Source organism: Syngnathoides biaculeatus, chromosome 7, assembly GCF_019802595.1.
Source record: "Syngnathoides biaculeatus isolate LvHL_M chromosome 7, ASM1980259v1, whole genome shotgun sequence".
Classification (NCBI taxonomy): Eukaryota; Metazoa; Chordata; class Actinopteri; order Syngnathiformes; family Syngnathidae; genus Syngnathoides; species Syngnathoides biaculeatus.
The window spans coordinates 32,102,873-32,247,051 of NC_084646.1; the positions used below are offsets into that span (position 1 = coordinate 32,102,873).

The 144,179-nt window shown below is 43.5% G+C and overlaps 1 protein-coding gene, 2 long non-coding RNA genes, 1 other non-coding gene and 2 pseudogenes across 10 annotated transcripts; all 6 read left to right on the top strand.

Moving 5' to 3' along the window:
* Positions 1-5,558: 5,558 nt before the first annotated feature.
* On the top strand, positions 5,559-43,434 carry adcyap1r1b (adenylate cyclase activating polypeptide 1b (pituitary) receptor type I). Its single transcript, XM_061825109.1, has 9 exons — positions 5,559-5,592; positions 19,626-19,768; positions 34,512-34,688; positions 41,908-42,061; positions 42,157-42,217; positions 42,293-42,362; positions 42,428-42,519; positions 42,950-43,079; positions 43,384-43,434. The coding sequence occupies exons 1-9, from the start codon at positions 5,559-5,561 to the stop codon at positions 43,432-43,434; spliced, it is 912 nt and encodes a 303-aa protein (XP_061681093.1).
* A 4,587-nt stretch (positions 43,435-48,021) lies between these two features.
* LOC133504191 (5S ribosomal RNA) lies at positions 48,022-48,140 on the top strand (annotated as a pseudogene).
* A 567-nt stretch (positions 48,141-48,707) lies between these two features.
* On the top strand, positions 48,708-76,544 carry LOC133503871 (uncharacterized). 7 transcript variants are annotated; one of them, XR_009795854.1, is made up of 6 exons: positions 48,708-48,911; positions 66,978-67,219; positions 67,313-70,843; positions 71,662-71,743; positions 73,088-74,817; positions 75,892-76,544. It is a non-coding gene; the product is annotated as an uncharacterized LOC133503871 (long non-coding RNA). The 7 variants fall into 7 exon arrangements; XR_009795856.1 differs by having other exon boundaries at positions 48,708-48,915; positions 73,088-76,544; XR_009795857.1 differs by having other exon boundaries at positions 66,904-67,219; positions 73,088-76,544.
* Positions 76,545-90,407: 13,863 nt separating this feature from the next.
* Positions 90,408-92,041, top strand: LOC133503563 (protein Jade-1-like; annotated as a pseudogene).
* A 37,220-nt stretch (positions 92,042-129,261) lies between these two features.
* LOC133503869 (uncharacterized) lies at positions 129,262-138,200 on the top strand. The gene is made up of 4 exons (XR_009795851.1): positions 129,262-129,388; positions 132,896-133,014; positions 137,211-137,334; positions 137,956-138,200. It is a non-coding gene; the product is annotated as an uncharacterized LOC133503869 (long non-coding RNA).
* A 5,490-nt stretch (positions 138,201-143,690) lies between these two features.
* On the top strand, positions 143,691-143,762 carry trnaq-uug (transfer RNA glutamine (anticodon UUG)). The gene has a single exon. It is a non-coding gene; the product is annotated as a tRNA-Gln (tRNA).
* The last annotated feature ends 417 nt before the right edge of the window (positions 143,763-144,179 follow it).

Consider the following 144,179-nt stretch of genomic DNA (forward strand, 5'->3'; position numbering starts at 1 on the left):
TGTATCCACGTGTTTCTTTCTGCTATTTTCACTGCTGTCGGTGTAGTCAGCAAGACTTGGAACGGGCCCTCCCATTTTGGATCATGCCAGTGCTTCTTCTTTATGCTGTGTGTCAGCACCCAATCGCCTGGCACCACCAGTTGTTGATCCTGTTGGGAAACAATATCACCTTTTGGTAATATAAATTCAGTTCTTTCTTCTTATGTTTTTCTCATTTGGTCTGCTAAATTTGCCGTATCATCTATCTCCCACTGTGTGGAAAATATTAATTTGTTTGGTCTCCCAAACAATGTTTCAAATGGAGTGAGACCTGTCGTACTTCTAATGTTGATGTGAAGTTTGACTTGATCTATATACATTGCGTCCATGGCCTGTGTGTTTCCTCCATTTCTTCAGTCTATTCTTAATCGTGCCATCCATTCTTTCTACCAATCCTGCAGTTTGTGGAAGGTAACAACAGTGGTGTTTCAAGTTACTGTGGAACATGTGTCCTATTTAGTCGACCACTTTGTTTCCAAAGTGTGTTCCATTATCACTATATATGGTCTCTGGGATACCATATCGTGGTATGATATCTTTGCATAATGATTTAGCTACTGTTAGCGCATCAGGTTGTTTAGCCGGGAATACTTCTATCCATTGTGAAAAAGCATCGATGATGACTAAACAGTATTGTTTTCCTTCACCTTTGTTTAGTTCAATAAAATCTATGTGTATTCTCTGAAATGGATACGTAGCCTGAGGAAACTGACCACGTTTTGGACGCACATTCCCTTGTGCATTATGTCGAGCACAGGTCAAACAAGCCCTACATTTTTTCCATACAAGTGAAATCCATAGGTCGTGTAATGTCTTTGTACCAGGGCTACCATTCCCCCTTTGAGACATGAGTCAGTCTTGCGACCCACTCATAAAGGTTTTTTGTAGAATGTTTTTTTTTTTTTTTAATCTGTGCTGACATGAACCCCAATTTTGTAATGTAGCACCTTTAGGTTTCCACAATTTTAGGTCTGCTCAGCAGGCACGGTGGATCAGCTGGTAAAGAGTTGGCCTCACAGTTCTGAGGTCATGGGTTCAATCTCGGATCCGCCTGTGGGGAGTTTGCATGTTCTCCCCGTGCCTGTGTGGGTTTCTTCCGGGCACTCCAGTTTCCTCCCAAATTCCAAAAAGATGCAACATTAATTGGACACTCTATATTGCCCCCAGATGTGATTGTGAGTGCGGCTGTTTGTCTTTATGTGCGCTGCGATTGGGTGGCAACCAGTTCAGGTTGTACCCTGCCTCCTGCCCATTGACAGCTGGGATAGGCTCCAGCACTCCCGTCATCCTTGTAAGGATAAGCGGCTAAGAAGATGGATGGATAGACAGTTCTGCTGGTAAGCTTTGTTGTTGCATTTTGTTTTGTATGTATGTCTTCATTTGTTATATGCTCAGCAAATCTCATAAAGGTTTTGGCTGCTACTTCTTTTGCAGTTTTATCTGCAAGTACATTTTCTAATGATTATTTGTCTGTATTTGATGTGTGTTCTGCATATTTACATATGGCTATTACTTTTGGTAATTGAACTGCTATGAGAAAATTTTGTAGTAGCTCGCATGTGTCACTGATTTCTCTGTAGATGTTACATTCCTCTATTTTTCCAGTAATGTGCAAATATGTGACATGTAGCAAAAGCATAATAGCTGTCTGTGTGGATTGTAACACATTTTTCTTAATAAATTTACACGCCTCAGTGAATGCCACTAATTCTGCAGCTTATAACGAATAGTGTGATGGTAATGGTTCAGCTTTTAAGATCTGTGTTTCTGTCACTTCGGCATATTCCATTTGTGTTTTTCCAAAATGATTATTTTTTGATGATCCATCTACAAAAAGGATTTCTCCTGTTTGGAATGGTTGGTCTTTCAAATCTGGTCTGCATTTCGTAATTTGTTTGGATAAGGCAGCCATGGTGTTCCCCATCGTCAGGTAGTGGTAATAGGGTGGCTGCATTCAAGATAGTACATCTTTCCAGTGTGAGGTGCTGATGAGACAGCAATATGGCCATGCACTACATATGTCTAGTTGGGACCAAAAAGGTGATATTGGTCTGTAACAGTAAGGCTGCCACTGCATGCGGCACCCTTAGTGTTAGTGGCTGAAAAAGCACAATAGAGGAACTACTCTCAACAGCCATTGAGGGTGCAACCAGAGCCCTAACACAATGAGGAAGTGCACATGCTATACGATCAAATTTGGATGAGAAATATGCCACTGGTCGCATTTTTCTCCATACGTTTGAGTCAATACTGATGTCATATATTCTCCTTGGCAATCTACCATTTGTACAAAGGGTTTTGAATAGTCAGGTAATGCTAAGGCATAATGCTTGACACCAAGACTTGTTTCATCACAAAAAGCCTGCTCTGCCCCAGATGTGCATTTTATATTTTTCCTCATACATTATTTTTTATAACGGGGCCATTATTTCAGAAAAATTTGGTATCCATGCTCGGCAATAAGCCCTGTCACACCATGACGTTCTGGTCAGCGTTCTATAGCGTTTGAGGAAACGTTGGTAGTCGCTCATGGTCGCCGGGATAGCTCCAGAAGAGCATTGTTTGAACGCTAGTGAACGTCAATGATCGCTGGGAATCGGCGGAGAACGGCGGTCCGGAAAAAAAGTTTGTAACATGCACAGAAGTTCTCACCGAGACCAGCGTTCATCAACATTTAATTTTAAATGCTGCAGAATGTTCAAAACGTTTGTGGCACGTTTTACTAAGGTTCGCCGAGCGTTGCACGCGTTTGGCTATCGTTAGTCAGTTGTAACTCAAGCTTTACTTGGATGTTACTTAATCGTTTGCTTTGCAGTGAACGACGCACTGGCGACCTGTCAACGACCACTGAACAATCCTGTAGCGCACACAGTGTGTAACTAAAGTCAAACGAACGTGGTTTGGAGTACATTGAGCGTCATTCGTGCATTTCCCGAACGTCCATGCATATGGGTATATAAACCGATGCTTTGGAAGCAAGGTCTATTTAATATTAAGCTACAGTAGAGAGCAACTACTATGGAAGATCCATAAAGCAGCAGTTCGTTTTCGCAGAAAAACTCCACCAGACTATCCTCAACACCCCGGTCCAGGATCCTGCAATCCTTTCTCTGCTACTTTTGTCGTACCGTCCTCACTGGGGTTTGCAAGGTGTTTAGGGTCCCCAGGGGGTGTCACATGGTGCGTGACTTCGCGGACGTGCTCTTCCTCCTGCTGTTATTTTTCCTCCAAACACATTGCTCGTGATGAAAGAGGCTTAGCTTTCTTACTCGCAGCGCTAGTTGCTGAAGTCCGCGCCCTAACTTTTTTTTTTTCTTGGCGCCATGATGCTCACTGTTCTAACTCACGACAAAAACTGTAGTGACTATGAACTTTCCAATGTTCTAGTGCCGGTTCCACTGTAAAAATTACACGCCAGCAAAACGCTTTTCTGTCGTTATTCACCCATTCGTCACACACTCAACACGCTCGTGTTACGTTGACAAATCGCTCATCGCGCCCCAATGATTTGGGATGAGGTTTGCACACGCTAATGGTTTTTAGGGGTATCTTATTTGGTCGCTGTTACATGCTTTTCGTGCATTAGACACGCTTTCGTGCGTTAGACACACGTTAAGTCATGCGTTAGACACACATTAATCACATGCCAGATGTGTCATCCGCATTTGAGAACGCTGCAAAATACAACGATTGAAATGTTCAGAGGACGTTGACCTTTAGGAAGGTTTGTTTGGAATGTCTAAGGTGTAATAATAGAGTGCTGAGTTTCCATTTTGTAAAACATTTAACCGTCCTCCCAGTAATTCATTTTTTGTTTTTCTTCTATATTTCCTGTCAGAGAGGGCCCTAAGCCCAGCCCTAGTTTTAGCAAGCCATCTCTTCCCAAAAATTTATGGTGCAATCTGGGACCTGGCATTGTCATTTTGGCATTTTATCACACGACTCTCCCAGGGGTCTAACATCCACACAGGGTTTGTTTTGGCGACTACAGAGATCCTCCCCTGAGCTGTTCTGACAAACACTTCCCTTTCTGACATGGTGCATCCTGGAATGCTCTCTCTGCATGCTGTTTTACATGCCCCTATGTCAGACAAAAATTTCATGGACTTCCTGTTCATTATCAGTTCGACCTCGGGTCTAGCCACGTCTAGTGCAAGAATTTCCTGTAATTTTAATTCAATGTCTGCTTCTTGATCATTGGTTGTGACATTTTGAAGATGACTGTCTCGTCATGCGATGGTGGGTGTTTTGTTTTTTGGGCAGTCACGTGAAATGTGACCTTTTTCTCCACAACACCAGCAAATAATTTTTTTTTTATCAAATTCGCGTCCCCTCCCCATTACTCTTCCCTTACCTCTTACTCATCTCCTGCTATGATTATTAAGGCTTCCGCATCAAACTCCATAAATTTCTTCTTCCTCTGTCAGTAAGGGGTCAAGTTTCTTTTTCTTATTTTGTAGCACTGTTTCTGCGTGGCGTGCTTGGTTAATGTATTGTTCCAGGCTGCCATTGGTTAACCCAATGTTTTTCCAATCCATTTTTTCATAGGATTATTTGAATTACCATGGAGTGCATTTTTTAATTTCTCATGATAGACACAGAGTGTGATCTTCAGGAATGCCGCTGTTTGCTTTAAAACATGCAGTCATTCTGATTCTATATTCTTCAAATGTTTCATCGTCTTTTTGTTTTGCTCTTCCAATGGCAGTATAATTTGCTCTCTTTCTTTAAATCTAGCAGAAGTGCACTCTATTAACCTTTGAAATCGATCATTAAGTTCCCTGCTGCTGTGAGAAAGTACTTTGTTTATACCTTTTGGATTCCAATCTCCTGAGAAGCTATGCCAATCTCCCTCTCTGTTGTACTTCTACACCATTTAAGTGGTGAGACTTTGTCCATTCCCTGGACGATTTCTGGTACATCAACTTTGAGATGTGGTTTCCTTCTATGGCTGTTTTCACATCATCTTGAGTCCATTTTTTTCCCTTTTATCATTGGGTATGGTTCTTATTTTATCCTGCAGGTTAACTATATATATATATTTTTTGTGTTGAGCTGGCCAGCAAAGCCATATTGTGTAATCCACAAATTTTATTTTAGAAGGACATTGACTTCTACCTGTTCTACCCCCAGGTGACCCATTTCACAGAGTACAGTGTTTGTACACCAGTTCTTTGCACTTTGAGTGCAGGTTGGAGTTTTACGTTTCAACAGACCCTCTTGAGAAATGAAAAATCTTTTCCATTCGTGCAATAGCTGCTTGACTTTTGCCATTTTTTTGTTCATGACCATTTTTTTTCTGCCTTGTTTCTTCAGTTCAATTTCACAAGATATGGCAGGGTTTTGCAGTTGTGCTTGCAGTAGCTCATGAGGTGTTAATTGTATATCTGGCTGAGTAACTAGAGCTATTTCTTGGGCAAGTGGGCTACAGCTAATAGCTGAAATCCAACCCACTTCACACTGCTGCTGGTTTTCAATTGCACTGCACTTCAGGTGAACACTGCTCTGTACACTCACTTATGAAGGAGGCCATGCTCACTGGTGTCCGGGATGGTAAGTCTGCGTCAGCTTTGAATGTTCCTGGATGAAATTTCAGGGAAATGTTGAAATTGGCCAGCTCTGACACCCATCGATGTCCTGTTGCATTCAGTTTAGCTGTGCTTAACACATAGGTTACAGGATTGTTATCACTGTATAATCACAGAAGGAGCATAAAACAAACAATTTCTGTGACAGCCCATTTAAGCACAATAAACTCTAGCTTCCCTGAATTAATGTATAATTTTTTTTCTGCTGGTCTCAATGTTTGTGAGCAGTGCCAGTTCACTCTGAGTTTCCTGTCCTGTCTCTGATACAATAGAGCCACGAGACCCTGTTCTGAGGCGTCAATAGATCCTCAAACCTTGGATAAGCCACAGACCTTTCCAATTGGCGATGTTCAGCTCCGCCCCTCTTAGCTACAGTTGTCATGCCCCACAATCTTCCAAAATGGTGACTGAACATAACAGGTTTAAACTGGATTCTCTATTGCGTTTTCCAGATAATATCGGGGTATGTTTCATGCCAAATCCATCAGACTTGTCCAAGTGAGTTTGACAGAAAGATCTCAACTATTTCACGCAAGGATATGTACACGGAATTAAGATTTTGGACGGAGCAGGAGGAGTTACAGTGAACGATGCAAAAAAGTTTGATGCCTCACAAACTTCATATTGAAACCCAACAGGATAAAATAGTGGAATCGTACTGCGGATGTAAAGCAGGGTGGTTACTTTTTACTTGGAAAAATCAAGAGTAATATTATTGTAGTCTTTATAAGTGAGTGGGTGTATTCATTTGACTTGGCTCGTAATGGAACCCAGTGCCCTGTCTAAAAATTTGATGCGATACAAATGGGCAAACAGACATTTCTCTTGCATGACATGGCGCATTTCTGTATCACTAACCCAACTCTTCGTAATAAAACATTACACACTTCATTCAGCAGGTCAGTTAGGCGCAGCCGAGGTGTAGAGTGTGTTCGGTTTGGTTGCCTCAGCATCGCATCTCTGCTCTTTGCAGATGATGTGGTTCTGTTGGCTTTATCAAGCTGTGATCTCCAACTCTCACTAGAGCGGTTCGCAGCCGAGTCTGAAGTGGCTGGGATGAGAACCAGCACCTTCAAATCTGAGACCATGTGGTCCTCAGTCGGAAAAGGGTAATGTGCCCTCTCTGGGTTGGGGATGAGATCCTGCGCCAGGTTGAGGAGTTTAAGTATCTTTGGGTCTTGTTCACGAGTGAAGGACGAATGGAGCAGGAGATTGACTGACGGATCGGTGCAACATCTGCAGTGATGCAGACTTTGTATCAGTCCATTGTGGTAAAGAGGAAGCTAAGTTGAAAGGCGAAGCTCTCAATTTACCAGTCGATCCACGTTCCTACCCTCACCTATGGCCACGAGCTGTGGGTCATGACCGAAAGAAAAAGATCCAGGATACAAGCAGCCAAAATGAATTTTCTCCACAAGGTGTCAGGGCTCATCCTTAGAGATTGGGTGAGAAACTCGGTCATCTGGGAGGGACTCAGTGTCAACCTGATGGCATCTGGCATCTGATACGGATGCCTCCTGGATGCCTCCCTGATGAGGTGTTCTGGGCATGTCCCACCAGAAAGTGATCCCGGGGACGACCCAGGACACGCTGGAGAGACTGTCTCTTGGCTACCTTGGGAATGCCTCGGGGTCCCTCCGGAAGAGCTGGAAGAAGTGGCTAGGGAAAGGGAAGTCTGGGTATCCCTGCTGAAGCTACTTCCACTGCGACCTGTCCTGAAAAGTGGTAGAAAATGGATGGATAAATGGATGGATGGATGCATTTTTCAGTGTTTTCTTTGCCACGGGCCCAAAGAAGAGACAGTGGTGCTAACAGCAGCAAAGGAAAAAGGAAAGTTATGGATTTAAGGAAGGAGATAATCGCAAAGTACGAAAATCGGGTGCTTGCTCAAATGTTTTGACTATCCTGAAGAATAAAATGTAGTAAAAGGAAGCTAGTGTTGCTAAAGCACTGACTAGCATTAAAAAGCAACAGCCACAGATAATAGAAGAAATGGAGAAGCTACTGGAGAATTATCCATTCAAATCATTGAGGGAGACTTTGGCGTATCACACTCCTCCTTCCCTCTTGAGTCCCTCTGATGCCATCACATCGTATAACCAAAAAGTTAAACGATTCACACCGAAGTTGCTTTAAATGTATGCATTTTTATTGTTAAAATGCCTTGTAGGAATTTACTATTTGGAGGTTGCCAACAGAATAAACACATTTACATTATTTCCAATGGCAAAAAATGTTTTAGAGGTTGAACAAATCGGACTTTGAACACTTCACAAGAACAAATTATGTTTGAGGTTCCATTGTATTTTAATTTAAAAAAATATTGTATGACTACAAAATACATTTTATTGTGGGACCAGTTTGATATAAAATACAATAATATATATACAATTTATCTACGTCGGGGAGTCCCTACTCCAGTTTTCCATCTGTCTGGAGGTCCTTGGCATAGAAAGTTTTGAAGAGCTCTGATATAAGCCATAAAAGAATTAAATAGTGTTGGTGAACAAAAAAACACTAATTAGTGTCATTCCCAATAAAAAAATTACACCAAAATAAATGTTTAAAACTCAAATTGCTCTTAAAGATTAAATGAAAATGGATAGTACTTCAAAGTTAAACACGTCATGTTTTGGGGGGGGGGGGGTAAATATCACCATTTTTACTGAAGTGTTTAGTTGTAAAATGAAGATTAAATGGTTTGAGGGATTCATTGTTCAGACACTCAAGTGGTAGCATGATTGATACTTAATCACTTGTCAATACCATTCAAGATTGTTTATTGAAATGCCAGGGGATTAACATGCATCACCTGAGATTTCCACTGGCTCTTCATTCGTAAGTGGTTGGCAGCAGCGGTGTTCACTTTCACATGAAGTGACTGAATGACACCAGCAAAGAATGACTGTGGATTCACACGCTTGTACAGTATATGAGAGAAATTCATCTTCCACCTGTGTCCACAACCAATAGGTCAGCCTATCACCGACACACACTGCTCCGAGGATCACTGGGGGACACACGATGAGGTGGGGGATATGTACCATATATTATATTATACTTTTAGAAAATCTGTTTCAATACATATTTAGAAAATAATAATATAAAGATTTTTCAGCTTGTCCCTTTCGGGATCGCCAAAGCGTGTCAACTCAGATGAACGCACATATATGTTTGGCACAATTTTTACGCCGGATGCCCTTCCTGATGCAACCCTTCTCAGGGAGTGGAGGCCCCAGTGGGATAATAAAATAATAATAATTTCTTCTTCGGGCTTCTTTTTTTTGCGGCTTCAGTGCCAAAAAAAATGCAAAAAGTACAAAAAAAAAACAAAACAGCCAAATCGGCATTACAATATTGTGGGAAGATGCATTGATACAAGGCATGTGATTGGTCCCTGGCGCAACATCAACCAATGAGAGCATATGTAGATTGATCTCGTGTGCTGATTGGTTGAGCATCATCGAAGCCCCACCCAGCAACTTAGATTTCACCCTTTTTCTTGTCCATCCTTTCTGCCATTTTCTATGCTGTTGACTGTCTGCGCGATTCCAATTCCTGAAAGTGCTCAGGAAAAACAATCTGGAAGCTAAGCAGCTGCTGACATCCTCACACACAACATCACAGTGTGGTATGGTGGATGTACAACAGCGGACAGAAAAGCTCTGCAAAAAGTGATAAACAGCACCCAGAAGATCACTGACTGCTCTCTGCTCTCCCGAGATGACATTGCCCACTCTTGTTATCACATGAGAGCTACGAACATCATTAAAGACTCTTCCCATCCTGGTCACCACCTGTTCAACCTGCTGCCCTCTGACAGGGCTGCAGGTCCCACAAAACACGGACAAGCAGACTCAAAGACATCTTTTTCTTTAGACAATAGGGCCAAGAGCCATCACACTCCTTAAGCTTAAAACCAGTAAACTTAAAAGAACTGTAATTCAAAATTATGCAACTGCACTTCTTGTTTGGTTTTCTTGGTTTTAATAATCTTACCAAGGCCTGGACAGGGGCAATAAAACCAAAAAAAAATACAGTATTTATTTATTTAGTTAGTTAGTTTTAGTTTTACGTTCTTTTTAGCAATAGATATGTGTTGATTGTATTTTTTTTACGTGTTATTTTACCTCATATCTAAGATGTTCTATTTTTTTCCCTCAAGGACCTTCTGGAGAAGACCTCATTTCTGGATTTTGGACTTTGTCTTTTTGCTACGTAAGGCAGCCCTATGGGGGCACCAGCCAGTGCAATCTGTAGGTCTGCCCCATTGATTGCATGAGGAAGGGCACCCGGTGTAAAACTGTGCCAAACAAATGAGACCGTTCATCTAAAAAATACCATACCGGATCGGTCATGGCCCGGGTTAACAAAGCCCGCCCCCAGCACCGTTAACCTGCAGGGTCTCGGTGGAAATTCAGATACTGTGGGTTGAAGACAAAGAGGAGGAGGAGGAAAGCAGATTCGTTGGCAGAAGAAGAGGAATGCAGAGAACCTACAATTGAGTGTAGGGACTTTGAATGTTGGGACTATGACAGGAAAAGCTCAGGAGTTGGTTGACATGATGATTAGAAGAAAGGTTGATATGCTGTATTGTGCATCAATAGAGCAAGTGGACAGGTAGTAAGGCTAGAGGTTTAGGAGCAGGGTTTAAATTATTCAACCATGGAATAGATGGGAAGAGAAATGGAGCTGGGTTTATTTTAAAGGTAGAGCTGGCGAAGAATCTCTTTGAGGTGAAAAGAGTATCAGAACAAGTGATGAGGCTGAAATTTGAAATTGAGGGTATTGTGTATAATGTGATTAGCGGCTATGCTCACAGGTAGGATGTGACCTTGAGTTGAAAGACAAATTCTGGAAGGAACTAGATGAAGTAGTCCTAGGTATCCTAGAGAGAGAGACTTGTGATTGGTGCAGATTGAAATGAACATGCTGGTAAAGGAAACAAGGGCGATGAAACAGTGATGGGTAAGTACGGCATCCAGGAAAGGAACGTCTAGGAACAGATGGTGGTGGACTCTCCAAAAAGGATTGAAATGGCAGTAGTGAACACCTTTTTTCCAGAAAAGGCAGGAACATAGAGTGTCCTACAAGAGCAGCGGTAGAAGCAGGCGTGTGGATTATATTTTGTGCAAATGATGAAAGTGGTGGTAGGGGAGAGTGTAGCTCAAATGTAGCTCGACAGCATAGGATGGATGTGTGTTGAACGACTCTGGTGGTGGGGAGGAAGATTAAGAAGACAATGGTAGAGCAGAGAATCATGTGGTGGAAGCTGAGAAAGGAAGAATGTTGTGTGGCCTTTCGGAGAGAGGTGAGACATGCTCTCGATGTACAGGAGGAGCTCCCAGAAAACTGGACTACTACAGCCAAGGTGATCAGAGAGACAGGCAGGAGAGTACTTGGGGTGTCTTTTGGTCAGAAAAGGGAGAAGGATACTTGGTGGTGGAACCCCAAAATACAAGTCATGCAAGGAAAGAGATTTGCGAAGAAGAAGTGGAACACCATGAGGACTGAGGAGAGGTGAAAGGAATACAAAGAGATGCGACGGAGGGAAAAGGTAGAGGTGGCGAAGGCTAAACAATAGACATATGATGACATGTACACCAGGTTGGGCACAAAAAAAGGTGAAAAGGATCTCTACAGGTTGGCCAGACAGAGGGATAGAGATGGGAAGGATGTACAGCAGGTAAGGGTGATAAAGGATAGAGATGGAAATGTGTTGACTGGTGCCAGTAGTGAACTAAGTAGATGGAAAGAATACTTTGAGATGTTGATGAATGAAGAAAATGAGTAGAAGAGTAGAAGAGGCAAGTGTGAAGGAAGTGGCAACGATTAGTAAGGGGTTAAAAAGGCACTAAAGATGAAAAATGGAAAGGCAGTTGGTCCTGATGACATACCTGTGGAGATATGCGAGCAATTTGGAGAGGTGACTGTGGAGTTTTTGACCAACTTACTGAACAGAATACTAGTAGGCGAGAAGATGCCTGAAAAATGGAGGAAAAAATGTGCTCATTCCAATTTTAAGAACAAAGGTGATGTGCAGCACTGTGGGAATTGTAGAGGAATCAACAGTATGGTTTCCATGCCTAGAAACAGTACCACAGATGTATTATTTGCCTTGAGGATGCTAGTGGAAATGGACAGAGAAGGTCAGAAGGAGCTTTATTGTGCCTTTGTGGATCTAGAGAAAGCCTATGACAGAATTACCAAGAGAGGAACTGTGGTACTGCATGCGTAAATCTGGTGTGGCAGAAAAATGTCAGAATAGTACAGGACATGTATGAGGGCAGTAGAACAGTGGTGAGATGTGTCATAGGTGTGAAAGAACAATTCAAGGTGGAGGTGGGACTGCATCAGGGATCAGCTCTGAGCCCCTTTTTGTTTGCAGATGACATTGTGGTCTGCAGTGAAAGCAGGGAGCAGGTGGAGGTAGAATTAAAAAGATGAAAGCATGCACTGTAAAGGAGAGGAATGAAGATTAGCTGAAGTAAAACAGGATATATATGTGTGAACGAGAGGGGTGGAGGGGGAAGAGCGAGGCTCCAGGGAGAAGAGATAGTGAGGGTGGACGACTTCAAATACTTGGGGTCAGCAATGCAGAGCAATGGTGAATGTGGTAAGATTTGAGATGGGCTTGCGAACATGGAATCGTCCAGTGAACTGTTTTCAAGAAGAGTTTTAACAGTAACTACTTCAAGAGCTTTTGGAAGCCTGAAGTGAGCAATTGATTATTTGCGGCAAAACAGCAAGCACTGACTTCACACTAGTCTTTTTTTTTTTTTTTTGGCACACGGTCTCGCGATCGACTGGTCGACTGGTTGTTACATTGAGCAGTCCTGATCGAGGCTATTTTGTCTATAGTGTAAGGCACAATGTAATTTTTTTTTCATTTTCTGTTTAACGATTTAGTCCCTTATTGCACTGCATGTCTGAGAGGAATGCTATTTCAGATATGTTGTTTGTCATTTGTGTATAACACATCTGACAATTAAGTTACTTGAATTTATGAACACAATTGTGACAAGGGTAGCCTTGACAGAGCAGAACTCTCACTGGAAACGAGTTTGACTTACTGTCGGCAATTCGGACCAAACTCTGTCAAAGGGTTGTCACCAAAGAGTTCGTATCATGGTGTTTGGTACCCCATACTCCCGAGGGAGTCATAAAAAGGGGAACCACCACTACTCTCTCCCAATCCAGAGGCACTCTCTCCGATATCCATGCAATGTCATTGAGGTGTGTCAATCAGGACAGCCCCACAACATCCAGATCCCTGAGGAACTCTGGGTGAATTTCATCCATCCCAGGGGCTTTGCCACCGAGGAGTTGTTTAACCACCTCAGTGACCTCAAACTCGGTGATTAGAGAGCCCGCATCAACGAACCAAGACTCGACTAGGATTAATGCATTTATGAATGAGAGTTTCTGGATTTTTGACTTTGTCTTTGCGAAAAAGAAAGAGTAGTGGAGGCAAGGCCCCGGATAAAATTAAGTATCTACAAGCAACAGTATGGTTTCATGCCTAGAAAAAGTATCACAAATGCATTATTTGCCTTGAGGATGCAAGTGGAAAAGTACAGAGAAGGTCCGAAGGAGCTACATTGTATCTTTGTGGATCTAGAGAAAGCCTATGACAGGGTTCGCATGCAGCCCTAAAAGTCCCTAAAAACCCCTAAATTTTTGAAGGTGCATTTAGGGGCTCCTAAAAGTCCTTAAAATACGCGAAAACCGGTCAAGCCCCTAAAAAGGCCTTAAATTAAAAAAAAATCAAAGGGAGGACCTCTACCGCCAAAATTCTCCGTAAAAAATAAATTAATCTTTTATTTAAAAAATATAGCGATTTGTCTGGCGTCCAAATCAGCCGGAAATTGTCAACGGAAGTCACCATGTTGACAACTAGTCGCCATCTTGTCGATATTCCATTGTTTGTTTCCGTGAGTAGGCATTTCACTTCGTCTTCGTTACGACGTAGCGTAGTTCTTTCATTGATCCAACTTGTATCGCGGGGAAGTGCATTTTTCAAGAAGCTTGGGTTGAAAGTAAGGAGTTTGGGAGCTGGGTTCGTCGAGATCCAAAAGATCCGCACATGTTTTACTGCCATCTGTGCAAGCAGAGTTACCAACGTGAAAAGATGGGCGTCAAAGCGCTGGAGTCGCACTGGAAAAACAGGAGACACGCTGATTTGGCGAAGACTCTCTCATCTTCCGTTGATATGAATCTGTTGCTAAAATATCAAGATAGTGAAGCATCAACTTCAGGCAGTGGTACTAGCAGTGCATGCGCACTAGGGATCGCAAAAAAACACTTACTTTCATAACCAGTTTTAACCGAACAGCTGTAGCAAAAAAACAGTACCATAGTGGTGTTTACATAATTCACCCGCGGGACCTCGAGTTGGGGTGCGGGGTTCCGCACGAACTGTTTTTGTTGTTGCTCTTCTGGAGTGACGAGTTCACAGAGTTCCCCCCGTTATGCAAGTAGTGTTTTGATGTCTGCCAATAAAACAAGTTTACTCCCATGCTTTGGAGCGTTTCCTCGATGCCATGTTTAATGTTTCTTTGATTTAACTGAATGTTTTTTTGAGTCCAAATTTACTCTAACAGCGAAACTTGAAAAAAGTGGAAATGATGTTGAAAAAATAGCGCAATGTGGAGTACCGGAACCGGAAGAAATGATTGGAAATTTTAACCGATTTCGAAAGTCCGATTACGGTTTCAGTTTTTAAAACCGAAAACCACTTATAACCGGTTATTGGTAACTGGTTGCGATACCTAATACGCACCTATAGTTGTCCAGCCAGAAGTCAGGCTTTATGAACGTAGTTCAATACACGAAGACGGACTCGTTAAAGGCAGAGATCGTGTGGACTTTAAAAGTGATCTGCACCCATTACAGTTACAAATCTTGTGAAAATAATTCGAAAGTGTTTGCAGTCATGTTCCCAGACAGTGAGATTGCTAAAAACTACCACTGTAGTGTAGACTTCGTACCTGGCTACATTTGGCATCGCTGCCCACTTTTCATCTCTACTGCCTCAAAGCCAAAAAAGCCAGAATAGAGACTGACATATCAACGCTTATTGAGAAGGCTGACAGGGTGTGTGAGGAGGCAGAAGAAAAGAGGAATCTGAGGTTTATCACCGAGGCCAATGCACTCAGAGGCAGAGCAAAGGACAAGAGAGCCCCTTTGGCACCTCTGCAGCAACAAATAGAGGAGGCACTGGGTAGGCTCAAGGAGCTAGAGTAGGGGTGTTGAGACAGACATCAGTAGAAGACATTTGTGTAAATAGTTGCAATTGTAGTTAGAATCTGTTTTTCTGTAGACTGTTATGTGAAGACATTGACAAGGGTCATATCAATGAGAACTACCACAAGGGGCGACAGGTGATCACTGTCACAGGTACTGAGGTACTGGAACATTTGATGAACCAAGAACGGTTGATGGCACCATTGGGTGAGTCTTTTTTTCCTTACGTTTGATTTCCCACGATGGCCCTAAATTTTTCTCGTGTCAGCCCTAAATTTTTCGTGTCAGCCCCCAAGAATGCCCCTAAAAAGCCCTTAAATTTTTTTGGTCAGACTAAGTATGAAACCTGCTATGATAGAGTACCAAGAGAGGAACCATGGTACTGCATACGTAAGTCTGGTGTGGCAAAGAAATGTCAGAAGAATACAGGACATGTATGAGGGCAGCAGATCAGTGGTGAGATGTGCCTTTGGTGTGACAGAAGAATTTATGGGGGAGGTGGGACTGTACCAGGGATAAACTGAGACCCTTCTTGTTTGCAGTGGTAGTAGATAGACTGACAAATTAGATGAAACTGGAATCCCCTTCGACCATGATTTTCACAGATGACATTGTGATCTCTTGTGAAAGCAGGTGGAGGAATAATTAGAAAGATGGAGGCATGCACCGGAAAGGAGAGGAATGAAGAATAACTGAAGTAAAACAATATATGAGCATGAATGAGAGGGGTGGAGGGGAAAGTGTGAGGCTCCAGGGATAAGAGATATCGAGGGTGGACGACTTCAAATACTTGGGGTCAACAATCAAGAGCAATGGTGAGTGTGGGAAGGAAGTGAAGAAACGGGTCCAAGCAGGTTGGAACAGCTGGCGGAAGGTGGCTGGTGTGTTATGTGACAGAAGAGAGAGAGGCCATGATGTATGGATTAGAGATGGTGGCACTGAAGAGACAACAGGAGTTAGAGTTGGAGGTGGCAGAAATGAAGATGTTGAGGTTCTCTCCAGGAGTGTGCAGGTTGGATAGGATTAGAAATGAGCTCATGAAAGGAACAACCAAAGTTAGATGCTGAGGAGACAACGTTCGAGAGAGCAGAGTTTGATGGGATTGGATTTGCCGGATTGGACCCATCCGTTTTTTCACCACACACCACGTTGTTGTCGTATATAGATTTTTGCATATCCCGCCATGAAAATCCTCACGAGGCATTTGTGTTGGAGAAGAACCAGGAAGTGACGTTTTTTTGCAGTAGCGGGGTCGGTTGTTTGTATTGGTTAATACCAATTGTACTGGCGAAAAATTACCTTTATTTTTTTCATCGTGTTAAGCCAAAATGCCGGCTCATCCTATTGCTGGATTTTGCTTGAACAATGGGGAGGATGGATTCACTCTTCACACTTTTTCAAAACACCCAGTTTGTTGTGAAAAATGGATTGCACAGATGCAAAGGACAAGACCTATCTGGGTTCTATATGACAGGTAGGTGTGTATAGAACTATTTAAAAAAATAGTAGTTGTGAGGGACTTATTCAATAGAATACTAGTGGGAGAGGAGATGCCGAGAAGAATGGAGGAAAGTGTGCTAGTCCCCATTTTTAAGAACAAAGGCGATGTTCAGAATTGTGGAAACTGCAGAGGAATAAAGATGATGAGCCACACAATGAAGTTATGGAAAAGAGTAGTGGAGGCTAGACTCAGGACAGAAGTATCTGCAAGCAACAGTATGGTTTCATGCCCAGAAAGAGTACCACTGATGCACTATTTGCCTTGATGATGCTAGTGGAAAAGTACAGAGAAGGTCAGAAGGAGCTACATTGTGTCTTTGTGGATCTAGAGAAGGCCTATGACAGAGTACCAAGAGAGGAACTGTGGTACTGCATGCGTAAGTCTTGTGTGGCAGAGAAGTATGGTAAAATAGTACAGGACATGTATGATGGCAGCAGAACAATGGTGAGGTGTGCCTTAGGTGTGACAGAGGAATTTATGGTGGAGGTGGGACTGCATCAGGGATCAGCTCTGAGCCCCTTCCTGTTTGCAGTAGTAATGGATAGGCTGACAGATGAGGTTAGACTGGAATCCCCTTGGACCATGATGTTTGCAGATGATATTGTGATATGCAGTGAAAGCAGGGAGCATGCAGAGGAACAATTAGAAAGATGGAGACATGCACTGGAAAGGAGAGGAATGAAGATTAGCCAAAGTAAAACAGAATATCTGTGCGTGAATGACAAAAGTGGAGGGGGAAGAGTGAGGCTACAGGGAGAAGAGATAGTGAGGGTGGACGACTTCAAATATTTAGGGTCAACAATCCAGAGCAATGGTGAGTGTGGTAAGGAAATGCAGAAACGGGTCGAAGCGGGGTGGAACAGTTGGCGGAAGGTGTCTTGTGTTCTATGTGACAGAAGAGTATCCGCCAGGATGAAGGGCAAAATTTATAAAACAGTGGTGTGATGTACGGATTAGAGACGGCCCTGAAGAAACAACAGGAAGCAGAACTTGAGGTAGCAGAAATGAAGATGTTGAGGTTCTCGTGTGAAAAGGTTGGATAGGATTAGAAATGAGGTCAATAAAGGGACAGCCAAAGTTGGATGTTTTGGAGACAAGGTGAGAGAGAGCAGACTTCGATGGTTTGGACATGTTCGGAGGCGAGAGAGTGAGTATATTGGTAGAAAGTTGCTGAGGATGGGGCTGCCAGGCAAAAGAGTGAAAGGAAGACCAAAGAGAAGTTGTGAGGGAAGACATGAGCGCAGCTAGAGACGAAAATGCAGGAGATTACATGGAAAAAGATGACGCGCTGTGGTGACCCCTCATGGAAAGGCATGTCAGTGGAAATGAGAAGTTCTTCAAAGTATTCTCCCTACCAACTCTCTAGCACCACCTCTAAGAACTCCGAAAAGAGTGGGTACTCAGAACTGCTGTTAGGTGCATAGGCACAAACAACAGGCAGGACCCATCCTCCCACTTGAAGGAGGAGGCAGGCTACCCTCGTGTACCCTGGGGGTGAACCCCAACATACAGGCGCCAAGCCCAGGGCGCAATAAGTATACCCACACCTGCTTGGCGCCTCTCACCATGGGCAACTCCAGAATGGAAGGGCGTCCAACCCCTCTCAAGAGGACTGGTACCAGAGCCCAAGAAGTGTGTGGTGATGAGTCTGACTATATCGTGACGAAAATAAGTATTTGAACACCCTGCTTTATTGCAAGTTCTCCCACTTAGAAATCATGGAGGGGTCTGAAATTTTCATCGTAGGTGCATGTTCACTGAGAGAAAGATAATTTAAAAAGAAAAATCCAGAAATCACAATGTTTGATTTTTTAAAAATGATTTGTGTGATACAGCTGCAAATAAGTATTTGAACACCTATCAGCTAGAATTTTGACCCTCAAAGACCTGTTAGTCCACGTTTAAAAGCCCACCTCGTCTCTATGTGTTATCCTGAATCAGATGCACCTGTGTGAGGTCATCATCTGCATAAAGACAACTGTCCACCCCATACAATCAGTAAGACTCAAACTTACAACATGGCCAAGACCAAAGAGCTTTCTAAAGACACCAGAGACAATATCGTAAAACTCCACATGACTGGAAAGGGCTACAAGAAATTGCCAAGCAGCTTGGTGAAAAAAGGTCCACTGTTGGGGCAATCATGAGAAAATGGAAGAAGCTAAACATGTCAGTCAATCTCAATCGGAGTGGAGCCCCATGCACAATATCATCTCGTGGGGTCTCAATGATATTTAGAAAGGTGAGGAATCAGCTAGGACTAGACGACGGGACTTCGTCAATGACCTGAAAAGAGCTGGTGCCACCGTTTCCAAGGTGGCTGTTGGTAATACACTAAGAGGTCATTGTTTGAAATCATGTATGGCACGGAAGGTTCCCCTGCTTAAACCAGCACATCTCAAGGCCCGGTACATCATTCTTTGGGGGTGTTTTTCTGCACATGAGACAGGACGACTGGACTGTATTAAGGAGAGGATGACTGCAGCCATGTATTGTGAGATTTTGGGGAACAACCTCTTTTCCTCAGTCAGAGCATTGAAGATGGGTCGTGGCTGGGTCTTTCAACAGGACAATGACACAAAGCATGCAGCCAAGAAAACCAAGGAGTGGCTCCATAAGAAACATATCCAGGTTCTGGCGTGGCCTCCCGAGTCTCCAGACCTAAACCCAATAGAAAAGCTTTAGAGGGAGCTGAAACTCTGTGTTTATCAGCGACAGCCCAGAGACCTGGCTGATCTAGAGAAGATCTGTGTGGAGGAGTGGGCCAAAATCCCTCCTGCAATGTGTGCAAACCTGGTGAAGAACTACAGGAAACGTTGGACCTCTGTAATTGCAAACAAATGCTCCTGTACCAAATATTAACATTAGTTTTCTCCGGTGTTCAAATACTTATTTGCTGCTGTATCACACAAATAAATCATTAAAAAATCATACATTGTGATATGTGTTTTTTTCTTTTTAGATGATCTCTCTCACATTGGACATGCACCTACGAAAATTTCAGTCCCCTCCATGATTTCTAATTGGGAGAACTTGCAATATAGCAGGGTGTTGAAATACTAATTTTCTTCACTGCATCTAGTTGGAACTTCTCAATCTCACACACCAGCTCAGCATCATTTTCTGCCAGAAAGGGGATGTGCCATGTCCCTTGAGCCAGCTTCTGTAGCCGGGGATCGGCTTGCCAATGTCCCTGCCTTCAGCCACCGCCCATCTCACTCTGCATCTGACCTCTATGGGCCCTCTCACAGGTGGTGAGCCAATGGGAAGGGAGACCACCGTTACCCTTTCAAACTCTGCCGGTCTGGGCGCCATGGGTCCAGGTCTGGCCACCAGATGCTCACCTTCAAGGCCCACCTCCAGGGCTGGCTCCGATTTGGGGACACAGATCAAGGCAAGGGAAATTTAAATCCATTTATATTCATCATCATAGAGGTTTTTTTGCCGTATTTTGTTTGGTCCCTCCTGTTTGTCACTGGTTACCCTTGCAGGGGTGTGAACTCTGAGACAAATATTATATGTAAAACCATAATTATCAAATGTAATGTTCCTGTACACTCAAATATAGTTTCAATATTACAATAAACAATATTAACCATATATCCACATACCCTATATTTACCCACACGCACATAATTGTATAACTATTATATTATGCACTTGCTTCATTAAAACAAGTAATCTCATTTTAAAGGGATAACAGATTTACTACAATTCTGGGAACACAGGACACTGCCACCCACAACTAGGTCAGGGCAACCTAACCACATTGGCTTTAAAAATACATGAAAAGCCAGGGCAGGGACAAATGGGTGCGGATGCGGATGGAGTAAACAACTCTGTCAGGATAAGAACAAATATACCTTAGAAACCGTTGTGATGTTTTCATCACTTTCTATGTAATCTCATATTGATTTCTGTATCGATTGACCTGTGTGATTCTTAATAAAAGGCTCAGGTAGAGTATGAAGCTACAGAGATCAGACCAACTCACTGTGGCTTCATCACTCCTGGCCAGAATCTTGTTTTTGGTGTCCGTGTCTATTGTCTCGAAACTCTCTACTTGTTGTGGTGAGGGTCACTCCTCCACTCAAGACGTGATTCTCCCATGACATTTCAAAGTGGTCCTTCGAGCCGGATGGTGACGGGGTCAAGTGCGGGGGGAGCAGTGACGACTGACTGAAGACTGTGCACAGCAAGTATCATTTAAAAGCCCTCAACTTTGAGGCCAGTCTCTCTGGAACATCCCGATACATGGCCCGGTCACCACACAAACACCATCTGAACCAGAAGGGACAGCACGGTCTACCGGGGGTAAGATAACCTTTGTGAATTTTTTGGGTACCCTGACACCTAGGCGGTTTTCAATATGAGACTTGAGTATTGTTCGGTCAAAAGGATATTACTGCTGATAATGTAGGTTCTGTACATGGAAAATCGATCGTTTTAACGGTGTGGTTCGGATAATCTACTTTCTGGACATAGAAGCAGTGAAAGAAATGGGCCTGTGACTTGACAAACTAACATTTGACTGACTCATTCCATAACACAAACAACAGGTTCAATGAGGTGGAAAAGAAATCTAACAATGTCAACAACAAAAGTTCCATCCCGCTGGAAACTGTGTGATTACATGCTAATGTGCTATTATGTGCTTGCAGAGTATTTGAAGGGGATCTAAAACTGTTCACGTTCTGTGAAACTTAAACACCCAGCTGATGTCCGTCTGAGATGCTAGGTCAAAGGTAGATGCTTGACATCAGGAAGAGTGAGCAGGCATGTAGCATTTCCCTTGAAAATTTCACCCTCTGTATTTGACTACTAGCAAGAGGACAATGGGAAAAGCAAAAAGTAAAGGGGAGCCAGACCTGATGAGTCAAAGTCACCCGATGTAAAGAAAGAAATGGAACATAAGTTCCCTGGGAGCACAAAGTATTTGAGAAAATGGAAAAAGCGCTATCAATTTAATCCACATATGGCAGGAGTAAAAGAGACTGGGGAATTGTTAAAAAATCGCTATTCATGAACGTCAGAAGCAACATACTCAAGATATGCCAGCCAAAAATTTTTTTGGGCTAGAGTCTGGCATGAGGAACTGCGGAGGAGGGAAGGGGGAAATAGAAGTGAGGTAAATATAGCTGGTGCTGAGGATGATGAAACAAAAGGGAGGGGGCATAGACGTGTAATAAGACTAAGACGGGAGCAGTTACAATTGGGGCCCAGCACAGGACAACAAAGATCAGACACAGAACAAGGGTCTCAAGCAGCAAAGTACATCCTATAAAGAAGGAGAAAGCACCGCAAACAAGATGATAATACAACATTTACACCCAGACCAACACAGGTTTATCCGATCATAGTGCCACCAAATTATGATGTAGCTGGGCCTTCACATGCTACAACTCGTGATCCAAGCTCACATGAAATGACACGGAGGGGCCACGGGCCTAGACTGACATAGAATAAAGTAATGGGAGGAACAACAGTTGTGGTAGAAAATCCAGAGATATGTGACCCCAGTGAGCCTTTCCCATCCATTCAAGTTGTAAATCCAAGGGCAGGTGAGGATGGCCAAACGCATTATGTTTTAGGCCATAGGCCGTGGACAAGGGAACAAATGACTCGGGTTCTCGAGGATATTGCGAAACCCGCTGATGATACAGGGGTGCGTTCAAGGTATAATTGACCTACAGCCAAGTTATTATCTCAATGGATCTGAAATGCAATAAGCACTCATGCACATTCCAGGGTTGAGATGGCACCAGTGTAAAGGACTATGGCATCCATGTACAGGGGATAATCATTACATCTTAATGCCTGCAGATGAGGTCATTAATCGCTTAAACCATGAAAATTCTGTTTTTGCAAACATGCGTCGTGTGTTCGTGAGATCTAAATTATGCAATAATTAATTAGACTGCACAGTCTACGGATGAAACGGTTCAGGAATATAGAGCTAATTTTCACCCAATTTTTAAAATATAGTGACATCACTGAGGATGGAGACCCCAATGGTCCCTTCAATCAACAGTTCAAACAAGCAATCCTCTGTGGCCTGAAACCACAAATAAAATCTTGGATAGAACAAAATATGGTTACACTTCCCACAAGCCTCTGTTGACAAATTTATGGCTCATGCAATACATGCGGAAAAAAGTAATTAAAAACAAAATAAGGAAAAAGGCACAGGAAATTCATTTGCGGGAAGGGGAAGAAACATATAATTCGTACAGATCGGAAAAAGCAGGGTCCAAAGTTCTGCAGTAATTGGAGGGGAAGCGAAGAAGGGTGGAAAACAAACATTTAAAGCAGAGAGGTCAAGACGAGGCAAAAGGAAGGGACTTTGCTTCATTTGTCACAAGAAGTGATTGTGAGGAACGAAGGAAAGTCAAGTATGGCTAGGGACAAACGAAAGAGATGTAAGAAGTGATAAATTTGGAAATGAAGAAAGTTATGTTTCAGAAAAGTGTTGTGCAGGACAAGATCAAATAGCCGTAGAAAATATATGCTCAAAAGTAAGGCCTGAAACTCTGATCTATGACCGATACAGGTGAAGAAAGGTCTCTTATCAGGGAGACTAGTAATATTCCAAAAGAAAAACATCCAATAACAGTGACAGGGGCCAGTGGAAACAAACAATAACATCCCTCCGTGAGCCAGTCAAATTCGAATAGGGCCCAAACAGGTAAGTAACTTCCACTAGCCAGGTCAAAATGCCCACACAATTTGTTAGGACGATCAGATATGCTTCAACTGGAACTATCTATTGTTTACACAAACAAAGGGGTATTTAAAGTAATACACTACGCCCTAGATCGTGTTCCTGTAATGGTCACAGAAGCCAAGGACTTGCCATATTATTGGTGGAGCTTAGAGTTTCCTCCGGCCAATGTAACTTGAACTGCAGAACACATTATTTGGTTGGCAAAGAAATACATCACAGCTGAAAATTTACACATGACAGTGAGATACAACAAGTCCCCAGGACTGGACGAATCATACACTGAGGTCTTGTTCCGGTGCAATCCAAGCATAGTGGAAGTGATGTGTCTCGTCTTCAGGGGACCCACTTCATTCTGTACTGTGGACCCACTGGTATGCATTCTCGACTTGATGCCCAACCCAGACACATATCGTGACTGAGGCACGCACTGACAGTTGGAGCGACGACGCTGTTTTTGCTGTAATGATTTCCACTGTCATAGATAGGACTCGGAGTGCTGATAAACTGGAAACATCCCCCTCTACTGGATGGTCCAGGTTTAAACTCACACTCAGAGTCACAATGTACCTACAAGTGCAGATTGACCAATCGCCAGATGAGTGATGTATTTTGCTCACTGACAGAAGAGAGGGCCCTGACAGAGCTACCGGACTCCTTGTGAGTTCAGGGCCATCTGATGTAGGACTCATGACAAACGCCACGCCAGTTCGACTAAAGGGGAAAATGGACTATAAGCCACGAATTAGACAATAGCCACTTAAAACAGATGCAGAGGAAGGGATAAAACCAATAATTGATGCTTTAAAAAAAAGCAGGTATCTTAATACCGGCATCCAAATCTGAATGCAACTTAACCCATTTTTCTAGTTAAAAAGTCTCCCCCATTGGTGGGATGGAGGCTAATTCAAGATCTTCTGGCTATTGATTATGTTGTTATACAATGAACACTGAATGTGACAAACCCGCATACATTGTTAAACTCCTTAAGGTCTGATTCTCAGTATTTCACCATGATTAATTTGAGTAACACATTCTTCAGTATTCCGCTATCGAAGGAAGCCTAAGTCTGGTTCACATTCACTTTCCAGGGCCAAAAACTGACGTTCACTCGTTTACCACAGGGATATGCAGAATTGCCCACTATTTTCTCATAAGCAAATACAAATTGTCTTTCTCAATTTGATCCACCAGCAGGCAGTCAGATCATTGTGTATGTGGATGATATTTTAACTGCATCCTTGACACAACGGCAGTGCCGGGCAAACACTATTGGACTCTTCCAGTTTCTAGCTGAAAAAGGAAACAAAGTATCAAAAAATAAGCTCCAGTTGTGGAGAGAGGGAGTTAAGTATTTGGGACACACTCTCACGAGAGAAGGGAGAACAATTTGCCAAAACAGAAATGCTGCTATTACAGCCACACCAAAACCCATCACTAAAAAACAAATGATGGCTTTCCTCGTATTGTGTAACTACTGCCAGATTTGGGTCGTGGATTATGCTCTCCTGGCAAAGCCATTACAAAACACCATACACACTGATCCTATGGCAATATCAGCAAAGCTCAATTGGACCGAAGCTACGGACATTACCTTTGATAAATTAAACTTAGCCATTACTGATACTGCGGCATTGTCTTTACCAGATTAATCTAAATCATTTGTTCAAACTGTGGATGCTAAGCATGACTTTATGACCTCAGTGCTATTACAACAGCATGGCACTAGGCTCAAACCAGTATCTTATTATTGACAATATCTCGAGCCTGTTGACCCTGCGACCCCCTACTGTGTCCAAGCAGTAGTGGCAGCCGCACTGGGGGTACTGGCATCAGCTGAGGTAGTCCTATATCATCAGTTGACCCTAAAGGTGCCACATGCAGTTTCGGCATTATTACTAGAATCAAAAATGTCTTTTCTTTCACTGGCTAGTCACCCATTATGTACAGCGACCTTACGATCACAGCCATATTTAATTGTTGAGCATTGTACAACCTGAACCCAGCGACACTTATGCCTACACCACATGATGGCATACCACATGATTGTATAGCTGAAACCGATGTAATAAACAAACCCAAACCAGACATTACTGACATACCACTGTCAGGGGAGGATGTCATATTTGTTGATGGGTCGCCTTTTAAAGATGAGTATGGAAAAAATCATGTGGGCTATGCAGTGACGACAGTCACGAATATTGCTGCGGCAGGAAAACTAGCATCAAATATGTCTACCCAAGCAGCTGAGCTTGTTGCTCTCATTCAGGCATGCAAACTACATATGGGCAGGGCTGTAACAATATTTATTGACAGTCAGTATGCATATAGCTCAGCCCATACATTTTGCAGGCAATGGTAGCTCCGGGGTTTTATTACAACAACAGGAAAGAAGGTCTAACATAAGCAATTGCTCATTGACCTTCTGGCAGCTATTCAGCTTCCATTATCGTTGGCTGTCTGTAAATGTGAGGCACATCTTAAAGGAAATGACCTAGTTGTGGTAGGAAATAGGTTTGTGTGTCAGGCAGCAAAAACTGCGGCTGCCGGAAATACCTTCCTTTGTAAAGCTGAGGTCATAACTGATGATCAGGAAGACTTGCAGGATATTCTTAAGGAATGACAAAAACATGTATCTGATGCAGAGAAGCACTTTTGGATAAAAAAAAAAAAACGGGGGGAGGAGAGGGCACCTTGGACAATGGTCTCTATAGCGGTCCGGATAACAAGCCGTAGCTTCCACGGTCTATGTTCTCCTGGGCAGCAACTGTGACACTTGGTCTTTGCCATGTGTCATCAGGAGGGATGGCTGACCAAGTAAACGGGCAGTTTAATTCATTTGTGTTCACGCAATATGCAAAGAATTTTTGCAGACAATGTTTAATCTGGATAAAAGATAATCCACAGTAAAACCAAAAAGGGGCTCATTTCCAGAGCCTGGGCATCCATTTCATACAATACATATGGATTTTATTCAATTGTCTAATTCATAAGGTTATGAATACTGTTTGATTATCATTGATATGTTTTCAAAATGGGTTGAACTATTCCCCACAGCCAAACCGGATTATTTAACCATGGCTAAAGCATTATGCAAAAACACAATACCAACATTTGGAATCCCGAGAGTTATCAGGAGTGACAATGGTTCTCATTTCGTGAATGTTATAGATAGGTTATCAGAGCACTTCAAGACAAATCTGAAAATGCATTGAATTTATCACCCATAAAGTGCTGGGTTAGTTGAGAGAACAAATTGTACTATAAAAAATCAGTTGATCAAAATTATGAAGGAGACAGGGAGACCATCGCCTGACTGTATTGACATTGTAAAAAATGAATATGCATATCCTGCCTGTAGAAGGGAAAAGTCTAACCCCTTTTGAACTGTGCAATGGATGGAAGGCCATCCACTATACCAGACTTGACACTGAAAACAAAGGACACCCCGGACTCATGACATGACATGACTTGGCCTATTATATGAAGAAGACGTTTGAATATAGCGAATTTCGCCATGCCAATGAACTGCCAGATATGCCATTGTCCCTACAGCATAATCGACGTCCAATCACAATTGGAGATTGGGTATTCATCAAGGTCATCAAGAGGAAAACGTGGTCGGACGAGTGGTGAGAGGGGCCCTACCAAGTGCTGATTGCCACCCACAGCTGTGAAGGTGGAAGGAAGGACCAACTGGATTCATCTATCCCAGGTGAAACATCGGCTGCTTGGCGACCTGGCAACAGGGTGACCTCCCCCAACTCCCAAAGCTCCCACAAGTGAACAGAGTTTCCGTGAAGGTTAAGTCCTCGTAACCTCTGAGCTTCCTACACTGCAACGATATGCAACACCATCAACCAACGGCTGATCATCGCAACCAGTCTCCTTCCAATTATGGGCACACTGTCATATGGCCTCTTACTTGTGAAACTGAACTATGATCGACACCAGAGTGAGCAGAGAAACCATGAAGAATTCCGTGAGAAACATCTGTATGAAAAGGTCATGGTAAGATCTAGATGGGGGGAGGTTCCACCACCCCCACTGCCATTCCCTCTCAAACCGAAGGAAAGACCGAGGCATGAAGCAATGCAAAAAGGTCATGGTCTGGTTTACTACCCCAGTCAACAGTGCTCAAACCAAAGTAGTCATGTCTCCTTAATAGAGGCCTGTGTAAAGGTAAACCAAACTCTCTCATTTAAGATCCCTTACTCAGAATTCAAATATGGCGAAAAAAAAGTCTCAAACCTCTAACAAATGGTTCCCCAGGAAGTTATCACTATTATGTCATGATCGGGCAGCGTGATAACTCTTGGGGGAACACAGTAGCATATTCAGGAGAAAATTGGAAACCATATCCAACAACCGCTCTGCGTAAACAATGGAAATCTATAATAAAATTTACCTGGCTACCACACAATATCGTAATAACGATAAATATGACTAATAAGCAAAACTCATTATTATTATCTTATGCTATTGAGACTCTAAGCAAACTACTCAGGTCCAGCTAAGGACCCTTTTGTTGATGTTATTGTATGTAAGGATCCCCTGACGGCTAATCCAGTTCCCACATACATTTCTGTCGGTCAGGCAGATCAGAAGGTTCATGGATTAGACCCCTATAAGCTGTCCCCAAATAAGATCATCTATCTGGTCGCAGGCACAGATGTCACCAAGAACATCTGGGTTACAGCTGCACACCAAGCTACTCAAGGGGTTAATGAGGGTTGTGTGGTTTGTTTTAAGGCCCGTCCCTCTTTGTTCCCCACACCCGCCATCCCCGATACTGTAAATTGCAGTTTGTTGGTGTCATCCACAAAAAATGTGATGCTTACTAATGCACCCATGTGTGATACATTCGGAAAGGTCTACCCTCCCCTTAAATCGAGCCACCAGCCACCTTATTTGCAGGTGCCTCATGAGTGGGATTATACTTGTGTAGCTAGTAACTGCACCGGCACCACATACTCATCCATTGGAACAGTGCCAACTGCTATGTGTAACAAAACAATCTCTCTACCAACAGACATTCTACATGGGTACCAGTGGCGGAATGTCTGGTGGTGGTGTGGGGAGATATCCTTAGGGGTCATCTCCCCAAAAATTGGACAAGATCTTATACCCATGTGGTTCTGATCTTTCCGGCCCATATAGCTGTGGTCAAGCCAACGTTCCAGAACCACAGGGTAAAATGTGGTGTCACTACTTTTTTCCGTCGATGTGATATTTAATGATGCGCTACAATATTGATTTTGTTTTTTGTCGCGAGCTGCCATAAGTTTGAAAGTACGACAAAATTCGTTTGAACGTAATATATATATATATATATATATATATATATATATTATATATATATATAGGGTTAGGGTTATATAATAAGGTTATAAGGGTTATATAATATAAAATTTCATTCATTTAAAATCTTTCACAAAAACTAGCCGCATGCAAAGGTAGGGACCGCCATTGTTTTTTTAAAAAATGGTTCAAATCATGTATTTTAGGAACCAAATCATTCCTTGGAATGTGGGTAATTAGTATATAACACATTTTTTTGATTACCTATTAATATTGTTGGTCTACATGCTAAAAAAAAAAAAAAAACAAGAAAAATTTGTGCTTTTTTGCAAAAACGTGAAAAAATTGGTCAGAGCTTGTTTAATTCTATATTATAGTATTTAGTATTCTATCAGTTTCTATTTTTTTAACTTTTTATTCAGATTATACATTAATACATCAGATGATCAATTATCCCATCCTTTTATAAAATATTATTCAAAATCCAACAAAAAATGTGGTTACATGTGTAATTTTCCTTAAGTTTGCCTATGAAAATTATAATAAGAATGTATTTATATTTATTATAATAATATGAAAAAATAAGCGTGGGCATGCCTGATTAACTGGTGCGCTCTGTCATGCAGAAATCTCTTTTATGAGGATTTTCTGGAGTTTCACCTCAGCCTCATTCAATTAATTTGTTTTGGCGTGGGGCTGACACTCTTCAAGCTCATCTGTAATAGATAAGCTGCATGCTCTATCAGATTTAACTCTGGTTCTTGACTTTAACAGTCTAAAATATTCCACTCCCCTCAAATGTAAGTAAAAATGTAAATCAGTTTTTATGATGGGAGTGTGCTGTGGATCATTGTAGAGGTGTCACAATTTCATTGATTAACTGACAATGATGTTTTTGTATTTTTACTGTTTTGTATTTTTTTGTATTTGTATTACTCGTATTTGACCAACAAGTTCATCAACAACTATTTTGGTAATGATTCATCATTTAGAGTCATTGTTGACCTTAAAATTGTCCAAATCCTCTGAATCCAGACTCTCAGTAAATATTCTCTTGTATATATAGTCCATGAAAACAATCCAGTGTGGGCTTGCTCATTTGTGGTTCACTCTATGCAAACCTGTGTATTTACGAATTTTGGTCTCCAAGTTTTTTTGTTTTTTTTAAGCTTACAGTATTTTCACAATTTTTGAAATCTTACGCTATTTACATTCCACTAAGAGTGTCCCAAAGCATGCTGGGGGTGTTTAAAATGGATGTTTTGTGTCAATTATTTCGTGTCATTCTTTTGTTATTTTTATTATTTGCTATTTATGCTATTCTGTTCGCTGTGGAATGATAATTTTAGTTTCAATTTGACACGGTGAGTGTGTACAACATCGTCAACAATGACCTGCCTGCACACGCAGTGTTTGGGGCACTGTAAGCTTTTTCTACTTACAGATATGAATTGAAATTGCTCCTCATTGCCTCAGACCGCCATCATGTGATAGCTTATATCCACGTTAAAACATGTGCTGGTCTGCACGCTAAGAGTGTAACCAGTGTGTATTGATGCTGCATCCATTATTTGTGTATTTTTGTGATTTCGAGGGTGTGTAAAGAACGTAACCCCCGCAAATCACGGGAACATTACGATTATTTTTTGTGTAGTAAAAATAAATTGGTGATCAACTCTAGTGCAAAATAAAATTCCATTTCATTATTCAGTTAAACAAATCAATAGAATAATCAATTCTAAAAATAGTCAGAAATATTCTTGCTGCTTGGAAATTGATCTCAGGCAAAAAGGGTTATGGTGACTTCTGAGTCTTGCTGTTGCTTCTTTTTCTGCTGTTATCAATGAAGATTAAAGACCCCATCTGATAGGAAGCCATGGAAGTCCAAGCCATGAAATTACCTCCAGTAAATTTCACAGATGATCTTGTATATTCAGGATTACATGTATCTCTAGCAAAGCCTCACTGACAGGAAAACCATTATTTTAGTTCATGTTAATCTTTGTTTCTTCATTTCACTCGGATTTTGAGGATCATCAAAACACTTTTTTTTTTTTAACAAAGCCATGCACTTCTATTGTTCTTGTTAATGACTTGGTTTAGCCTTTGCACTATTATTGATGTTCATGACGTTTTTCATACTTTCTGGACATTGTCGCTGATATCACTAACAGTAGTTTTAGCGTCTTTCTTTATAGCCTTTCATGTTTCTGTCATCAATAACTGTTCTTTTCTTTGGTCTGTGGAGTCAGTATCTCATACATCGGTTTCCCATCTTCTTTCAGCTTCACAATTGCTTGATATTCATCCAGTAACCTCTGTTAATCCTCTAACTAACTTTAGTATCAACGTTGTCTTCAGAGATAAAACCAAAATCTGAATGTAATGTTTGAATAATCACTCTTCCTGTACTATGACACATGATTAACAAATCACTCTCTTTAACATCATCCAAAGTTTTGGCACGTGATTGGAGTGTGGAATCAAACAAAATGTGTTGTCTTTTAAGTTGTATGTCTGATCCAGGTAAAAATACCTGAAAATAAATATTTATCTCTCAATCAATCAAACAATCAATCAAATCTTCTTCTTCTTTTCCTTTCGGCTTGTCCCGTTAGGGGTCGCCACAGCGTGCCATCTTAGCCTATCTTCTGCATCTTCCTCTCTAACCCCAACTGCCCTCACATCTTCCCTCACCACATCCATAAACCTTCTCTTTGGTCTTCCTCTCGCTCTTTTGCCTGGCAGCTCCATCCTCAGCACCCTTCCACCAATATACTCACTCTCTCGCCTCTGGACATGTCCAAACAATCGAAGTCTGCTTTCTTGAACCTTGTCTCGAAAACATCCAACTTTGGCTGTCCCTCTAATGAGCTCATATCTAATCCAATCCAACGTGCTCACTCCTAGAGAGAACCTCAACATCTTCATTTCTGCTACCTCCAGTTCTGCTTCCTGTTGTTTCTTCAGTGCCACCGTCTCTAATCCGTACATCATGGCCGGCCTCACCACTGTTTTGTAAACTTTGCCCTTCATCCTAGCAGAGACTCTTCTGTCACATAACACACTAGACACCTTTCGCCAGCTGTTCCAACCTGCTTGGACCCGTTTCTTCACTTCCTTACCACACTCACCATTGTTCTGGATTGTTGACCCTAAATATTTGAAGTCCTCCACCCTCGCTATCTCTTCTCCCTGTAGCCTCACTCTTCCCCCTCCACCTTTCTCATTCACGCACATATATTCTGTTTTACTCCGGCTAATCTTCATTCCTCTCCTTTCCAGTGCATGTCTCCATCTTTCCAATTGTTCCTCTGCATGCTCCCTGCTTTCACTACATATCACAATATCATCTGTGAACATCATGGTCAAAGGGGATTCCAGTCTAACCTCATCTGTCAGCCTATCCATTACCACTGCAAACAGGAAGGGGCTCAGAGCTGATCCCTGATGCAGTCCCACCTCCACCTTAAATTCTTCTGTCACACCTAAAGCACACCTCACCATTGTTCTGCTGCCATCATACATGTCCTATACTATTTTAACTTACTTCTCTGCCACACCAGTCTTACGCATGCAGTACCACAGTTCCTCTCTTGGTACTCTGTCATAGGCTTTCTCTAGATCCACAAAGACACCATGTATCTCCTTCTGACCTTCTCTCTACTTTTCCATTAGCATCCTCAAGGCAAATAATCCATCTGTGGTACTCTTTCTAGGCATGAAACCATACTGTTGCTCGCAGATACTTACTTCTGTCCTGAGTCTAGCCTCCACTACTCTTTCCCATAACTTCATTGTGTGGCTCATCAACTTTATTCCTCTATAATTCCCACAGCTCTGAACATCCCCTTTGTTCTTAAAAATGGGAACTAGAACACTTTTCCTCCATTCTTCAGGCATCTTTTCACCCACTAGTATTCTGTTGAATAAGTTGCCCAAAAACTCCACAGCCATCTCTCCAAATTGCTTCCATACCTCTACCGGTATGTCATCAGGACCAACTGCCTTTCCATTTTTCATCATTTGTAGTGCCTTTCTGACTTCCCCCTTACTAATCATTGCCACTTCCTGGTCCTTCACACTTGCCTCTTCAACTCTTCCTTCTCTCTCATCTTCTTCATTCATCAACTTCTCAAAGTATTCTTTCCATCTATTTAGCAGACTACCGCCACCAGTCAACACATTTCCATCTCTATCCTTAATCACCCTTACCTGCTGCACATCCTTCCCATCTCTATCCCTCTGTCTGGTCAACCTGTAGAGATCCTTTTCTCCTTCTTTCGTGTCCAACCTGGTGTACATGTCTTCATATGCCTCTTGTTTAGCCTTTGCCACCTATACCTATGCCCTACGTCGCATCTCGATCTACTCCTTTCGCCTCTCCTCAGTCCTCTCAGTGTCCCACTTCTTCTTCGCTAATCTCTTTCCTTGTATGACTCCCTGTATTTTGGGGTTCCACCACCAAGTCTCCTTCTCCCCTTTCCTACCAGAAGACACACCAAGTACTCTCATGCCTGTCTCTCTGATTATCTTGGCTGTCGTAGTCCAGTCTTCCGGGAGCTTCTGCTGTCCATCAAGAGCCTGTCTCACCTCTTTCCGAAAGGCCGCACAACATTCTTCCTTTCTCATCTTCCACTACATGGTTCTCTGCTCTACCTTTGTCTTCTTAATCTTCCTACCCACCACCAGAGTCATCCTACACACCACCATCCTATGCTGTCGAGCTACACTCTCCCCTACCACTACTTTACAGTCAGTAATCTCCTTCAGATTACATCGTCTGCACAAAATATAATCCAACTGCGTGCTTCTTCCTCCGCTCTTGTAGGTTACTATATGTTCCTCCCTTTTCTGGAAATAAGTGTTCACTGCAGCCATCTCCATCCTTTTTGCAAAGTCCATCCCCATCTGTCCCTCAAAGTTCCTTTCCTGGATGCCATTCTTACCCATCATTTCTTCATCGCCCCCGTTTCCTTTACCAATATGTCCATTGCAATCTGCACCAATCACAACTCTCTCGCCATCTGGGATGCTCAGAACTACTTCATCTAGTTCCTTCCAGAATTTCTCTTTCAACTCTAGGTCACATCCTACCTGTGGGGCATAGCCGCTAACCATATTATACATAACACCCTCAATTTCAAATTTTAGTCTCATCACTCGATATGATACTCTTTTCACCTCCAAGACATTCTTAGCTAGCTCTTCCTTTAAAGTAACCCGTACTCCATTTCTCTTCCCATCTACTCCGTGGTAGAATAATTTAAACCCCGCTCCTAAACTTCTAGCCTTACTACCTTTCCACCTGCTCTCTTGGATGCACAGAATATCAACCTTTCTCCTAATCATCATGTCAACCAACTCCTGAGCTTGTCCTGTCATAGTCCCAACATTTAAAGTCCCTCCACTCAGTTGTAGGCTCTGTGCATTCCTCTTTTTCTTCTGACGACGGATCCGATTTCCTCCTCTTCTTTGTCTTCGACTCACAGTAGCTGAATTTCCACCGACGCCCTGCAGGTTAGCAGTGCCGGCCGGGGGCGGGCGTTGTTAACCCGGGCCACGACCGATCTGGTATGGGATTCTTTGTTTGGCACAGTTTTTACCCCGGATGCCCTTCCTGACGCAACCCTCTGCATTTTTCCGGGCTTGGGACCGGCCTACGAATTGCACTGGTTTGTGCCCCCATTAATGTCATGATATCCCTTTAATGTCATTATATGCTGTGCATTTAACGAAATGATGAGTGCTTCGCCACAAGGTGCAAGGTGCAATAAAATAGAATAAAAATCGAAGAACATCTTAGGTAAAAACAATAGACAAAATATCAAGGCACAGTTATTGCTAAAATAGATAAATAAATAAATGCACAAAACTCCCGTTGCATAATATTCCATTACAGTACTGTTATTTCAGTGGTTTGAGTTCAAGGAGTTGATGCCTCTGGGAAAAAAGCTGTCCTTGAATCTGGTTGTCCGTGTTTTGTGGGACCTGTAAAGTCTCTTACATACATCGTTTGATGTAAAACCCAAATGTTTTCAATCTACAGTATGGGGAAAAAAAATAAGAAATTGGGCTCACTATACCAGAACTATTCGAGGAGATTGCATGTCAGCATAGCGGTCATAATCATAACCATCTCATCTGGTTTCTATACAGGAAGCTGCACTGTACAAGGAATTTCATCCACATGAACCTATTTGTGTCATTCATCTTGAGAGCTATTTCTGTCTTCATCAAATATAGTGTGTTGCATTCCAAGGAGGACAGTGAGCTTTGCTTTATTCACACTGTGAGTAACATACACAGCACCCACGTGGATATTGTCCTCAAAGGACCTACAGTAACTAATACTTTGAACATTTGAACACACAACAACAGCACTTATCCATAGTTGCTGAGTGAAAAAACTAAGAAGAAAAAAATCTCCCCAAATGAGACGCACTTGTAATTTTAGGTGCTTTCTGATAACATAGATAGTTTTCAGCCAAATTTTCATTTACATCAAAACCTGCCTGATTGACACATCAGACTACTGACGTCAGTGACAGAATGACAAGTACATTTCCTTGCAATAGTATGTTTTGAGTGGTCTGTTATGGCCCTGCCGGTCCCTGTCCTTGACGTACCGGTCACCGAGGTGGCACGCACTTGCCGCAATCGGCGGAGCTGCACACCTACGCCTCGTCTCTAGTAATTACGTCCCAGTTATATAGAACCACACATACAGTCTGGCCTTTGCCAGATCGTAGCTTCATGCCTTGTTCCCACACTCTCATAATCCCGTTCCTGATCTCCCGTGTACCAACTCCTGCCTGGCCACTGGCCTGCCTCCTACGCCTGACGCTCTTGTTACTGCTGCTCCCCTTGACTGCCTGCCTGATCGCCGACATTGGACTGAATAAATACATTTCCCGAACTCCCTCTACATCCCCTGAGTCGTGCAATTGTGTCTAACCCCGTGTTCTGGTTGTGACACCGTCACCTTATCGTGGTGTAGGGGTTTGTGTGTCCCAATGATCCTAGGAGCTAAATTGTCTGGGGCTTTATGACATGGAAAAAGATGACGCACTGTGGTGACCTCTAATGGGAAAAGTCGAAAGGAAGAGTAGAAGTTGGACTCCGCCAAGGCTGCTTTTTGTCAGCGATAAAAACTCCATAACTTTTATGGATAGAATCTCTAGGTGCAGCCAAGGCATATTGTACTCGTGGTCAGTACGACATCTCTACTTTTTGCAGATGATGTGGAACTGTTGGTTTCATCAAGCAGTGACAGTTCTCAGCCAAGTATGAAGCAGTTGACATGAAAATTAACTCAAAATTAAAGACCATGGTCCTTAGTCAGAAAAGGGTGGAATGCCCTCTCTGGATAAGGGACGAGATCCCGCCCCAAGTAGAGGAGTTCAACAATCTTGGGGTCTTATTCACGAGTAAGGGATGAATGGAACGGGAGCTAACAGCCAGATCAGTGCATCCTCTACGGTGATGCAGACTTTGTATCATTCCATTGTGGTGAAGAAAGGCCTTAGGTGAAAGGTGAAACTCTCAATTTACTGGTTATCTACAGTACTACCCTCACCTATGGTCATGAACTGTGGGTCATGACCGAAAGAATAAGATCCCAGATACAAGCGGCTGAAAAGAGTTACCTCTGCAGGGTGTCCGGGCTCTCCTTTTGAAATAGGGTGAGAAGCTCCTTAATCTAGGAGGGGCTTGGAGTGCAGCCTGTACTCCGAATTGAGAGGAGTCAGATGAGGTGCCGTAGTCATATGATTAGGATGCCTCCTGGACGCCTTCCTGGTGAGGTGTTCCGGGCACCGCCACCAGGGAGGAGACCCCGGAATGACCCAGGACACACTGGAGAAACTATGACATTCGGCAGATCTGGATCCCCACGTAAGAACTCATGGAAGTGGGATGGGAGATGGAACTTAGGGCTTACCTATTAAATTTACTGTCCCTGTGCCCTGACCTCAGATAAGCAGAAGAAAATGGATGGTTTCTTATTAAATCAATACTATTGCTCTGTGCCCACTTTGTCTATTTTTCACAATGTAAATCAATTTGAATAGTGAGGGGAAAAAAAATCTACTCTCACACTGTCTGAGAAGTGTTGTAGGATTCTATCAAATTTTCCTCATTCTGAAAAAACAACAACAAAAAAGGTTTCACTTCAGCCTGGATGTTTTGAAAGAAAATAATGAGTGAAAATAGAGAGGTTATTTACATTTAAGTAGGCTTGTTTGGTTAGAATTCTTTGGTGTAATGCTTTGTTGCAGAAGGAAGCTGCATGTGCCATATGGAGGTAAATGAGCGCAAATTAGTTTCTGCCCTCTCCACAGGTTTAGTCACCTCACTGGTGTATTGAAAAGGAGTCTCAGGAGATGATGACACAGGCCTTTGCTTTCGTGATGTTAAAGACTTTTCGTCCGGTCGGTGGGTGTGTGACCGCAATGAACTATGTAGGGCATAGCTGGTGGCTGGTACCTTGTTCATAGCATAATAATCAATAACAGTGCAATAAATTTGCCATTTTTTTCGCATATTACATTAGCAATTGAACATGAATTTGGAGTGCTGTTGTGTTAATGTGAGTGCAAATACCGTAATTTCTCGAGTATAATGCACCCCAAAGTATAATGCGCTCGCCCAAAGTTCACAAAAAAAAAAATCTGGAAAATCCTTTTACCTATGTACAATACACACCACCAATTTGCTGCTACCCATATGCTGAAAATATGAGGAATTATCTTTATTTATATTTTGTTAGGTTTGTACTTCAATTTTTTTTAAACTGTCTGTACAACAATCAATACTAATCATTGTGCATGTACTGATCTAGCAGTAATATATAACTCGGGACAGGCCACAGGAGACACTTGTCCTGGTCCCTGTAATTGTCAGAACAGAATCCCTCAACCAACTAAAATAAATGCTCAATGATGCCATAACATTTTATTAATACTGTTGATAACACATATTACAGTCTTGAATAAATATTTAACACTGTTTGACTTTTGAAATATTGTATTATATATTTGTGCATAAAACGTTTGTGCACACTGCAGTTTATCCACTACTTTACATCCTTCGCCAAGCCTTCAAAAGAAGCATCTGACTCATCTCCAATCCGAAAAAGATCCATTGTAGTTACCTTTGGTGCATCACTGTCGAACTCATCATTGATGAGTTGGTCCACTTCCAGTGCCTCCTGCATTGGATCTCGAAAATCCCATCTTGCTCCCACAGCACGTCATCCTCTGTGCCAGCCATGGCATTTGTGAGGAAATATGTTTTGAATCCAAGAGTTTTGGTTCAGCACCGCGCCCTCTCACCCTCCTTTCGGCTACAATCTGTAGCAGCTTTCTAGTGGATATCAAACCAAGTGAGCTCAAAGTACGTAGAAATGAGTGGAATGGGCACATTAAAAAAAAAAAAAAAAGCAAGCATTTCAATTGTGTACGCTCTCCCGTTTTTTTTTTTTTTTTATGTACTCACTACGCCCTTACTTCGTAGTTTGAGTACACATTGTTTTGACAACGACTTGAAGCAATTAGGCTCTCGTTGTTTTGGACTGCCGCACTGCTTCCGGGTTCCTCATGTCAGCGATGACACATTTATTTTTAAAGTGGCTTCACAACTAGTCATTGTAGTCGACATTTTTTGTCTTGGTTTGAGTTAAAACAGCTGCAATGTGAGATGGGCGGTGGCCAAAGGCGGGGACCTTGGCAATCCGATCCCCGGCTACAAAAACTAGCTCTAGGGACATGGAATGTCACCTCTCTGGCAGGGAAGGAGCCCGAGTTGGTGCATGATGTTGAGAAGTTCCGACTAGATATAGTCAGACTCACCTTTATGCACCGCTTGGGCTCTGGTACCACTCCTCTTGAGAAGGGTTGGACTCTGTTCCACTCTGGAGTTGCCCATGGGTAGAGACGCCAAGCAGGTGTGGGTATACCTATTGCCCCCCGGCTCAGGCCTGTATGTTGGGGTTTACTCCAGTAGATGAGAGGGTATCCTTCCTTCGCCTGCAGGTAGGGAGACAAGTCCTGACTGTTTGTGCTAATGCACCAAACAGCAGCTCAGAGTACCCACCCTTTTTGGAGTCCTTAGAGGCAGTGCTGGAGAGTGCCGCCTCTGGGGACTCAATTATTCTGCTGGGGGACTTAAATGCCCACGTGGGGAATGACAGTGAGACCTGGAGGGGCGTTATTGGAAAGAATAGTCCCCCCGATCAGAATCCCGAGTGGTGTTCTGTAACTGGACTTCTGTGGTCATCACGGATTGTTCATAACGAACACCCTGTTAAGGCATAAGGGTGTCCACATGTCCACCTGGCACCAGGACACCCTAGGTCGCAGTTCGATGATTCACTTTGTGGTTGTGTCATCGGACTTGCGACCGCATCTCTTGGACACTCAGATGAAGAGACCGGCGGAGCTGTCAACTGATCACCACCTAGTGGTGCGTTGGCGCCGATGGTAGGGGAAGATGCCGGTTCAACGTGGCAGGCCCAAACGTATTGTGAGGGTCTGCTGGGAACGGCTGGAAGATTCCCCTGTCAAAAGGAATTTCAATTCCCACCTCCGAAAGAACTTTGCTCACGTCCCGGAGGAGGCGGGGGACAACCTGTCAAGCTGAAGAAGGAGTCGTATCAGAGGTACGGGCTGGCCAAGCGGATTTGAGCTTCGGTGGTCACTCTGGCAAAAACCTGGATGTGGGAGGAGTTCGGTGAGCCATGGAGAATGACTTCAGGATGGCTTCGAGGAAATTCTGGTCCAGTGTCTCAGGAAGGGGAAGCAGTGCACCGACAACACTGTGTATAGTGGGGATGGGGCGCTGCTGACCTCATCTCGGGATGCTGTGAGTCAGTGGGGAGAATATTTAGAAGAACTCATCAATTTCACCAACACACCTTCCCATGAGGAAGCTGAGTCTGGGTGTTCTGAGGCGGGCTCTTCTATCTCTGGGACTGAGGTCACCGAGGTGGTTAAAAAGCTCCTTGGTGGCAGGGCCCCGGGGTGGATGAGATTCGCCCGGAGTTCCTAAAGGCGCTGGATGTTGTTGGGCTGTCCTGGATGACATGCTTCTGCAACATTGGGTGGACATCGAGGGCAGTGCTTCTAAGGTCTATTCAGGGGTACTGGAGAGGAGGGTCCGTCAGGAAGTCGAATCTCGGTTTCAGGAGGAGCAATATGGTTTTTGTCCTGGCCGTGGAACAGTGGACCAGCTCTAGACCTATGGCAGGATCCTCGAGGGTGCGTGGGAGTTCGCTAAACCAGTCTGCATGTGTTTAGTGGACTTGGAGAAGGCATTCGACCGTGTTCCTCGGGGAGTCCTGTGGGGGGTTCTTCAGGAGTATGGGGTACTGAACCCCCTGATACGAGCTGTTCAGTCCCTGTTCGACTGCTGTCAAATTTATTGCCGGCAATAAGTCGGACTCGTTTCGGGTGAGAGTTGGACTTCGCCAAGGCTGCCCTTTGTCGCCGATTTTGTTCATAACTTTTATGGACAGAATCTCTAGGCACAGCCGAGGCGTAGAGTGTGTTCGGTTTGATGGCCTCAGCATCGCATCTCTACTCTTTGCAGATAATGTGGTTCTGTTGGCTTCATCAAGCTGTGATCTCCAGCTATCACTGAAACGGTTCACAGATAACTGTGAAGCGGCTGGGATGAGATCCTGCCCCAAATGCAGGAGTTCAAGTATCTTGGGGTCTTGTTCTCAAGTGAGGGAAGAATGGAACAGGAGATCGACAGACGGGTCGGTGCAGCATCTGCAGTGATGCAGACTTTGTATCGGTCCACTGTGGTAAAGATGGAGCTAAGTTGAAAGGCGACGCTCTCAATTTATCAGTCGATCTATGTTCCTCCCCTCACCGATGGGCACGAGCTGTGAGCCATGACCGAAAGAAAAAGATCCCGGATACAAGCGGCCGAAATGAGTTTCCTCCGTAGGGTGTCTGGGCTCTCCCTTAGAGATAGGGTGAGAAGCTCGGTCATCCGGGAGGGGCTCAGTGTCGAGCCGGTGCTCCTCCGCATTGAGAGGAGCCATATGAGGTAGACGGGGCATCTGATTCGGATGCCTCCCGGGCGCCTCCTTCCCATTGGAAAGAGACCCCGGTGACGACCCAGGACACGCTGGAGAGACTATGTCTCTCCGTTGGCTTGGGAATGCCTCGAGATCCCTCCGGAAGAGCTGAAAGAAGTGGCTGGGGAAAGGGAAGTCTGGGTATCCCTCCTGAAGCTACTTCCCCCGCGACCCGACCCGCAGAAGCGGTAGGAGATGGATGGATGGATGGATTTATGGATGGATGGATGGATGGATGGATGGATGGATGTTAAAACAAGCTCACGGGCAGTCATTTCTGATCTTTGGTGTTTTAGCAACAAGCATGCTACACTAACGATCGTAAAATGTGAAGCTCCCCGGAGGAGGTAAGAGAGCTCAGGATGTGGGCGCACATTACCATAATATATATGTAATATATATAAATGTGTCACATAAGACATCGATTATTATATTGAAATATATATGTATATTTTTTTTAGCACTCTTTGTACCTGTATATCGTCCGGTGGGTCAACTGGTAAAGTGTTGGCCTCACAGTTCTGAAGTCCCGGGTTCAATCCCGGACTCACCTGTGTGGAGTTTGCATGTTCTCCCCGTGGCTGCGTGGGTTTCCTCCCGGCACTCCGGTTTCCTTCCACATTCCCAAAACATGCAACATTAATTGGACACTCGAAAATTGCTCCTAGATGTGATTATGAGTGCAGCTGTTTGTCTTGATGTGCCCTGCGATTGGCTGGCAACCAGTTCAGGGTGTACCCCGCCTCCTGCCCGATGACAGCTGGGATATGCTCTCCCCGCGACCTTCGTGAGGATAACTGGTGAAGAAAACGGATGGATGGATGTACCTCTATATACTCTATATACAATGTGATTGTATTTTTTATTTTTCATCCATTCCTAAATATAATATTAACTTTTTGAAACTATTTATGGAAAAAATTGTGCATTATTTTCGAAAAATTACGGTAATGGTGATAAAAGGTATAATACCAATTTCAACAAAGGGTGTTTGGAAACTTGGCAAGATGGAATTTTTACTTTTTTATTTCCTGAAAAGTTTTCATTTTAGAAGTGGGTATACCACTAAATGGAGATGATGTATAAAAACTGATTAAATATTGCCAATTTATAGGATAGTTAACGCCTTTTCCACATGGAGTATGCTGCGAATTTGGTCTCCAGTTTCGTCGCTGATGTCAATCTAAGCCAGGTGCTGAAAAAAGGGCAATTCCCCGGGAAATTAGTTGCAAAAAAAAATAAGAAAGAAAAAACATTGTTATTGGAAATGACTGCTATTTTCATTTTCCTGTGCAAAAATACGTAAAGAGAACTTGTGAGTAAAATATAGGCCATCTCGACGTTAATTGTGATGTCGGTGCACACAAATCAATGCATGTGAAATCAAAAATCTCTTAACCCACAGTTCTCTTTTCTCTTGAAGTTGGAGTGTCGGGCAGTGATGGTTTTCTTCCATTACTGCGTTCTCTCTAACTATTTCTGGCTGTTCATCGAGGGTCTTTATGTCTTCACTTTACTGGTGGAGACATTCTTCCCCGAGAAGAGATACTTCTTTGGGTGCATCATTATTGGCTGGGGTGAGGCTTCTGTCATGAGATTCTTTACCCAAAGATACTGTAAAATCAACTCTTGGATTTCATTCCATTATTGTATTTGTCCTGTGTCATGATAGGAACCCCTACCTTGTGTGTAACCGCCTGGGTGGTGCTGAGGCTGCATTTTGATGATATTGGGTATGATTGACAAAGTCTTGAGCCTTAGGTTGGTTGTTTCATTATTTCATTGTAATCACCATTATTCTCTTTCAGCTGTTGGGACTTGAATGACAATGCTGTTATCTGGTGGTTTATAAAGGGACCCGTGTTGGCTTCAATTATGGTGCGTTTTTTCTGATGATGACAGTTATTCTTCAGGTTTTGTTTTGTTTTTTTTTTTATCAATAGAGGAATTTTATACTTTTTATTGCCATCATCCTCATCCTCATACAGAAGTTGCATTCCCCAGATATTGGAGGAAAGGAATCCAGTATTTACTTGTAAGTGTCATTACTTGTGATTAAGAAGTTTCATGAAAGTTTCATCCTGTTTGTAAAATGATTTACAAGAACAGGAAAAATAAGAACTATACATTTAGTTTCAAGCAAGGACATACATATACATTCTAGTTTAGGTACAGGTCCACATGGCCACCAAGTGCAACTACACAATCTGCAAATGCCAATTCCTGCCACTTGAACATACTTACCAGGAAATGGCACTGCTTGCTAGGGTGATATTTAGCACACCAAAGATCTAAAAAAAATCATGAAGGACATTGTTTCAGTTAAGCCCCTTTGATGTGATGGAACACACTTGTCCATATAATATATATATATATATATATATAATGCTCACCTATATAAATGTAACATGATGCCCCTTCTTGGGATCTAACAGAAGGATATCCGCTCATTGCTATTTTGCCAGGAGACTAGCACGCTCCACTCTGCTGCTAATTCCTCTTTTTGGGATCCATTATGCTGTGTTTGCCTTCTCTCCTGAGAATGTCAGCAAGAGAGAGCGTCTAATATTTGAGCTCGGCCAGGGATCCTTCCAGGTAACTGGTTTACTTGGGTCAGAATCGGTTGATGTTGGTGTAAGTACACCATTTTGCGGCACAGCGACTTTACTTCACAAGGAGAAACTTTTGCAGGAATTTAGCACTCTCTTACTAAACAGGAGCTCTTGCAAAAAATAAGTGTTAATAACCAATCAATCCAAAACCCCCAAATTTATTATATATCACTTTTCATACTCTACATAAAAATGCAACCCATAGTACTTTTCAGAGATCAAGAAAGACAATTAAAATGGCAGGAAATGCTATATACAATAACCAATCCCTCACATCTCCACACCAGCACTGTGCAGTGCCACCCCACCACCACCCGTCCGGGGAAACCATAGAATGACATTCCGTTGAGCAAAGCAACAAAACAAACCTTCCAACGTGGTGGTTTGCTTCAAGAGATAATGCAGTAAAACTTAAAATGGCAATAGGACAGGATATGGGACAATAAGAGATTCTTGACCATCCTTTTTAACTTGTCAACAGTTTTCGGCAACTTAAAGTGCAACTGACACCAAAATATGTATTTTAAAATAGGTATTGTTATCAAAAATACATGTAATATTAATCACTTTGATGATAATATGAGTTAGTTTTTTTTTAAAGCGCAAAGTTGCAAAAGTATGACTCGACATCCAAGTGGCAGACATATTTTCTGTGATGTCGGGATTTCTCGTAGAGGTATCACACCGCCATTGACAACATGCTGTGCCAAATGCAATGGCAGATGAACAAGAGTGATTTTTGGATTTTTCTGATGCCCCTTCTGAGACTGAAGCTCTTTTTGAAGAAGAGAACTTCTCAGAAGCTAGTGAAGGGTGGGAGATTAAAAAAATCGATACACGCCAACATTCTGAATTGCTGTGAACAAACGGATGAGTCCATTCCGGCTGATTTTTTTGGTTAACAACATACTAAATTTCATGTTTTAGGTGTCAGTGGCAATTTAAGGTGACCTTACTACTGGACCGGCGTCTGTAAACTGATCAACATTTTGGACTGGGTGACCACCCACTGAATTTGATTTCAGTGGAGTAGTTATTGTAACTACTGCCATAATTTGACATTTTTTCACGGTGGTAGAACATTTAGACACAAAAAGCTTGCAGATATGAGGCTGGACAACAAAGTACAGGCTTGTGATGTTGATTTTTCCCTGAGGAGGAGTGCAGAGGAAACAGCAGTGAAAAACTAGGTCTGCTTATAGTGATGTCATGAATCTTTATACATTTTTTCCATGAAACAAATTGAAAAATACAAAATGTGTATTTCATGAATAAAAGAAAGAAATTAAGAAGGTTTGTTGGCTCATACACATCAAAGACGGACAAGCGAATGACTCAAGATGTTTCGTTATACAATTGTTACTCAGTGTAAAGCCACTGGGCCAGTTAGGTAGTAGTCACAAAGTCAGTTGGTAGCTCAACACCAATAGTGTAATCTTTTGTATCGAAAACAGGATCGATTGTTTGGCTTAATGTACGGTATTTTGCCCCAAAATATCACTTTTGAAAAAATCTGTCACCATAAGGGTGCATTAATTTTCCCCCCAAATACCTCTCTTGCTTTACATTATTAAATAAGAGCAAGAATGTACTGAGTAAATGTGAACTTGAAAATATTTTTGAGAGAGTAAGTGAAAATAAAAGGAAATGGTCTTGCTCAGATCACAATTGCAAAAGTGATGTTTGGTCTCCACTAGTCTTTTACCTGGTTAAATAAAATTCAAATAAAACAATTTTCATCCAACCATTATCTGAGCCGCTTATCCTCACAAGGGTCACGGGAGTGCTAGAACCTATCCCAGTGATCTTTGGGCAGGAGGTTGTGTACATCCTTAACTGGTTGTTAGCCAATTGCAGGTTCATAAAAAATAACAACCATTCACACTCACAATCAAAATGAATGCATGTTTGTGGGAGGAAACCAGAGTGCCGGGAGGAAACCCACGCAGGCACGGGGGAAACATGTAAACTCCACACAGGCAGGGCTGGCATTTGAACCGCTGGACCATAGAACTCTGAGGTAAACGTTCTAACCATAATGATATGATAATGATAATAAAATAAATCTGGTTTCACAAGGGCGCAATCCTGGCCTCATGTCTTCCCTGACAACATCCATCAACCTTGTCTTTGGTCTTCCTCTCGCTCTTTTCCTCGGCAGCTCCTTCCTCAGCACCCTTCTACCAATATACTCACTGTCTCGCCTCTGGACATGTCCAAACCATCGAAGTCTGCTCTCTCAAACCTTGTCTCCAAAACATGAAATTTTGACTGTCCTTCTAATGAGCTCATTTCTAATCTTATCCAACCTGCTCTCTCCTAGCGAAAACCTCAACATCTTCATTCCTGCCAACTCCAGCTCTGCATCCTGTTGTTTCTTCAGTGCCACTGTCTCTAATCCGTACATCATGGCCGGCCTCACCACTGTTTTATAAACTTTGCCCTTCATCCTAGCAGAGACTCTTCTGTCACATAACACACCAGATACCTTCCGCCAGCTGTTCCAACCTGCTTGGAGGTGTTCACTTCCTTACCACACTCACCATTGCTGTGGATTGTTGACCCCAAGTCATTGAAGTCGTCCACCCTCGCTATCACGTCTCCCTGGAGCCTCACTCTTCCCCCTCTACCCATCTCATTCACTCACAGACATTCTTTTAATTCGGCTAATCTTTATTCCTTAAATGCCTTCATCTTTCTAATTGTTTCTCCACATCATGGTCCAAGGGGATTCCAGTCTAACCTCATCTGTCAGCCTATCCATTACCACAGCAAACAGGAATGGGCTCAGAGCTGATCCCTGATGCAGTCGGACCTCCACCTTAAGTTTTTCTGTCACACCTACACCACACCTCACCACTGTTCTGCTGCCCTCATACATGTCCTGTACTATTATAACATATTTCTCCATCACACCAGACTTACGCATACAGTCCCACAGTTCCTCTCTTGGTACTCTGTCATAGGCTTTATCTAGATCCACAAAGACACAATCTAATCCTTCTGACCTTCTCTGTACTTTTCCACTAGTATGCTCTAGGCAAATAATGCATCTGCGGTACTCTTTCTAGGCATGAAAGCATACTGTTGCTCGCAGATAGCTACTTCTGTCCTAAGTTGAGACTCCACTACTCTTTCCCATAACTTCGTGGTGTGGCTCATCAACTTTATTCCTCTATTATTCCCAAAGCTCTGCACATCGCCTTTGTTCTTAAAAATGGGAACGAGCACACACTTCCTCCATTCTTCAGGCATCTTCTTGCTGTTGAATAAGAAAACTTCAAAGCCACCTCTCCAAATTGCTTCCATACCTCCACAGGTATGTCATCAGGAGAAAACTGCCTTTCCATTTTTCATCCTTTGTAGTGCCTTTCTGACTTCCCCCTTAGTAATCATTGCCACTTCCTGGTCCTTCACACTTGCCTCTTCAACTCTTCCTTCTCTCTCATTTTCTTCATTCATCAACTTCTCAAAGTATTCTTTCCATCTATTTAGCACACTACTGGCACCAGTCAGCACATTTCCATCGCTATCTTTAATTACCCTTACCTGCTGCACATCCTACCCATCTTTATCCCACTGTCTTGTCAACCTGTAGAGATACTTTTTTCCTTCTTCCGTATCCAGATCCTAGATTAGGGACCAACACACAAGTTGCAACCCCATGTAATGATGAAAAAGAAATGAACATGAATTACATTTCCTGGAAGCAGGCCCTCCTCTTTTACCCGGTCTGGAGGTTGGCCTCAGTGGTGACTGCTGCTGGCTCGTCAGTCCACACATTCGGCTTAGTTGGGCACAGCCTGAAGTGGGTCAACGTGGTTGGATGCAGCATAACTCAAATCACCATCTCCAGAAGTTATAGCCATTTCCATGATGCAACATGGAATGTTATCTCTTCTCCAGGAAAACACTCTCGATGCTGTCAAAGAGGTTCTAACTCGATATACTCAGACTTGCATTGACACACATCTTGGGTTCCAATTGGGCCTTCAGGAGAATTGATGGGACCCTGGGATTCACTGCTGAACCCTCTTAAGACTGTCGTGGGCCTATCAGTGAAACACTTGATGACGGAAGGAAGCCCACTTGATAACCCCATAGGGTGCCATTACTTATTTCAACATCCCACAGAGCATCATTGGAGCCGAAATAGGCACGAATAGGTGGATATTAACAGCTAGTTATACATAATACATCTATGCACCATACTGCAGCTCAAAGCACTAAATCTTTTTGGTGCAGTTCAGATAGTGCTCCTGGCAACCAATGACAATGAGACCAGGAAGGCTTGTTTGGCAAGAATGGTCTCCCCTGAACTGAAACTGAGTGAGCTGTGTATTGTCCTGAGCTGATGGTAACCATCGAGAGGGTGGGCAAGTATTTTATTTTTTTATTTATTTTTTTTTTATATCAAATCACCAAGCCATTGCCGTGGGACATGGTTCAGGGATAAACTTAGTGGTGGTGTTACTGGACTTGCCGCAGTATCTCTTCGGGTATTTGAGATAAAGTTGGGGGTTGGCTCAGATAGTGCAATAAGATATTGGTCTGACTTGGCAGACAAACAGTATGTATTGTAAGGGCTTTGTCACGTTTGGATGGGGAATGGACCCAAGAGCAGCCACAGGCTGAGAGATTGTGATGAATAATTTATTGAAAAAAGGGAAATGTAGATGATCCTTGAGGAGCACTGGCACGTTGTTGAGGCAGGGAATGCATGGCTCGTGGTAATGAGGGCATGCAGCTTGCTTGGCTTATGCGTAAGCTTATGTGGAGACTGAGGAGCCGTGGTACTATTATAAGGGCTGCAATACTATGGCAAGAGTTTCTGGGATCTGTCAGGTTCTTATGCAGGGGGGGGGTAACGAGGGGTGATAGGTGTGCAAACAAGGAATTTTCTGGAAAGAGAGACTGGATGGAAGGGTTATGGCTATGCTAACCTGAGAACGCCTGATCTCATCAGATCTCGGAAGCTAAGTGGGTTTGGCCCTGGTTAATACTTGAATGGGAGACAGCCTGGGAATACCAGGTGCTCTGAGCTTCTCTCCCCGGCTAAAATGTAGAGTGGCTGCGTCAGGTAGGGCATCTGGCATAAAACTGTGCCAAACAAAAATATGCATTCATCTGAGATGACACGCTGTGGCGACCCCTAACAGGACAAGCTGAGGGGAAAAGAAGAAAAAGAAACAGGAGGGAAGAGAGGGAGCAAGAAGCCGCAAAGAAAACCCATGAAGGCAAGGGGAGAACATGCAAACTCCACACAGGCGGGGCTGGGACTTGAACCCCTGTCCTGAGAACACTTTAAGGCCAATGCGCTACAGCTTCGCCACCGTGCCGCCCAGGTTTCAAATCATCAAACCAATTTTAATATTAGAGACAACCCAAGTAAATACAAAATGCACTTTTTAGAGGTCAAGTGTCGTCAAACGGAGGATTTTTGGTATATTATTAATGAAAACCCCACAGCTAATATGGTCCCATGTGTTTTTTCACCACAAAACATGATTTTGACGTATACAGCTTTTTGTAACTCCCGCCATGAAAATCCTCTCGAGGGATTTGTTTTCGAGAAGAAGCAGGAAGTGACGTACACAACAGAGGCGCCCACTAGTGGACTCGTTTGTTTTACCTCCGGGAAGGTAGCTCGTTGTTCCTTCGTGTTAGCCAAAATGCGGGCTCATTGCATTGCTGGACATTGCTTGAACAATCAGGAGAATGGAATTACCCTTCATAAGTTTGAAAGAGACCCTGTTCGTTGTGAAAAATGGATTGCAAGGGTGCAGAGGACGAGAGCTTCGTGGGTTCCAAATAGGTAGGTGTGTATAAAGCTACAAAAAAAAAAAGTTTGAGGCGGACCAAGTAATCAGTCTCTCTCATAACGTAGCAAAAGATCCGCGTATGAAATGTGTTGATGTGCGCATACAGCTACTAAAAAAATAATAGTTTTGGGCGGACCACGTAATCTGTCTCTCTCATAACGTAACAAAAGATCCGCGTATGAAATGTGCCAATGTGCGCGTCGCCCAGCTAACAATGTCTCACTCAGCCTCGTCTCGAAAATGCTCGTCACGTATTGCGGTGACTTTTAACTTACCCCTAAAAGCAACATACGCCCCACCCCCTCCTTATATACCACGGCGGCCGAAACTCACATCTTCCGCAAGGCTGCGCGTCGGGCTTTGCGACGGGGGCGGCTCTGAGGAATCCAGCCAAGAATGCTTTACTCAGTCAAGTGCAAGCATGAAGCGCATGGGCTCGACTGTCATAAGCCACACCGGCCGGCTGCGATGAGCCGCGATGGATCATCTCTGCCGCGGAAGTGGATCGGACGGGATGCTGTTTGGCCGTGATGGCAAATCATCTGAATATGGCTCGAAACAATAGTGTAATATTGCCCCGGTAATTTCACTCGGTTGTGTGGTGTATTCCTTTTTGAAAAGAGCTTCCGTGTTAGAAGGGGCGTTGGAAAAATCCGAAAATCTCTGTTGTTTGGGTTCCATAAAAGCAGGCACTGCGCGTTTTCAACGTCAAAGACGGAGGACGAGACTAATATGGTGACCACTTGGATGTCGAGGGACACTCAATTGCTCAACTTTGTGCGTGGATGACGCGGTCTCCGGTCACTTTTTTTTTTATATAGACATTGAAGTGAATATGTATTTTTCATTACAATATCTATTTTAGAATGTTTATAGGGATGTCACCCCCACTTTAAATTACAATTCAATTTATTAAGGTAGAAAAAAATCCAAACCTTTCTGACCCCCTGTGAAAATTTAATTGCTCCATGAACCCAATAAGGGTTTTGCCACCCAGGCCACCAAACGCGAGGCGTCCAGGTGGACAGGTCAGGAGGACGACGCGGACGCCAAGCACCAGTATCCCCCCTCCCCTGGTTCGGGAGGACGGCCTCGGTAAGGAACCCAACCGCGAAGCAGGAACCATAACAAGGCATGCAACAGCTCCGGACGAAGGCCTCCCCATAAGCGGTCGCGGGCTGGTCGATGAGGAAGGAGGAGCGTGGGGCGACCGCGGACCGGTAGCTGATGAAGCAGTAGCATAGAGCGACCGCGGACCGTTGTCGCCGCCAGGAACAGGAACGTGAGGATGCCAATGAGCCGTCGCCATCCTCTGTTGACGTCGAGACGGGGGCATGGAATGACCGCGTGCCAGTCACCGACGAACCAGGAACAGGGGGCGGCCATGGACCGGTCACCGACAAAGCAGGAATGGGGGCCGGACTTGGACCGGTCGCCATTGAAGCAGGAGCATGAGGCGGCCTCGGGCCGGTCGCCGACAAAGCAGGAGCGTTGAACGGCCGTGGACCGGTCACCACCGTCTGCTGGACAGGAACGTGAGGCGGCTGCGGAGCCCCCGCCGCATCCTGCTGGACAGGAACATGAGGCGGCTGCGGTGCCCTCTCGCCCGCCTCCTGGCCTCCTGGACGCCTGCGTTGAGCACCACCGCCCCTCCTGGACAGGAACATGGGGCTTGGAGAGTGGCTCCTGAACCCCCACAGGTGGCACAGTGCTGCGTTGTTGGTCCTTTGGTGTTTGCCTTGGCACTACAGAACTGGGCGTTTGTTCCCGGAATGAGAGTCGGCTCCTTCAGATGGAGACTGACTGGCTCATAGTCAGGGGTCCCGGAGAAAAACTGGCAGACACTAGGGGGCGTGAATGGATCATCCCTGGCACGGCACGGAGTGATCGAAATGATAAAGTCCTCCTCCTCTTCACTGGAGGAAAATAGTTCGCCTCACCTTTATCAGAATTCGCTCCAGCCTCTGAACTTAAGCTCTCTGCAACTCGTTTCTGAATCCTGTTCCTTGGGAAAACACGTTGCGGAAGCTCTGGCAGGACCATCTTCGACAGCAAATTCCATCCTTCTCCTTCGACGGTCGCCCGGAAGCCTGTCGCCACCTTGATGTGAGTGTGATGCAGTAGTTAATCTGCTGCCAGCCGCGACGTGGGCTCGGCTGGGAGAGGAGTCGATGGATGCAGTGACATGAGAATCGGTCAGCAGCGCGTCTGTCAAAACCACAACATGAGCATGGCAAGGCGGCGGATCTGTTTCCACAGCAACGTGGGAATGGCGAGGTGGCGGATCCGTTCCCACTGCAACGTGCGCTTGACTTGGTAGCGGATCAGTTTCCGCTGCAGCGTGAGCATAAGGCAGCAACGAGTCCATTGAAACTGCAACGTGGACGTGTCTCGGGAGCAGATCCGTTGCGACAGCGACATGAGCCTTGCTTGGTAGCAGGTCCGTCTCTACTGTGATGTGTGCGTGACTTGTCCGGGAGTTTGTTGCCACAGCTACATGGATCTTGCTCGGTAGCGGATCTGTAGCCACTGCAGCGTGAACCTGAGTCAGCAGCGAGTCAGTAGCAGTCGCGACGTCAGCGTACCTCGGCTGGTTCTCTAATTCTTGCCGGACCTGGGGCGTGAGGACCGCCAGTTCGGCGCTCTGCCGCTCTATCTCCGCCTGCATTTCGCGGTAGAACACCTCGTGAGTTGGCGGCCCCTCCTCCCTCTTGACTGGAAGCTTCGGCACTAGTTGCGGGTCTGCCGGTTTAACCGTTGCCGGTGAGGAGTGGGTAGACGAGGATGGCGTCTTTGTTGCTGCGCAGCAGACGGCACAAGAGAGCCTCCGGCCTGGGAGTCTCCTCTGGCCGCCACGCGGAGGTCCTGGGTAGATGGCCAAGCGGGTTCCCTCGAACAGATTGGTGGACTCGGACCTACCGGGCGAAGACGCTCGGGAGCTGGAAACGTGGGGAGGTGAAGCGAACTGACTGGGATTAAAGATCGGGCAAAGAGATTCATAGTTGAAATAATCCGAGTCATAGTCAGGCAGGCGGTCATATAAATCACGGTCCTCCTCGTAGTCTGAAAAATCAGAGTTCAAAAGAATGTGAGGTGCTGTATGGGTCGTGGTCGGGACGTATTCATTGCTTGCTGACGGAGCATGTGATACGGAAGTGGAGAACGTCATGGAGCCTACCTAGATCGGACAGGCTTGGTCCTCCGGCAGTTAGATTACCTTTGTGTCGGTCCCGGCGACGACGGGTCTTTCCTGCTGGGTCCTGTTTTGGCCAGATCGTTCTGTCACGATCCATCGGAATGGAGGTAGGACCGAAATGCAGGACTCGGGAGACACAGGTGTAATTTGCGGAAAACGTTTATTATTCCAAGGTCAGGGATCGGGGAGGCAGTCAGGTGTAGAAACGGTAGTCGGGACGTTGGGCGTAGAGAACAGGTCAGCGGGCAGGCAGGAGTCGTACACAGGAGAACGATCAAAGCAGGCAGGAGTATCAAGGGAGTCAGGCTTACGGGGTCGGTCGGAGAACGGGCAGTGGTCGGTACATACAGGTTGTCGATCAGAGATACGGGAGTGCAGGAACGGGGCATGAGTTGTGACGATCTGGCACCGGACCAGTCGTCCCAATGGTTCTATATACACCGGGGCCAATCAGCCAGCATGAGGCGCAGGTGTGCGCCTCCCAATCAGCGCGAACGCGCAGGCACCCGCACAGCCAGGGCTGGACCGGCAGGACCATGACAAATAGTGCATGGACGTCACACAAATCAGCAGACACTGTAGCCTGTTTTTAGAGTTGCTGTAGTTGAACTGTAAGTTATTTTACTCACCGCATGAGTTTACCTCTCTCATCCTTGTATATATTATACTATATACTATATTTGGCCCCAAGCTAGCATGAATACAGCTTTGGTAACGTCGCTTGCCGAACAAGTAAACGAGATTTGCAAAACACACCCAGACTCACCCCTCGTTATCCTTGGAGATTTTAACAAAGCTAAATGAACTCCCTAAACACAAGCAGCACATAAAATGTTCGACAGGGGAAAATAAAAATACTTGATGCCTACTTACAGGCCTGACATTAAAGGAGGACTTTGTCCAAAACATCTCTTCATAATAAACCTTCTAATCTGAAGTAATATTATTATTACATATATTTTGGACATTAATTGGAAAAAAAATGAAAGTAAAGAATATTTTTGAAATCCAACCAAAACCTGGATATGTGCCACCTTTCACAGCCAGACCTGGAAGAAACGTCTTTGACACCACCCTTAGCCTCTGCCTGCCTCAGAATATCCCGCACAACATTGCATCAAAGGAGCGACCAGAAAAGATCAATAGAGACTAGAAGAATAGAGAAAAATCAGTAAATAATGGAACTAGCTTCTAGTATTCTTTTCTTTCTTGTAACACAATAATGTGGTTGTGACATCTAGGGGTTGTTGACTTTATTTCTCTTTTTTTCCATTCATTTACAATCTCAAATTTTGAAATGAAAAATGTAGTCCAGATAATGTGTCAAATTATTTCCAAAGGAGTAATGTGGTTAAAGAAGTGTTGAATGTTGGCCCCTAATATGAATGTCATTGTTGCCTGTGCACTTGTTTTGCACCAAACCAGCAAAGTAGTCATGTATGTGCTACAAAATCAATATAGTTTGGACATGAATTGCATGAATGTAAAAGTTGGTTCATTCTAAATAAACATCAGTGTACAAACTGATCTAACAGGGTATTAGTCTTCATGTTAATACATTATCAATATATGGCTTCGTGATATCCTTCGTGAACACCATCTTCTTCAGGGAACCTTTTCGAATGCTATTCACAACAAAATATGGGATCCAGCCATCCATTTTCTTCACTGCTTATCCTCACAAGGGTTGCGGGGAGTGCTGGAGCCTATCCCAGCTGTCAACGGGCAGGAGGCTGGGTACACCCTGAACTGGTTGCCAGCCAATCGCAGGGCAGATAGAGACAAACAGCCACACTCACAATCACACCTAGGGGCAATTTAGTGTCCAATTAATGTTCCATGTTTTTGGAATGTGGGAGGAAACCGGAGTGCTTGGAAGAAACCCACACAGGCACGGGGAGAACATGCAAACTCCACACAGGCGGGTCGGGGATTGAACCCGGGACCTCAGAACTGTGACGCCAACGCTTTACCAGCTGAACCACCGTGCTGCCCACAAGATGGGATATACACTGTATATTCTCTACATCTAAACCAATTCCTCAGAAAAGCATCAAATACAACAAAACATCATAAATATCAAACGTCATTAGCTTTAGCTTCTTTGCCGTTAGCTGCAACGTTTTGATAGTTCATGTTTGCCTGTATTTCCTCCTAGTCCGTCTTTCCTCCTTTTTCCACTTTCTTTTTGACTCTGCGCACAATTCTGTTTACTCTTCGTTGCCAATCTAATGTTGATGTTCTCAGGGATTCAGAATGAGAGCTCTTAAGAACGTTAGCTGCTGCCTGCTGGTACATGACAACTCACTCCCGAATGCTGACTGATCTACATCTAAACCAACCCCTCATGTAGGCATCAAACATCATAAACACCAAACGTTATGTCATGATCGTTACAATAAGTAAATTGTCTTTCGAAATGAGCCTGTCAGGAAAATCTCTGAGGTCCATATATTGGGATTGCTGTTATTGTTCTTCGTCAGCACCACTCCCCCTCTCCAACATCTCAAGGTTCTCCTGTGTGTATTCTGGCTCAAATGTATAGGCTTGAACATTGTACATTGTTATTTTTCTTTTGTTTGTTTGTAATTATTTTTCACAAAAATCAGCCACAAAATGTCAGATACTGGACGTTCTCTGTTTGGTGAAACTGTATCCACAAGCAAAGGGGTCAGAACAGGGCGCACTGCAGATGTGACAAATGCTGATTGGCTGTCAGTTTTCCGGCTGGGGTCATTGGAATGTCTGAGCGAGAGAAGAATTTCGAGAATAGTTTCCAATTTAGAGATCTTTTCTTTGAAATCTGTGGATAATTTGGGCATTAAAAGACACACTGAACCCTCATCTACTCACTTTTAATGTCTGCTTCCATTCCTAATTTTTTCCGACAAAGTCCTCCTTTAAGTGCGCATAGGAATGAGTGGAAAAAGTGGACAAATAAGGCAAAATTAGAACTTCAAAGCTGCTTGAACTGTACAGACTGTAGTGTCTTTAAACATTTGGCAAACAGCCTAGATTAGCAGTGTCCATACTTGTTTTCCCCCAAGATCTATTTTTCAAGCAGCCAGCCTCTCGTGATCTCCCGACGGGAGGGAGCAAAAGAGAGGCTGTGTCATAACCAGGACTGGTGTGCGGACCCAAATGCATGACTCGGGTAACAGGCAAGTAATAAGGAGAAGGTCTTTATTCGTTCCAGACTCAGTAACCGGGGAGTCAGTCAGCAGAAACAGCAGGAACAGTAGCGACAGGCTTACAGGGTAGGTCGGGAGACAGGCGTTGGTCGGTACACAGGGGGTTGGCGTCAGGAATGCGGAAGTGCGGGAACGAGGCATGTGAGGCGACGTCCTCAGGGTCCTATAAGTACAGGGGTTAATCAGCGGGGATGAGGCGCAGGTGTGCGTCTCCTAATTAGCACCAGTCTGCTGGGACCCGCCCAGCCAGGGCTGGAACGGCAGGGCCATGACAGGCTGTGTATAGGAGGCTAGCTTGCTAGAATACGCCTTTATGTGCGTGCGATCGATGTGTTGACCACACCTGAATCAAGTGACGAGATGGTTGATAGGCTGATTTTTTATTTTATTTTTTTTTTTTGGCACACCGTCACACGATCCAACCAAAACTCCCCAGTCGATCGCGATCGACACATTGAGCACCCCTGACCTAGATGAATACATGCATATTGTTAGAGCAAATGTCTGTTTCTGTGTGTGTAGCAACAAAAACTTTTTGCACGTTCAATAACAACAAACTGTGGTTTACAGTCAGACTTAAATAATTCTGCCAGGCTAAAGCGGTTGCATTTCGTAGCGAGGATAGGGCCCTGTACAATCATACTAGAAACCATCTCACTAAAGAAATTAATATTGCAAAGAGGGATTATGCCGCAAAAATGAGAAAAAATATGCCGATATGCAGATAAGTAGGGCTCACAACAAGATGGAAATTGTTATAAAACCACCTTTCACTTCTAACATATTTCTGGTTAGTTTTTTCAAAGGTTGGAATGTTTTAGTTTATTGTCATATGGATGCTCATAGATGCTTACTGAACACAATCATTTAAGTTGTTGAAGAAAAACATCAATAAAGGGAAGCAATATTTTTTTTAAAACATGCTGTGCCAAACGGATACGATGGACGTATTAGGGCACAAATGCATCTCCAAACATTCTCTGCTTGGTGAATTCAATCAATTGGTCGATTTGCAGACACAAAGTAGCTTTAGAATTCATATCCTGAGTTTCACTGACTCTAACGACTTGAATCGTTTACATGATTGTCCCACCATCAATCCTTGGACCAAACCTTATTGTCTTGTGTAATCAGACTGGCATTGCTAAATTAGCACTTACCATTACTGATTTCTGTCAGCAAAGAAAAGCTGATGAACCTTGTTGAAAAATTTGCAAAACTACCAAAATCGAGTTATTGATGTGATTCTCACAACATTCAATCTCATGGAGGACTGGGAGTGGCAAAGCAGGAATTCTGCGTCACTTTATCCAAAATAAAGCTTATCGTTTAGGCTTCAAAAGCTGCACTTGGGCCAGTACCTCTGGTATCATCCATGACCTGCTACTCTCCCAAGGAGCCTCCACATTCTTTGTGATTTAAAATGAGGAAGAAGAGAAGGTTCCGCTGTGTCCGAAAGTGGTGCAGACCCTCTGAAAGACCATTCCTGAGCCAAGACTGTCTGTTGTCTTTTGCAACAACTTCTTCACCAGCTACAGCCTGCCCAAGGATAAAGTCTTGGTATAAAATGCATTGGCACATCTCGTGAGAACTACACTCATGGAGCTCCCTTGATGGCAGACAATGAGCTGAACAAGAAAGGGCGAGGAGCATTTCACTCCAGATCTTCAGACAAGATTGTTGTGGTCAAATGTAATGACAAATGTGTGACTCTTCTTAGCAAAGCAGTGGGAGTTCAACCTCTCACGATGGTCAAACGCTGGGACAAGGACACCAAAGTGAAGGGTGACGTAGCATCTCCAGCCATGATCACAACATACAATAAGCACATGGGTTGATGTGTCAGACATGCCTATCCACCTCAACAAGACTCCTTCAAAATCTTAATGGTGGTTCTGGCCACTCTTTGGATATGCCCAACACCTGTCTGTCTTAAAAACATGGCCGGTGTACAAGAGACTGCACCCTGCTGAAAGAGAAGCCAGTACCTCTGAAAAAGGTTAGTCGCTATTTCCTGAATGTTAAGGAAAGAGTAAAGATTGGATGACCTTCTTCGCTCTCACCATCACCCCTGAAGAGAAATATTTGTACGCAGTTGCTCATCCAATGCAGGATGCCCACTATGAAAACACGGGACATTTTCCAGTTCACAATGATGCTAGAGGACGGTGTATGTTTTGTGCAAAGGGTCAGAAGAGATGGAAGTATGAGAAATGCAAGATCTTCTCTGTCTGAAAGCAAGTAATCCATGCTTTGCATCTTACTACAAGAAGGCATCTGATGTCATTTGAAACTGATGCAGTGTTCAGATTATTTGTATTTTATTTATTGATTTTTTTTTTTTTTACTTAATAATCGTTTGATGTGAAAATTTCTTTGGAAATTGCCCAAAAAGAATCCAAAAACAAGATTTCACACGACTCAACTTATTTTGTATCAAAAACCAAATACCTGATACAAATTCCTTGGGTGACGTTCCATACTTAGCCAATAAAACGGATAAAGATGATTCTGAGGCAACAAACCAGCCACAGATTATTACTCTGTAACCACCATATTTCACTGTTGGCATAATGTTCTTTTGATAAAATGCTCTGCAATTTTTTACGCCAGATGTACTGGTTTCCACAGCTTCCAAAAAGTTAAATTTTTGAGTCATCAGTACACAGTATGTTTCTCCAAATGTCTCAAGATGTTTTTTTTTTTTTTTTTTTTGTAAACAAATGTGAGACGATCCTTTGTATTTTTTGCTGACAGCAGGGGTTTTCTCCTGGGAACTCTCCCATGGATGCTATTTTTGGCCAGTGTCTTTCTTATGGTAGTCATGAACACTGAACTTAACTGAGCCCAGCGATGCCTGCAGGTCTTTAGTTGTTGTTCGAAGTTCTTTTGTGACCTCATGAATAAATCGTTGTCACACTCTTGGAGTAATTTTAGTCAGTTGTTCACTCCTGGGAAGCTCTGCCACTGTTCCCAGTTTTCTCCATTTGTGGATAATGGCTCTGACAGTGATTCGCTAGAGCCCCAAAGCCTTGATAATGGATTTGTAACCTTTTCCAGACTGATGTATTTCAATCACTATTTTTCACATTTCTCCTTGAATTTGTTTGGATTACAGCATGATTTATTGGTTCTTGAGATCTTGTAGCCTATTTCAAGTTCTCTTACAAATTCTTTATAAGTGGTTTCTTGATTCAACAAGTATGGTGGTAATCAGGTGTGGTTGTGGCTTGTATAAATGAATTCACCTTTCCTAAATTTGGGGTTAGTCATAGTGACTGCGATTTAATGGGGGGAATTTCTTTTTCACAAAGGACGAGAAAGGTTTGTAAATTTTTGTGCCGTAATAGATTGAATTTTCATTTAAAAAAAAATACCTTTTGTATTTCCTCGGCTTGTCTCTGAGTGATGTTAAAATTGGTTAAATGATTTGAAACCTTAATGTATGATCGGTATGCAAAAAAAAAAACCTGAAATTAATAGGAGGAAATGCTTTTTTACTGCACTGTTTATCTTAAACAGAATTGCTAGCAGTGATTTGTAGCTGAAAACATGAAATTAGGTACATCTAAACAAAAATCTGTAAATGTTCCCACAAATAAGATGTTTAAAGTGCCACTGTCATGAATGCATGATTTTTAGTATGTTATTAATGAAAAAAGGGCAGCCGACATGGACCATGCGTTTTTTTTTCACCACAAAACATGTTTTTGACGTATACAGCTTTTTGTAACTCCCGCCATGAAAATCCTCTCGAGAGATTTGTTTTTGAGAAGAAGCAGGAAGTGACGTAAAGGACAGACCTGCCCTCAAGTGGGCTCGTTTGTTTCCATTAGTTTTACCTGCGGGAAGGTAGCTCATTGTTCCTTTGTGTTAGCCAAAATGCTGGCTCGTTGCATTGATGGAGATTGCTTGAACACTCGGGAGGATGGATTTACCCTTCATAAGTTTGCAAGAGACCCGGTTCGTCGTGAAAAATGGATTGCACGGGTGCAGAGGACGAGAGCTTCGTGGGTTCCAAATGACAGGTAGGTGTGTATACAGCTACTAAAAAAAATAATAGTTTGGGCGGACCATGTAATCTGTCTCTCATTACGTAACAAAAGATCCGCATATGAAATGTGTCAATGTCCGCGTCGGACGGCGTCGGGCTGCTGCGTCGCTTCGCCAGCAAAGTGCACGGGCTCCCGGAAGGCGGCGGCTCTGAAGAGCGCTGCCACAATGCAGCACTCAGCCGCGTGCGATGACAACGCAGTAAAGCGCCCCGGCTCGACGGCGTTGTTCATCGCGTACTGCGGCGTCAATGAACAACCCCCTAAAGCAGCACGGCTTGGCTCTGCCTCAGTCAGCTGTGTTCGGCGACAACGCAATAAAGCACCCCGCCCCGAGGGTGTTGTTCATCGCATACTGCGGCGGCTATGAACAACCCCCTAAAACAGCACAGCTCAGCTCTGCCTCACTCAGCCGCGTGCGACGACAACATAGGACAGCGCCTCGGCTCGACGGGTTGTTCACCGCGTACTGCGGCGGCTGTGAACAACCCTCTAAAGCAGCACGTCTCGGCTCTGTGATAAGCCACCTCGGCGCCGAAAACGAGCCACACCGGCTGGCTGCGATGAGCTGTGATGGCTCATCTCCGCCGCGGAAGTGGATCGGATGGGAGGCGGTTGGCCGCATATCATCTGAATATGGCTCGAAACAAGAGTGTAATATTGCCCCAGTAACTTCACTTAGTTGTGTGGTATTCTCCTTTTCGAAAAGAGCTTCTGTGTCAGAAGGGGCATGTTCTCCCATAATTAGGGTGTTTTCATTGGCGAATGTCCGGGTGACGTCACGAACAGAGGACGCAGCCAATATGGCGACCACTTGGATGTCGTAGAATGACACTTCTTCAACTTTGCGCGTGGATGACGCGCTCTCCCCTCACATTAATTTTTTCATATGGACATTGAAGTTATTAGTTATTATATTATATGTATTTTTCATTACAATATCTATTTTAGAATATTTATAGGGATGACACTTGGCCTTTAAATGAAGACAAAGTATTCCCTAGTTTGATTCGAAGGTTCTCTTTCGAATCACAGTGCTGTGTTTATGTCTGCCTAACCATTCTGAGAAACTCTAAAGATTAAAGTGTTGAAGGAGTGAATGAGGTTAGAGCATCGGTAGTTGGAATGAGAGGTTAGTACATAAAAAGTCAATGCATGAAACTTCATGTGTTCTTCTTTATTTCCTTTCGGCTTGTCCCGTTAGGGGTCGCCACAGCATGTCATCTTTTTCCATCTAAGGCTATCTCTTGCATCTTCTCTAAAATCCACTGCCGTCATGTCCTCCCTCACAACATCCATCAACCTTTTCTTTGGGCTTCCTCTCGCTGTTTTGCCTGGCACCTCCATCCTCAGCACCCTTCTACCAATAAACTCACTCTCTCGTCTCTAAACATATCCAAACCATACAAGTCTGCTCTCTCTAATCTTGTCTCCAAAACATCCAATTTTTGGCTGTCCCTTTAATGAGCTTGTTTGTAATCCTATCCAACCTGTTCACTCCAAGCGAGAATCTTAGCATCTTCATTTCTGCTACCTCCAGTTCTGCTTCCTGTTGTTTCTTCAGTGCCACCGTCTTTAATCCGTACATCATCACCACTGTTTTATAAACTTTGCCTTTCATCCTAACGGAGACTCTTCTGTCGCATAGAACGCCAACTGTTCCACCCAGCTTGGACCCCTTTCTTCACTTCTTTACCACACTCTCCATTGCTCTCTTTTGCTGACCCCAAGTCATCCACCCTCGCTATCTCTTCTCCCTGGAGCTTCACGTCTCTTCCGCCCCTCACATTCATGCACATATATTCTGTTTTACTACGGCTAATCTTCATTCCTCTACTTTCAAGTGCGTGTCTCCATCTTCCTAATTGTTCCTCTACCTGCTCCAGATCACAATATCATCTGCGAACATCATAGTCCAAGGGGATTCCAGTCTAACCTCATTTGTCAGCCTATCCATTACTACCGAAAACAGGAAGGGGCTCAGTGTAGATCCCTGATGCAGTCCCACCTCCACCTTAAATTCTTCTGACACACCAATGGCACACCTCACCGCTGTTCAGCTGCCCTCATACATGTCCTATACTATTCTAACATATTTCTCCGCCACACCAGACTTGCGCATTCAGTACCACAGTTCCTCTCTTGGTACTCTGTAATAGAATTTTTGAGGTCTACAAAGACACAATGTAGCTCCTTCTGACTTTCTCTATACTTTTCCAGGAGCATCCTCAAGGCAAATAATGCATAGGCATGAAACCATACTGTTGCTCGCAGATACTTACTTCTGTCCTGAATCTAGACTCCCCTAGTCTTTCCCATACTTCATTGTGTGGCTCATCATCTTTATTCCTTTATAGTTTCCACAGCTCTGAACATCGCCTTTGTTCCTAAAAATGGGGACCAGCACACTTTTCTGCCATTCTTCTGGCATCTTCTCTCCTGCTACTATGCCATTGAATGAGTTGGTCAAAAACTCCACAGCCACCTCTCCAAATTGCTTCCATACGTCCACTGGTGTGTCATCAGGACCAACTGTCTTTCCATTTTTCATTTTGTTCAGTGTCTTTCTAATTTCCCCCTTACTAATCATTGCCACGTCCTGGTCATTCATTCTTGCCTCTTGAACTCTACCTTCTCTCCCATTCTCTTCATTCATTAACTTCTCAAAGTACTCTATCCATCTACTTAGCACACTACTGGCACCAGTCAACACATTTCCATCTCTATCCTTAATCACCTTTACTTGCCGCACATCCTTCCCATCTCTATTCCTCTTTCTGGCCAACCTGTAGAGATACTTTTCTCCCTCTTTCGTATACAACCTGGTGTACATGACGTCATACTCTGGTATGTAATGTATTCCTTCTGCCTCTCCTCAGTCCTCTCCATGTCCTTGCAAATTAACAGTGCCGGGGGCGGGCGTAGTTAGCCCGGGCCATGACCTATCAGTTATGGAAGTCATTTGATGAACACTCATATATGCTTGGCATAGTTTTACGCCAGATGCCCTTCCTGCCGCAACCCTCTGCATTTATCCGGGCTTGAGACCGGCCTACAGGAATTGTGCACCTCTTCGGGCTGCAGAGAGACAAAAACAAGCAATCAAATAAACAAACTCAGCACATATGATACACTACTTAGTCTAGTTAAAGTCAGATAAAAACAATCAAATATACAAAGTCAACACATAAGATGCACAATTTACATACTACTTAATCTATGTTAAAGTTTAAGTCAGATAAAAGCTATCAAATAAAGAGAGTCAGCACATAAGGTACACAAATCACATACTACCTGTGTGAAAATATAATGGTTATGATGATTCAAAGGATATGTGGATGTAAGGGATTAGGTAAGGTTGTTAGTGTAGTAGGCTAAACTTGGGCTGAGCAGCTTCTATGCGAACAATACGGCTCGTATTTGGGTACTAACAAAATACTTGTTAAATTTACTATAAGTCCTCACATCCCTCGTTGTACCTGTTGTTTAGGTCGTACACATTATGAAGTTAAACACATTCAATGCTTCTTCAATAGCACTGTTTGATCGCAATCGCTACTCGTTGTTAGCCAGCTAAGCTAAGGTGGTCACGTTTAAATTGGTATAAGTAAGTAAGTAAGTAAGTACTAAGTACTCACGGTCCTCGTAAATGTGTAAGTACTCACTATTGAATATTTACCTCCTCAGCAAATATTTGATTACATACGTTGCTTGATGTTCCTGAGCTAGGCTCGGACACGCAGCTTCAACACGAACGTATATGGCTCCCATTTGGGTACTATGATTATACAGATGATGATTTTAGTCCACTAAAGTCGTCACCGGGGCGTCCCACGTCGGTCCAAATTGAGCAGGATTTAGTTATTGAACAGTCGTCAGAGCCTCTTCGATTTGTTGTCACCAGTTCGGAATCCAACATTCATGAAACGTCATGTATTATTCCTGTGATTTATTACAACACAAGTTCTTTATTTAATGATGCAGTGTTAAATGTGATATTGAATTCTGAATATTTTTTTGGCTTTTACTGTGTATTCAATTGGCTGTCGAAGGAGTAAAGTGCATAATAACATGCTTTTGTCAGTTTTTAAACTGATCCTCTAAGATTGGCTTCTGATGGAGCTTTCAAAACAGAAATTCTTGTATCTTTAATTCAAATTCAAATCTCACAAATTCCCCATTCGGTGTGGATTTCTGTAAATTTCAAATTAAATATATTTGGATGGATGATATCTACACTCAATTTACAATACTTGTTCTAAAGATGACCCAAGGTAGACCTCACAGAATTTTTGCACAGGCATCTCCGTTTGCTGAGCTGATTTGGTTTGCAACTGCTGTCATCTACAATTTATGTACAGTTTTACACAAGTACAGAATATCTTCCATTGTACATTTTTTTACCTGGAATTCTTTGAACCAATTTTCCAGTATGTTAACATCTAATTATTGGACAAACACAATTGTACAGATCAACATTCCTGAGATAGTTTTTTTTCTTTTTATGTTTATGACTAAATCAGGATTTTAAACCTGGAGCCATTCTTTGCTAATGTCCAAAACATTCAACAAACTCTTATTACATGTGGATAAGTTTTTGACTGTATTCTTTTCTGCTTTAATTGTGGAATTACACAATTTGTTGCATTTTTAAAAAATAATTTCCCATTTTCTCCAGATCCCCAGACATGATATGAGGGGGAAAAAACATTCCGTGAGCACGAACGATAATTTTGTGCACACAAATTACTATTATGTTTTACTTCATGCCCATGAACTACTATGTCGCGCACATGAACTATGACTTTGTGTGCACGAACTACTAATTTGTGCACATATGAAGTCGTATGAAGTAGTTGTTAGTGTTCATGAAATAGTTATTAGATCTCCAAGAAGTAGCAGTGGCTCCATACTGGATAGGAGGGTAAAAAAAAATTGAGCGCATGCTCTTTCCGAAGATAAAGGTCGAGGAGAGGCTAAAGCTTTTAAGCTACACAATTGACAGTGATATTGATAAGAACATATGAAAATAAACTTACCATGAAGGCATCACGTGTGTCTTGCAGTTTTGGCTCCGTTGTGCGTAGCATGTCTGTAAAAGTGCACTCCATTTTCTTTACCCTCCAGTTCCGTACAGAGCCACAGCTTCTTCATGGGCACGCAGTCACTTCTTCATGTGCCTGAACTTAGTGTGCACGCTGTAACTATTTCGTGCTCACGAAGTACACGTTTGTGCACACAAATTATTAGTATGTTTCCACAAATTAGGTCCTATGCACAAACTACTTCTCCATGCGCACAAATGCATTTTTTTATATCATGTCTGGGGGCTTTGAATTTTCATACCTGATCTTCTTCTTTTTCTTTCGGCTTGTCCCATTAGGGGTCACCACAGCGTGTCATCTTTTTTCCATTTAAGCCTATCTTGTGCATCCTCCTCTCTAACACCCACTGTCCTCATGTCCTCTCTCACAACATCCATCAACCTTTTCTTTGGTCTTCCTCTCGCTCTTTTGCCGGGCACCTCCATCCTCAGCACCCTTCTACTAAAATCCTCACTCTCTCACCTCCGAACATGTCCAAACCATCGAAGTCTGCTCTCTCTCGCCTTGTCTCAAAAACATCCAATAATCTAAAAAGAAAAATCCAGAAATGACAATGTCTGATTTTTTAACAATTTATTTGTGATACAGCTGCAAATAAGAATTTGGACACCTGTCTATCAGCTCAAATTCTGACCCTCAAAGACCTGTTAGTCCACTTTTAAAAGTCCACCTCCACTCCATGTATTATCCTGAATCAGATGCACTTGTGTGAGGTCATTAGCTGCATAAAGACAACTATCCAACCCATACAATCACTAAGACTCAAACTTGAAACATGGCCAAGACCAAAAACCTGTCCAAATACACCAGAGACAAAATTGTCCAACTCCACATGGCTGGAAAGGACTACAGAGAAATTGCCAATCAGCTTGGTGAAAAAAGATTCACTGTTGGAGCAACCATTACAAAAAGGAAGAAGCTAAAGATGACGGTCAATCTCAATCAAAGTGGAGTCCCATGTAAGATATCACCTCATGGGGTCTCAATAAAAATCCTTAGAATGGTGAGGAATCAACCCAGGACTACACGACCGGACATCGTCAATAACCTGAAAAGAGCTGGGACCACCATTTCCAAGGTGACTATTGGTAATAAATTAAGACGTCATGGTTATAAATAATGCATGGCACGAAAGGTTCCCCTGCTTAAACCGTCAAGGCCTGTCTTAAGTTTGCCAATGACCATTTGGATGATACAGAGGAATCATGGGAGAAACATTTGCGGTCAGATGAGACCAGAATGGAACTTTTTGGTCATAATTCCACTCACTGTGTTTGGAGGAAGACGAATGATGAGTTCCATCCCAAGAACACCATCGCTACTGTGAAGCATGGGGGTGGTAAGAGGAAAACCAAGGAGTGGCATATCAAGGTTCTGGCATGGTCTAGCCAGTCTGCAGACCTAAACCCAATAGAAAATCATTGGAGGGAGCTGAAACATTGTGTTTCTCAGTGACAGCCCAGAAACCTGTCTGATCTCGAGAATATCTGTGTGGAGGAGTGGGCCAAAATCCCTCATTCAGTGTGCGCACACCTGGTGAACGTTTGACCTCTGTAATTGCAAACAAAGGCTACTGTACCAAATATTTACAATGGTTTTCTCAGGTGTTCAAATACTTATTTTCCGCTGTATCACACAAATAAATCCTTGAAAAAATTATACATTGTGATTTCTGGATTTTTCTTTTTAGATTATCACTGGACATGCACCTATGATGAAAATTTCAGACCCCTTCTTGATTTCCAAGTAGGAGAACTTGCAATATAGCAGGGTGTTCAAACACTTATTTTCTTCACTGTAACTTAACAGCTGAACTGTAAAAATGAAAATTGTCCCAGACAAACTCTCAAAAATACCCATATGGTTCAAAATACACACAAAACGAACACTTAGTTACTTCCAGTTACTGAAAAGGATAAGGCTTTTTCGATCAGCTGACTCCAGGATGAGTTTAGTCGGGCTGCAACTTCTGAAGCCTGCTTTTCAACCACTGGGAAAGGAATCAGCATGCAGCGATGGGTCATTCCTGCTTGGGAGCAGACAACACCAAGACGACTCTCAAACAGCCAGGACAGCAGCGGCTGTGATGATCCGTCCCCACATGTCATTTGGCGAAGCACTGGGCCCAGAAGAGACGTGTACTGCAGTAAAAGAGGAGGCCAGCTCCATCTGACCAGTCGACGGGTCACGGCACCAGTTTGTAGTGGATTTAACTCTGCGTTGTGTCTTTTTTTGATGATGAATGAATGAGAAAACACACACATTGGCTGGTCTCAACTTGGTTTAAACCTCTCTCTGCATTATAAAGGAGACACATTCGCGGATGTTCACAGATTTCTCTTCACAAATACTCTCAAAACTCTGCAACACCTGAAGACTATTTTACTTTTATTGTACTTTCATTATTTGATTCAATATGACTTTCTACATTTAATCAACAGATAAAGTGTCCATTTGCTCATCAGACAAGAATGTGTTGTGGAGCGCCATGGCTGTCCTTGATCTTTGTATGCAGAAAACCGGCTGGTGCCATCCTCCCCTCCCAGGCGTTGCCGTGGAGATGAACGACACCAGATAAGGAGGGGAAAGTTACCATCCCGGCCCAGGACCAGACTACAAGGGGGGCAGGCACTTCTGCCATGGACCCATACATATAAAAACCCTTTGTTACCGGGCAGCTCTTGTCTTCTTCTTGGGTCATCTTGTCAGAAGACACACGTCTCGTGTGCAGCAGATGCCTAGATAAGACCCGGACACGTGTGTATTGCACATTACTTTGTAATAAATCCATTTGCTGTTAACTTTGTCTAATCATTGGTCATCTCTTCCTCGATCATCGAATACACGTAGGGTCCAAACTCGCAAATTTCTACAATTTGGTTTCCCTGATCGTAAGTTGAGGGAGATCGATGAGCGTTGGCCATTGACGGAGGACATTGTTTGAAGCCAGATGAGAAACACAGGAGTGTTTTACGGACAAGTCGAGGGTGATCGCCTGTATGTCTGACTTCTCCTGGTCGACCGAAACCAAAGGTAAGCAGAAGCCTGTTAATGTCGAATTCTGCATATTGAACTGCCTAAATTTGAGAAGTCATTGGTATTAAATTGTTCATGCCTCATATGAGTATTGAGAATAAGAGATAAAGACAATAAAGAGAATAAGAGATGAAGCGAATAAGAGATAAAGAGAAAAAGTGATAAAGAGAAGCTGTATAACCCGTCGTAACTGACGTATATTGTAGATGTGCAATTGGACTGTGAGGTTCACCTGTTACACCTAAGGTGGATGGGATCCATTAAAAACAGAGGATTTGCTGTTGGTTTGAGCCTGGGAGGTCTCAAGGTGACGTACGAAAAAAAAACCAAATAGTATAGGCTAATTTATTGCGTGATTTGGTTGGGTTTAGTTGAAGAAGAGTGATCGCTAAATTAAATAGATAATCTTGGTTGGTGAATTTGATCATGAATGTGCTGAATATAATCCGATTAAAGATGAAATGTACATTGAAACTGAGCGGCAAATGATGGCTAATGTTGATCAAAAGGAACAAGATAAAGAAAGGAAGCACGCATTATAATAATGGGAAAAACACAACTTGGGTAAAATTTGCGATTGGGACAAAGTGACGATGAAATTATAGGAAGTTCACAGAGAATATGTAAAACAGGGGAAAAATGCACGTGACAGATTAGATAAGGGCGCGTGGAATGTAAAGAGGAAATGTAAGAGAGAACTTGAAGAGGTGGACCAAGGAAGGCGGACTGCACATTTAATGACGGTGATGGCGGCGTTGAAAAATGGTAATGGAAAGTCGGACGAAAGTAAAGTGAATAAAGAAGATGGTGCAGTTACTCCCAGACCGGCGTCGACCGCACCCCTGTATCCAACACTCTCGTCGCCTTACGCAGGGGAGACGGACGTTGAAACAGGACCGGGGAACTACCCAATGATGAAAATCGCTGGTAAGGTGGCATGTGACATTGAGGGTATCACGGAACCCATGACGGAGGAAGAAAAGGGTGCTGACAAAAGTTATATGTGATATGTGGGTACGAGTAACAAAAAAAATGGAAATGAGGAACAAGACACATTGAGCATGCACACATGCGTGGGCCTTGAATCACACGGAACTATACCACACACACACATGGTCACAGAGGAAGATGAGGAAGCGGAAGAAAGGGAGGGCATAGAAGACTTACCTCCGCCTCAGACCAATGTCAGTTTGCGTAACGAAAAACCTTTAGTTTTCCCTCCCTCACGTCAGAGTGAGCGGATAAAAAACAAACAAGCAACCAAACAAAACGCTACAATGGTGCCGATGATAGCGGCTCCGACAGGTCCAATATACATGCCGTTTGATCTTAAAGATGTTGATTGTCTTACTGCATGGTTGCATCGTCTTTTTTCTGGTGGTAATGCATGTCTGTCTAGTTTTGTGAAAACTTTACAGGGGTATACACTCTGCATGGGAGACTGGAGACAAGCAGCATCTAGGTCATGCACGAGCTAAAGCTGACCCTGAACCTCCTGTCCGGAGATAAACCTAGATTTAGATGACACTTAGTGCATCCCCTCAAAATGTATTCAAGCCAACAACAGGGTGAGGATAATGAAACTATTAAACTCCAAAAACAACTTCTTAAATTACAAGTAGCGCAGGCAAGAGATGAGGCCACACAAAAGAAGATAGATAAGAAGGAAAAGTCCAAAACCACACCAGACGTAATTTTTTTGGCAGGCACAACCACCTAGACAGGCAGGGAGGTTCTGGGGTAATAGCCGCAGGACACGCAGGAAGGCATGGGGTGGGGTGGATTGGTGTGCAACGTGATCAAGGGTGTTTTGGTTGTGGTTCCCTCGATCACTGGATTAAAGACTGTCCTACAGCTCTTCCACCTCGAGGTCCAATGCAGGGCCATGGTGGCTGGTTCAACAACCGAGGGGGCCAAGGCAGATGCAGAGACGACAGCTTTGGGGGCCCACCATGGCAGCAAGATAGACAGCAGCAGGTTGGACAGTACCACTAGGGGTGCCCGGGAAGACAGGGATCCGGCAATGCAGGTGCCATGATCTCCATCTCTGTTGTGGGGCGAAAAGTGAACACTCTCGTTGACACAGGAGCAACACACTCCTCACCCAACATCTCGCTCCCGGACACTTTATTGTCACAACACACTGTGCAATTGATGGGCTTCTCAGGGACTCAATAGGCCCTTGCAATGGACTCAACCCCTACCGACAATCTTGGCTGGACACCATTCGTTTATAATGCTGGCAGCTGACACCGTCTGCCACTCTGGACAATAACTTATGACACCTGTGAGTGAAGCAACTCCAAATGTGGACATTTATTGGGCCCGACTAGAAACACCGCTCAAACCTGGTCTCATGCATCAATTTCTGTTGTGGAAGCCCTGGTTAAACACTCTTAGGGCTTACCTGCCTCCACGAGATCCATACCATTGCACACTATACGACAACCGCAACCACGATCTAGTGTACATGGAAAACTTTGCATGCATACAAGGTGATGCTTGGAATATTACATCCACACATATATACGCAGCTCTTACACCAGGTTGTTTAAAATGCAGGAAGAGTCAGTACTCCACATTTCACCCGCTCTGTCTCCAGGGCACGAGGCCCGGTAGCTGGGACCTATGGTGAAACAACTGACTAAAATTAGTTTGGTCCTCTGGACCCTTTGATGTTGCGGCTGCTAACCATGATGGAGGACACCCTCACTGGCCTGTGGAATTCTAGAGTCCTGGAAACATCCACCTCCTCATGGTGTACACCACTCAGGCCAGTTTTAAAAGCAGATGGTAACACTTATCGTATGGCGCATGTTTTGAGGGCCATTAATGATGTAACAAACCCACGATCGTTACCTGTACCAGACCCCCACAGAATGTTGTCTACCATCACACCTGATTTGAAATACTTCACAGCGATTGATTTGGCAAATGCATTCTTCTATATCCCACCCGCACGCAAGTGTAGACACTTGTTTGCATTCAGATATCAGGGACACAATTTGCAATACACCAGGTTGCCACAAGGCTTCAAAAATTCACCAATTCAATTTTTAAGCAATGTTTGAAATCATTGCTGCAGGATCTAGAACTCTCAGACAGATGTAAACTCCTGATGTATGTTGATGACCTCTTCTTGGCAGCCCCAACAGCAGAGTTGTATTTGTCTCTAACTAAACTAGTTTTGCTTCATTTGCATGAGCTGGAATTCAAAGCTTCCAGAAAGAAGCTTCAGTGTTGTCGCAAATCGGTGACCTTCTCGGTCAGAGTGGTTTCCTCTGAAGGATCTACTAGGTCCTCGGATCATTGTTCTTCTATTCTATAGCAGAAACATCCTAACAGGTGAAGGAGATGCTTGCTTTTCTTGGTTAGTGCAGCTACAGCAGACACTATCTTCCATGCTTTGCAGACCGTACCGCTCCCCTCAAACACATGAAGAGTTTGTTTTCAAAACGAGACATAGGCATTTTTTTCAGATTTACGAAACTCGCGGCAAAATTATCCAGCTCCGAATGGATAATTTTGGCGCGAGTTTCGTAAATCTGAAAAAAAAATGCCTATGTCTCGTTTTGAAAACAAACTCTTCACATGGTGAAAAACCAAGGTTACAGAAACCTTGCTGCCAAATTGGAGTGGTCAGCGGAGTTAGACTCTGTCCATACCACTCTTGTACATGATCTCGCATCAGCAGCATTTCTGGCTGCCCCGAATTACACCATGCCATTTCACTTAGTTGTTACTGTCACACCTGCCATTATGAATTCTACTTTATATCAGAAGAGGGATGGAAAGTGTCATGTTCTGATGTATTGTAGCATTCCACTTGATCCACCTGAGGCCAAAAGCCCCGAATGCACTAGGTTTGCAGCTGGGCTTGCAAATGTTATCCAAAAAAACGCACACATGGTCATGTCATATCCCCTTGTGGTCCTTGCTGACCACTCGGTGACAGCCTACGTTGCCTCATCAGCATTCACACTGTCTTCTCTTAGGCAAACACCCTTGTTGAAAATTCTCACGGCACCAAACATCACATATGTACACACCGGCATTAACATGACTGACGAATTGCACGTAGACCCACACTGCTGTGAAATTGCTGTGACTGATTCTCTTCGTCCACGTGCTGATCTCTCTGTCCAACCTCTGACTAACGGCAGGGTCCTGTTCACTGATGGTTGCTGTTAACGTGAGCCGGATGGCTCTTTGCGACGGCTGCCGTAGTGGAGCAGCAGCCCTCAGGTGAATTTTTAATTGTTTTCTCTTCCGTACTAACATCTGTTCCCTCAGCCGAGAGAGCGGAATTGCTTGCAATCTGTCTCGCACTGGAACTGGCGGTCGGACAATCTGTCACTGTCGTTTCTGTGTCAGCTTACGCTGTCTCCGCATCTGTGTTGGACCTGTCTGCATGTAAACGTAATGACTTTTAAACGGCCAACGGTACCCCTATTGCACATTTGACACTAATCAAACGATTAGACAAAGCCCTGGTCAAGCCTTCGGCGGTGGCTATCGTCAAGGTCCCTGGCCACTCCAAATTCTCTTCAACTACAACCCTCGGCAATAATGCCGCCGACTTGGCTGCCAAGCAAGCTGCGGGCTATCTCCCACAGATGCTTGTCCAATTATCTGACAAATCCTCCTCTGACCTGCCAGAACCTCCGTCTCATAGTGAATAGTTTAAAATAAAGTACAATGCCTTTCATGAACAAAAGACTATGTGGCGTGGTGGCGGAGCCACCCAGGGCCCGGACGGCCTCTGTTTAGGTCCCTATGGCCAACCAGTGTTACCTGATGGACCTTTTACTCCATGATGTTTTAACCAAAACTCACTCTATGGGTCATATTGTACCCAGAGCCATGCTAACCAAACTTCGCATGTGGTGGCATCCTAAAATGTCTGACTTGTGTCACGCCCACTGTCGTGACTGTAATATTTGGCAGCTACACAATGTTCGCCCCACACTTAGACCGTTGCCAGCCTCATTTGACTCACCCACCTGGCCTGGCGCTGAAATGGTCATGGACTTCACAGACACGATCACTCCTGCTCAGGGTATACACTACCTTCTTGTTTTTGTTGAGACCTTTTCCGGATGGCTTGAAGCCTACCCCTGCGCTCGTGAAGATGCCATGTCGGTAATGAAAGCCTTGGTGAACCACTGGATTCCAACGCACGGTTTCCCCGCTCTCATCCGCTCGGAAAACGGTACACATTTCACATCCACACACCAAGCTATTGTAGACAAGTGGTTAGGGTTAACTCACAAGTTTGTTTGTGTTTATCACCCCACCAGTCAAGGTTCAGTTGAATGTATGAATAGCACGTTGAAGGAAAAACTGGCTAAAATATGTACCTCCTCCGGCATGAACTGGGTTCAGGTTCTCCCCCTTGCTCTAATGTCTGTGAGACAAACTGTGTCTCGGTCTACTGGTTTCTCTCCTTACGAACTTCTTACAGGTTGTCTAATGCCTTGCCCTTCCTCTTCACTCCAACCGCTGGAGGAGGGCGTTGTGTCTCCCAAATTTTCTCATAAACTGTTTTGGACACAACTACATTCTTTTGCTTCTAATTTCTCTTTACAGATCCAGGACTCTCCTCCATCACCACCTCCTGCACTTGATCTTCCTGAGTGATCATCTGTTTATCTTAAACGACTCTCTCGTAAGTGGTCAGAACCCCGTTGGTCTGGCCCCCACAAGGTGACTGCTCGTACCTCCAAAGCCTTCCGCTTGGAGGGAAAAGGAACTAAGTGGTTTCATTATTCTATGCTTCACCCTGCTACAGACTCTTAATTGCACTTTTATTTTATTGCTTGTTGTTGTTTTATTGTTAACTCTGATTCCTACAGATGGTCCGATTGCTTTTTGGACCAAGAGAGGGAGAGCAGGAATCTATAGTATTCTTATTATTGGTGTTATTGTTGTTCTCTGTATTTTGATTTGGGAAATCGCTGAAAAATACCCTATACCCACACCCATATCAGTACCAGCCGTCGTGGGGGGGGTTGTATGCATCTTTTTATCCGGTGTCGACACTAGCTAAAACCGCAATGGAACAATTGGAAAATCCCTGTGATAATCCCGACAAATAAACGGATGAGCTTTACTTTTGCTGCAATGCTTCCAAATTCACTAGTGTACTTATGCTAAATTTAAACTTGTTTTCTATTGGAAGGTACAAGGCTAGTGAGTGGGGAGGCTATGATTGGTAGTTAGATACGAGCGGACACACAAAGGCTGGGGGCTGGGGATATGTCTCACACCAATTATGGGGAGGGTGGGATAAGGTGTCGTATGGATGGGAAAAATCCGCCAGAGACTGGCAACAGCGACTCTCTATCAGAAGAAGGCCGGCAAATAGAGAACCCCATTTGTTTCTGACTCTTAATACCACTCTTTCCCCTCTATTGGGATCTTCGCCTGCCATTCATAATACCCCTCATTTCTCCTCCCCCATTCAGTGTTACACATTAGGCTTATGTCTTTACAAGGCTAACAAAGATCCATGTACATGTATACATTTTTGTCCGAATAAAACCGCCTTTGATCTGACCAAAGGTCAGCAGAACGAACCTACCCTGCACTCATTAGTTCTAACAGGATTGAGCCCCGGCTCAGCCTCCAATAGTCGTATTAAGAGTCGTATTATAGACGAAGCCTTATCTGTTGATGAGTGGTTTAAGGTTTTGACACGCATTAGCACAGTAAATAATAATTGGTTACTAAAGGCAGAACAAGCGGCTAATAAAACCCCGAGGGACTGTGTTCTATGCATGGGACCGAGACCTTTAAGTGTTGTTTCCTCTTCTGTCAACTCCACCTGTGTTGTAGATCCTATGAAAAATTATGTGCCGACTAAAAATGAATCTAAAATTTGGGATACTGCACACCCAGAAACACCAGCCCAAAAGAACAAACCTGTGTTTAATTGTGCTGTGGTCCGCCAAAACTTCAACTGTATTTTCTTAAAGGTAATGGGGCCCCAATTGGCAATATCTCTGATGATCACTGTACAGAAAACTACTAAGCATCTTTCTTCCAACCGGTCAGCCGTGCTGATGTGTGGTGGTGGACCGCCTCCCGCGCGACAGCATGGGCAGATGTGCATTAGTAACTTTACTTTCACCCATTTCTATTGTTCCTGTCACCCTAGATGATCTGGCGATTGCTCCTGAACACTTCAGGAAAGCCCTCGGCCTATTACACTGTTCACGTAGGTCATAACCTACCTGGCTGGGTGCTGATGACCCCACCTACATTGACGCTATTGGCGTCCCCGTGGTGTCCCAGATGAGTATAAACTGGCTGATCAGGTAGTTGCTGGTTTTGAAAATATATCTGTAATTTCCACCCTGTTCCCTGTTACTCCAAATAAAAATGTCAACCGTATCAATTACATACATTATAATGTGCAACGCTTGGGCAATTTCACCGTTGAGGGACTTGAAGTTGTACATGAGCAACTTAGGGCTACATCTATTATTGCTTTCCAAAATAGAATTGCATTAGATGCAGTGTTGGCCGAAAAAGGTGGTGTTTGTTCCTTCTTTGGCGACCAATGCTGTACCATTATTCCGAATAACACAAAACCTGGCAGCCGCCTCACTAAGGCTGTAGATGGACTTAGAACCCTTGCTAAGAAAATGAAGGAACACTCTGGTGTTGACACGTCTATGTGGGATAACTGGATGAATGTGTTTGGTAGATGGAAGGGTGCCATTTCATCAATCTTCATCTCTCTGACTGTCTTCACCTCTATTCTCACCCTATGTGGATGCTGTTGCATTCCTTGTATTCGTTCTCTTTTAACCCGTCTGATGGAGAAGGTGAGTGGTCCCCCGGCTGATGGCCGCTGTAATTATGTTAATTAGACCCCCGCCCCGACACACTCCTCAAGATAATTTCATTGTTGCTGTCGCTCCCCTTGAAAATGATGCTGTACTTTCACCATCATCCAACCCTGATTTAATGATGTTTCATGCCCCAGGATTACATTACCCTTGCTCATATTGTGTGATTATTCTGTTCTACTTATATTTGAGTGTTGTTGCTTTCTTTTTTGCTTTGCTGTATTTGTCTATTACTGTCCTGCAGGTTTAAAGCTTATGTGTGTTCTGACTCATGAGGCGATGCACTTATTACAAGGCATGGTTGGACAACGAGAGAGGGTTTTATGTTTTCCATATTTCTTCATTTGTGATTTTTGTGGGGTTATCTATTTCATAGATCAAGAGAGGGAATGAAGACTATTTTACTTTTATTGTACTTTCATTATTTGATTAAATATGACCTTATACATTTAATCAACAGATAAAGTGTTGTCCATTTGCTAATCAGACAAGGATGTGTTGTGAAGCACCGTGGCTGTCCTTGATCTTTGTACCCAGAAAACCGGCTGGCGCCATCCTCCTCTCCCAGGTGTTGCTGTGGAGACAAATGACACCAGATAAGGAGAGGAAAGTTACCATCCCATCCCCGGACCAGACTGCGAGGGGGGCTGTTAGGTCCAAAGCACGGACTTCTCGCTCAATGTGGACCTAGAGGTCACGACACCGGGATAAAATGATTGAGACAGAGGCAGTTATTTTTTACTAAACTGCAGTTTAGGGAGAGCTTGGAGGAGCAGAACATATCCTCCACACCCGCACGTAAGACTCTCTCCGAGCCCCCCCAAAACCACACATTTTATTGAGTTTCACACATAGGGAGGGGGGAGCAGGTTTCACAAGACAAGTAAAGTTGTTATACAGAGACAGTTAATCTTCTCAAAGCCGGGTGTCCTCTGAGTAGACACAGTTCTTCCTGTTACAAAAACCCACAAGAATGCAACTATCATAAATTTGCAGTCACCTTGAGCTCTTAAACTTCCCATAGACAAACAGCACACACACACATCCCTGCACAGCAACAGTAATTAAAAGATTTATGACACATGAGGAGATACATTTCACAGGCCTCTGTGAAATGTGTAAGCTTATCTTACAGGGGCAGCAACTTCTACCATGGACCCATACATATAAAAACCCTATGTTACCGGGCAGCTCTTCTCTTCTTCTTGGGTCATCTTGTCAGAAGACATACGTCTCGTGTGCAGCAGATGCCTAGATAAGACCCGGACATCTGTATTGCACATTCCTTTGTAATAAATCCATTTGCTGTTAACTTTGTCTAATCATTGGTCTCGATCATCGAACACACGTAGGGTCCAAACTCGCAAATTCCTACACACCAAAAACACGGTCTCCACGCGGTCTCTGCTAACAATCATTCGCACCGAACAGACCACATGGTCACTCAGCAGCACACGCACATATGGCAACCTACCCACTCTTCCAGCGAGCGAGTTTATGTTTGAAATTAATGAAACACATTCAACACTGCGCCTCTGTGACTACACTCGCTTAGCAAACGTTTTAAACTAACTTATATTCACATTTTAGGACAAAACAATAAAAATATGTAAAGAACAAAATGCGTAGCTTTCACGTCCCTCCTGCCATACGACAAGTGTGGCTTCAAAATAAAATATGCAGCCTACTTCCTGTGTCTCTCAGATCCTCCATTTACATCTAACGGGATTTTCAACCTTGCAATAAACATTTTTAAACATACAATTCCATACAACCTTAATAACGTTGAAAAGAACAAAAAAGAATAAATGACAGAGAAAGTGCTGTCTTTCAAAATAAAGTGCACTTTCACGTCCTGTCCCTATTATAGCGCAACAACATTACATCATTACACCTCCATTAATCAAAGGGTGGAATCCACCAATGACATAAGTGGTCCTTGTTTAACCTGATATTACAAAAAGGGCGGCAGCATAGTGGCCTCACAATTCTTAGGTCTCGGGTTCAATAATGACCCCGCTTGTGTGGAGTTGGATGTTCTCCCCATGCCTGCATGGGTTTTCTCTAGACACTGTGGTTTCCTCTCACATCCCCAAAACAAGCAACATAAATTGGAGACTTTAAATTGCCCCTTGGTGTGATTGTGAGTGCGACTGTTTGTCTCCACGTGCCCTGCGATTGGCTGGCAACCAGTTCAGGGTGGACCATGCCTCCTGCCCGGTGACAGCTGGGATAGGCTTCCAGCAGTCCCGCTTCCCTTGCGAGGATAAGTGGCTAGGAAAATGGATGGATGGATGGATGGATGGAAGGACGGATGGATGGATATAAAAAGGGCTCAGTTGCACAACTAATTATATTCAGTGTCCAGAGAATGAATTGATCCAATTTTTCAAGACGCACTCTATTGGTCTGTAATGTTATTCAGTTTATTCAGGATTTTTAATTGCTTACTCTTGGCAGCATGGTGAGCAACTGGTTTGCACATCTGCCTCACAGTTGTCAAGACCGGGGTTCAAATTTTGGCCCTCCTTGTTACATGTTCTCTCCGTGCCTGCGTAGGTTTTCTCTGGTTTCCTCCCACATCCCCAAATCATGCGTGGTAGGGTGACTGAAGACTCTTTATTGCCCTTTGGTGTGAATATGAGTGTAAATGTTAGTTTATATCCGTCAGGTGATTGGGTGGCAACCAGTTCAGGATGTAGCCTGCCTCTCACCCAAAGATAACCGGGATTGGCTCCGGTGCGGCCATCACCCTTGTGAGGATAAGCGGTCCAGAAAATGAATGGATGGATGGATGAATTGCTTAGTATATTCATTTGGGACATGGAGCCTTACATTGTGGATGTCAAAAAAGTATATAGAAATGTAAACAAACATTCACCCAATTGTGTGCTTTTAATCTAATATAATTAGTGAATGTGCTGAAAAGGTCTTTGGCAAGAAAATGAGCATTGTAATGTGCAAGCACCAATGTTGTATCTTGTAAATTGATTTGTCAGTGGTTTAAAGTGAAAATAAAATAGCTTTCTTTCACTGGGATCAGATTTTTTTTAAATTACTAAATTAATACTTTTGTAAAGTTGATATTTGCTGAAAGTGCAAAGCTTCCTGCAATATTTCTGTGTTTTCTATCTAGTTCATGACAGTGTTAAATTAGTTTGCGCTCTTACAAACTAGGAAATAAGAAATAAAGATTCTCAGCCAGAAAAGTATCCTGAAGACAAGACACTGTCATTGGTTATGGCTGGGGCACCACTGTGGAACAATCACACAGATCTGAAGACAATTGTTCAAATACCAGTCCCTCCTGTGTGGAGTTTGCATGTCCTGTTTTCCTCGGGCACTCAGTTAATTGGGGAGTCTCGTGCGTGTGAGTATAAATGTTTGTTTCTATGTGCCCTGCAATTGGCTGACAAGTAATTCAAGGTGTACCCCCCACTTCCTGCGCAAATTTAGGTGGGATAGGCTCCATCATTCCTGTCACACTTGTGAGGATAAGCAGCTAAGAAAATGGATGGCTCAAAAAATACTGACTGTTGTGTCTTCAAAATCCACCAATTTCAAATTTCCTTAATATTGGAGCATGTTGTAAAACTACTGTGATATATTTTTGCTGAGTTCAATTTTCAATATACTTTGTAAGAAAATTATAAAAATCGTTTTCTGATGCTTTCCTTGTGACCTTTTCTATTGAAATGCTTAATTGGATTCGTAATTGCTGGTTCATATTAGTTAAAGGATCTCTTCTGGTGTACATTTTTACCCCTTCAGTGTACTGAAGACTGGATGTAAAACGTCCGTATGCTTCATGGTCCCTGCTGAGCTCCTGTTCTTTCATTTGATCTGACAAAGCATAGTGTGTGGGTTAAATAACTTGTTTTTTTTTTTTTTGTACATTATGAAGGTAATGACAATACATGTTTTTAACTCATTGGCCCTTGTGCTGAGCTTTTACTCTAAAGGATGCTACAAGTCTCACTAAGAAAGTAGAGTCCTGTGATTTCTAACAGCTAATCAAAAGTGCAATACATTGATAGTATGATTATAGTTCTAAAACTAAAGGAAGATAATTACAGTAAATTCCATGAAGACATTATTATTGTTAGTGTCACAATGATGAATGAATGATTAAATATTTTTGAAAACTATTACTTAAGTAGGAGTCTTCTAATCTGTTGCATATTTTTCTCTTTATTTCAATGAGTACATAACAGCTATATGAATATATTTGACACAAGGGTGGACAATTAAGTATCTCCCAGGTTGCAACAAAACTTGTAGCGGTAGTGAAGTTTGGAGATCCAATCCACTTTAATTTATTTTTGCGCTCCTCTAACTTCCCCAGAAGTATTGCAGTCACACTTTTTCTCTGTTTCCCAACTGGGTACTCGGCTGCAAATGTAGTACGCCTTCCCTGGAAATGTCTTTCCACGTGACTCTTTTTGTTATTTGATGACTTCTCGCTACAAAGCAAACATCCACATTGACAATTAATGCAAATGATTCGGTACAAGAAACATTGAATCCTCTGTTCTCCTCAGTTATTTTTCTCTTTTCCCGTTTGGGCCCATCACACAGCTGCCGATTTGTTTACAACAGCCACCTGACTAACCCTACTGATAGAAACGTGCGTTGCAGGCTATGACGCAAATCTTCATTGACTGAAATGTTGAAATTTTATACATTCTTACAGCATTGGAAAATGTTAAGAATGTTTGTGTAATGTTTGTCTTCCTAGAGCGGGGGTTGGCAACCCGCGGCTCTTTTGCGCTGCCGTAGTGGCTCCCTTGGAGATTTTTCAAAAATGTTTGAAAATGGAAAAAGATGGGGGAGAGAAATATATTTTTTGTTTTAACATGGTTTCTGTAGGAGGACAAACATGACATGGCCGAGTACTGAGTTGGGAAAAAAAGAAAAAGTGCGATTGCATTACTTCTGGAGAAATTGGAGGAACGCAAAAATAAATTTAAGAAGTGATCGCACCTCCAAACTCCACTACCGCTACAAGTTTTGTTGCAACCGGGAGATAATTAAGCGTGGAAAACCATTCACTGATGGAAGGAGCTGACCAGTGATGTCCAAAAATAGAAGTCACATTAAACGGGTAAGAACACAATCCTGTTATAGGCATATATTCAGTAAAAATGTGGCTGTTTTCAAAAGCCTCCTGTTTTATTTTTATAAATGCAGGCTCCATTTTATTGCACACTGTTTAGTGCCCAGATAAGGGGCGTGTTATACACGTTTCATTCGTTGCTTTTTCAAATCCTCAAAATAAAGATGTCAAAAAACGGATTTCTTAATTGCATTTCTTTAAATTCATCAAAGCAATGAAAACATAATTCATTAATATTGTAATGAAGTTAAACTTGAGGCGGCATCGTACAACAGAGCAGTCACGTGGTGTGTCGTTCTCTACAGAATGCACTGCAGAGAAAAGAAATCATGAATGCTCATTATGTATTTGTAGCCAACTTAGTCATTTTGATCATAACCTAATAAACCCAATAAAGATACATACAGCATGTGTTGCCTTCATTATATTGCTTATATAAGGCTTTTAATTTTTTGCGGCTCCAGACTTTTTTTCTTTTTGTTCAATTCGGCTTTCAAAATTTTGGGTTGCTGACCCCTGTCCTACAGAAACCTTATTGAAAAAATATATATATATTTATCTCCCCCATCTTTTTCCAGTTTCAACCATTTTTGAAAACGCTACAGGTTGCCATTAGGGCAGCCCTGAAGAGCCACATGCGGCCGCAGTTGCCAACACCCACATTAGAGTTTTTGCTCCACTATTTGACCTGAGTCAGTCGATCTCAGCGCTCTTCTGGATTTGTGTTCCACATGCATTTCTTTCATGTATTCAGGACCTAAACCATTTAGTTATTTATAAACCAGTAGCAGAACTTCAAAATCTAAAGCTGAGTGGAAACCAGTGTAAGGACTTTAGAGTTGGAGTTATATGCTCTAACATCTTTGTTCTGGTCAGAACCTGAGCTGCAGCATTTTGAATGAGCTGCAGCTGTTTAATTCTCTTTTTGGGGAGTCCAGTCAGTGTCATTCTCATCATGCAAACAAGTAAGGTGCTGTCCTTTGCTGGTGTCACATGTGAGACAATATCAACAGTCTTTGCTGTATGACTAACTTTTAAGCACAAATAGCATAGTCTATTGTTCTTTACAAATGTCCGTTTTTCCTCTAGAGATCTTTCTTAGAACCTTGAACACTTTAATAATTGGTGCCTTTTGTCTTTGTAAAACATGTAGGGTAGTTAGGCTAGACGTTTAGGAGCAGGGTTGAAATTATTTACCATGGAGTAGATGGGACTTCGCGGGTTTGGACAAGTCCAGAGGTGAGAGTGAGTTTATTGGCAGAATGGTACTGAGGATGGAGCATCCAGGCAAAACAGCGAGAGGAAGACGAATAAGATGGTTGATGGATGTTGTGAGGGTAGACATGAGGGCAGTTGGTGTTCGAGAGGAAGATGCAGAAGATAGGCTTACATGGAAAAACATGAAGCACTGTGATGACCCCTAACGGGACAAGTCGTAAGGAAAAGAAGAAGATGCATGTACACCCCCTCACTTATACTCTCTTCTTATTTACAGTATATTTTGGAGCGACATATGTGTGAAATTATTAACACATTATTACTGGTATATAATTTCACATGTTATTTTCACACTAAACCACAAGAGGGCACAAGCCTGTGTTGATAATTTCAACATTGGCGGTAACTTTTAAAAACAACTGAGAAGGGTTTAACAAAAATAACACCGAAAAGAAAATCAGATTCAGAAGATTACAGATGCAAGTACTAAAATCTGCAGTCGAAAACTAATCGAGCAGCAGAAAGAAGCTTTGGAGTTAGCGAGAAACTTGTAAGGGCCCCTTACTCTACTGAAATGAAGAAAACGAAAAAAAAGCCAATCACGGGCGAAAAGGTAGGTGGCCACAGCTAGAATGAGTTCGTACATGGGTGCTTGAACAACATGCTGCTGGGAAAGGCTTGTCAACAGTGCAGCTGTGTCTCCAAGTCCAATTATTTTCCAAGGAGATGAATACAAATGACTTTGCAGGAAGACCTTCTTGAAGTTATTGCTTCATGCAACGCACTCGCCTCTCTATCAGAGCAAGAACAACAATGTCCCAAAAACTGCCTGAAGACTTCCAAGACAAGACTGACAGGTTCCGTGAGTTCATTGAGAAGCATTTAAGTGAGCACAATGTGACACTGGATCATATTATTAACATGGACAAGTTCCCCTCACATTTCACATTCCCATGGGCCGAGGTGATGCAGAGAAAGGGCAAGAGTGTGAATATAGTAACAACTGGTCATGAGAAATCACACTTCACAGTGGTGCTGGCATGTTGTGGAGATGGATCAAAATTGCCAGTAATGGTCATTTTCAAACGAAAAACTATGCCAAAAATTCAATCCCCCTCAGTTGCAGTCACCGTGATTGAGAAAGGGTGGATAGATCAAGAAATGATTAACTTATGGGTTACAAAGTGCTACACTTAGTGTTCGGATGGCTTCTTTAGAGCACGCAGAGCTCTGCTTGTCATGGATAGCATGCGAGCGCACATCACCCCACAGTTCAAAGCGAAATTAAAAAATTTAAACTCCATACCTGTCATCATCCCTCGAGGCTTGACCAAAATACTTCCGCCACTTGATATCTTCGTGAATAGGAGCTTTGAGGCAGTCTTGCGTAACCTGTCTGAGCAGTGGATGATGGATGGAGAGCACAGCTTCACATCAACCGGGAGAATGCGCCGTGCAACTTTCCTGGAAGTCAATGGATGGATCGACAAAGCATGGGCTTCTGTGACAACCGAAACCATTCTGTCAGAATTCAGAAAGGCTGGAACAATTGGAACTGCAATTGATGATGGGTGTGACATAGGCAACGTAGAAGAGCAAGCACTGCATCTTCTACCTCCCGAATTAGTGGAGTTGATGAAAAGTGACACCGTGGATGAAGATTTCATTGGAGAGACACGGATGGTTTCGGTTAACTTAGTATGTTATTTATGCTATTGTTATCGGAATAACTCTTAATATGTTATGTTAACATACCAGGCACGTTCTTTGTTGTGTCATGCACACCGTTCAGCCTGTTGTTGCCTCCATTCTATTTTTATTTTAAATTGTTCGACATTTAAATTTTAAATGACGTCTGTTCTTGGTGTTGGCTTTTATCAAATACATTTCCCCCCAAAATGCAACTTATACTCCAGTGCAAGTTATATATATGTTTTTTTCCTTCTTTATTATGCATTTTATGGCTCGTGCGACTTGTCTGAAAAAAAAATCGGTAATTCTCTATTAGATATCAGAAAGTACATAATTAACAGGTGTATCCATGTTTTTGTAGCATTTTAGTTTGTAGGTGGGCTGTAAGATTTTTCAAAGTATGAAATATGAGCCTTGGGCCAACAAAGGTTGAAAATCACTGGTCTATTTGATAATTGACTAGAATCCAGTGAAGAGACTACAAATGTTCTCAACTTTTCGCTCTGTTCAGAACTCCAGCTGCAGCAATCCTAATGAGCTGTCGCTGTTTAATGCTCATCTGAGGGAGTCTAGTCAGAACACCATTCTAATAGTCGAGTCTACTACAGATAAAAGCATGGATGTGTCACGAACATGGGAGGTGGGGTAGAATCCAAATGGAGGATTAAAAGGCAGCGACATAGTTTTTGAGGACTCTTTAATCCAGGCAGAGATCATACATGGGTAAGCAGTCCAAAAAAGGCAAAAGCACAAAAATATGTGGCAAAAGGCGAGGTCCAAAAACATGAAAAAATGAGGGCGGATAACTATAAATAAAAAACAAGAGTTCACTAGATTTGGCTGTGGTTGCACAAGAACACTGGGCTGTGGCAACAAGGCAAATACACAAAAAGAAGCTCGTACACTCACGCAGTGTCATACAACGAACTGGCCTAACCACAACACGAGGGCCAAATGTATTGGACAATTAGTGCCAATCAAGAGCAGGTGAGGAGCTGCTGCTGGAAGCAGACAGACACAGGTCAGTGGCCTGGGCAAGCCCCTGACAGAATGATCTTCTGTTTGTCTGCATGGAACATTCAACCCTTCACTCTGGAAATGTTCTCCAACTGAAAGAAGGCTGTTTTAGTGATGAGACTTCATCTTTCTGATAAGACAAGAAGGTAGAACCACATGAAGGCACACATTTTTACATCTCTGTATATTAGGCATGCCTTTACCTGGTGTAAAACCTCCTTGGCATGGCTTCAACCCGATGATCGAGGCCTCATGAGATGTTTTATACATATTTTTTTTTACCATCATGATTAACTGTGTAGAATTCTTATGAAAACATGATGTGGTGTGTTTATTGAAAGGAAGAAAACTATTATCTTGAGTGACATTATGGCTCATTGATTTGTATAAAAAATGGAACTAGTTCATTATATTTTTTTTCTATGTGTAATGAGCAGACAATAAAAATATATTAATAATCACTTTATTGGCCTCAATGCCAGATACAATAACCAACAGCAACAATGTATTGGAGGAAAATTGATGAAGCAAGAGACAAATCCACTTCCAATACATTATTGAATGAGAGAAATTGCGAACATTGGATGTTCTTGCACACCCAAAATAAATAATATAATAAATATTGGCAGATGTATAGAATTACAGCAAAGAAAATAAATAAACCCTGCTATATTGCAAGTTCTCCCACTTATGGAGGAATCATGGAGGGGTCTGAAATTTTCATTGTAGGTGCATGTACACTGTGAGAGAGATAATCTAAAAAAAAGGTTCAGAAATCACAATGTATGTATGTATGATACAGCTGCACATAAGTATTTGAACACCTGAGAAAACCAATGTGAATATTTGGTACAGTAGCCTTTGTTTGCAATTACAGAGGTCAAACATTTCCTGTAATTGTTCACCAGGTTTGCACGCATTGCAGGAGGTATTTTGGCCCACTCCTCCACACAGATCTTCTCTAGATCAGACAGGTTTCTGGGCTGTCGCTGAGAAATACGACATTTCAGTTCCCTCCAATGATTTTCTATTGGGTTTTGACTGGCTAGGCCATCCCAGAACCTTGATATGCTTCTTCAATGCTCTGACAGAGAGAAGAGGTTGTTCCCCAAAATCTCACAATACATGGCCGTGGTCATCCACTCCTTAATACAGTGCAGTCGTCCTGTCTCATGTGCAGAAAAAACACCCCCAAAGCATGATGCTCCCAACCCCATGCTTCACAGTAGGGATGGTGTTCTTGGGATGAGACTCATCATTCGTCTTCCTCCAAACACGGTTAGTGGAATTATGACCAAAAAAGTTCCATTTTGGTCTCATCTGACCACAAAACTTTCTCCCATGACTCCTCTGTATCACTCAAATGGTCATTGGCAAACTTAAGACCGGCCTTGACATGTGCTGGTTTAAGCAGGGGAAACTTCTGTGCCATGCATTATTTCAAACCATGACGTCTTACTGCAGGGCTCAGCAACGTTTTTAAAGCTGAGGGCTACTTCGTGAGCACCGATCATATGAAGGGCTATGTGACCTGTTTGCGGCAGATCTCAGACTCAGTTTGTTTAGCAAATCATTCATATGTTCTCATTTTGTACATATTGTAGTTGGTTACACATCACCACCAAGTTTCTACCTTTGAACTCATTGTCTTGAAAACAGATGTCATCAATCAGTCAGATGTAATCAATGAAACAGTCACACACATACACTCATCATGTGATTTATGTGAATAAAAAGAAGCTACAAAGGGGGAGACGAGTTGGAGTTGGAAGCAGAGAGAAGCCCTGTCGCTCCCCTTGCAGTAAGTAAAACTTGAAACCTTGTCTGTTTGACTTTTTTTAATTGAGTCAGGCTTTTTAAACCTGATATTTTGGTCCTTCGAGCTGGATCCCAAAACACCACCGCCCATCGAGGAGGGAGAAGACACACTGAAGTCTGTCGACAGCCAGGAGAATTTAGCTGTTCCTGAAGAAAAGCCATGGTAGGATGTGAATTCGTAGCCAGGCCGGTGCCAGAGTCCAATCTCCCCTCGGTGGACAAAAGTTGACGGGATCATGCATAACTGGCGTCTAGACAACGCTTGAACTGGTAAGTAAGGCTACTCCACCAGAAGGAGGTTTAAGGCTACTCCGCCAGAAGGAGGTTGAAGGCTACTCCGCCAGAAGGAGGTTTCAAGGCTACTGTGTCAGAAGGAGGTTTTAAGGTTACTCCACCTTTAAAGAGGGTATTTATAATGATCCATAAATGTGTGAGTGAGTGAATGTGAGTGTGAATGCCATTACGTACTTGTGGAATCATAGGTCATGGATGGAAATCTAATGATGTGAGCAGAAGTCTGTGTTCCGGTGAAGTACACAAGGTAGTGGATTAGGATTTAGGTCCCAAAAAGGACAAGTAGTCTCTAAGGGACAAACGTAGAAAAGCATAATGGTGAGTGGGACAGTAAGTCTGCCCTAGAGGGGACGTGAACTTTGTGGAACAGCATGATGTTTCTTAAAAAAATGAAAAAAAAAAGACAAAAATAACGGCTTAAATGGCAAATTAACAGTTATTAACAGTAATGTTTACCGGGCAGCATGATGTTTCTTAAAGAAATGGGAAGAAAAAAATAAAAAAGAAAAATAGCATGGCTTAAATGGCAAGTTAACAGTTGAAGGATGCAGCAAGTTGGCAGAAAGATTGATGGCAAGTGTTACAGGGAAGTAAGGAAAAGCCAAGATTAAGACATACATCTTAGGATGGCGAGAGGTTGGTTAGCATAGGCAAGAAAGAGAAAGGCAAGCAATACAGCTGAAGTAATGCAAGCAGTGGCTATATTAAAACCAGGTGAAGAAACTACAGCTACAACAGATTAGAACCGGCTAAAGAAAGTGAGAGGCAGAAAGAGAGCTGTAAGAAAAAACTTGAAAAAAAAGAAAAAGAAAAAAAATGCTATCTCCCTGAGAAACAAATTCGCTGATAAAAAACCGCCAAGGAGCCAGCAACAGGAAAATATGGCACACACATACTGACACAATCACAAGCCCCCAACCCTCCTATTGATTTAACAGTTCTAAAAAACGTGCAAAACATGCTCCTCAAAGTGAAACCCAGTGATGGCTTACAGAAAAAACTGAATTAGAAGACAATATACATTAGTGGTTTCAAACTGGCAGTCCGCGGGCCGTTTGCGGCCCCCACGTTGGCCGCACCCTACTATGAAAGTTAAATGATGGTGTGGCCCTGAAGTTTTATATGAATGCCACTTTACGGTGTTGTGTGTGGAGCTGGTGAAACTATCAATCACGGTGGTGTTGTGGCTTCCGGGGGTGTGACAGTGACAAGGCTTGATGCAAGCAGAGAAACCTTTTTCTTTGAGTGAAAGTTAGTGATTTTGCCATGGAGAGTTTCATTAGTTTTGCACACAACCTGTTTACACCAGCTTCCTTGCTTATCTTATTTTGTGCTAAAAAAAAAAAGAAGAAGAATTTTTTTAATTTTCTCTTTTAAATTGTGTGCAACTAGAATCACTGAGGGTGTAGCCTTAGGTATGGGCAGTGTGGGATTGATTCCCGCTCAGTGATGGTGTTGATGTCTGCCCTGTTACTGACTGGCGACCAGTCCAGGGTGTAGTCCGCCTTTCGCCCGAAGTTAGCTGGGATAGGCTCCAGCTCTCCTGCAACTCTTGTGAGAATAAGTGGTTTGGATAATGACATGACATGACAAATTATGTGCATGTGCGCTGAGGCTGCGTCCCAGCCTCACCCAGAATGTGCCTCCAGCGGCCCCAAGATGAATTGACTTTTGAGACCACTGATATAAATAATCAATGGAAAACCTCTTTTACCAAAAAATCTGTTTAAAACAGTGGCAATTTTGAGTCATGGGCCATGCCATGTCTCAACAGGAGGGATGGTAATGGTAGCTATTATACACAGTGTCATGATCCTGCCGCTTCAACAAGAGCTGTGCGGGTACCCGCGCGGCTGCGCTAATTGGGAGGCACACACCTGTGCCTCATGCGGGCTGATCATCCCCTGTTTATATAGGACCCGGTGACGACTGGTTCTCGGCCAGTTCGTTGAGCTTCATGCCCCGTTCCAGCACTCTCGTATCCCTGATTTTCTCCCGTGTACCGACTCCTGCCTGTCCGCTCATCTGCTCTCTCGCCCGACGTCACAACTACCGCTGCTGCACCGGACTGCCTGCTCGATCCCCGATCTCTGCATACAATAAACGTGTCTCTTCTTGAACTACCTTGCGTCTTCCGAGTTCCTGCATTTGGGTCCTACTCTCGTTTCCGATGGGACGTGACACACAGACGTTTTCGCACCTTTGGATTCAATTCTTACTCAAAAGTTTTTTGTAGATCATGTCTTAATTGCTGTAAACACAATACTCAAGGGAACTGCAATTTTATTGAGTTAAACAAAGTCCACTATTACAAATGTTGTTTGTATTGATCTATCTAAATGGGTGGAGATTTTTCCATGTACAAGTGGTGATGCTATCACTGTGGCAAAGTTCTTGTGTAAATTATTTCTTCTCATGGCATCCCAGAAAAAATGTACAGCAACAATGGGTCACATTTTGTTAATAAACAAAATCAGTAAAGTATCTGCAAATCTAGAAATAACCTTAAAAATCATTGTGCAGGATTAGTGGAACGAAGCAATGGGACAGTGAAGTCTCGATTAAGGAAAACTATGGAACATACAGGAAGAACTTAAAGAGAATGTTTACATTTAGTAAAACTGTATATACAGATAAAGGATTGTTCCCATTTGAAATAGAATCTAGTAGAACATTTAGACTGCCAGTGGTAGAGCAGCCAGTGCAGCAGTCAGAAGAAGAAAATACTGTAGCTCAGTGATTCCCAAATAGTGTGCCGGGGTACATTAGTGTGCTGTGAGCGCTCTTCACGTGTGCCGTGGGAAGTTATCCAATTTTATGTAATTGCTAATATATATATATATATATATATGTGTGTGTGTATGTGTATATATATATATATATACTTCCAAGAAATAATATATTTTTATTCATCTATTTATGCCAGTGAGGCACAATGACAGGCAGAACAAAAAAAAAAATCCTCTTCTATTTGTCATTATCCTGCCGCTTCAGCGCGAGCTGTGCGGCTGTGGTGATTGGGAGGCACACACCTGTGCCTCATGCGGCCTGATCATCCCCCGTATATATAGGACCCGGTGACGACTGGCCGGCGCCAGTTCGTTGAGCTTTATGTCCCGTTCCAGCACTCTCGTACTCCTGACTGAACCTGTGTGTACCGACCTCCGTCCGTTCTCTGACCAACCTTGTAAGCCTGACTCCTTGACACTTCTGCCTGCATTGTTTCCCCGTGCACCGGACTGCCTGCTCGATCCCCGAACTCTGCATACAATAAACGTGTCTCTTCTTGAACTACCTTGCGTCTTCCGAGTTCCTGCATTTGGGTCCTACCTCTCGTTCCGATGGGACGTGACACTATTAGATGGCAGGAAGTACATACTGTAATTAATCTATCATTGACATTTAGTTTTGTTTGTGTGCCGTGGGATTTTTGTAAAATATGTGCCTTGGCTCTATAAGGGTTGGAAATCACTGCTTTAGCTGGTTGGATGAAAGAGATCCTGCAAATAAAAGTGTTAAAGAAGCAAATGATCTGCCGCCTACTGTGCCTTCTTTACAGGTGCCGTTGGTGTCCAATGACGATTGGGTCCTGAGAAAAGTCATCAAGAGAAAGTGTTGGTCCTCACCTCGCTGGGAAGGTCCCTACCAAGTGTGCTGACAACTCCCACGGTGATTAAGATAGCAGAACATCCCACGTGGATACACCTGTCCCACTGCAAGCCTGTGGCTCCCTTTTTCATTCAACGACGAGTACCAGTGGAAGTCCGGCTACAAAGGGTGGGGTAGCAATAGGCTGCCCTGGTCTCAAACCGGTGAAGAATTCTGCTGATCCACGCTTGAGCATGTTAGGTAAAGGAGAGCCACTATTGGTACTGCTGGCCTTCGTGCTGATCGGAGCATGGCTCCTCCGCACTGGCCAGTCTGGGACTGTACGTGTTTGTCACTGGATTTAAAGACATGAATCATCATGGACCAAGGACAATCCCACCTCGCCAATGGACACCTATTCCTGGTACTCGTATGTGAAGATGGTGTCCCTCCGTGGACAACCAATGACATATCAACAAGTGTGGTGAAGCTGGAACTACTCAGACGCCCCACCATGAAAAGAAGTCTGCAGCAGCAATGAGTCTGACATTGCCAGCAATTCAACATGTTGGTCCCAGACTTCATCCCAGGCCAGGAGAGGATGCAGACAGAAACCATCTGAGGTCTTCAGGATGGACCTGATCACCACCATGAGGGTGCACGATTCGTACCAGCTCAACGTGGAGGATTACTACGTCCTGGCCGACCCATGGAGGCAGAAGCGGGAAAAAGTGTGTCCAGGTGCCTGTTAGCCTGCAGTCCATCCCGGAGTCGATGACCTGGGTGCTAACTGACAAAAGTAAGGATGTCATGTTCATCAGGCCCAAGAAGCTGATCCGCATATCGGCAACCCTAGTCCTCAGTTACATGGACATCAGGACTATGACGGAGGGCATATGTTGCTATGACCTCACTGAGGAGTCACCTGGCTGGAGGTCGTCAATGAGGAGTTTGCAAAGTTGGCCCTTCCACCACTGGACAAATTGGCCATGGAGAGCACCTTGGAAGAGTTTGACCGGCGTTGTCATAAAAACATGACACACGCTACCGAGACACAGAAGGGCCTGGGCATCGAGTATGATGAGGATGTGGTGTGTGATGTGCCAGTTCCCCAACAGCAAGGACAACAACGAGATGGTGTTCTCCAACAAGTGCAATACTGCGTCCACCAGTTATGCCATGTTACGGCATACAAAAAAAACTGGTTGTAGCTGGTTGCGTCGGATATGCACCTTGGGTATCCTGCCAAAGTGGCAGTTGCGCCCGAAGAAGGGCGGTGCTATGAAGCCCACATGCAGTGCAACCAAGTATGTCCATGTCAGCTGTGCCTTGTGGATCCCAGAGGTGAGCAATGGGAACCGGAGAAGATGGAGTCAGTCACCAATGTATCGCACATTCCCAGCAACAGGTGGGCGCTCATCTGCTGCCTGTGTAAAGAAAAGATGGGAGCCTGCATCCAGTGCTCCGCCAAAAACTGCTGCATTGTCTTCCACGTAACTTGCGGCCTCCACTCCGGCCTAGAGATGACCATCATCACCCAGGACGACAAAGTCAAGTTCAAGTACTACTGTCCCAAGCACTCGGGCCTTAAGGGCAGTGACTCTGTGGAGTGGGACTCCAAAACTGAAGTTGAAAATGAGGAAAGCGTCGGGAGCAAGAAGGGCAAATTGAGAGGAAGGGCTAGAGGGGACAATGAAGAGGACATGGCCGCCCTTGGGCTCATGTCTTTTGCCTCGTCGTCCCCGTTGTCATTGCAGTCATCCTGTGTCTTGTTTGTCAATTTGCGCAATGTCCGCAAGATTAAATTGTGGGCACCACCATGGTAACCTTGTGGTACATAGACTGGTCAGACAACAGCAACATCCGGCTGGTCAGTAGCCACAAAGAAAAAGGTGAATGATTTGGCCTTTCAGACAGATGAGACCCACTTTGCCACCTGCAGTGAAGACGGCAGTCTGAGGGTGTGATCCATCCCTAGTAATGAACTGGTGGTGCAGTTCCAGGTGCTCAACCAGTCGTGCACCTGCATGTGCTGGAGCCCTTTTCCGGGTGTGTGCACGTGCCGGTGGGATACAGCGACAGCACCCTGCGCATTTTTCAGCTCGCCACCTCTAAAATGGAGAAGAAGCTACATCCCCATTGCATTGCTGTCACAGCTGTCCAGTACTCTGCCAACGGTAACGTGATCCTCTGTGGTGGGATAAAGTGGTTTTATAGCTGTCAGTCGTGCCCTGGATGGATCAACCATCCGCAATTTCAGGGACCACAAAGTGTTGGTCATCACCACCATCCAAAGTGTTCGTGAACAGTGTAAGGACTTTCGACTGGTTGGGAATGAGCTGTGGTTGGCTGCCTATGTTGACACGCATGTCAGTGAAGAATTTGCTCTGTGCTTGCCTTTACATGCCGTGGGGCGACGAAGCCTACATGACTGTCCCAACAAACAACGAGGTTACAGCTCTCATCACGGCTTCCACTGTCAGTGAAGGCTTTGTGCTTATCTCAACATCAACTTTCTCCTACATGTTTCCCGACACTAGCACCAAGAACAGCTACACCATACTTGCCTCGGCCGCTGTGTACCCGCACTTGATTGGCTCAGATTGGTTCAGAAATGAGCAACGATGTTCACCCACTGTTTTTTTAAATTATTATTTTTGGTCCTGGTTCACCTCTGGACCTTGGTATTTTGGTATGATGAAGTTCCTTGTACCTGTAATTACTGTTCTGCGTTTGTTCTGCCTTTTCACGATGTGTATAATATCATGTTTGAAATCTATGATGTTTAGAGCAAGGTCAAATATTTTTGTGAACTATGCCCTTCTACAACAAGTAGATCCTGATTATATGCAGCTACAGCCCAAAACAATACTTTTGATGGCTTTTATACGCTCAAGTGTAAACGGTGAACTTTCTGAAAATGCAATAGCATTCTGATGCCCCCACTTGTATTTCCAAAATGATAAAGACAAAGGGAATGTTAGAAAAATCATTCATTTGTTCTCATTTTGTACATACAGTAGTTGGCGACACATCACCACCTCGCTTCTACCTTTGAACTCATTGTCTTGAAAACAGATGTCATCAATCAGACAGATGTAATCAATGAAACAGTCACACACATACACTCATCATGAGATTTATGTGAATAAAAAGAAGCTACAAGGGGAGACGAGTTGGAGTTGGAAGCAGAGAGAAGCCCTGTCACTCCCCTTGCAGCAAATAAATCTTGAAGCCTTGTTTCTTCACCTTTTTTTAATTGAGTCATGCTTTTTAAATCTGACACAGTTCATTACACACACATGAAATATTTTCATTTGAATTTATTGTAGTAAATGACATTACAGGTATTTTAAAATTTTTATTCACATAAGCAAGTCAGATTAAGAATTTAGAATACAAATAATAGTAACAATTTGGGGCCTATGGTGTTTTTAGAACATACCTCGCGGGCGCCTTATATGGTCCTCACGGCCTACCATTCGCCCGCGGGCACCGCGTTGGTGACCCCTGTCTTAGTGTATTACCAACAGTTACATTGGAAATGGTGGTCTCAGCTCTTTTCAAGTTATTGACCAAGTCCTGTCGTGTAGTCCTGGGCTGATTCTTCAACTTTCTAAGGATCATTGAGACCCCATGAGGTGATATCATGCATGGGGCTCCAATCCAAATGAGATTGTTGGTCATGTTTAGCTTTTTCTTTTTTCTAATGATTGCTCCAACAGTGGACCTTTTTTCACCAAGCTGCTTGGCAATTTCTCCGTAGCCCTTTCCAGCCGTGTGGAGTTGTACAATTTTGCCTCTGGTGTCTTTGGACAGCTCTTTGGTCTTGGCCATGTTATAAGTTTGAGTCTTACTGATTGTATGGGTTGGACAGGTGTCTTTCTGCAACTAACAACCTCACACAGGTGCATCTGATTCAGGATAATACATGGAGTGGAGGTGGACTTTTAAAGGCGGACTAACAGATTTTTAAGGGTCAGAATTCTAGCTGATAGACAGGTGTTCAAATACTTATTTGCAGCTGTATCACACAAATAAAGTGTTGAAAAAAAAATCATACATTGTGATTTTTGGATTTTTTTAAATAGATTTTTTCTGTCAAAGTGGACATGCACCTGTGATGAAAATTTGAGACCCCTGCATGATTTCTAAGTGGGAGAACTTCCAATATAGCAAGGTGTTCAAATACTTGTTTTCTTTACTGTATGTTGTAATAGATTTTCTCCCCAGTGTGTGTGTGTTTAGAAAACTTCGAGAGGGTAGGAGTCGGACCTGCTAATTGGCAGACTAAGATTGCCACCACGGGATTCGTTAGATGAAGGAGTCACAAAGAATGGGAATTGTTTTTGTACCACCAATGAAAATGGAAACCACCAAAGGAATGCAGTCTGCATCCGTCCTCAATTTTCCAGTTCTAACTTCGTCAAGCATTGTGTCTGTACCTGTGATCCCTTTGTGAGGACTATAATAGGCTTAGAATACTGTTTTGAATAGTGTTCGCATCTTGTATTTTTGACTTCCCACTTTTTGGATACTGTAAACAATATGTTTCATTTAGGCATTGTATACTCAGTGGACCTTTGTGAATGTTACTTATTCGGGAGGAGGAAGAAGCATTTTCTTTTAACCTGTCTTTTTTTTCTTGATTTACAAGTTCGGTTAAGAGCTCTGTGATTTAAAGCTCCCACCTTTTTTGTTGATTCTGGCCTTAGTGGGGGAGTGGTAGACTGGGGAGACTCATGTTAGGTGAGACTTTCTGTTCATATAAACCATGCACATAATACAAGTCTCCTGAAATTGCTGAAGCTTTACTGTATATTTACAGTTTATATATATTTAATGGGCCATATACTTCTGTTGTGTGTAAGGCAGTACAAGATTCCCTCTCTACATCACGCTTTACTATTTACAGCTTCAATGCTTCATGTTTTTTTTCACTCCCCCCCCCAAAAAAAAATCATCAAAAATAAACTTGGGAAAAATACAGCTATATTGGCATATTGTGACAAGACACATTGATACAAGGCGTGTGATTGGTCCCCGGCACGACATCGACCAATGAGGGCATGTGTGGATTTATCTTGTTAGCTAATTGGCTGTGAAATTGGAAGCCTCACCCAGCAACTTCTGTTCCAACCTTTGCTGTATGCGAAGTGTAAATACTGTACTGTTGAAATATTTTAAAGATTTGGGTACCCCCCCCCCACACACACACATAAGCAACTCCGCATCTCAAAGATAAAAATCTCAGCCACATCGCCAGTGCCTACAGCAGAAGACTCACCGAATGAAGACTGGTAACTATCCAGTAATGTAATAGCATAAGTGTTCAAAATTTGTATTTATATTATAAATTGATCATACTGTATATATTATATTTATAGGTTTTATAATTAAAGATTTAATTAAATATTTCTTTTAGTCTCAAATGTGCAAAGTGTCATGAGCCAGGCTGGACCACGGCCAAGAGGGGCGTGGTCACTGCCTTGGCCGGTGTCACCTGTCACCGCTCGCAGCTGTTTCACCTTAGGACTTTAATTAGACTGTGTATTTAAGTTGGAGTTTTGGTCACTGGCATTCGCCAGTTCGGTGTACATTGTGCCCTGAGTTAGTGAGTTGCATTCATTGACAGTCGGAATGTCCACCACTGAAAATACTGTAGTGTTGAGCTACCCTCGAGACAGTGTTTCCCTGCCACCTTAGTTTAGCCCTGTCTTAGTTTATGTTTCATAGTCCAGTCCTGCGCAGTTGAAGATTTGCTGCGTGTCGTGAGGGCCCTGTCTGCATTTCGGGCAGAGGTTGACGATAGTATTGTCGACACGAGCCATATAGTCATTGAGCATGCGGCCTTGTCCGGAGCGGTGTTCTGATAGTTTGGATCTTGTGACCTGCGGAAGATCGATTTCGGTTTTGTCCACCTCAGGGGTAAGGTAACCAACTAAGGATGACTCACCGCATCTTCAACCGCTGTTCAATTGAGCCTACATAGCCCATCGCGGTAGGCTTGTTTGTCAAACACCGTGTCGGTGGTCATGTCTTCATCGATGTGTTGACGGTATTTACAGACGTCATGGCGAAGAAGCATGGTTGAGGTGGGTCGTTTAACACCTGATGGCACGGGTGTGTGGGTAGCTGGCAGCGTAGCAGATACTGCTGAGTGAGTAGTTCATTGTCTTGCTTCACCGGTAGGATTTTGCTCTCATGATGCAGGTGGTCCTCATTAACCATGGCCAAGGAGCCAGTGGTGACTCTAACGGTGGCATTCTGCTGAGTCTGGAACTTCTTCCAGTGCGATGGCTTGACCGAGGGAGACCACACTGGAGCTCCGTAGTTGAGGACGGACCTTCCGATGGCTTTGTACGTCACGGTGAGCGTCTCTGCACTCCGGCCTCAATTTGAGCAGGAGATGGCTTTGAGTATGTTGGTTCATTGGTTGACACATTTGGCCGTGTACGCAACGTGAGGACTGAAGGTGAGCAAGCTGTCCAGTACAACGGCCAGGATTTTGGGTGGCTGACAGTAGGGATCGGCAGGTTATTGATTGGTATGTTTGTACGAAATTCGCCCGTAAATGTGGTGAACAGAGTGGCCGGACATTTTTTCGACAGATAGGCGGAGTTCACATTTGACCAGGAATTGATGTACTACGAGTTGTTCACAAGCTCACAGGCAGCATTGATGTTGCGTAGATCGAGATGTTGTCTGCATACGACGTGAGAGCGACATCAACGGGCAGCGTGGGGATTTTTGACATAGATAGATTGCACAGGAGTGGGGATAGAACACCACCCTGAGGCATGCCAATTCGTATCTGTCGGGAGCGTGAGCGACAGTTTCTGAATTCCACGAAAGACAACCGTTCGCGTAGGTATGATGACAACCATCGCTTGATGTGGTTTGGTAGCAGAGCAACATCTGCGGGCAGCGTGGGGATTTTTGACATATATATATTGAATAGGAGTGGGTATAGAACACCACCCTGAGGCATGCCCATTTGTATTCGCCGGGATATACGACCGTTCGCGGAGGTATGATGACAACCATCGCTTGATTTGGTTTGGTAGCATGGTGCCGAGAAGGTCTTTGGTAGTTGGGCAATGCTTACGACGTTGAAAGCCTTGGATAGGTCAAGGGCCACCAGCACCATTCTTTTGCGCGGTTTCTTGCAGTTGAAGCCGTTGATGATAGCCAACATTATTTGATGGAGCACAGTGACGGTGCTGCACTGTTTCCTGAATCCGTGATGATGATCGGCCAATGGTACGTGTTACATCAATTTAGGCAAGAGGAGGGATTCCAGTAGTTTTGCTACTGGGGATAGTACCGTGATCGGGCGGTATGACATGCCTTGGTCTGGCAGCTTCCCAGGTTTAGGTAGAGCCACTATTCGATCTCTTTTCCAAATAACTGGGATCACGTTCGACCGAATTGATAGATTCTACATGTCGGCAAGGTAAGCGAATGCAATCGGCCCTAGGTGTTTGAGCTCCATCTTTGATATTTGGTTGGGGCAGAGCGCTTTGGAGACCTTAAGATTCTGTATGGCGGTGCCGACCACTTCGGGTGTGAACTATGGTGGTTCGGCGGTGCACGGGAGGTTCCGTGCAGGATGTTTGACTTTGCGTTGTTGTTGGCTGGGATGGGCAGGCCTCTCGACAAACTATTTGGCTAGTTTGTCGGCACACTATGTTTTATTGTGCCACGCTGAGCAGTGGTAGAATATCACCTTGTTTTCAGGTGGCTTGGAGCCGCTGCTGAGGCTTTTAACGACTCGCCACCGGTTTTCAGGTCGCACCTGGACACGGTGTCGAGCCACTTGGCTTCTCGATGTTCTTTGACCAGTTTGGTGATTTCACGACTGATTTCAGGCAGCTGTGGGTCAGCGGGATTGGTTCGCCTCAGCTCATCATGTTTGTCAGCAAGAAGGGGGGCCGACGTTGGAAAGGCGGGTCTGATGTTTTTGATCCTGCCACCGGGCACGTAACGTTTCGACACCATGTTGGAAGTTTCATTTGGCCCCGATGACAGAGGTGGGTCTTAGTAGCTTGGCGACCTCGTCTTCGATGTAGGTGGTAAGGTCGGCCCACCTGGCCTTTTGAAGTTGATGAACGTGCGTCTATCCGCGGGCGATTTGAGCTATTCACGGTCCACAGTGAGCAGGATGGGTAGGTGATCCTCCAAGAACGACCATCACGCTCCATGAGGAGGGAGGGACTGGAGAGGGTGACATCGGGCGAGCTCTGTCAATAAGGATCCTGAAGTCTGATTGTTCAATTGACTTGAGCACGGATTCACCGCGGGCATGACTCATTGAATTCTTCAGGCGGGTAGAATGCCTGGAATGTGAACTTTTTCAGAGATGTGTGACTACCGCTGAAATCCACTTGGAGGCTATGTCACACTTTAGATGTGAAATTAACCACCCACGAGGAAATCAGGTAGTTAGGCATCCATCCACAGTGACATATGGGTAGTGCTCATTGAAACGGCTACTTAGCATCCATATATCCATTTTCTGACCCCCTTATTCTCACAAGGATCGCGGGAGTGCTGGATTATATCTCAGCTATCTTAAGGCATGATGCAGGGTACACCCTGAACTGTTTGCCAACCAATCGCAGGGCACATACAAAAAAACATTCATTCTCACAATCACACACCCAAGGGCAATTTAGAGTCTCCAATTTAGGTATAATTTTGGGATGTTGGAGGAAACCAGAGTGCCCGGAGAAAAACCCACTCAGGCATGGTTTTTTCTTTCACTCTTCTTACAAAACCTTTGGTGTGCCCGACCATGGCTGCAGCTCCATCAGTGCAGACACTCGTGCAGTTTCCCCACTTACTTCCTTTTTCCAGATATTCTGATGTGTCCCAAAATATTTCCTCTCCTATTGTTTTTCTGGCAAATTCTTGCACAAAACACACGTTGGCCAAGAATTGAGCATGTCCACATATTGTATATCATTAGAGTTATCAAGTTGCAACGCAAATTTATGACTCATACAGATCTTGTCCGAAACCACACTTTCGATGTCTGGAGTCATATCATCAATACATCTGGAAATTGTCTTATCTGAGAGAGGGACTTTGGCTATTTCTTTAGCCGCTTCGGGTCCGAGCATTTTATTTACAATGGCTTTGCAGGTGGGGAGTATTAATTGCTCTGCCACAGTGTGGGACTTTTTTTTATTTAGCCACAAGTTCAGCGATGTGGTAGCTAGCTTTAAGGGCTCTCTTGTTTCCCTTTGCATTTTTGCTCATGAAAGCAGGTTGTTTTTCTGTGTGTACATGTAACGGAACAAAGTACTCCACATTTTTGTTTTGAAGGGGTGTTTTGTTTCAAGATGGTGTTTCAGCTTACTATTCTCTCACACTTCTCATACAGTGCAGACGATTTTTTTCTTTTTTGCTCTTGCTCTGCTTGCTTCGCCTTTGTTGACACTTTTTTTTCTTGCTGATAAGCTTGTTTTCTTCTAAAATATATATTCTTTAGAAGCAGCGACTCCTGGATACTTTTAAATCTATGGGAATGTATTTTTCTTTTTTGTGGAGAATCAGTTGTTTCATCATGACGTTAGCATAGCCTGCTAATTAGCACAAGCCTGGTATTGGAACAAGACCAGCCGTCAAGATGCATCCCATCTCTACTGAGGACTATCATGGACTACTGCAGAGGGTGTCAATTCTGGAATCGAAAATCTGCCGTCTTGAGGTCTATATGGATGTAAATGGACAGTCGGGAAATGAAACCACTCTACAGATGTCTCAAAATGGTGAGCAGAGGTATGCTAACAGACAGCCACCTAGCTTAACAACGAGGACTGAAGTGAACTGTGGAAAGGATAACGGACACCCCGGCTGTTTCTCCCTGGAATTTACTGGGAGCAAAGCCCAAACATATGGGAAATTCAAAAAGGAAGACACAGCATCAGGAGATTACTGAAGAACCTGGTTGACCTGCGTTGCGGGCCGCCTCAACACCAAGTGAGTGGCTATGGACGGTCGTTACAGCAAAGAGCAAAATAAAAGAATGTGAGTCGCTGCAAAATATTGATGTCAGACTTACAAATATATTTGAGGCACTCTTACAAGACCCAGGCCAAGAATATTTATCCTCCACTACCACTGAAATGTATGAAATTAAATCAAAATTAAATTAAATTGGGACCCCAAACATTAATAGTTGGGGATGGAGCTATCAAGGATGTGAAACGCTTTTGCAGTGAGAACACCAAAGTATTGTGTTTTACTAATGACACGGTGTCTGATATCTCTCAAAAAATCCTGGAGATCACTGATCAGCACCCAACTGTGAAATCTGTCATCATACACAGATGGGCCCTGGCTGTTCTCAAGCAGCAATCAGAGGTACTGAAGCGACATTTTCGTCAGGGTCCTGCCGGTCCAGCCCTGGCTGTGCGGGTTTCCGCGCGGCCACGCTGATTGTGAGGCGCACACCTGCACCTCATGCTGGCTGATTGGCCCCAGCGTTTATAGGACCCAGGGGACGACTGGTCCTTCGCCAGATCGTTGCAACTCATGCCCCGTTCTTGCACTCCTGTATCTCTGATCGTGAACCCATGTGTACCGACCTCCGCCTGTTCTCCGACCAGCAACGTAAGCCTGACTCCTTTGACACTCCCACTTTCTTTGATCGATCTCCCGTGTAGTGACTCCTGCCTGCACGCGGACCTGCTCTCTACGTCCGCCGTCCTGACTACCGCTGCTGCATCTGACTGTCTACCTGACACCGACCTTGGAACAATAAACATTTTTCCCGAATTACCTCTGCGTCTCCCAAGTCCTACATTTGGGTCCTCCCTCCGTATTGATGGGTCGTGACAAGTGCCAGATATATCCATAGATGAACTTCAAAAGGCAATCTCTAGATTAAAACCCAACAAGACCCGAGCTTCTGATGGGTTTACAGGAGGAGGTATAAGACCTTTAAAGATTTGTTATCCCCATATTTAACTGGGTCTTGAGGAAAGGAGAAATTCCTCCATCCTGGAGAGGAACAATTATGACAGTAATACTAAAAGAAGGAAAAATACGACGGAATGCTCTAATTATCGGCCCATCAGCTTGTTAAACGTGGACTATAAACTTTTTACTTCAAATTTAGCAAAACGGGTTGAAATAATACTCCAAGATATTATACAGATCGATCAAACAGGTTTCATCAAACAAAGACAAACACAAGACAATGTCAGGAGGACATTACATGTAATTAACCATATAAACGACAACAGACTAGATGCTGCCCTATTTAGGCTTGATGCGGAGAAACCTTCGATTGACTTTTTTTATATATTAGAGAGATTCCAATTCCATAATGGTTTTACGAAGACCATACGAGCCTTATATCACAAACCAATTGCTAAAATATGACTCAACAGAGGACTACTAGTGGCTTTGAACTGGAGAGGAGTTGTCGTTGGGGTTGCCCTCTCTCACCACTGTTGTTTGCTCTTTTTAATCGAGTCACTGAGTCAGTTGATCAAACAATGAGAAGATCAAGGGCATCAAGGTGACGAAAAAAATGCTGTTTGCAGACGATATTCTGATATATTTGGGACACCCATCCAAATCCCTCCCAGAATTACAGTAAAGAAAATAAGTAGTTGAACACCCTGCTTTATTGCAAGTTCTCCCACTTAGAAATCATGGAGGGGTCTGAAATTTACATCATAGGTGCATGTCCACTGTGAGAGAGAGAATCTAAAGAGAAAAGTTCAGAAAAAAGAATGTATGATTTTTTAAATTATTTATTTGTGTGATACAGCTGCAAATAAGTATTTGAACACCTGAGGAAACCAATGTTAATATTTGCTACAATGGCCTTTGTTTGCAATTACAGAGGTCAAACGTTTCCTGTAGTTGTTCACTAGGTTTGCACACACTGCAGGAGGGTTTTTGGCTCATTCCTCCACACCATCTTCTTTAGATCAGGTTTCTGGGCTGTCTCTGTCTCTGAGAAACACAGTTTCAGGCCCCTCCAAGGATTTTCTATTGGGTTTAGGTCTGGAGACTGGCTAGGCCATGCCAAAATCTCGATAGGCTTCTTACGGAGCCACTCCTTGGTTTTCCTGGCTGAGTGCTTCGGGTCATTGTCATGTTGAAAGGCCCAGCCACAACCCATCTTCACTGCTCTGACTAAGAAAAAGAGATTGTTCCCCAAAATCTCACAATACATGGCCGCGGTCATCCTCTCCTTAATACAATGCAGTTGTCCTGTCCCATATGCAGAAAAACACCCCCAAAGCATGATGCTACCACCCCCATGCTTCACAGTAGGGATGGTGTTCTTGGGATTCAATTCATCATTCATCTTCCTCCAAACACAGTTAGTGGAATTATGACCAGAAAGTTCCATTTTGGTCTCATCTGATTACAAAACCTTCTCCCATGACTCCTCTGTATCATCCAAATGGGCGGGTTGTTGTTTGGGAGTATGGGGTAACAAACCCCCTGATACGGGCTGTTTGGTCCCCGTAGGACCAGTGTCAGAGTTTGGTCCGCATTGCTGGCAATAGGTCAGATTTGTTTCCGGTGAGAGCTGGTCTCTGCCAAGGCTGCCCTTTGTCACCAAATTTGTTCATAACTTTTATGGACAGAATCTCGAGGTGCAGCCGAGGCATAGAGTGTGTCCGGTTTGGTGGCCTTATCATCGCATCTCTTCTCTTTGCAGATGATGGGGTTCTGTTGGCGTCATCAAACTGTGATCTCCAACTCTCACTGGAACAGTTCGCAGCTGAGTGTGAAGCGGCTGGGATGAGAATCTGCACCTCCAAATCTGAGACCATGGTCCTCAGTCGGAAATGGGTGGCACGCCCTCTCCGGGTCATGGATGAGATCCTTTCCCAAGTGGAGGAGTTCAAGTATCTTGAAGTCTTGTTAACGAGTGAGCGAAGAATGGAGTGGGAGATCGACAGACATATCGGTGCAGTGCTGCAGTGATGCGGACTTTGTATCGATCCGTTGTGGAAAAGAGAGAGCTAAGTCGAAAGGCGAAGCTCTCAATTATCCCATCGATCTACATTCCTACCCTCACCTATGAGGACGAGCTGTGGGTCGTGACTGAAAGACGAAAATCCTGGATACAAGCGGCCAAAATCAGTTTCCTCTGCAGGGTGTCTGGCTCTCCCTTAGAGATAGGGTGAGAAGCTCGGTCATTCGGGAGGATGTCAGTCTCGAGCCACTGCTCCTCCGCATCCCACAGGGAAGAGACCCCTGGGAGGATCCAGGACACGCAGGAGAGACTGTCTCTCAGCTGGCCTGGGAATACCTCAAGATCCCTCCGGAAGAGCTGGAAGAAGTGGCTAGGGAAATGGAAGTCTGGGTGTCCCTGCTGAAACATGCGGTGGGAGGAAGATGGGATCACTGCTCATGATGCAATGCAGGAGGCACCAGAACCGGACCAAATCTTCAATGATGAGTTCCACAGCGATGCACCAAAGGTAGCTACTATAGATCTTTATCAGATCTGAGATTAGTCAGATGCTTCTTTGGAAGGCTTGGCCAAGGATGTAAAGTAGTGGATAAAGTGCACTATGAACAAACATTTTATACACAAATATTTAATGCAAAAAATGAAGAGTTTGTTTTCAAAACGAGACATAGGCATTTTTTTCAGATTTACGAAACTCGCGCCAAAATTATCCATTCGGAGCTGGATAATTTTGGCGCGAGTTTCGTAAATCAGAAAAAAATGCCTATGTCTCGTTTTGAAAACAAACTCTTCAAATATTCCTGTACAAAGCTCAAGTTAAACAATGTTAAATTGATTATTTATTTAGGACTATAATTCATCTTATCAACAGTATTAATCAAATGTTATGCCATCATTGAGTATTTATTTTGTTGCTTACAGAATTCTACTCTGACAATTCCAGGGACCTGGATAAGCGTTCCCAGTGATATATATTATCGTTACATCAGCACATGCACAAAGATTATTATTAATAAATGTTTTTTGAAAAGCACTAGATATACAAACAATAAAAGTACAAACCTTGCAAAATAGAAATACAGATAATTCCCAATATTTTGAGCATATGGAAAGTAGCAAATTGGTGGTGCGCATTGTGCATTGGTGGAAGGGTATTCCTGATTTTTGTAGGTCAACTTTTGTGGTGCGCATCATCCCTCAGGACACATTATACACGAAAAATTACGGTAAGTTAAATGGACATGGCTAGCTGCAATGCACAATATTTATTTTATTGAATGATGGTTAATTAACAAGAAAATAGAGATACTGTATTACAAGATATTCATCATGACTACCCTGCACTTATGTCTGTATATTTTCCAAACTTTGTGGAATTTTGCAGTTGATTCCATCTGTTCAAAATTGAAAGATACATTCAAGCAAGCTCTTTCATTTAGTAACTTGATCAGGATCTAATTTAGCACATTACTGGAGTGATAGGAAAAGCTGTACGGATGTCTCAGACTGTGGAGATGTTGCAGGGTGTCACAATACTTGAGTGGGTATTTGTCCCACAGCCTGGCACACCTTTGGGACTGGAATTGTCAAGGACAGATATCTGAGTCACCGTCCTGCTTTCAGTGAAGAAGGTTCTTCGTCGTTTGCCATATTGCAGGTAACTCTGAGTCTGCCACTTCCAAAATCCCTTTTTCAGTTCTGCCTTCACCTGGACACAGAAAAAGTGAATTATGACAACACTTGACTGAAATTCAAATTGTATGTACTGTACTGTAATTTTCAGTTTAAGAGTAACATTAGTAAAAGAGATAATAGGGAGTTTCATTTGCTAATCTTTGCTGTCTTAAGGCCCTTTTATACTCCCGCGTTCACGTGGCCGACAATGCTTGCATTACATCACATGCCCAACTCATTGGGCCGTACTGCCCCGATTTAGCAGTTGATGTGCCCACGCCACAAATTGTCGCGATCATCTCTCATGACAGGTCCATTTTAGTCACATGCTGTGACTATCCCCTTGGTTCTATATACCACCGCCACCTTCTTGATTGATTTTTCACTATAATTTAATGTATCATCTTGTGATCAAGGTCAATTTGTTTTAGCAGACACTGTTCCATGGTTGCCATTGCTTTTGCTTTGTTCCTTGTTCTGGAAAGGAAAGTAAAAACAGGTACCAAAAATGGCCATAAAATGTAAAGAAAACTCTACCCTGCAGTGTCCTAGCCAATACCAGTTGTAGCGACACCCCTGACATGGAAAAGGACTGCAGTACATTTTCAAAACAGCATGCGTGGATTGCGCTCCTGTGTAAAGGCAAACTGGCCGCGGGATAGCTTCAGTGATGTCTGCACGGTCCACGTCTGAGTTAGTATAAAGAAGCTGTTACACAACAACAACAAAAGCACATTTTGAATTTTGCATCATGTACAGTATTATTCTGTTTTTGCACTCGGCATTCAGGTTCATTACCTGTTTCTCTTTCTATTTTGTTCTTGTGCAGCACAGTGAATGACTAGTTATCACAGTTCCGAGATTTGGGGTTCAATTTCTGGCCTGGCTTGTTTTTAGATTGCATGTTCTCCCATGTTTGGGTGTGGGTTTTTTTTTTCTGAGTACACTAATTTCCTGCTAAATCCCTAAACTTTAACATAGTATCTGAATACTAAGATATAGTGCATTTCAAACACAAGGTAACTCAATGTGCTTTACATGATTAAACACATTCAAATCCATCCATTTTCTGAGCCGCTTATCCTCATGACGGTCGACGGGAGCGCTGCAGCCTATCTCAGCTGTCATTGTGCAGGAGGCAGGGATAGGCTGCAGCCACCTCCAGTTCTGTTCCTGTTGTCTCTTTAGTGCCATCGTCTCTAATCCGTACATCCTGGCCAACCTCACCACAGTTTTCTAAACTTTGCCCTTCATCCTAGCCGAGAGCCTTCTGTCACAAAACACACCAGACACTTTCCGCCAGCTGTTCCAACCTGCTTGGACCCGTTTCTTCACTTCCTTACCACACTCAGCATTGCTCTGGACTGTTGACCCCAAGTATTTGAAGTCATCCACCCTCGGTGTCTCTTCTCCCTGTAGCCTCACTCTCCCCCTCCAACCGTCTCCTTCACATACATATATTTGGTTTTACTTCGGCTAATCTTGATTCCTCTCCTTTCCAGTGCATGCCTCCATATTTCTAATTGTTCCTCCACCTGCTCCCTCCTTTCATTGCATATCAGAATATCATCTGCGAACATAATGGTCCAAGGGGATTCCAGTCTAACCTCGTGTGTCAGCCTATCCATTACCGCAGCAAACCGGAAGGGGCTCAGAGCTGATCCCTGATGAAATCCCACCTACAACTTAAAGTCTTCTGTTACACCTACAGCACACCTCACCACTGTTCTGCTGTCCTCATACATGTCCTGTACTATTCTAACATTTTTCTCCGCCACATTAGACTTCCACATGCATACATTCCACCACAGTTCTTCTCTTGGTATTCTGTCATAGGCTTTCTCTAGCTCCACAAAGAGACAATGTGCTCCTTCTGACCTTTTCTGTTCTTTTCCACTAGCATCCTCAAGACAAATAATGCATCTGTGGTACTCTTCTAGGCATGAAACCTTACTGTTGCTCCCAGATACTGATCTGACCTGAGTCTACCCTCCACTACTCTTTCGCATAACTTCATTGTGTGGCCCATCAACTTTATTCCTCTATAGTTGCCACAGCTCTGCAAGTCCCCTTTGTTCTTAAAAATAGGAACTAGCCCAATTTTCCTCCATTCTTCTGGCATCTTCTCGCCCGCTAGTATTCTGTTGAATAAGTTGATCAAAAACTCCACACCCACCTTTCCATTTACATTAAAATAGTCAAGTCTACTTGCAATAAAAACAGAGATGAGTTTCTTCCGGTGTATTTGACACATGTAAACCTTCACCGTGGATATGTTCTTCAGATTTTAAAAGGTAGTTATAGATATTGATTTGATATGATTGTTGTAAATCACATCGGAATCTATATGAACAGCAAAAGTTTGGACTTGGTCTTTGGCTTTTAAAGATTTACAAACAGCAATCCCCTTTTCTCTATTGCCAAGAACAATGATTGAAGTTTTGTTGTGGTTTAGTTGAATAATTTTTCTCATCCAGTAATTTATCTGCATTAGACTGGCACAACACCTCAGTTGAACTATAGTCATCTGGACACATGACTGACTGTGTCACTTGAATCAATATGATACTCAAAATTAAAGTTCTGGAAAATTTGGCCTATGAGGAGCATGTACAGAATGGATAGGAGGAGCACAAGAACTGACCCTTGAAGGATCCCAAAGGTCATTGCCATTTGCTGAGATTGAGCATTTCTAATGGTTACAAATAGCTCCTTTCCTCCAGGTTGGACCTGAACCATTCAAGCACCTTTCCATTTAGTCCTACCCAGGTTTCCAACCTATTGAGAAGTATATTATGCTCTACCAGATCAAAAGCAACACTGAGATCCTACAACAACAAAACTGACACCTTTCCTGAGATAGTATTCAACCTTATACCATTCAGCACTTTAATAAGAGCATATTCTGTACTCTAATAAGTTCAAAAAACACATTAAAAATTGTTATTTCTGTTGTTTGGCTTCGATAGTAGCAGGCACGGCACGTTTTCAACAGTGGAAGTGACAATGACGTCAAGGACAGAGGACGCGACTAATATGGCGACCACTTGGATGTCGAGGGACACTCAATTGCGCAACTTTGTGCATGGATGACGCGCTCTCCGGTCACTTTTTTTTTCCGTATAGACATTGAAGTGAATAATGTTATATGTATTTTTCATTACAATATCTATTTTAGAATGTTTTTAGGGATGACACTCGGGCTTTAAATACTTTATACAATAAAATAATTTCAGAAATATATTTATTTTTGCTTAAAATGTATGCTTTAGTAGTAGAGTAGGCTAGGCTGGGAGTGCATTGGCATATCAGCAGCGACTCAGCCCCAGCCATGTAATCTTTTTTTTATTAACAAAAGTGCAGAATAACATTAAACAAGCAATCATGAGGGGGGAACGCTTTTTTTTTTTTTTTACAAACAGTAACACAAAAACAACTTGTAACACGATTTAACAAAATCTTTGAAACAATCCCCAGCTAACCTTTGCTCATTTATGAAAATTAAAAGCAAGTTTTCAACTTTCTCCAAGATCTGTGGCCTCTACTTGCTGAACACATGTGCTCCTTTAGCAGCTTCACTTGCGTTAAAGGCGTCCTTGTGTTTCAGAATGGTGCTTATCATTGATTTCACCATGCCATACTCGTGGACACGCACACCAGATTCGTATTTGGGTTTCAATTCTTTCTTAAAGTCGACAGTTTTACCCACAACGTTCCTTTTTTCAGTACCAGCAGCTTTACTACTTCCACTTGCCTTCTTTGGAGCCATGATTGGGGGTAATAGTCCGCAATAGGAAGAAAAAACAGTCACTACCAGGACACGTCTGCGTACAGAGGCTGCGTTATACAAAATAACAAAGCGCATGGTGGGGAGGTCAGCTGGTTGCACCACACATGTTATGGGGATGGGGGAGCGTTGGAATTCACAATAACAAAGCGCTTCATGGGAGGGTCAGCTGGTCGGGCCGCACGCTATGTTATTTCCAAATTTTTTCGCATGGCGTTGGAATTCACAATAACAAAGCGTGTCGTGGGTCAGCTGTTCGGGCCGCAAGGTATGTTATTTCTAGGTTCTTTCGCGGGGCATTGCAATTCACAATAACAAAGCGTGTTGTGGGTCAGCTGGTCAGGCCGCGCGCATTATGTTATTTCCGGGTTTTTTCTGGGCGTTCAAGTACCAGATTTTCATTCAAAGCAAAAAAAAAAAATTGGAAATTAAATTTTCGTTCGAAAACTGATTTGTTCGAGACTGGGACGTTCGAGAACTGAGTATTCAGTGTACTGATATGCTTCTTCCTGTGAATGCATCCATCCATTTTCAACACAACTTATCCTGGTTAGGGTCACAGGGCACTGGAGCCTATCCCAGCTGACTTTGGGTGAAAGACAGACTGTCAGGGGCGTGGCCAGGCCACGGCCCTGTGCGCAGCTGCCTCAGGCAGCAGCTCCTCACCTGCGTTTAATTGTTTCTAATTATTGCATGTTTTTAAGTTTCGTGTGTTGTATTACTAGTTGCCAGTTCGTTGTTTGAGACTGCATTAGTCTGCATGAAGATTCTTCTTGCTGTGTATTTGCCTCATTGTCATGGCCAGTGTTCCTGTGCCACCACAGCCAAGTCTAGTTAAGTCTCGTTTTTGTCTAGTAGTTATCTGACCTCATTTTCATGTCTTTGGACATTGCCTTTTGCAATGTGTTTTTGAGCCTTTTCCTTTTTAGACTGCCTACCTGTGTATGACCTCAGCCTAGAATAAAACTATGTCACTGCCTCAAAGTCCTGAATTTGGGTCCTCCTCCTTGTCCCATGCTCATGACAGAACGAACTGACCATACATAGACTCAGCAGACACAAGGAACGCTGAACTTAAAGTGCAGTGGGGGTGAAAAATTTGCTGCCCTTCCAGCGCAGCACGTTGAAGGATTTGCTGCCCTCCCCCTCTATTTCAAGGAAAAATCGGAGCGGTGGAGTTCCACGATGAATCATTTAACCTCGCTGAGTGGTTCTCGTCGACCAGGCTCAGGAGAGGGGATTAATCAACCATCTGCTTTCTCTTGTTTGTGTTCTGGCGAGGCCCAGTCCATGGCGTTCACCTCTCTCTCCTGTTTCGTCGGTGGAAGGTCCGCGCCAACCAACCTTCGGTTGTGCCTTCAACAAGTGACTGTCTCCTGCTCATGGTTCCACAGTCGCCGCCATGCACTCCAGCATTGGTGCACAACATACAGCCACTGCCTCTCACTTCTTTTTCGGCTGCTTCTGACCAGCAGTCGCTTCCTCTCTCTTGTTTCAGCGGCGGGGCCTAGCCTGCAGCATTCACCATGTGCTCCTGTTCCAGCAGCACCCAGCAAGTTCTGCCAACCACTTGCTCAGGTCTCATCAGCGCCTGACTCACAACAAGCAATTTTCTTGAATGGGTTTATTGAAGACATCCAATATCCAATTGCAGTGTGAAAACTACAAAAATGATACAATTAAAACTATTAACATAAATAACAAAAACAAAGATATGGCTACAAAGGTAGCTAACAAACAAAACGTGGCATAAATAATATAGGAAAAAAATACCTTGTTGGGTGCTCCCATAAAAGGGGGAATTGAAGGGTCTCCGAGGTGTGAGGTTATCCTGAATGTGTTTTTGTCTGGTTTCTTAATTAATAATCAACATAAAAGCCCTGGAATGACTGCAAAGTCAAGACAGTCGTGTATCACCTTACCAATTTCCATGTCTTGGACTGAACTACACAGAAGTACCAATTTGAAATTTATGCAATTTATGCAAGAACAAACATACACACAAAATAACGCCATGTGTCACTATTATGAGAAACAACAATTTCTTCAAATATTATTAAATACATGAATATTTCAATGACTATTAACTGTATATTTTAACTCACCAATTAGCATGAATATAATATAATCAATTAATTCAATCAATGAACTCACTGCCCAATTATGGATACATTTACAGGTAGTGTGCTAGAATGTGTAGGATAGAAAATGGACTGACAAACTTTGAGCTTTAAGTATGTCAGGAAAAGACGACTCAAACAACTGAACTTTATTGTTGATTAATCAGAAGCATTTTAAATGGTGGCAGGTATGTGCTAACTGCTATTAAACATGAGTTTGAATGTATCTACTTACTTCTGAACACAGCTGCTTATTACTTGTGCAGACACATTATCTGATTTATTTGCGTTCTTAACTTTCCTTTTTTTTAAATTAAGTTATACTTAATATAAAAATATATATAAGTTATATAAGTATATATGTTATAAGTCCGGTGGTACAGTGGAGCAGCTGGAAAGTGTTGGGTTCACAGTTCTGAGGAAACACATCCTCCCTGTGTGGGGTTTGCATGTTCTCCCCGTGGCTGCGTGGGATTTCTCCAGGCACTCGGGTTTCCTCTCACAACCCCAAAACATTCAACATTATTTGGAGATTCTAAATTACCCCTAGGTATGATTGTGAGTGCGGCTGTTTGTCTCTATGCCCTGCGATTGGTTGGCAACCAGTTCTGGGTGTGTACCCTGCTTCCTGCCCGTTGATAGCTGGGAAAGCTGCAGTACTCCCTCAACCCTTGTGAGGATAAGCAGCTAAAATGGATGGATGGGTGGAAATTATAAGTCACAATCATAAGGATGGCAGTGGCCAAATGCCCGTACGATATCAAAACTCTGGGTGGAATTGTTGACAGAGGTTTTATATATATATATATATATATATATATATATATATTGGCAGCATGGTGTTGGTTGAGCACCCCTTGGGGTTTGTGTGTGCATGTTCCGGCATATATTCTGTGTGACATTTCAGATCTTTGTGATGAAGTGATGTTACGTCAAAACAAACTTCAAAAATGTGTTCCAATTGTAATCCACTTGGTCAGTGTTTCACCATGCACACCATATTCTTTCAATGAGGATTAGTTCTGGGTTCATGCTGGTTAGAAATGTATTTTGTTCCATTGCTGAAAGTGATGAGAGTGGGATTTCCTGAGTACAGTACTTCATAACAAAGAACTGTGTGGTCTTTTTGTTGAACATTATTGAAATATAATGCTGCTTTAAAATTTGATTTAAAATGTGTTTACTTCATCACTTCACTGATTATTTAAATTTCTATTAATCACTGTACGAACACAACATCAGGATCCCATCTGTTCGCTGCTCCTTGGGACGTGTCACGTCCCATCGGAAACGAGAGTAGGACCCAAATGCAGGAACTCGGAAAACGCAAGGTAGTTCAAGAAGAGACACGTTTATTGTATGCAGAGGTAGGGGATCGAGCAGGCAGTCCGGCGCAGCAGCGGTAGTTGGGACGTCGGGCAAGCAGGAGTCGGCGCACCGGGGAACAATCAAAGCAGGCAGAAGTATCGAAGGAGTCAGGCTTACAAGGTTGGTCGGAGAACGGACGAAGGTCGGTACACACAGGTTCAATCAGGGATACCGGAGCACACGAATGGGACATGAAGATCATACGAACTGGCGCCGGCCAGTTGTCAACGCGGTCATATAAATCCACAGCATAATCAGGCTGCATGAGGCTCAGGTGTGCACCTTCCAATCAGCGCACCTGCGCGGACACCCGCACAGCTCGTGCTGAAGCGGCAGGATCATGACAGGACGGCTTTATTCAGGGGATTTTTTTGTCCATTTTACTTGTAGTAAATACAGAAGAACATTTGCCTTTAACTAAATTATCACTTGGCCTACGTTGCCAGATACTGAGAGCTCTATAGCCTTTAGGATCCATAAGAAAAACTCTATTGCTATTAATCAGAGACCGATAATGCATTAACATTGGCAAGACAAACACAGTATTTTAAACTTCATGGAGATAGAGTCCAGGACTCACCGTCTCCCACACCATCTGCAGTAGACTGAGATGAAGAAGCCACGTAGTCACCGGTTTCCCCCAAAAGCCTCCAGAGAAAGAAATGCTGCGCAATCTTGGAGCTGTATCTTTGGAGTTATTTACAAGAAAAAAAATGAAAAATCCCAAATCGAACTAAATGCCCATTGTCGTTCTCTTTTACTGATTGAAATCCATCAATATAGTCAAGTCAAGGTAGTTTCTGATGTGATGAGAATGAATTCAGTTGCTTTTCAGTCCGGTTGTACGCATGAGAATATCCCCGTGATGCGAGGAGAGGAGTCGGACTCAACTGATACAGAGAAGCTTCATGCGTTCACTGAAAAGGAACAGAACTGGTGGGGAGCGACAATATGCACTCGTCGAATGGATGCTATTGCAGGGCATCTTTGCTTTGCAGTGGAGTTTATGCGTAAGTCAGAAACAACATGCACTAAAGTCACTATTCCAATAAATATCAATCAGTATTTAAAAAAAAAAAGATTGTCGGACAGAAATATAAAAAAGACTTTAAGACTGTAATACATGTTATCATCAGTATTATTAAAATTCTTATGGCATAATTGAGAATTTATTTTGGGTGGTTGAGGGTTTCTGTTCTTACAATTACAGGGATCAGAACTAGTGTGTCCTCTGACCTGTCCCGAGATATATATCGCCGCTACATCAGCACATGCACAAAGATTATTATTAATGATTGTTGCAAAGACAATTTTTTTTAAAAAAACAATATAGGTAATAGAAGTACAAACATGGAAAAGTGAAAATATGGATAATTAATAATATTTTGAGAATATGGATAGCAGCAAATTGGTAATGTGTACATTGATAAAAGGGTTTTACTGATTTTTTTAGGTCAACTTAGGGGGGTGCGCATTATACTTAAGGACACATACACGAGAAATCCAATCAGTATTAATATTAATAATATATACTGTAGAGTATCACACAGTTCATCACTTTAAACTGCACAATTGTCATTGCACAGGTCTATCGAGAACCGTGAATGGGTAAGGGCACTCTGTATAAACGTAACATAATGTGGGGTGTTGACACACTCTTAGCTGCTCTGTCATGACCAGAACGTGGGGTTGGGCCCAAATACAAGACTCGGGAGACGTAAAGGCAGTTTGGGAAAAGTGTTTATTTAGTCCAGTGTCAGGGATCAGGCAGGCAGTCAACGGGAACAGCGGTAACCAGGACGTCAGCCGTCGAAGGCAGGTCAGCGGGCAGGCAGGGATCGGTACACAGGAGATCAGGAACAGGATTGCGAGAGTGTGGGAATGACGCATTAAGCAACGATCTGGCAAAGGCCAGCCCGTAAGTGTGGTTCTTTTTAACTGTGACGTGATGACGTGATTAGACGAGGTGCAGGTGTACGCCTCTGCGGAGTGCGGGAGGTGCGTGCCACATCGGGGACTGGTACGGCTAGGACAGGTACTGGCAGGGCCTTGACAGTACCTCCCCCATTAACGGCTGACCCCAGACGGCCCAGGCGCCCCGGGGTAAGACGCATGAAAGTCTCTGATGAGGGAGGGATCGACCACGAATCTGGACGGGATCCATGATCGTTCTTTGGGACCATAGCCCTTCCAGTCTACCAGGTACTGGACACCGCTTGACCGACGGTGGGACAACAGGAGCCGGCGCAGTGTAGACCAGGCCCCCAATTAAAAATTTCTAATACAACTCTCTGACTTATGCTTATTGAAAAATGAGAGATAAGGATGTTATACAGAAATTTTCAGTATGAAATTCAGGCAATGATCAACAGGAAGCAAAAAGTTACCTGGATAACGCAATAAGAGGTTACAGTTATAACTTTGTTTTTAGTAAATACTTATAAAGGTGGCAAGGTGGAGCAACTGGTTAGAGTGTTGGCCTCACACTTCTGAGGACTAGGATTCAAATCCTGGACCTGCCTGTATGGAGTTTGCATGTTCTCCCGGTGCCTTTGTGGGTTTTCTCCGTCCACTCCAGTTTCCTCCCACATCGCTCAAACATTTATTAATTGGAGATTCTAAATTGCCCCTAGCTGTGATTGTGAGTGCGACTGTTGTCTGTCTCTAACTGCAATGCAATTGGATGGCCACTAGTTCAGGGTGTACCCGTCTCTTGCACAATGATAGATGACATAGGATCCCACCCTAACTGTCAATTACAAGTCAAAATAATTTTATTTGCCAGCACAGTCAATATGACGTGTTATAAATAAATGTGTATAGCTACAAGACTCGATGTGTTACAACCTGTTAATTAACTTTCACATAACATTTAAAGCGAGACCGTCCGCTGGGTCCTATATATACTGGGGTTAATTATCCCCTATGAGGCGTAGGTGTGCAGGGGACCTGCATCGCCAGGGCTGGGACTGGCAGGACCATGACACTCTCCAGCACCCCCTCCAAGTACTCCATAAAGGGTGGGTTCCTCCCACACTCTAAATTGTAAAACTGTTTCGTTGAGACTGGTTGGGATTTATTTGAACAAGATGACCTTGAGGAATTAACACAGACGGTGATTTTCTAGATCTCAAGTTGCACAGAAACTATTACAGTCAAGAAAAAAAACATCTAGGTTTATCCTTATCAGAAACCTTAGATGACCAGACACACTTATAACCTTCTCTGAGCTAATATTATGGCTTTAAAATCAGGTGAAAGGGTAATTGAGGAGCATCACACAAACAACAACACAAGGAGAATGTGGCCGGACATACAGCAAATCACCAATTTTTAGGGCACCTTATCAATCATTCCTTACACCAAGGCAGCATTGGCAGGGAGCTCAAAAGCATGCTTTAAGGGAAAGACCAGAACATCAAACATCACTATATTCCCCTCTTCCTGACACTGACATTCAGGTTCATTCCTGTCTGTACAGCAGTTTGAGGTGAGGCAAGCATTCAGAACCGTAACTCCAATGAAGGCAGCTGGTCCGGAGGGAGTACTGGGGAAGGGACTCATAGCCTGTACTTATAAGATTCAAAAATCTTCAATCTGTCTGTGTCACAAGCTACTGTCCCACCCAACCTCAAATCAGATGTCATAATCCCTGTCCCCAAAGAGCATGCTGTAAACTGTTTAAATGACTACAGACCTACTACTCTCATCTGTTGTCACAAAATGCCTGGTGAGACTCATACTAAGGCACATAAAAACTAGATTACTCCTGGGTTTGATCCCTTTCAGTTTACCTACAGGGAAATGAGGTTAATGGAGAATACCATCACCATTGCTCTCCACTCAGTGCTGCATCACCTAGAACACAATAACTCATTCGTCTGGATGCTCTTCATTGTTTATAGCTCTCCATTTAATACCATCATACCACACATTTTGATTAGGAAGCTGCTACAACTTGGTCTTGACACACAGCTCTGCTCCTGGATTGTGGACATTCTCCCTAACTGCCCCCAAACTGTCAGACACAGCCCTCACCTTCTTTCATCACTCTGAGTACCAGCTTCCCACAGGGCTGAGTGCTGAGCCCTCTTCCGTACTAGCTGCACACCTCTGATTGTACACCCATCCACCGCTCTAATCACATCATTAAATTTGCAGATGACAGAACCATGGTGAGACTCATCTCAGGGGAGGATGAGTCCCGTATACCGTGCTGAGGTCCAAAATCTCACAAAAAGAAACAACCTCTGTAAGAGACTGCTGGTAGCCTTTTATCTCTTTGTTGTTGAATGCATTTTATTTGGATTACTATTTGGAGCTGTGCACAGCCAAGCCCTATTGGTGCAGGCCCAACCACCAGGTGCTCACCTTCAAGCACCACCTCCAGGCCTGTCAGAGAGGGGCCCTGGTGACCCAGTTCCGAGGAAGGGAAAACCAGATCCATTATTTTTACTTAACATAGGGGTTACAACCTGTTTGCCATGGGTGACGCGACCAGGGACGTGCAAACCCAGATAACTTAGCTCCGAGGATCACTGGGACACACAAACCCCTCCACCACAATATTTTGATGGCTCAAGGAGGGGGCATATGTAACAATGTGGCTAAAATATATAGATTTTTTGTTCACTAGTGGGTATCAGTTTAAATGTACAATAAAAACATACAAATATAATGTTTACGACATGACCGTACCCCATAATGCACTAGTGTTTGAGTATGATGCCTCCTGTATGTAGAAGAAGAAGACAGTACCCCCTGAAGAATAAGATGACTAAGCCACCTCTAGTGTGTAGAAGAATACAGCGCTAGTTAAAGTAGGTGTCCAGGAGAATGATTTCACCTCTCTACTTCGCGCCTCACCTATTGAGGCTTCAATACATCGTGCCCCCCCAAAAAAGTCAGATTGGTTTACAGTATGTACTATATTACGGGAAAGTGCATTCAAACAAGTCGACATCCCGGACATATGGACCAATGAAGAAAAAAAAAAGCCATCTTGGGTTTTTGGAGCTGATTGGATGCGCCTCATCAAAGCCCCACCTGAGCCGCAATTCTCTCTCCCTCCCTCCTCCTTCCTATCCGCTATTTTCTGCTCTGTTAGACTGTGTGCGGATAAAGTCGCTGTGTTGATGTTAAACCTTCCCCAAAGCAATTACATGAAAGAGGAAGATGCAAAATGAGAGGATTGTTCAAAATGAGAGCTGTGTTTGCTTTGTGGAAATCAGATTGCAGAAAAACGGCCCGATGACTAGGAAGAGAACGATGATGATGATCGGTGAAAAAGTCAAACTTTTGGATATGATCAAAGAGAGCAGAAGTTACACTTTTGTGCTGCCGTTATGGCGTGGATGACTCAGTGGCACAGTACATAAAGAATGATGTGGTAACCATCTGTAAAACCACTTTAATATCTTTGAATAAGAAAGTGAAATGTGTGGTGATGAACCTAAAGCTGCAATGAAGGATTCACACCTTGAGGATGAGGCTTTTAAGCAGGCAAAGGTTGGTTTGAAATATTTCAAAAGTGTTACACCATCAAACATGGGACAACCTGTCGAGTTTAGCAATTGTGTCGACAGGGTTATCTTCTTGTACGTGCATTAATTGTACATAAAGTTATATTTGCTCTCGTTTCACTTCTAATGCTCTTTTGCAATGTTAAATATGCTTGAACAATATGATGCAAAAAAGAGACACATTATTGACTATTGTTTGCTTTGTTCCTCTTGTCGGAGGAGGGGACTCCACAATGCCAAATGGAAGTGCCTTCACAACGGCGAATTGCAAGTGCCATCACAACGGCGTGGCGGATGTGATGTCACCACAGTGTGCTGGGAATTTTCAGCCCTCTATAGGTTAAGACATCACTCGTTTGCTTTGTTTGTCACTTTTGTCACAAATTTTATTTTATTGTTATTAACTAGACACTTGTGGTGTTGTTTTTTTGTCTCAAGTATGCAAAGTATAAATGCTGTACACTTGCTTAAACATTCTGGTACACAGTAATATAATACAGTGTTTTATAAATTATATTTATAAGGTTTTGTAAATAATTAAATTTCATTAACTAAATACCTCTTTTTGTCTCAAATGTGCAAAGTACAAATACTGTTTACATATTTTAAACATTCTGGTACCACCATAAACATACATCCCACACTACTTCGTGGGGGATTCTGGTCCCAATCAACCATGAAACCTTTATCTCTTACCTGTTCTAAATGTAGATGACTTTGCATCTTGCACATCTGTGACTCTTTTAAAGAAAAATTCCAACAAACAGAATGTCTCTTTTTACTTTATTGTTCTTTGTTCTGAATGTTGTACCAGGGCAGCACCAACTGTCGGAGAAAAATTCAATGTGTGTTTTTACACACTTGGCCAATCAAGCTGATTCTGATTCCAATTCCAAGAACTGACCCTTGAGAGACCCCATAGGTCATTGCCATTTATTGAGATTGAGAACTTCCCATGGTTACAAAGTAACTCCTTTCCTCCAGTTGTCATGAACCAAGAGTGCGTGGCTGGACCGAAATGCATGAGTCCGAGACAAGGGCATGATGTTAGGCGTAGTTTTATTCAAAGGTGAGGTCATACACAGTGTAAGCAGTACGAGAAGGCAGAGGCACAACAACACTAGGCTATAAGCGAAATCTAAAAATATGAAGAGAGGTCTGATGTCTAGGAGGAAAACTTCGAAACTTGAACTTAGACAGGAGTAAATTATGGTGGCACAGAATCGCTGTGACGAGGATAGCTCATGCTACAATTTCTCTTGGTGGTGGAGATTCCTGCTGGCAGTGAACGCAACTTACTAACTCAAGACAATGAACTGGCAAATGTCAGTGACAAAACTCCAACTTAAAGCTCAAGTGGCGTCAAATGGATGATTTTTGGTATATTATTAAAGAAAAACCCACAGCCAATATGGTCCCATGTGTTTTTTCACCACAAAACATGATTTTGACGTATACAGCTTTTTGTAACACCCGCCATGAAAATCCTCTCAGGGATTTGTTTTCGAGAAGAAGCAGGAAGTGACGTACAAGACAGAGGCGCCCCCGAGTGGACTCGTTTGTTTCCATTAGTTTTACCTCCTGGTCGGTAGCTCGTTGTTCCCTCGTGTTAGCCAAAATGCCGGCTCGTTGCATTGCTGGACATTGCTTGAACACTCGGGAGAATGGAATTACCCTTCATAAGTTTGAAAGAGACTCTGTTCATTCTGAAAAATGGATTGCACGGGTGCAGAGGACGAGAGCTTCGTGGGTTCCAAATAACAGGTAGGTGTGTATACAGCTCAAAAAAAAAAAAAAATAGTTTGGAGCGGACCACGTAATCGGTCTCTCTCATAACGTAGCAAAAGATCCGCGTATGAAATGTCAAAGTGTGAAATGTCTCACTCAGCCTGCAACATAACTCGGCTCCACCCCGTCCTTATATAGCACGGCGGGCCGAAACTCAGCCACACTGGCTGAGGAACCGCGTTCGGCGGTCACATCTTCCACGAAGGCTGCGCGTCGGGCTTTACGACGGGGGCGGCTCTGAAGAACCTATCCGAGAATGCGTTACTCAGTCGCGTGCACGCATAAAGGGCTCCAGCTCGACTGTGACTAAAGCTGCACTGCTCGGCTCTGTCATAAGCCACCCCGGCCGGCTGCGATGAGCCGCAATGGCTCATCTCTGCCGCAGGAGTGGATCGGACGGGAGGCAGTTTTCCCGTGATCGGATATCATCTGAGTATGGCTCGAAACACTAGTGTAATAGAGCCCTGACGGCTCGAAACAGTGTAATATTGCCCCAGTAACGTCATTCGGTTGTGTGGTGTTGTCCTTTTCGAAAAGAGCTTTGGTGTCAGAAGGAGCGTCGGAAAAATGCGAATATCTCTGTTGTTCGGCTTCCATAGTAGCAGGCACTGCGCGTTTTCAACGGCGGAAGTGACAATGACGTCAAGGACAGATGACGCGACTAATATGGCGACCACTTGGATGTCGAGGGACACTCAATTGCGCAACTTTGTGCATGGATCACGCGCTCTCCGCTCACTTTTTTTTTCCGTATAGACATTGAAGTGAATACTGTTATATGTATTTTTCATTACAATATCTATTTTAGAATGTTTATAGGGATGTCACCCGCTCTTTAAATACATGGTCTAATCACAGTCCCTCATGTCAAAGAGCTGTGACTGGCAACAGTTAGCATAGATAAAAAACCCCAAAGCGGTGGCCAGGCCAGGCCCCACTTGGCAGTGGTCCATTCTTGCTCATGACACCAGGTCGGACCCAAACCATTTAAGGACAGTTCCATTTAGTCTTTCCCATGTTTCCAACCCGTTCAGCAGCATATTATGTTCTACCATATCAAAAGCCGCACTGAGATCAAACAAGACCAAAATTGACACCTTACCTGAGTCAGAATTCAACCTTATATCATTTTGCACTTTGATAAGAACAGATTCTGTACTGTGATGAATTAGGAAACATAATTGAAATTTGTCAAAAAGTCCATTTAAATTAAAGAAATTGTTGAGTTGATTAAAAGTAACTTTCTCAAGAATCTTGGCTATGAAAGAGAGATTTGAGATGGGTCTATAGTTTGCTAACATGGAATTGTTCAGTGCTCTGTTTTTTAGAAGAGGTTTAACAGCAGCTACTTTAAGAGCTTTAGGAAACGCGCCAGATTGAAGTGAGCAATTTATTATTTGCTGCCAATCAGCTAGCACTGACTTCACAATAGTTTTGAAAAAGTCAGATGGAATACAGTCGAGACAGCTCATTGATGGTTTCAGCTGCTGAACAGTTTTCTCTACAGTTTTTTGGTCAACTGTATCAAAATCTGACAAGCTAATTTCCCTGGGTAGCTTTAGATGTAAAATCTTTTTATCATTTTGCTGATTTGTGCTGACATTTGACCTGATGGATTGTATTTTTCCACTAAAATAATGGGCAGACTCATCGTATTTGTCAGCTGTTACGTGTTCTAGATTGATCTGATTTGGGGGGGTTCTTACTGATGATTTTAGAATATTATTGCCATTGTCTTTTTGTAAACATACAATGTTGCTGTCTAGCCCTAACTAACTCTTGGTTAAAATTACAAAGACACTGTGGAGGTCTTAGTTAATTTAGAGTTCTGTTTTTCTCCACTTTTGTTCTGCTCTTGGCCATCATTGTGCTCCTCGCCGGTATTCTCGGTCACCTCAGGATGGTCTTAGTTTGAACAGGAGCGACAGCACTCCTGGCATTTGTGATTTTCGAGTTGAAATTGTCCAAAAGTACATCAACTGTCTCAGCATTCACAGTCTCCATAAACGTAGTGGCAGTACTCTCATTTATGTACCTCTTCCTAATAAATGTCTGAACTTTTGGACGAATCTGTAATTCAAAAAATACACAAAAATGGTCATAAATACCCATATCCTTAATGTCAATCAAAAGAATTTCATCATCTATCATTAGAGATGACCAGGTCTAAGCTATGACCTTGAGTGTGAGTTGGACTCTTAATATGTTGAGAGAGGTCAAATGTGTCCAGTATGGCATAAAGTTCTTTGGATGTTTTTTTTTCCCATGTTATTGTTAAAGTGAATGTTAAAGTCAACCTGTTATGACAAAATAGTTGTAGTTATTATAAATAACTAACAGCGGTTCAGAAAAATCTGCCATAAATTTTCCATCGTATCTTGGAGGCCTACAAATTATTAAAACAATACCCTTTGGGTGGCCTCACAGTTCTGAGGTCCCGGACCCACCTGTGTGGAGTTTGCATGTTCTACCCGTGCCGGAGTGGGTTTTCTCCCACATCCCAAAAACAAGTTATGAAACATTTATGCAAAATGCTGTGATTGTAGTTCTGTGGTGTATGTTTACACAAAGACAATGGCAATAAATCCTGGGTCATGCACTTCATCAGATGGTCTGGATAATCTGTCATTTTCTGGTGGATATGTTGACTCTCATGGCAACAAAAACTTTGTTCTGTTTGCATGGGTATGCAGAATTGAAATGCTTGCTTTTTAAAAAATGTGCCCTTTACGCTCATTTGTACGTAGTTTGAGCTCTCGTTGTTTTGATAGCGATTGACACCATGGGAAAGCTGCTGCAGATTCTAGCCAAATGGAGGGGAGAGGCTGCACTGCACACCCAAAACTCTTGGGATTCAAAAATTGTTTCCTCACAAACACCACGGATGGCACAGAGGATGACATGCTATGGGAGCAAAATAGGATTACTGTTCATACTTCAATGGAGGAGCAACTGGACCGAGTCATTGATGAGTTTGACAGTGATGCACCAAAGGTAACTACAATGGATATTTTTCAGATTAGAGATGACTCAGATGCTTCTTTTGAAGTCTTGGCCAAGGATGTGTAATGTAGTGGATAAACTGCACTATGCATAAATATTTAATGCAAAAAATTGTACATTAAACAGTGTGAAATTGTTTATTTATAGGGTTAGGTTAGGGTTTAGGACAAGCGTGTCCTGTGTCCTGTCTCAAGATATATATTACTGCTACATCAACACATGCACAAATATTATTATTAATGATTGTTGTACGGACATATTTTTTGAAAAACAATACAGGTGCAAACAATTAAAGTACAACCCTAGCAAAATAGACAGATCATTCCCAATATTTTAAGCAAATGGGTAGCAGCAAATTGGTTAGCTCACATTGTACATTGGTAGAAGGGTTTTCGTGATTTTTTTTTTAGGTCAACTTTGGGTGTGCGCATTATACTTCAGGACGCATTATACATGAGAAATTATGGTACTTCCTTGTGATACTGTTTGTTTGGGGGGGAGTCATGGGTATTGTTTGTTTACATTTTGCATAACTGTCATCAAATTGTTAAATAACAAAAAGTTTGTGGATAATATTTTCCTGTTTTTGGAGTTCAAACCATTTGCCGTAATAAAGCGTATTTTTCCCCAAGAACGACATACGCTGCTTTCATTCAACCATGTCAACAGTGTTCAAAGTTTTCAGGAAAAAAAAGATTACCAACATCTTGCAGGTGAGTCTCTGAGCTTGTTGCACCTGGTCCAGATTCAGTGGCTGATCCAGGTCAACGTTTGGTCCCTTTAGCAACATGGATCTGTTAAGGTGTCAGAACTGGATGTAAGGAAGGCAATGATCCAGGTTTTAACTTTTTTTTTAACAATTAAAAGCAAATAAAGAGCCTGGGGTGAAATGTTCACTAGATATGACAGACTGCTGACTGTGTTTGGAAAAATTCACCCTCTTTGTGTGCACAAACCTGACCCACTGTCTTCTGAGGCTTGGATCTTTTCAAAAATAATGTCAACTGTGACCACAATATTTCCAATAATTACAAAACTGAACCACACACTTCTTCACCATTTTTACAGGCCAGACCCCGTCGTTTTTGATGACAATGTTACTGAAATCTGGTGTGTTTTTGAATGCAAGTACAATTTTTTTATTGCTGCAGCACACCCGGAAAAGCCTGCAAAGACAAAGGCGTACATTCTCCTTAATCTGTCCTGCCCTTAAGCCATCAACCGCAAATGCCCCTTTGTGTATGCGGCCCAGGGATAATGGAGTGGTTATCACCCCTGCAGAGTCCAGAGAGGATCCAGAGTGCATGAAGAGGAAATTCAGGGAAATGTGCAATCCTCATAGCAACAGGACAATGGACAGGCACAGATTTCATTCACGGAATGAAAGACAAGGTGAGAGCATTGAATCTTACATTAGTGACTTGAAAATTAGAGCTAAAACTTGCCACTTTGGAGATTTGACTGACGAACCTATATGTGATTGCATTGTGTGTGGCATTACCAATGACTCTTGGAGAAAATCTCTGCTGAGAGTTAGTGAACGGACCTTGGCCAAAGCCATCTCAGTCTGTTGCATCCATGAAATGACTGAGGAAAACAGTAAAACACCCACATTGATGCAGTGAAGCCAAATTACTTCAGAAAGCAGCTGTCAAGGCCCCAGACACCCAGTCAGACCATAACCAAATTCCACAATTGCGGGGGAGCCACACTGCTAAAAGAGAGAAATGTGCAGCTTATTGACAGCAGTGCCACAAGTGCAACAAAATTAACCATTACAAAAGCTGTTGTAAATCCAAGCCATGGGACCAGGGCAAATGGCACAGAAAAGGCTTCAAACAGAGTGCATGAAGTGTCAGTGGAACAGACATCAGCACAGGAAGATGTCACGTTCTATTTGGATGGTGTTGACGTTGCCTTCCAAATCAACAGCGTTGACGCTCAGGATGAAGGATTTGTTACTGTCCAACTAACCCTAACCCAATACACAGCCTGTGGTCCGACCAACGCACCGCATTCCTGTAGCGGTGCAAGAAAGCGTGAAAGCAGAGATCGATTGCATGCAAAACATGGTCATTGTCACACCTGTTACAAAGCCCACCGACTGGGTCTCCTCTATGGTGGTAGCTTGCAAGAAGAACATGAGTGAAATATGACTCTGCATAAATATAAAAGATCTCAACACAACACTCAAGAGACCTCACCATCCAATGCGCTCTTTTGAGGGGGTGGCTCTCCAGATGTCTGAGGCAGCCGTGTTCTCCATCTTGGACGTCAAGAACTCCTTTTGGTCGATCAGTCTCAACAAGAAATCGTGCAAGATTCGGTACTCTATTCGGGAGGTACAGATTCTTGTGCATGTCTTTTGGTACCAACTCTGCCAGCGAGGTGTTTCAGCGCACAATGGAGCAGTTGTTCACTGGATACCCATGCTTCGTAATCGTCGATGATATCATCATCAGAGGCCGCAACATGGCTAAACATGACAGAAACCTCAAAAAGGTGCTCAACCATGTAAGGGAAGCCAATCTCATGCTCAACTGAGAAAAATGCAAGTTCCACTTGGATCAACTGGGGTACGTGGGCCACATCTTCACAAGTCAGGGTCTCAAAGCTGACCACACCAAAACAGCAGCCATCACCAGCATGTCAGTCCTCACAGATATCACATCATTGCAGCGTTTCCTGGGGATGAGAAACTATCTGGCAAAATACATTCCCAACTTCAGTGACATCACAGGCCCTCTGAGACAGCTGAAATACAAGAACACCGAGTTGTGCTGGCTCCAGGAGCACCAGCAGGCGTATAATCGCTTGAAGACATACCTTTCAAATCCAGCGGTGTTGGCATATTATGACGTCAAGGTGCCAGTCACACTCGCGATGCTTCATGCTACAGACTGGGGGCAGCGTGCATGAAAAATGGCAGACCAGTTGCATTCACCTCATGCTCCCTCACTGACACAGAGACACGTTATGCTCAAATAGAACGTGAGCTCCAAGCTGTTGTGTTTGACTGCACAAAGTTTAAAAACTATGTGCATGGAAAGTAACCACCAGCCCTTAGTGACAATGCTAAAAAAACCCTTTCACACTGCCCCTGCCCATCTTCAGTGGATGCTGCTTCGCCTGCCAAGCTCTGATATCAGCCTAGTGTACAAAAAAAGGCAAGCACATGTACATGCCTGACTCTCTCCTTAGCTCCACGCGCTCAAGCTTCCCACAGCCATCCAGAGGACGAGGCTTATGAAGTCATGTCAGTGAGTTACATCTCCACAGCCCGCCTGGAAGAGGTCAGGCAATGCACCGCAGAGGATGAGGAATTGCCCACCCTCTGCGCAGTCATCATGAGTTGTTGGCCCACCAACGAGAGTCATCTCAAAAAAGCAGTCGCTCGCTTCTTTCCCTTCAGAGAGGAACTCAGCGTGGATGATGGTGTTGTTATGACAGGCCACAAAGCAGTCATCCCTCGCTCGTTATGCAATGAGTATGCTACCAGCATGCACAGAGGCCATCCAGGTGTTGAAGCAACCATGGACAGAGCCAGAGGCATCATAATCTGGCCTGCAAGGTCAAAAGACATTTCTGAAGAGGTGCTCACCTGCTCGGTGTGTAACAGCACCAAGTCACTCCAACAAAAAGAGCCTCTACAACTCCATCCAGTCCCAGATCTCCCGTGGTCCACAGTAGCCACAGACATGTTTGAATGGCATGGCAAACAATATCAGGTACTAGTGGATTCATACTCTAGCTAGTTTGAGATCGACCTGCTTCACCAGCAAACGTCATCAGCTGTGATAACCAAACCAAAGAGACATTTTTCTGTCCATAGCCCGCCATGTGTCCTCATCTCCGATAATGCCAGGCAGTCCACCAGTCAGAGCTTCAAAGATTTCACCGAACAATGGGATTTCATCCACACTACCAGCAGTCCTGAATTCCCACAATCCAATGGCCTCGCTGAGAGCAGTGCAGAGCGCCAAAGCCGTGTTGGAAAAGTCTCACAGAGACGGATCAGATGCCCTCCTCATCATCTTGAATCGAAGGAACGTCCCTCGAGATCCAACACTGGGTTCACCAGGAGAGCGCCTCATGTCGCGTCAAACATGCACACCCATCCCTGTCTACACCAAACTGCTAGAACTACCACCCAAATGCAGCCAGCAGGTCAGTGCCCAAAAGGCTCACTTTGAAACACCAACATGACAAATTAAGTCATCCACTGCAGCCTTTAAGAGAGGGACAGGTGGTTTGCATGCAAACACCCAAAGGATTCAATCAGCTGGGAACTGTCAAGAAGAAAAGCAAGGAGCCCTGCTCCTACATTATCCAGTCAAAAGGGACAATTTACAGGAGGAACCGCCAACACACTCTTCATGTGGTGGAGCAACCACCACAGCTCCAGACAGACGACCAGGACTTACACACCAGTCACACAGCCCCACCCTCACACCACTCACATCACGCACACCCAATTTAACCACCATGCAACCACAACAGACATCCCCCCATACACCCTCCCCCCCCCACACACACAAACACACCCAGTCAGCATGCTCTACACACTCACCCAAAGAGACCAGCAACAGTGCACACTACGTGAAATGCTCAGGTCGCATCTGTAGACCGAATCCTAAACACACATGAAAAAAAAAATCTCTTGTATTGTGTTTATAAATGGTTTAAATAAGTATTTGTTTGATTAAGTAGTGGTAATTGATTCATCATATCATCTATGTACATTTTCTTAATTTATACTGCCTGCATTATCCTGAAGATAAGTTTTTTGTATTCATGTATGAGATTGTTTTCAGTTCAGAGGTACTACGAGAGCCATTGCTTTAGTGTTAGTTATACAAGGAATGTTTAGAGTGCTCTACTTACCTAGTGCTTTTTGATTATGTCCGTGGATGCAAGCTAAAGGAAGGTGATGTAGATAATTGGTTGTTTGTCACGATGCCCGGTAGGGGTCTCACCTCTCCTAGGTGTTATGGGTTGGGTGCCTGAATTATGTTGCTCTAGTAGGGTCAGGGTTAGCTGTTAGGGTTAACCCTAACCTGCACAGGGTTTTCGCGAGCATGAGCAGGGGACCTAATGTGGTCAGTAGGAATACAGTGAAGAAAAAATAAGTATTTAAACTCCCTGCTATATTGCAAGCTCTCCCACTTAGAAATCATGGCAGGGTCTGAAATTTTCATCACAGGTCCATGTCCACTCTGAGAGAGATAATCTAAAAAGAAAAATCCAGAAATCACAATGTATGATTCATTTGTGTGATACAGCTGCAAATAAGTATTTGAACACCTTGTCTATCAGCAAGAATTCTGACCCTCAAAAACCTGTTAGTCCCCCTTTAAAAGTCCACCTCTACTCCATGTATTATCCTGAATCAGATGCACCTATGTGAGGTCGTTAGCTGCATGAAGACACCTGTCCACTCCATTCAATCAGTAAGACTCTAACTTCTAACATGGTTAAGACCAAAGAGCTGTCCAAAGACACCAGAGACAAAATTGTACAACTCCACACAGCTGGAAAGGGTGACGGAGAAATTGCCAAGCAGCTTGAAAAAAGGTTCACTGTTGGAGCAATCATTAGAAAATGGAAGAATCTAAACATGACGGTCAATCTCAATCAGAGTGGAGCCCCATGCAAGATATCACCACGTGGGGTCTCAGTGATCCTTAGAAAGGTGAGGAATCAGCCCAGGACTACACAGCAGGAACTGGTCAATGACCTGAAAAGAGCTGGGACCACCGTTTCCAAGGTGATTGTTGGTAATACACTAAGACGACATGGTTTGAAATCATGCATGGCACGGAAGGTTCCCCTGCTTAAACCAGCACATGTCAAGGCCCATCTTAAGTTTGCCAGTGACCATTTGGATGATACAGAGGAGTCCTGGGAGAAGGTTTTGTGGTCATATGTGACCAAAAGTGAACTTTTTGGTCATAATTCCACTAACCGTGTTTGGAGGAAAATTAATGATGAGTTCCATCCCAGGAACACCATCCCTACTGTGAAGCATGAGGGTGGTAGTATCATGCCTTGGGTGTATTTTTCTGCACATGGGACAGGACAACTGCACTGTATTAGGGAGAGGATGACAGCGGCCATGTATTGTGAGATTTTGGGGAACAACCTCTTTCCCTCAGTCAGAGCATTGAAGATGGGTCGTGGCTGGGTCTTTCAACATGACAATCACCCGAAACACACAGCCAGGAAAACCAAAGAGTGGCTCAATAAGAAGCATATCAAAGTTCTAGCCAGTCTCCAGACCTAAACCCAATAAAAAAATCTTTGGAGGGAGCTGAAACTCCATGTTTCTCAGTGACAGCCCAGAAACCTGTCTGATCTAGAGAAGATCTGTGTGTGCAAACCTGGTGAACAACTAACAAACGTTTGACCTCTGTAATTCCAAACAAAGGCCAAATATTAACATTGGTTTTCTCAGGCGTTCAAATACTTATATACAGCTGTATCACACAAATCGTCAAAAAATCATACATTGTGGTTTCATGATTTTTCTTTTAAGATTATCTCTCTTACAGTGGACATGTACTGTATGTTCGATGAAAATTTCGACCCCTCCATGATTTCTATGTGGGAGAACTTGCAATATAGCAGGGTGTTCAAATACTTATTTTCTCCACTGTATATAGTGCTGTTAATGGCAGAAGTCTTTTCATTATCCAAGCCGCTTATCCTCACAAGGGTCGCGGGAAAGCTGGAGGCTATCACAGCTAGCTTCAGATGAAAGGCGGACGACACCCTGAACTGGTTGCCAGTCAGTCACAGGGAAGATATCGACACCATCACTGAGTGGGAATCGATCCCCTGCTGCCTTCTCCATCAGTGACTCGACATGTATAACATTTGCTTCGTTTAAATGTGTTCGTTCTTATAGTAGCAGTAATTCGCCAGCTGAGGACGCTGTGTTGCAGCAGCCGGCCGATGCCGCCCAGCTCATTCGCAGAAGAAGCTGCAGTACGCTGAAACGTATCGCGGATGAGAACTGTTTGCAGATGCTATTTATGTGCTGTGAACTAAACGTGTATTCTGTGCTGTTTACAGGTAGGATACACGGGAGTGGGGGGGGGGTCGTTGCTGCGTTTGAGATGCTTTGCTGTCAAACTTCTATAGTATTTCTAAGTTCTGACACGTGAATTGAACATGGTAAAGCCCACGCTATAAAGAACTATAGGACAGAAAAAGAGTGTGAAACTTCCTGTTGCTTCACAATAAGAGCCAAGCTCGGCAAGAGTGTTTGAATGATTTTTATTTTTAATCCAGCTGTATCATTGTCAATGTTCAACGTGTCACATTGGATTTCTCTACGTTCTTGAACACCGGAATTAGAATAGAACTCACTTATTTGAAGTATTGTTTCAAAGAGTTTTGTCCAATACATTTGTTAGTTTACATGCTGTGTGATTTAGTTTCGCAGAAGAAGCTGCATTAGATTGAAACGTATCACGTGTGAGAACTGTTAGCGGGTGCTGTTTATGTACTGTGAACTAAACGTGTATTCTGTGCTGTTTACAGAAATAAAATAACTTCTATATACTGCACAAAGAATTGGGTGACTCCAGTCCTTAAAGTGTAACACCTGCATGGGTTTCCTCCGAGCACTTCGGTTTTCCTACCACATTCCAAAAACATGCAACATTAATTGGACACTCTAAATTGCCCCTAGGTGTGATTGTGAGTGTGACTGTTTGTCTCTATGTGCCCTGCGATTGGCTGGCAACCAGTTCAGGATGTACACCGCCTCCTGCCCATTGAGAGCTGGGATAGGCTCCAGCACTCCCCACGAACCTTGTGGGGATAAGCAGCAAAAGAAAATAGATGGATGGATTGAGATATTTATATATATATATATATATATATATATATATATATATATATATATACCAGAATCACCCTCGCAAAGTGAAAAACCGTGAAGTCGTGATGGATGTATGTTTATGTAAGTACCCAAATGTTTAAAATATGTAAACAGTATTTCTACTTTACGTATTTGAGACAAAAAGACGTATTTTGTTTAATCTTAAATTATAAAACCTTATAAATATAATATATACAGTACAGGAAGTTCTCGGGTGAAGATGCTCTCTACCTAAAGCGTTTCGACTTTACGACACCTGAGCCTTGTTCAACATTATGGCCCCAGCACCTTAGGGTTTCTGCTTAGCTCATGCATATTGCTTATCTGCGTTTGTGTGCTGGGATTTTATTTGCCCTTTTCACCCACCTTTTTACATACTATGGCCAAAGTAAGAAAGCTGTTTTTTTTTAAGCAATGCTGCTCCAGCCGAAAGAAAAGCAATGACCATGGAAACGACGCTTAATATCATAAAAAAACAATGAGAGGATTAACACCGACGGACATGAAGACATAAAGACTTGGGCTTCAGTCGGATGAGCGTGGCAATTATTATTGAGGACAAAGCCTGTATTTGAGGTCACGTGAAGGCTTTCACCACAATGAGGGATAAAATGATCACGAAGCAGCTTTTTTTGTGAAGAAAAAAAAAACAAAGCAACGTTCTTTGATTGTGGGCAAAATGGAAAGATTGCTTACATTCTGGATTGAGGATCAGAATCAAAGCCGGTTTAGTATCAGCCTAATGTTCATTTTGGGAAAAGCATGACATATTTTCAGAACTTTAAAAGAGCAGAAAGGCAAAGATGCTCATTAGGAATTTACCGTTAGCAACAGCTACCTGTACTTGAGGAATAGCTGAGCACAGCCTCCCTTCATTCTTCGCCATCCCAGCCTCCCTTCCCAAATGGGAAGTAAAGCATATATTTTTTATTTTAATGTATTTCATTTTTTTTATCTGAAGTAACAACACTCATCCATTACTGAGCCGCTTATCCTCACGAGGGTCGCCAGAATGTTGAAGCCAATCCTAGCGGTCATCGTAAATTTTGACTTTAACGGTGAAATCCAATTTTAGTCGAAATTCGAGTTAGGTCGCTACTGTGGGAACGGATCCCAGTCGTAGACTGAGGACTCCCTCTATTATGTGTACTATAATTGTAAACTATAAAACACTTACTGTATTATATCACTGTATAGTTACCATTCATCATTCGGATACTTCTGCTGAAGCTGACGCGTGGGTACAGCATTTATACTTTGCCCACTTGAGTAAAGTACAACACTACAAGTGTCTAGTTGAACAATTAACAATAACATTTTTATTGCAGTACAGAAAGTCACAAATCAAATACGTGGTCTTCTTGGGTCGCACCGAATGTCCACTGTGCATTGTTGTGATGTCACCTCCAGCGCGCCTCTGTTACATAACTTCCAATTCGCCGGTGTGGTGCCCTCTCCTCACTTTTGTTCGCAAGGAGAACGCGGGATGTGTCTCTCTCACCGTCTCCAACTCATTCTGGCCACATCTCCATGAATCCTTTCTTTACACAGCAAACATGATACATAAAGCACCAGTGCATTGATAACCAAACGCCAGTTAATGTACGCAGCTTAAGCATGACAAAAGATCATTCAAATCAAAACAAGAGAGCAAATATGAGAGATTTAATCAATTTAATCCGACACCCTTTACAAGGACATACGCCATCAACACAATTCCTAAACTCAACAGGTCGTACCAGATTGTCTCACACTTTTCAAAGTTTTCAACCCAACCTTTACCTCATCCTCGAGGGGTTGAATGCATCATTGCAACTTCAGGTTGATATTTACCATATCATTCTTTATGTGGCGTGCCACTGATACATTCATACCAAAATGGCACCACAAAAGCGTTACTTCTGCAATCTTTGATCATGTCCAAAAGTTTCACTTTTTTGCCGATCCATCAGCTCCCTCCCCTCCTCCTCTTCATTGTCACCTGGCCGTTTTTTCAAAATCCGCTATTCACAAAACAAAAGGAGCTTACTTTTCAACCAATCCTCTAATTTTGCATCTTTCTCTTCAGCTTTGGTGTTTCTGCAGCAGCTTTAAGATCATGCACGAGCGCTTTGGATGCATTTTGAACTAGAGACGTTATGCACAGGCGGCACGGTGGATCAGCCGGTAAAGCGTTGGCCTCACAGTTCTGAGGACCCGGATTCAATTCCGGCTCCGCCTGTGTGAAGTTTGCATGTTCTCCACATTCCTGGCTAGGTTTTCTCCAGGCATTCCGGTTTCCACCCAAAAAACATGCAACATTAATTGGACACTCTAAATTGCCTCTAGGTGTGATTGTGTGTGTGTATATATATATATATATATATATATATATATGTATATATATATATATATGTGTGTGTGTGTATGTATGTATGTATATGTTTGCATGTATGTAAAAAACATTTTGATTTTATTTCTATATTCTTGGTTTTTAGTTTAAATTCTTGCACTGATTTAAAAAATAATGACATTCAAGTTACTAACCAGGGACTCAGTACATTAGTATTTTTAGCTTTTATTAGGAAGACTCATTTAAAGCTTGTCATGGCCCTGCCGTTCCAGCCCTGGCTGGGCGGGTCCCAGCAGACTGGCGCTAATTAGGAAGTGCACACCTGCGCCTCATCCCCGCTGATTGACCCCTGTACTTATAGGACCCAGGGGACGACTGGTCTTCGCCAGATCGTCGCCTCGCATGCCTCGTTCCCACACTTCCGCAGTCCTGATGCCAACCTCCCGTGTACCGACCAACGGCTGTCTCCCGACCTACCCTGTAAGCCTGTCGCTACTGTTCCTGCTGTTTGTGCTGACTGACTGACTGCCCGGTTACCGACTCTGGAACGAATAAAGACTTTCTCCTTACTACTTGCCTGTCGCCCGAGTCGTGCATTTGAGTCTGCCCATGAGTCCTGGTTATGACAGAACGATCTGGCCAAGACATGGACCTAGGCGACTTTGAAGCTATCCGCCGCTCGTTAAAAGTCCAGGGCAGACGCCTGCCTGAGCAGGGAGCTGCCCTCCATGTAACAAACCAGTAGCTCCTCGAGATCTGTGCCCGGCTGGAGCCGTGGCTAGCCTCTCAGGCTAGCGCTGCTACTGCCACTCCGGGGGCGACCACTCCGGCTGCTACCCCGTTCCAGCTCACTCCGGCAACCCCGCCTGCTGCGGAGATTCAGTGTACCGGAGTAACACCTCACTCCCGACCCGAACGTTTCTCTGGCGACTCAGGGAACGTCAGACCCTTCCTCGCTCAGTGTGACCTCCACTTCGCGGTACAGTCATCCGCCTTCCCGACGGACCACTAACTGATCGCCTTCGTCATCTCTCACATGACGTGAAGAGTGAAGGCGTGGGCCACGGCGGAGTGGAGTCACAACTCGGAAACGTGTCGCTCCTGGATGGCCTTCGTCTAAAACCATGATGCAGGTCTTCCAGTATGCCGCGCTGGAAGGCGAGGCAGCGGCATCGCTGATAACGTTACGCCAGGGACAGCGCCGCGTGTCCGACTATGCCATTGAATTCCGCATCCGGGCAGTCGAGAGCCGATGGAACGAGGACCCCCTCCTCGATGCCTTTTTCCAGGGGCTCTCCCCGCAGATCCGCAGCCTTCTCATCGCCGTGGATCTTCCTACCTCATTGGATGCACTCATCGCGCTGGCGCTCAAAATCGACTAGAGACTAACTGTCAAGGGACAAATGGACACGCTGGTCAGAGGAGAGACAGGGGCGCCCGTCCCGCCGGCTTCCCTGCCACTGGCGCTCACACCCGCGACAGAGCCCATGCAGGTGGAGAGTCTCAACTGGCCGGCAGAGGAGCGCCGGCGACGTCGACTGGAGGGACGCTGCTTCTATTGTGGCCTCTTGGACCACTTAATAGCCCACTGACCGGTCAAACCGAAGCGTCCTGGCCTCAAGATCACTACTACGGTGAGTGTACGATATACCACGGCGGAATCGAGTCGGGCGCTACTCCAAGTCGCGCCGAGGGCCGTGCGTGTTCCGTCACAGTGTTCATCGACTCAGGCTCTGATGCGAATTTCATCAACCCCCGCGTGGTCGAGGTGTTGGGCCCAGCAACCTTTCAGACGCAGTGGTTCCCCAACGCTTACGTGGTGAATGGTAAATTCCTCTGTCGGGTGACGCTCCACACGCAAACCTTAAGAATTGCGTTTCCGGACGCTCACACGGAGAGAATTAGCTTCCACGTGATCAACTTGCAGAGCAGCGATCTCAACCTGGGTAGTCCGTGGCTCGAGGAGCACAACCCGCATATCGATTGGACTACGGGCCAAATCAGGGCGTGAGGTGAAAATTGCGGCAAGCGGTGTTTCAGGACTCATGAGGATGGGAGAATGCAAGTTGCGCCCGTTGAAATAGAAGAGCCAGGTACTGTACCGGAGCTACCCGCGGTGCCTTCGTGTTATATGGACCTCAAGGATGTCTTTTCAGAGGCAAAAGCTAGATCCCTGCCGCCACACCGCCCGTACGATTGCGCCATTGAGCTACTGCCCGGCACCTCACCCCCTGGAGAGAGGCTCTTTTCTTTGACAGGACCGGAGCACCAGGCCATGAAAAAATACATCGGAGTCGTTGGCGGCAGGGCTCATCCGATCGTCTTCCTCACCGGCTGGAGCAGGCTTCTTCTTCGTGAAGAAGGACACCTCACTACCGCCCTGCATCGACTATAGAGGGCTCAGTGACATCACTGTAAAGAATAGGTACCCTCTTCCCCTGATCACGACCGCTTTCAAACTACTTCAGGGGGCCTGGATCTTCACCAAGGTGGACTTACGGTGTGCGTATCAGATGGTACGCATCCGGGAGGGGGATGAATGGAAGACAGCATTCAATACACCCACAGGCCATAACGAGTACTTGGTGATGCAGTTTGGGTTGACAAACGCACCAGAACTTTATTAATGACGTGCTCCGGGAGAAAGTAAACAAAAACGTTTTCGTATACCTCGACGACATCCTGATTTTCTCCTCGGACTTGACCTCCCACATATAACATGTCAGAGAGGTGCTTCAACAGCTGCTGCAACATCAGCTGTACGTGAACGTGGAGAAGTGCGAGTTCCACCAAGCCTCCGTTTCATTCTTGGGGACCAATTCGAATGGATCCCGGGAAGATCAACGCGGTTCTTCAATGGCCCACTCCCTCTTGTCGGAACGACGTGCAGAGGTTCATTGGGTTCTCCAATTTCTTTAAGTTCATCCGGAATTTCAGCTCCATTACTGCCCCTCTGCACGCTCTCACGTCTCCCCGCAACACCTTCGAGTGGACCAGGATCTGTCAGGAGGCCTTCGACAGGCTCAAGGCAAGTTTTACCACCGCACCGATCCTCATAATGCCGGACCCGGAACGGCACTTTGTGGTCGAGGTGGACGCTTCAGATTCTGGAATAGGAGCGGTCCTCTCCCAGAAGTGCGTGAAGGATGGAAGGATTCATCGGTGCACATTCCTTTCGAAGAGACTTACCTCGGCCGAGCGGAACTACGACGTGGGTGATGGCGAGCTGCTGGCGATCAAGACAGCTATGGAGGAGTGAAGACAATGGAAGGGTCGCAAGTGCCGTTTGTGGTTCTCACCGACCATAAAAATCTGGAGTACCTGAGGACCGCGAAGAGGCTGAATGCCTGCCAAGCCAAGTGGGCACTGTTTTTTACGCGGTTCCGATTTACCCTGTCCTTCCGTCCTTCCTCAAAGAACTGTTTGTGTTGAATGACTCCCCGATTACCGACTCTGGAACGAATAAAGACTTTCTCCTTACTACGTACCTGTCGCCGTCGTGCATTTGGGTCCGCCCACAAGCCCTGGTTATGACACAGCTGGTACACAGAGTTTTCAGACGCTCTGAAACTTTTCACCTTTTGTTTTCTTGCAGCCATTTTACTAAAATCATCTTTCATTTTTTAATGTACACACAGCACCCCCATATTGACATTTTTTTCAATTTATTAATGAAGAAAAACTTAAATATCACACAGCCATACATATTCAAACCCTTTGTTGTGAGAAAAATTCAGGGGGTCTGAATTATTTACAAGGGTCAGATGGGAAGCTGGTGCAAAGAGCCTTGAGAATTTGATTCCTCACCACTGTAAATCCAACATCGGCTAAAATACATCAATTGCTATGATTTAATATTTGGACAGAGGATTTGCCTCAGAGTCCTGAGAATCAGGATCAGAATCAGCTTTATTGCCCAAGTGTGTAAAAACACACAAGGAATTTTTCTCTGGAAGTTGGTGCTGCCCTGGTATGAAATTCAGAACAAAGAACAACAAAGTAACGAGAAAAAAGATCAAGAGACATTTCTGTTTATAGGAACTATTCTTTATAAGAGTCAGAGATGTGCAAGATGTAAAGTCTTCTTCATTTAGAACAGGTAGAAGACAAGAGTGTGTCACCATCCCACATTGTGTTAAGCTTGTACAGAGTGCCTTTACCTGTTCGTGGTTCCCGTTATAGACCGGTGCAGACAGTTTAAAGAGACGAATTGTGTAATAGTTTACTAAATATATTACCATATAGAGGAGTATGCACGAGATAGATGGAAAAAGATGACACGCTGTGGCAAGCCCTAAAGCCAAAAGAAAAAGAAGTGGGCTGCGACTGACGTCACTGGCGAATGTGCGCATTAACTTTTTGCCATATTGGAAGACAAACAAACCCCCAGAAAGTACGAGTGCTGTCAGTGTAGTCAGTTTTTATATAATTTCGTCACCGTTTCTTCGCTTCTAATTGATCTCTATGATCTAGCAAGGCATGACAGGCTCTTCTGCCAAGTGTAAATATGTTGACACCCTGCCAGCTGTCAAAAGAAATCGTTACAAGGAGAAACTTCCTCTGGTTGATGGAGTTGAGCCCTACGAGTTACCCAAAGAGGAATGGACAACAGATGTGGCATACTATCCTGCTGTAATTTACCCTGACATTGTGAACTATTTTATCTTCACTCCAAGTGTGTATACCATGGATGACCTGAAAGCTTACGAGAGCATGGATGCATACAATCAGTTTGTGTGTGGCTGGGATCGCCATGTGGGAGCTGTTGTCAGAAATGGATACCACCTGGTCAGTGGAAAGGTCGGTGTTTACATTTCATATGATTTACATTTCATTACACTGTGACTTTTCTCACTTTAAGTCATGCACATTTAAATGTACGTTATGGAGGCCCCATAGCTCAGTGGTTAGAGCACTGGTTTGGTAAATCAGGGGTTGAGGGTTCATATCACACTGGGGCCTCCACTACCTGAGAAGGGTTATGTCAGGAAGGTCATCTGGAGTAAAAAAAAAAAAAAAAAATTGTGCCAAACATATATGTGCACTTTGGTGACGCTGAAAGGGACAACCCGAAAGAAACTTACTTACATTAAAATGTACGTTATGTTTGTGAAGCCAAGAGTAATATAATGATCATTTGCAAATTATAATTTCACAATTATGTAATGCCATACAGGAAAGAGTATAATTTCTTTTTGTTATGTTTCCATCTCTTTGTACTACATATATTTCAAAATCATATTTGAAATAGACAATTTTTTTCCAATAAAATATACATTTCTCTATTACATTCTTTTGTGAAATTTTCATTTGCTACAATAATAATAGGTGAAAATATTCATTAATATTATTTAAATGCGCATGATACTTAATACATGTGTACATGCATGTATGTTAAAAATTCCAATATTACCTTTACAGGTTCTCCATTCCCAAGAATTGCAAGAAAAGCCCCTTCGGCCTTGGGTGATTGCTAAACTAAGTGTGAAAATTGTTGCTGCACATTGGGACTTCAAGCCTGGCCTGGGAGAAGTTCACATGTTGTAGCACTGCTGTTTTGGGTTGAAGCCAACATCAGGATACGGGACTCAGACTGTCACGTAAGAGAAAGCATACTGGAAGTTGCCAATGCCTGCTCAAAAGTAGTCCATACAAAAAATAAAAAATAAAACCTACCTCCACTAGTTTTCTTAGTCTATGTTACCGTACACAACATTATTTTTGTTTGGCCTTATCACAATGTTTTGTCCATATAAATGTGCTGAAGGCAATGTTATGTAAGTGCGAAAACAAACAAACCAACTGTACTTCAAAATTTTATCTCATTCTCCATCTAACATGTCAGGCTGTTCTGTACACTGAAAATTGTGTTTAGTTCTACTGGTAACAGTTACCCACTGTATTTCAACCAAAAACCTGTGTGTGTGTGTGTGTATTTGTGTGTATATAAATATATATTTTCTTTGCTGCCTATCCTCACAAGAGTCGTGGGGCGTGCTGGAGGCTATCCCAGCTATCAACGGGCAGGAGGCAGAGTACACCCTGAAATGGTTGGCAGCCAATCGCAGGGCACATTGAGACAAACAGCCGCACTCACAATCACACCGAGGGGCAATTTAGAGTGTCCAATTAATGTTGCATGTTTTTGGAATGTGGAAGGAAACCGGAGTGCCCGGAGGAAACCCACGCAGGCACGGGGAGAACAAGCAAACTCAACACAAGCGGGTCGGGGAATGAACCCGGGACCTCGTAATGCCTTCCAAATGTAACAGATTTCTTTGTTTTCAATTTAGAGCTGTTGATACTATCTTTGAATAACAAAATTTTGAAGGAAGAATGCAAAGTCCATTATCTTAAGCTTATAAAGCATGCTTGGATATTGTATAATTCCACAAAGACATGCACTTAAGAATGCTCTTCCCGTCATTTTATGAATAAAGGGAGACATTTTATTTCAATTTCCTGTACAGAAGGAATATTCATCTCATTTCCATTTGTTTGTTTGTTGGTTGGAGCCCAGTCTGGATTAGTGGAGTCATACAGGTATGGTGGCTTGGCTGAAACAATAATCATAATTAACAAAATGTTAATATATTTAGTTTTTGTTTGGCTAACTTACTTGATAAAACAGAACACATCATGCTGATGTTAAAACAAGTCCCCAGTCCTAAAATATTTCATAATTTAATTCATGTAACTCAGTCCAGTATCAAACAATAACCATATTTTTCATAGCACACCAGAAAAAACGTTTCAGAACAGTATTAATTTAACATAATTATATGTAGAAGCATGTTTTCCTGTTTAGTATCAGTTTCAATGTTCAAATGTTCCAAGTGCCAACACACCATGCAGCCATCCATGACACACCATTGTCTGGGCTTGCAGATCTACGTCCCCTGTTTACCAGGGATGAGAATTTTCCACCGATTTTCAGACCAAAATGACCATTCTCGAGATAAGAGCAAATCCGTTCAGAAAATTTCAGGGGTAGGGTATCGTGCGCCTGCCTCTCGGTGGTGGACTCCAAGCTGCAAGTTCAGCTTAGTGCTAGCACAAGCACGACTATCATATGCCGTTCTAACTTGCTCGGTAGTGTAAATATTTGCATTTTGCGACGTAAACATTAGATTACTCGATTGGACAACAGAGTTATACAGTATAACGATCGAATCGTGTTAGTGGTTAATCGAGTTTCACTAATGCCATGTACATGTGTTCTCGGTTCTCAGAAATCAGTGTAACTTGTTAGTTTGCCAAGTAATGGCGCGTGGGACTTAGATAGCGCGAACTGAGCGACAGTGTGTTCAAAGTTTTACGATGGCGAAAGTGTTAGAAAAACAGGATGAAGATCGAGCGAGGGCAATTGACAAGGATGCTGGAATCAAAAACTGTTTCAGATGGGCATGGATTGAAAAAAGTGTAACCGTGCAGATAGGACCTGAAAACGGTATCAACATGTCTAACCGAACACATACAAAAAGTGGACATTCCCGGCAAAGTGCTGTGCACTCTGTGTTCCGATAGGAGGAAAAAATACCCAGGAGGAAACTCAAAGCAAAGTCCGCATCACTGCAGTTGCTGCACCGATCCGTCTGTCGAGCTCCCGCTCCATTCTTCCCTCAATCGTCAACAAGACCCCAAGATACTTGAACTCCTCCACTAGAGGCAGGATCTCATCCACGACTTGAAGAGGTCATGCCACCCTTTTGCAACTGAGGACCATGATCTCAGATTTGAAGGTGCTGAGTCTCATCCCACCCGCTTTACACTCTGCTGCAAACCGCTCCAGTGAGAGTTGGAGATCACGGCTTGATGAAGCCAACAGAACCACATCATATGCGAAGAGCAGAGATGTGATACTGAGGCCACCAAACCTCTACGCCTCGCCTGCAGCTAGAGATTCTGTCCATAAAAGTTCTGAACAAAATCGGTGACAAAGGGCAGGCTAGGCGGAGTCCAACTCTTACCGGAAACGAGTCACAATTATCGCCGGCAACGCGGACCAAACTCTGACAGCGGTCGTTACAGGACCCAAACAGCGCATATCAGGGGGTTCGGTACCCCATACTCCTGAAGAACTCCCACAAGACTCCCCGAGGGACACTGTTGAACACATTCTCCAAGTCCACAAAACATGTGACTGTATGCGGGGTTAATTGTACTTTTTAAAAATATATTATATTCTGTTGTCATTTTTAATTGTTTTTATCCTGTTTTCTAATCCTTTTAATCATGTAAAGCACATTGAATTACCTCATGTATGAAATGCGCTATACAAATAAATTTGCTTTGCTTTTGTCTCTCTCACTCTTATATAACCAAAGGACTTTTAGTCTGATCTTTTTTCATGAGTGACAATCTGCAAGACTTGTACAATTTCCTCTCTTTGCAAAGACATTTCTTTCGTTTTGTAACAAAAATCCATAAAGACAAAATTGTCACCTTGCTTATCATGTGAAAGATTTTACCATAGCAGTTGGTGTCAGAAATGGGACTCCAGGATTGATCGCCAATCCAGAGGGTCTCCGCACCAGTGACTGATCATCCGGGACGAGCACACTAGTCCTGTTCTTACCAAAGAATTAGGAAGGGGGTCTGTCCGGCTGCCATCACATTGGGATTGAAAATGAACCACAACAAAAAATTTATGATAAAAAGTTTTATTTTTCATTTCTTGATTTTTGGTGGGAACAATCTTGTATTAAGGGGTATTGGTAGTTGCTCTCCCAAGGTTCCATAGGTAGGGTTCGAGTCCGAACCCTAAAGTACAGTTCAATGAGGGATTTGAGGCCGCAAGATCTGACTGTGTGGGGTTTGTATCCTCAGGTTTAAATTCAGTGAAGGGTTCGTTGCCACAAGACCTGATAGCGAGAGATAGAGTTCCCAGGATTAAATTTAGTAAGGGGGTCAGTGCCTCAAGATCACACGGTGAGGGGTTTGTGTCCCAAGATCCAACAATTAGGGGTTCGAGGCCCCGACAATTTCAAAGACTTCGGTAATTGTGATAAAGAGAGGCACTTCCAGAAAATGAGGAGTGGGAAGAGCAAGACCAGTGATAACAACAAAAACGGGGATTTATCAGTGTACACATCACCAATCATGACCCATCTGAGGGGGAAATCTGGAGAGAAATCTATAGCGGGTTAGGGAAATGGTTAACTGACGATGTTTTTTCAGTCATGGGAAGTCTAATTATCTGGCAGTTACAACATGTAAAAGACAGATTTGATGAGAAAAAAAGGAGTTTAAAGAACATACTATTTAAAATAAAGTATTTAGAAGACATTGAGAAAAATGCAGAACATTTGGAAATATGGTTGACCAAAGTTAATAAGCAAGAGAATATTAAAAGGAATGTTGATGAGGGAAAAATGAAAAAAGTAAGAGACTAAGAGTAAGAGAAAAGAAACTGATGAATGTGTATCTCCTCGTATGACACTGTATCCGAGGTTGCCTGGTAGAATTCATCAAGATGACAGTGACTGGGTACCCTCATAGTCGCCGCAAGTCAAATGGCAACCTGAACAATCAAGTAACAATGATGGCCAGTGGCCCCCTCCTCCGCTTCCAACCGCTCCATTCAGTTTCCTCCCCTTTGTACACAAGCTCCTGTTGATGCTGCTCCTTCATGCACTCAGCCTGCTTAGCTGGCTCCTCCTGGCAGCTTGCCACCTCCTATCATGGGACAGGAAAAATAGGTCACAGGTCAGCCTTCTCCGGCAGTTACCAGACAAAGGTCAAAGATGGATCCAAACGGGCAACCTGTCCTGGTGTACCATAATATGGACCCAGAAATGAAAGAGGCAGTAAAAGAGTGGCCACATCCCAATGAAGATGTCTGAAAGCTGCGTCATGTTTTCCTCCATCTGAAAACTTTTTCTCAATCTTGGAGTGGAAAATTTTGGCAAAATTGATGGGATAGTGGAACAAGGGCAGTATTAGCAGCTGAAAATGAGGACTGCCTCTTGGAGCTCGATGGCATGTGTGAATGACAGCCATTGGGGGAGGCATGGAAATGCACTTCCCACACCACAATGACCTGTCATGGATGCGTGCAAGGAGCGGAGGAGACAGCAGTGGAGTACTTAAACCGTCTGTTGGATCTTTGTAAAAGCCATTCTGGACTTTCCAAACCAGCTACTTTGATGGCGAGAAAAGTCCCTTCAAGTCCGTTTTTAAAGCAGCATTTGTGGATGGTCTACGTTCCCCATTGGCCAAAATTATGGCACCTTGATTGGCAGCTCCTCAAACAACCGCCTGGAAAAAATTATGCGAGATGCTAAACATGCGGAGACTAAAGAATGCAACCAGAAGAAAAAAAAGGATATGGTAAGGGCATCACTGAATGCACACCTTGCGATGACTGCACTCGCTCAATTTCAAATTTCAATTTCAAAGACGAGGACACAGCAGAAGAGGCATGAAACGTGGAGGGTAGTGGAGGCCGTGACAACACCAATAGAGAGAGTGGTGACTTTGATGATGACACTTGCCACTACTCTAGAGAGAAGGGACATTGGCACAGGGACTGCTCACCATCAGAGGAGACGTGTGGGGTTCAGGTTGCATGGTGTCACGTCTGAGTGATTCCTGACGGGGCCTGGAGAACTGCAGTTGATCAGTGATATACAAACACACCTGTATCCACCACTCGCTCTCTGCAACGAAGCAACGCTTTCTACAGACACATTATCTGCTGAGATTCAAGATAAGATTATTGGTTTAGAGAAAAAATTGCAGCCCAACCACCAGATGGTGACACGCATTTGAAAATTGACGCCTACATGAACTTTCCCACAGTTGACTGTTTGGTAAATAATACACACATTACTTTCCTGGTTGTCACTGATGGGATAGTGGTACACACGCCTGCCTTTGGGATCGATTTTGGGTGGGCCAAAAATGATAATGTTTCTCACTGTACAGGTTATTCATGTCCAAACACCATGTGCCACACAGTACGGACGGGGAGAACATGCAAACTCCACACAGGCGTGTCTGGGATTAAAAAAAAAAATTATATATATATATATATATATATATATATAATATATATATATATATATATATATATATATATATATATATATATATATATATATATATATACATTATGTATTTTTTTCTTAATGATGGACTTCTCCTGCCATGCGTCACTGATGGTGTAGTGGTATACACACCTGCCTTTGAAGCAGGAAGCGGGGGATCAATTCCCGCTCAGTGATGGTGTTAATATCTGCCCTGGGACTGACTGGCGACCAGTTCAGGATGTAGTCCGCCTATCGCCTGAAGCTAGCTGGGATATGCTCCAGTTTTCCCGCAACCCTTGTGAGGATAAGTGGCTTGGATAATTACATGACTTTCCTGGTTGAGTCGGGAGCTTCAAAATCTGTGATAATGGCCTCCGAGCCCATTGTTCTAACCAAAAGACCTGGTGATTTAATGTGTGCAAATCAGGGTTTCACAAAAGCTAAATTTACGCACGTTGTTTCATGTCCACTGCGTAGTTTTGGGTCAGATGTCCAGTTTCAGGATCCGTTTGTAGTGTCATCTATATGTCCAATCAATTTGTTGGGAAGGGGTCTCATGATAAAAATTGGGATTGGTACTGACATCCACAGCAGACTGTACTGAAATTACAC

Coding starts and splice junctions, on each gene's coding strand:
- adcyap1r1b (XM_061825109.1), top strand. CDS start 5,559: ATGAAGGAGGCCATGCTCACTGGTGTCCGGGATG. Junction 5,593..19,625: donor GCTCACTGGTGTCCGGGATG/GTAAGTCTGCGT, acceptor GCCCTCTCACAG/GTGGTGAGCCAATGGGAAGG. Junction 42,363..42,427: donor CCGTGTTGGCTTCAATTATG/GTGCGTTTTTTC, acceptor TTTTATCAATAG/AGGAATTTTATACTTTTTAT.